At 40.5% G+C, this 121,896-nt stretch overlaps 2 protein-coding genes across 5 annotated transcripts; one reads left to right on the forward strand and one right to left on the reverse strand.

Annotated features, from left to right (window-relative positions):
* Positions 1–9,294: 9,294 nt before the first annotated feature.
* Positions 9,295–20,284, reverse strand: LOC128593945 (uncharacterized). The gene is made up of 5 exons (XM_053602367.1): positions 20,210–20,284; positions 19,309–19,770; positions 17,929–17,994; positions 15,051–16,595; positions 9,295–11,729 (listed from the first exon to the last, which is right to left on the reverse strand). The coding sequence occupies exons 2-4, from the start codon at positions 19,766–19,768 to the stop codon at positions 16,480–16,482; spliced, it is 642 nt and encodes a 213-aa protein (XP_053458342.1). The 5' UTR covers positions 19,769–19,770; positions 20,210–20,284; the 3' UTR covers positions 9,295–11,729; positions 15,051–16,479.
* Positions 20,285–26,271: 5,987 nt separating this feature from the next.
* ARID4A (AT-rich interaction domain 4A) lies at positions 26,272–110,940 on the forward strand. 4 transcript variants are annotated; one of them, XM_053602350.1, is made up of 24 exons: positions 26,273–26,443; positions 27,546–27,602; positions 29,351–29,461; positions 33,081–33,146; positions 34,408–34,498; positions 42,202–42,281; positions 42,371–42,465; positions 46,061–46,193; positions 50,722–50,801; positions 52,656–52,732; positions 53,675–53,841; positions 73,872–73,944; positions 74,764–74,858; positions 75,035–75,132; positions 76,195–76,426; positions 80,994–81,244; positions 84,613–84,810; positions 89,882–89,966; positions 90,883–91,024; positions 93,678–94,811; positions 94,995–95,123; positions 99,502–99,708; positions 100,669–100,815; positions 108,959–110,940. In XM_053602350.1, exons 2-24 carry the CDS (start codon positions 27,597–27,599, stop codon positions 109,060–109,062), a joined length of 3,801 nt encoding a protein of 1,266 aa, XP_053458325.1. In that variant the 5' UTR covers positions 26,273–26,443; positions 27,546–27,596; the 3' UTR covers positions 109,063–110,940. The 4 variants fall into 4 exon arrangements, with proteins under 4 accessions (XP_053458327.1, XP_053458328.1, XP_053458325.1 ...); XM_053602351.1 differs by having other exon boundaries at positions 26,274–26,443; positions 95,019–95,123; XM_053602352.1 differs by lacking the exon at positions 99,502–99,708 and having other exon boundaries at positions 26,272–26,443.
* Positions 110,941–121,896: the final 10,956 nt, after the last annotated feature.

Genomic DNA, 121,896 nt, shown 5'->3' on the forward strand with positions numbered 1-121,896 from the left:
ATCCTGGACAACACAGTAAGGCCCTATTTCTACAAAAAAAGTTAGCCTGTGTTGGCTCACAACTATAGTCCCAGTTGCTCAGGAACCTGAAGCAGGGGATAGCTTCAACCCTAGGAGTTGGAGGCTATAATGCGCTATGATTGTGCCCTGTACCACTTTATCTAGGCAACAGAGTAAGACATTATCTCTAAAAAAAAAAAAAAAAAATTACAAGACAGGAAAAACTCAGGGAAAAATATGTGCAAATAACACCTGACAAAGAACTTGTGTTCATAATCTCAAAGTTGAACAATATGAAATGAGGTTTTTTTGTGTGTGTGTGTGTGTGAGACAGAATCTCAAGCTATAGCCCTGGGTGGAGTGCTGTGGCATCTGTTTTTAGTAGAGACGGGGTCTCATTCTTGCTCAGCTGGTCTCCAATTCCTGAACTCAAGCAATCCACCTGCCTCGGCCTCCCAGAACGCTAGAATAACAGGCATGAGCCACCCCTGGGTGAAACCCAGTTTTAAAAATAGGCAAACGTCTGTGGCTCATTGGGTAGGGCGCCAGCCCCATATACCAAGGGTGGCAGGTTTGAACCCAGCCCCGGCCAAACTGCAACAAAAAAATAGCCCAGTGTTCTGGCAGGTGCCTGTAGTCCCAGCTACTTGGGAGGCTGAGGCAAGAGAATCGCCTAAGCCCAGGAGTTTGAGGTTGCTGTGACCTGTGACGTCACGGCACTCTACCGAGGGCAGTAAGATTCTGTCTCTAAATACACATGGATAGTAAACATGTATGCAAAAAAGATGCTCTTTGTTAAATCACAGTGAGATACCACCCTACATCTAGTAATATATGTGTAATTAAAACTGCACACGTTCTGACCTCATTAAGCGTTGGTAAAGCTCTAGACCAGTGACTTTCAGCTGGTATGCCATGGCACATTGGTCCTAAGAGGATCCTAAGAGGATCTCAGATGTGCCCTGAAAAAATTTAAAGATAGTTTATTATGGCCAGGCACCATGGCTCACATCTGTAATCCTAGCACTCTGAAGGCCGAGGCAGGTGGATTGCTTGAGCTTATGGGATTGATACCAGCCTGAGCCAGAGCAAGACCCATTGCTACTACAAATATAAAAAACTGAGGCAAGAGGATTGCTTGAGCCCAAGAGTTGGAGGTTGTTGTCAGCTATGATGTTGCCATGGCACTCTATCCAGGGTGACAGCTTGAGATTGTCTCAAAAAAAAAAAAAGGAAAAAAATTTATTATTTTCAAAAGAAGTTCAAAGTAGAGTAAGTATATTCTTTTAATTTTTTTTTTTTGATCAACATATTTAAGTGTGCCATGGCCACATAAGTTTAACTATATGTTCAAGTGTGCTGTGAAAAAAAAAAGGTTGAAAAACACTGATCTAGACTGACAGGAATGCTCATTGCTGGTTGGAAAGCAAAATGATACAAATGCCTTAGAAAACACTTTGGCAGTTGGGCCCAGTGCCTGTACCTCAGTAGCTAGAGCGCCAGCCACATACACCAGAGCTGGCAGGTTCCAAACCTGGCCCGGGCCTGCCAAACAACGACAACTACAACCAAAAATAGCTGGGCGTTGTGGCAGGTGCCTGTAGTCCCAGCTACTTGGGAGGCTGAAGCAAGAGAATCACGTAAGCCCAAGAGTTTGAGGTTGTTGTGAGCTATGATGCCATGGCACTCTACCCAGGACAACAAAGAAAGACTCTGTCTCAAAAAAAAGAAAGAAAGAAAAAAACGAAAAGAAAATACTTTGGCAGTTTCTTATGAAGTTGAACACTTAGCATATAACCCAGGGCCACTGTTCCTAGGTGTTTACCTAAGTGAAATGAAAACTTAATTATATGATTCATACATAGTATATGAATACAAGTGAAACGACATTTTGGAAAAAGCAAAACTGTAGGGTCAGAAAAATCATTCTCAGAGACTGGGGCTGGGAGGAAGAGATTAAATACAACAGAACTTTTTGTAATAATAGAAATGTCCTGTATTTTGATTGTGTTCAGTTAAAAGACTTTAACAGTTATACATATATAAAGGGTAAATTTTACTTTAATCATACCACAGTAACCCAGATATAAAAAATGCCTAGTCTATGGACAGTTCTGAAATGGAAAGCATTGTCCTTTCAACTAGGCACCACTGTACCACACGGGTGTGTATTGCATCTGGGATCCTTCTCATTATGCTGTTCTAAGTACACCGGACAAATGTATTCTTTAAGGCATAACACTATTTTATAATTTCAGTAAAGGACATTCAATTTTAATCCAAAAATATATCCTAGTCTTTGGTTCAACGTAAGTTCTCTAAAGAACACAGATAACACAAAAAATAGAAAATAAATTGTTGTCTTTAGGTTATAAATACTTTGAAAGCCTTCTACTTATAAAATCACTAAATGATATGTCTTATCCTCCCTTTTTCTCTCTGCTAGTGACTTTATTCATGAATCTATAATGGAACTCAAAATAACACAGAACATGAAAAAATTTCAGATTAATATTTACCAACCAAATACGTTACAGAATATGTGGGTGTTTTTTTTTTTTTTTTTAGACAGACTCTCACTCAGTTGCCCTAGGTAGAGTGCAGTAGTGTCACAACTTACAACAACCTCAAACACCTGGGTTCAAGCAATCCTCCTGCCCATTAGCTGGGACAACACTCAGCCAAATATTATTTTTTTTTTGGGGGGGTACACATGGGATCCTGCTACACTGGTCTTAAACTCCTGTCCTCTGCCTCCCAAAGTGCTAGGACTGCAGGTGTGTGCCACCTTGTCATGAAGATTTGTTGAAGAGCAATATATATTTTGAGTTTGTCTTCAAAGCTTATGATTTGGACTTTATATTTGATTTCTACTACATAGAACCACAAAGTGGCATTAGAGGAAAATTCACTTTAATGAAGAGCTTAACTATGAGATCCGTATGAGAATGGGAGTTATTAATTTTTTTTTTTTTTGGAAAAGCCAATGGGGTTCTCCTAACATAATATAGAATTATTCTTAAGGCAATACCAAGAAATAATGGTAATCTTTTTTTTTTGATAGTTTCATAGTTGCCTGGGCTACAGTGCATGGTATCAACCTAGCTCATAGCAACTTCAAATTCCTGAGCTCAAGATATCCTCCTGCCTCAGCCTCCCGAATAGCTGGGACTACAGGCGCCCACCACAATGCCCGCCCAGCTATTTTTAGAGACGGTCTCGCTCTGGCTCAGGCTGGTCTCAAACCTGTGAGATCAAGCTCGGCCTCCTAGAGTGCTACGATTACAGGTGTGAGCCACTGCACCTGGCCCAGTCAAAGAAAATTTAATAGAGGGGCATGGTTCCACTAGTGCAGAACTGGTAACAAAATACTCCCTCACCAGCAATAGGATCTGACTTTACCCTGAAGTATGTTCTACTGACATTCTGTCACCACCTAATTAGAACTTCATTTCATAGGATAAAAACATAAATTTTGTCATTTACAACTAGATGTTCTATTTACTATTTTAGTTGCAAAAGATTTTTAAAATGGTTTTACTGCCACTTTCCCCTGAAAGATAGCTGACATTCAGTGTGTCTATTTCTATTCTAATTACTATTTGACCTTTGATGTCTCTGCTGAAAGTGGAGCAAATGTGGCTAATGCAGCTCTCACATTTCTACATGTCTACTACAAACAAACACGGATCCTTTCTTCAGACAATATAATAATTCATTCACAAAGTCAGAAACGTTTGACACAGAAAGTCTAAAGGCAAGCCATAACATTGGCAAGTCAAACACTAAATATTTCTGACAGCAAGAAAGTTTCTCTTCCTTCCTGGCAACCCTCTTTCAAGAAGCCAAATGAAGCTCTCTGACAAATGACTTCATGTGTAGGCATGACATGCCATCTTTTTTTTTTTTCCCTCCTCCAGATATCTGGACATCTTCCAAAATGAATTTTAGGAGAAGATTTAAACAAAACTAAGGCTAGCCTACTCTAAAATCCATTCCCCTAAATGGAAATCTAACAATACAGGAAGTACACAGGATAGAGAAGCAAGTTCTATGGCTTAAGTGTTTACTGGTAACAGACTATCTTTTCGTTACTATGTAATAAAATGCAGAACTTCACATTTGAGAGGGAAACAAAAAGTATGCCTCAAGTTACCAACGCCTTGGCTTAAAGGCATGTCACAGAGGAATAAGAAACAGGAAAATAGCTTTTTTAATGCTCTTTCATATGAAAATCTCAGCCATGCCCCATTTGACCAAGATCTAAGCCACTAAAATTTATACAAACACTGGAAGCAGCTTCCTGACTGCATATAAAGTTTAAGATCAAAGATTTTTTGAGAAATGATGAGAATTCTGGTTTGGTTTGAGGGAACAAATGAGAAATGTTGAGAAAAACATTTGTTATTGCTTGCCATGGGATTTGAGGTAACCCAATGGTCTGTTAGAATTGGCATAGCCAATAAATAACCTACTTACCAACATACAACAAACCAACAAAAGAAAAAAAGAAACGAATCCCTCCTTCACTTCTTTTCCCACTACTCCACTGCTGTTGAAACCACTACAGGCCTTCTTGGGTAACAATTAATTTGTACCTTAACATTTAAGCTGTCATACCTAAAGGTGTAGCAGTGTATGTAGGTGACTAGTAACAGTGAAGAACCAAGCAAATGTAAAGCACTGTTATCTAGTACACCCTACCCTCCCCCCCAAAAAAAAGCAAGTTGAGACCCACAATAAGTCATGAAAGCACTTTTGTGGGTCATACCAGGTGTTTTAAAGAAATGAACTACAAGAGAAAATACTGAAGTACACTATAGTACTTTGGTTTGTATGTGTGTGGGCAATACACACATACATGCAAAGTAGAAATGCCCCTATGGTTAAATTAATCAGTGGTTTTCTTCCTTAGCTATTATTTGAATTATGTGTATCAGCCAATGAAAACAATTAGAACTCTTGTTAAATAATGGAGGTAGGCGGGACAATGGGACATTAAAACTTGTATCAGAATTTGATCCAAGGAAGATCAGCAACTTCCTTAAGTGCTAAAATTATCAAGTCAATGTCTGATACGTCTGATTCTCAAGGGTTAAGTAACAGTACCTTACAAGAACAAATGGATATTAGAAGTAGGTTTAGGAATTCCTGTTTAAAATACCGTGCTGGATTGGAACCCTAAAATATTAAGAGCTATGAATACCCAGCCCTATATCCTTCACCCTCTAAAAGCAGCATACAGTGATGCATCTTAGATATAACCAGTAAGATAGACATCTGGTTTTCAAATTCACAGTTGCCATGCTAGGATACTTACTCAATCCAATGCCTTACTGAATTATTGTAAAAACTCTGAAAATTTTTGAGCTAAGAATACACAATTGCCACTTTAACTCTATGACTGCCTAATATAAGCCTGATATGTAACTTTTCTCCCCAATTCCCATCATCGCCATTTCTTTAAATCTTGAAGGCCAAACCCTTAGCAGTATCTTAGCAACCAAGGATCAAGTAATGTCCTCTTAAAATATCCAGCTTTTATTCTTGTTACCCCTAATTTCGTAACTAGAAAAAATATGGTATTAAGATTTTTAAAAATGTATTTGGGGGTGAGATTATGGGTTCAGTAATTTACAGGGGAAGATGGCTTATATGCTGTTACTTGGCAAATGATTTACCCTTAGCTCTGGCCAAAGTTTTCTCAAACTTGTAGCACTAATAATTAGGACTGTGAATCAGATACCATGTTCTGGTGGTTAAGAGCCATCTTTTAAAGCACAAAAAGAAAACACTTGAGTGGAAATTCCTGACCTGTGGATCACCTTCACAATGTGCTACCCAGTATGTGCTCTTGAACCTGACTCAGTTCCTAAGACCTCAAGTGCTATCACTTCAAGTGACTGACCAGGATATTCTTTTTTTTTTGAGACAGTTTCACTATGTCACCCTCAGTAAAGTGCTATGAAATCACAGCTCACAGCAACCTCAAACTGTTGGGCTTAAGTGATTCTCTTGCCTCAGCCTCCCAAGTAGTTGGGACAATAGGTGCCCACCACAACGCCAGGCTTGACCAGGATATTCTTGAATGTACAAGCAGTGACAAAGCTCATTTTGTATTACTGGCATGCATTTGCCCATTGAATGTCACCTTTCAATTTGCTACACCTTTGTTAAATTTTCCCTACACAGATCAGTGCCTACTAAGTGCCCAGGCCTGGGACAAGTTCTAAACCTACAAGGGTGAATAAGATACAGTTCTCTGCCTGTGAAGATTTCCTAAGATAGTGAAGGACACCTAGTAAAAATGTAAAATGCAACACAGAAAGTGGCAGGGATCACATGAGGAAACACACGAATACCAAATGTACAGATTACCTATAGTTGTATCTATAGAGCTATCAAGAAAATTAGGTAGCATTTGAACATGTGGAGATAGGACAACATTCAAGGTGGTGAAAACAGTATGAATAAAAACAAAGAACTGGAAAACCATAGGGCTCAAACAGAGGAGCCATGGTATCCGGACTGTGACTGCAGCTGATGACACCTGAAGGGAAGCAGGAGAAACACTGGAGGTGGGGGGTGCCCAGTGCTCAGGCCCGTAATACTCCCTGAGGGTTAGGTGGGAGGTTCTAGCTGGGGCAACAGAGTTAAGAGGGAGGGAGAGAGGAAAGAAGGAAGGGAAAGAGAGAGGGGAGAGGGAAGGAAGGAGGACAGGGGAGGAGAGGATAGGGAAAAAGAACAGAAAATAAGGTTGGGGAGAGGCTGATATAACCTTTGGGAGGGTCTTGAAAGTGAGGCAAAAATTTCGATGGTTTATTTCTGTGTATCAACTATGACACATATATTCATTTAAAACTTTCCAGGAATGGGGTGGTGCCCGTGGCTCAGTGAGTAGGGCGCCAGCCCCATATGCCAAGGGTGGCAGGTTCAAACCCAGCCCTGGCCAAACTGCAACAAAAAAATAGCCGGGCGTTGCGGCGGGTGCCTGTAGTCCCAGCTGCTCGGGAGGCTGAGGCAAGAGAATCGCTTAAGCCCAAGAGTTAGAGGTTGCTGTGAGCCGTGTGACGCCACGGCACTCTACCTGAGGGCGGTACAGTGAGACTCTGTCTCTACAAAAAAAAAAAAAAAAAAAAAAACTTTTCAGGAATGATATTCATTTAACAGCATTATACTAACACCATCTAATTCTAACATCTGAGTACTTCCCAAATATTTGGCATCATTCTAAGCACATTACATGGATTAACCATGCAATATTAATACCAAATTTGACAGGTCAGTTCTTTTATCCCCATTTTACAGATGGGGAAGAGAGAAGAAGAAATCTGCGGGTGGTGCCTGTGGCTCACTGACTAGAGCGCCAGCCCCGGCCAAACTGCAACAGAAAAATAGCCGGGCATTGTGGCAAGTGCCTGTAGTCCCAGCTACTTGGGAGGCTGAGGCAAGAGAATCACCTAAACTCAAGGGCTGTAAGTTGCTGCAAGCTATGACACTATTGCACTCTACCAAAGGCGACAAAGTGTAAGAAGAAGAAGAAATCTGCCCTAAACCTCTCTTATTTATAAAAACCTCCCTGGCCACAGCTATACATTCTAAAGCTAGAAGTACGTGTTGGACATCCTTGATTTTTTTTTTTTTTTTTTTTGGCCGGGGCTGGGTTTGAACCCGCCACCTCCGGCATATGGGACCGGCGCCCTACTCACTGAGCCACAGGCGCCGCCCTATCCTTGATTTTTTTTTTTTTTTTGAAATGAGAGTCTCACTGTGTTGCCCTGGGTTGAGTGCAGTGGCATCCTAGCTCACAGCAACCTCAAACTCAGTGAGTAGGGCGCCGGCCCCATATACTGAGGGTGGCGGACTCAAACGGTCCCTTTGCCTCAGCCTGAGTTCCTGGGACTATAGGTCCCTGCCATGATGCCCAGCTAGCTTCTTTTCTATTTTTAGTAGAGACAGTATCTCTTTTTTTCTATTTTTAGTAGAGACAGTATCTCTCTCTTTAGTAGAGACAGGACTTGCACTTTTGTTCAAGTTGCAGGCTGGTCTGGAACCTCAGTGCTCCAGCAATCCACCCATTTTAGCCTCCCAGTGTGCTAGGATGACAGGTGTGAGCCAAGGCACTGCTGGGGCCCCTGCCTGAATTTTAAAGCTGTCATTTCTCTCGAGGGCATACGAAAAACCTAAATTCTACAAGTGACTTGAATGACTTAAAAGGTATCAAAGATAAGAGATGACTAAAGGTGATGCAATATGAACACACACAACCACATACTCAGTAAACACTCGGAGTGCTGAGACGATTGCACAAATAGATTTCTGCAGTAGCACATTACTTTTTTCCTGGATCTGTAAAGATAGCTTTGTAACGCAAAGCTAGCATTATTATGGAAAAACTTTAAATATATATGAGATCTAAGAGTCCTGTTAACAAAGTGGCTCCAATTTCATAAGCTCATATACTATGCTAAAAGCAAGGCTCCAAAAGGATTCGATTTTTAAAAAAGACTTAAAAGTGGAATCAAAAGGAAAAATTCCTTAGTGTTGTGCCTGTTATCTAATTGAAAAGACTTACTTTTCACGTGAAAAGACTTGCTTTCTCTTTAAAAAAAATCAGAGCTTTTCCCTTGCTAAACAGCAGGAAAGTGAGCAGAAAACACTTAAAAAAAAAAAAAACATAGGAAAAAAGCAGTGGGAGTGAGATCAACAGTGGTAGGAGAACTATAGGAGGTTAACCAGTAAAATTAAGCTCTTCCTCTTAAGAAATACTCAAAAGTTAGCCTATTCCATGTCTTGATATTCCTAAATATTAAAGTACCTTCTTATACTGAACATTTAATCTATTGGTACAGAAGTAATTTCTAAAAACAAAGACAATTTACATCTCTATCCGGATTTCAGATACTTAAAGAATATTAGCTAAACATTCATGTTCCATAAACATGCATCTGTTTACCTCTCTATATTCTATTAAAACCAAACTAAAACACTGTATAACATTAGTCCACACAGGAAGAGGGGAAAAGGAAAGACATTTCAGCACATATATACTAGCCCTTTAAAAATAGCATACATGGGAGGACTTCAAAAAGTGTGCCAAAAAACAGTAGTAAAAGATTAAAAAAAGAAAAACTTTAGGGCGGCACCTGTGGCTCAGTGAGCAGGGCGCCGGCCCCATATACCGAGGGTGGCGGGTTCAAACCCAGCCCCGGCCAAACTGCAACAAAAAAATAGCCAGGCGTTGTGGCGGGCGCCTGTAGTCCCAGCTACTCCGGAGGCTGAGGCAGGGGAATCGCCTAAGCCCAGGAGTTGGAGGTTGCTGTGAGCTGTTTGACGCCACGGCACTCTACTGAGGGCAATAAAGTGAAACTCTGTCTCTACAAAAAAAAAAAAAAACTTTACTTATCAACATAATCCATCAATTTCAAAATATTTATAAGCGAAGATACTAACCATTTAGTCCATCCCTAAAGAATTTAACCATGGAAATGTAGTCTTTTTTATATTATTAACTAACGATAAATGCGTGCCCTTTACAGTTTCTTTTAAGATTAAGAACCAAAAAGTAGTCAGTACTGTAAGGTGGATGCCTAATGCTTTCCCATTGAAATTTTCAAAAATTGCCCTGGACTGAATGAGGACTAAGCAGCATTGTCCTTGTGGAGAATGACTCCCTGGTGAAGTTTCCCAGTCATTTTTCTACTAAAGCTTTGGCTAACTTTCTCAAAACATTCTTATAATAAGCAGATGTTATTGTTCACTGGCTCTCCAGAAAGTCAACAAGCAAAATGCCGTGACCATCCCCAAACCCTCTTGCCATCACCTTCGTTTCTGGCTGCTTTTGCTAACTGGACCACTTCCACTTCTCGGGAGCCAGTGCTCAGATTGTGCTTAGCCTTCAGGATCATACTGGTAAATCCTGTTCTAGCTTCTGTTACAGTCCTTCTAAGAAACGCTTCACGATCTTGGTCCCACTTTAAAATTTCCATGGAAAGCTCTGGTTTGTCTGCAGCTGATCTGAGCATAAGAGGTTTGGCACCAATAGAGTGGAAAGCTTGCTCAACTGTAATTTTTGATCAGGATTGTGTAAGTTAAATCAATTGAGATGTCTAAGGTGTTGGTTATTGTTTCTGCTGTCAATTGTCAGTACTCTTTTTTTTTTTTTTTTATTGTTGGAGATTCACTGAGGGTACAATAAGCCAGGTTACACTGATTGCAATTGTTAGGTAAAGTCCCTCTTGCAATCATGTTTTCCCCCCATAAAGTGTGTGAGGTCACCAATAAGATTAATTTTATCCTTGCAAATGAATGTGGATGGCCTGCTACTACAGGCTTCATCTTCAACACATTCTCAAGCCTTCTCAAAACTAGTCATTCTTTGGTAAACTGTCACTCATCCTTTGGAGCATTTTTACCATAAACTTCTTGTAAAGCATCAATGACTTCACTATTTTTCCACCCAACCTTCACCATAAATTTGATGTTTGTTCTTGCTTAAATTTTAGCAGAGTTCATACTGCTCTGATAGCTTTTTTATCCTTCTTAGTGCCTCAAATTAGATCCTGTTTAGACATGATGTAATTAGTACAAGTTTATTTTGGTGCAAAAAAATTTATAACAAGCTCTCCTAAAACTATACATGATGTCCGTAAAGGTCATGTGCAATTTAAAATAGTTGTAACTTTCTAAGATTATGTGATAGAAAAAACCTGTAGAAAAGATTAGAAAGAAGAAACACATTTTTTAATGTTCTTGCTAATTATCAACATGTTCACCATCATTACTAGTACAAAGGGTAATAAAATTCTGTAGTTCTTGGGAAACATTTTCAAGCTGATTTTTAGTAATATGAGCAATCAAGTTATCCTAGCTTGCAAGTCTTCTAAAGAGGTTTGGTTGAATAAACATCAGTTTTCACATGTCCCGGTAAAAAGAAAGCCAGTGGAATCCAATCCGGCAAACACGGAGAACAAGAAAATGGTCCACCTCTTCTCAACCATCTGTTTGGTTTTCTCACGTAAAAACTGTCTAACATGCAAAGTCACCAGAAGCACCATCCTGTTGAAACACTGTATTCTCTCTCAGACCTAATTGTTCAAGCTGAGGAATTAAGTAATTTCACAGCATTTCTAAACAACTATCAGCATTAACAACACCCTGTGACTCAATTTTTCCCCAAAGCACACAACACATTAACTTTGGGAGAATCTCTTTCATATTCATCAGATGCATGTGAAGTTTCAGTTCCCCAAATATGGCAATTATGCCTGTTGACCTTGCCACTAATGTGGAACGTTGCTTCATCAGAGAACATAAAGTTACTCAAACTGGTGGCAATCATGCATGACAACCCTCTTCTAACCACACGTGATGCACTTGAGTTTGGGGCCCTTTCACATGAAGTCTTGTCTGCAGTTTCTTATGCACAATAGATTTTGAAAGCCTCAGCTCTAGAGATGCCCATCTTAATGACTTCCTTGGACTTTCCTCAAAGCTTCCTTCTACGGATGCTACAGTTTCTTCACTAACACATGGCCTACCAGACCACAGCTTACCACTGACAGAACCTGTTTCTTTTTCATCAGCTTGGATATGGAGTTCCTCTGTGGTGTGTCTTTCTTGTAATGAGTTCTAAACCTTCTCTGGACAGCAGCAGCAGATTTTAGTTCAACTGACCAAAGAAAACAATTTACTTTCTCTTCTAGTGAAGCCATGGGTCAACGGTGATTCTGAAAAATAGTAATTTTGAAGTTATGTTTCTAAAAATAAAATTTCTAAACACAAAAACAAACAAGTAGATACATCAAGCTTTCTAATATACTTACAAAGTTACAAACTTTATACACAAACCTGGCTCAGCGCCCATAGTTCAGTGAGTAGGGCACTGTCTACACACTGAAGATAGCAGTTTTGAGCCAGAACTGGGCCTGCTAAATTACAATGACAACTGCAACAACAACGAAAAAAAAATAGCTGAGTGTTGTGGCAGGCACCTGTAGTCCCAGCTAGTTGGGAGACTGAGGCAAGAGAATTGCTTAAGTCTAAGAGTTTGAGGTTGCTGTGAGCTGTGACTTCAAAGCATTCTATAGAGGGTGACAAAGTGAGACCCTGTCTTAAAAAAAAAATCATACACAAACTTTATGGACACCCTGTATTTTTTCAATAATGAAAACTAACCTCTTCTTAATTTAGTGTGAGAATCATTTGCTTTACCTGAATTTTTAATTCAAGATAAACTTTAAAAACCCAAAATAAGAAAACCCTGATAAAGTAGAATGGAATTAAAAGTCAAAATATAAAAGCAATGTAAGGACCAGCATAGTGTCTCATAATTTGACAAAAGAACAGATGTCTAATGGACAGTTCAACCTCTAACTCCAATGCTTAAAACAAATTTCATTTTCTTTCTATCAACCAGTGACCTCTCTAGACTTCCCAAATCAATTAGTGATATTGTTTTCTTTCTCTCTCTCTCTTTTTTTTTTTTTTTTTGAGACAGTCTAAGTCACCCTTGGTAGAGTACAGTGGAATGGTAACAGCTTGGGCTTAAGCAATTCTCTTGCTTAGTCTCCCAAGTAGCTGGGACGACAGGTGCCTGCCGCAATGCCCAGCTATTTTTTTGTTGTAGTTGTCATTATAGTTTAGCTGGCCCGAACACGCCAGCCCTGGGTGTATGCGGCTGGAGCCCTAACCACTGAGCTATAGGCACTGAGAGCCTGTTCTCCCTCCTTTCTTAAACCTTGACAGTATGTTTTGTATTTCTTCTTCACCCGTATCACTGGAGATCAAATGCTATTGAACTCTTCCTCCTAGCTCAGTGGTTCTCAACCTTCCCAATGCTGCAACCCTTTAATACAGTTCCTGTTGGTGGTGATCCACAGGCTGAGAACTGCTTTCCTAGCCCAGTTTCTTGCTCACCTACTGTCCTCTCCTCTCTAGACCCTACTCTAGCTCCAACTCATGCTGATACCACTTTAACAGCATCTTGTCCTCGTACCTCCAATTCTGCGCCATTTCTGCTTCCCACCCCCAATTCTGCGCCATTTCTGCTTCCCACCCCCAATTCTGCGCCATTTCTGCTTCCCACCCCCAATTCTGTGCCATTTCTGCTTCCCGACCCCAATTCTGTGCCATTTCTGTGGTAACACTGGATACTGTTTCTAAGTAACTTCCCAACAAACTATTTTGTGTACATCATACCCCTCTGTCTATTCAAAAACCCTTAGTAAAAGTAACAAAAATTAAAAGGGAAATCTATATGGAAAAATATGAGCAGAAAGTCACTGCTAAGAATTATATAATAAACAAAAAATGAAATATCAGGACTGTTGTAATATAATTAGAAATCTGAATATACAACTTGTACAAGACTCATTAAGTGAAATTATAGAAAAAGGTCCTACCTTACTAGTAAAGAAAAATCTTACAAAAAAAAAAGCAACATATTTTCTACCTATTAAGTTAGCAAAAATGATAATTAGACTTCATGCCAGTGCCTAAAGTTACAAGAAGGTGATAGTGTAATTACAACTCTTTTGAGAAACAATGCAACGTTTCAACAGTCATAAACATGTTCCTACAATGACCTTTTGTTTATTTATTTTTACAGACAGTCTCACACTTTGTCACCCTCAGTAGAGTGCCATGGCAAAATACAGCTCACAGTAACCTCCAGCTCTTGGGCTTAGGTGATTCTCTTGCCTCAGCCTCCCGAGTAGCTGGGACTACAGGCGCCCACCACAATGGCTGGCTATTTTTTTGTTGCAGGTTAGCTGGGGCCGGGTTCAAACCCACCACCCTCAGTATATGGGGCCCACACCCTACTCACTAAGCCACAGGTGCCACCCTACAATGACCTTTAAAATCCATCCGAAAAGAACAGTCCAAAGGACAGAAAATACAATACATACACAGATGAAAACTGCAGCACAATACTGAAGAATTAGAATCTATACAACCAAGCAACAGAGTAACAAGTTAAAGGCCAAACAGATTGATAAGATTAATTTGATTTTACATTAAAATTATTTTAATTTTACATCAAAATTATTATGGGGGGCGGTGCCTGTGGCTCAGTCTGTAAGGCGCGGGCCCCATATGCCGAGGGTGGCAGGTTCAAGCCCAGCCCCGGCCAAACTGCAACCAAAAAATAGCCAGGCGTTGTGGCGGGCGCCTGTAGTCCCAGCTACTCAGGAGGCTGAGGCAAGAGAATTGCTTAAGCCCAGGAGCTGGAGGTTGCTGTGAGCTGTGTGAGGCCACGGCACTCTACCGAGGGCCATAAAGTGAGACTCTGTCTCTACAAAAAAAAAAAAAAAAAAAATTATTATGGAGACTGTGCAGTCATGCTGAATGCTTGTTGCAATATGACAGGAACAAAGGAAAACAAAAATTACTCTTAAGACTAAGAAAAGAATATGCTTACAGACAAGAGGCAGGTTAAAAAATCTGTTAGAGTGGGATTAAAATTTTATCTTTTTTAATACCATTATGATTTGTCAAGTTTGAAAATAAGACAAAACAGACAGCACCTGTGGCTCAGGGTATTAGGCACCAGCCTCATATACCGAGGGTGGCAGATTAGAACGCGGCCCCAGCCAAATTGCAACAAAAAAATAGCCAGGCATTGTGGCAGGCGCTTGTAGTCCCAGCTGCTCACGAGGTTGAGGCAAGAGAATCACCTGCCCGAGAGCTAGAGGTTGCTGTGAGCTGTGACGTCACAGCACTCTACCAAGGGCGACAAAGTGAGAAGCTGTCTTAAAAAGAGAAAAAGAAAAAAAAAACACGAAAATAAGGCAAAACAAAAATAACATTCAATTTCTGCTCAAACCCCAGCTTTCAAGACCTTCTAGAACAGGGGTCCTCAAACTTTTTAAACAGGGGGCCAGTTCACTGTCCCTCAGACTGTTGGAGGGCCGGACTATAGTTAAAAAATAAACTATGAACAAATTCCTATGCACACTGCACATATCTTATTTTGAAGTAAAAAATAAAATGGGAACAAAGACAATATTTAAAATGAAGAACAAGTAAAGTTAAATCAACAAACTTACCAGTATTTCAATGGGAACTATGGGCCTGCTTTTGGCTAATGAGATGGTCAATGTCCGGTTCCATATTTGTCACTGCCAGTCGCAACAAGTGATGCAAGTGTGCATCAGTTAGTCTAGATCTTGTTGGAGATTTCAGATGTTTCATTCTGGAAAAAGTCTGTTCACAGATATAAGTGCTGCCAAAGATGGTTGCCATTTTGAGTGCATGGTTCCTGAGATTAGGATATGTCTCAGAGGGGAGAGATGCATGGCAATTAGGAAGGCTGCTTGACTTAAATGCATCTTTCAGAGAGTCACAATTCTGCAGTCCAGCCAGTTCCATTTGGTAAATCGTATCCACATGTTCAATGTCACTAGAAAATGGGTTATGGAAAAGCTGTATGTCCTGTTCATGGAGATGAAGCTCTTTAAATCTAAATTGGAACTCCTTTTGCAACTTTTCCAGTGAATCCACACGTTTTATTTGGGAATGCAACCAATGGATTTTCCGCTAACAGATTTTGAGTTGTGGGGAGATGGCAGAAATTTTCCTCCTTCACTTGTTTGATGAGGAGGCCTAATTTTACATCAAATGCTTTCACATATGATTGCACATCACAGATGAGCTTCCCCTTTCCTTGAAGTTGCACATTGAAACTGTTGAGTAGCTCTGTTACATCTGTCAGAAAGGCAAGGTGCCATTTCCATTCTGCATTGAGCTATGATACTTGTTTTTTGAAAGCAGAAAAGCTATAATCTGTGGAAGTAAGTCATAGAAATGTTTCAAAACTCTCCCTCGACTCAGCCAACGGATTTCTGTGTGGTATGGAACATCTTCACAGGCAACGTTTAGCTCAGACAGAAATTCCTGAAATTGTCTGTGGTTTAGTGCATTAGCTCTAATGAAGTTAACACAGTTTTCATAACAGAGTCCCTCTTCAGTGATTTACTACACAGTGCTTGTTGGTGGATGAGGCAGTGTATGGCTATCGGATGAGAATGGTTCTGTTTGTCCATCTCTTGGTTAATGCGAGCAATTACTCCTTTCTTAGACCCCACCATGCTAGGAGCACCATCAGTTGTCACACTGACTAGTTTTGCCCAGTCCAGCTCCAAACTATTCACAGTTTGGCAAACCTTTTCATAGATACCCTCTCCTGTAGTTGTTCCTCTGATGCTTTGCAGCGCAGCAAGCTCTTCTGTGACTTCAAAATGGTCATTTGTCCCATGAATAAAAATTAGAAGTTGTGCAGAATCACGAACATCATTACTTTCATTGAGTGCCAAGGAAAAACAGGAAAGTTTTTTTGCGGAGTTTTACAAATGCTGATGCAAATTATCTCCCATTTCTTCAATCCTTCCTGTAATTGAGGGTCCTGAAAGACTCACTGTACTAAATAAATCGACCTTCTCTGGACACATCTCTTTGGCAACAGAAAGAAGGCATTCTTTAACAAATTCTCCCTACACAAATGGTCTGCCAGTGCACGCTATTAGCTTGGCAACTTGAAAACTTGCTCGCAGTGATGAAGTATTTAGCCGTTTCTGCTTCACAAAAGTATTTTCCTGAGTTGTCAATGTATATTTCAGTTTTAGTATTTTATCTTTTCTCAATTCTCCAACCAACCAATCATATTTATCTTTATGTTCAGTTTGATAGTGTTTACACAAATTGTATTCTTTGAACAGACACTATATTCTGGCATATCAAACACACAGCTCTTTCCTTGTACTGCGTGAAAAAATAATTGTAAGTCCACTGTTCTTTGAATATCCTATACTCCAAGTCAATTTTTCTCTTTCTTGATATCATTGTTTCCTAGGGATTCCAAACTGTTATTAGTAAAATACATATATATATATATACAGTGCTCCAAAAACAATATACCAGCAATAACTTTGCCCACACAGAGACATATAGACTGCACTGCCCATCAATGCAGTCTGGTAAGTGTGGACATTATTTCAGCCTCACCAGTGCCCATATTGGTGGAACTCCGCTTTTACCTCAGGCTCACACTGGTGTGGTGAGGGAACAGGCACGATTAGAGAGCCAGTTCCTCCACCCTTTCCAGTTCACACTACCCTGTGCGAACCACACTGCAACGTGTGAATTCGCACAGGAATCTGATCGCATTGGTCTTCTCACCCATGCGATCAAATTCCACTGCAGGAAAAAAGAAGGCATATATGCCTTTTATCTTCCGAATCTAATGCGAGTTCAGCCATACAAGCATATGGCTGAACTGGCACTGCTCAGAGATGCCGACAGTGTAAACCGGGGCTTACACAGCACACAACATACAACATCATACACAACTGAATAGCAATCAAAATATAAATGCACTTACTGTCAATTAAATTGGGTTTCCTACTCCTTGGCTGTCTCCAGAGCCGGATTGAGTTCCCATGGGGCCCTAGGCAGATTACCAGTTTGGGGCCCCCATGCAATAACACCGAGCACTGACCATTTGCATTAACACTGGCTGCTGACCATTTGCAAGGATAACACTGGCTGCTGACAATTTGCATTAATACTGAGCACTTACAATTATCATTACCACTGAGCACTGACTATTTGTATTACCTCTGAGCTCTGACAATTTGCATTAGCACTGAGCGCTGACGATTTGCATTATTACTGTGATGCAACTCCCCTAGAAAACCACCCCCAAACAACCAACAAACTTAAAAAAAAAAGGCTCTCCTAACTTCAAAAAAAAGGCTCTTCTAACTTCAAAAAAAGGCACCCCCTATCTGCAGAAAAAAGACCTCCTAACTTCAGAAACAAAAGGCCCCCCCTTAACTGCAAAAAAAAGGCTCTACTAACTGCAAAATGAAAAAAAAAAAAAGACCTCCTAACTTCAAAAAAAAAAAAAAAATCCTAACTTGTTCTTACCTCCATCCTTAGGCAGCAGCAGGCTCTGTACAGGCAACCTGTTGACTCCTCCAATTACACCAGAGACTGAGATGAGGAGTTGAGAGACAGAGAGAAGGAAGGGCAGGGAGAGACAAGAGAGAAGGAGCGGAGTCGGAGAGTAGGAGGGGAATTGGAGAGTGTGGAGCACATTCCACACATGCACACTGCGGCCCAGACAGTGGGTTGCTAAGCAGGACGGCAATAACACCCAGCAGGGAGAGACAGAGAGGAGGGGCAAGGAGAGACAGAGAGAAGGAATGGAGTTGGAGAGTTGGCGCACGTTCCACACATGCGTACTGTGGCTGGGGACGAGTTGCTGCTAAGCATGACAGGCAGGGCAGCAAAAACACCCGGTAGGCCAGGACGAGTCAGCTGCTAAGCAAGACAGGCAGCTGGGGCAAGAACACCCTGTGGGCCGGATAAATGTCCTGGACAGGCCGCATATGGCCCGCGAGCCGTAGTTTGAGGACCCCTGCTCTAGAAACCTGCATAGAGAGCAAATACCCCCTAAGACTAATGTGCAGCTAATCTGAGCAAAACTGCAAGCTGGCCTCACACAATTTTTCCAACCAAATCTTTAGCCAGTCATCCTTTCTGAATTACTTTAACCTCCCTTAGACATAGTTTTCTTTTATATTCTTGCACTTAGCCTTCCAACTAATTAGGGTGCCTTTTCTTCTAATTTTACAGATTAGATTTTACTATCCTTAAATACCTTCAGTAACCATTACATATATTTCTTTCTGCTCTGCTTTTTTTTTTTTTTTTGAGACAGAGCCTCAAGCTGTCACTCTGTCACAGCAACCTCCAACTCCTGGGCTCAAGCAAGTCTCCTGCCTCAGCCGCCCAAGTAGCTGGGACTACATGTGCCTGCCACAATTCCCAGCTATTTTTTGGTTGCAGCCGTCATTGTTGTTTGGCAGGCCCAGGCTGGATTTGAACCCACCAGCTCAGGTGTATGTGGCTGGCACCTTAGCTGCTTGAGCCACAGGCACCAAGCCCACTATTTACATCTTTAAAACTATCTAAATTGCTTTTATCTCTTGAAATTACTATTAATACTTAAATTAACTTTCTACATGTTTAATTACATTCTCCCTTTTCCTGACAGTAAGTTCCTTGAACACAGACCTTTGTAAAGTAAAGCTATTAGGTAATCCATATCTACTTGAATCCAATTCCCAAAATATGCTGTCATTCTAGTTTGAACGACCCTGTTTCCCCGAAAATAAGACAGTGTCTTATATTAATTTTTGCTCCCAAAGCTGCAATAGGTCTTATTTTCAGGGGATGTCTTATTTTTCCATGAAGAATATGGTACACATTTATTGTTAAATGAAAATAAAGGAAATTTATTACCTGTATACGGTACGGTAGTAACTTGAGTATCTTCCAGTCTAAACAATGTTGTGGATCTTCTTAAAGACAGTTCACTTCGCTGAAGGAAATTATCCAGCCAGTGTTGTGATGCTTTGAAGTCTTCAGGGGCTATGTCAAACTGTGGTGCCATTGCAAGGGCAAATTCTTGAATCTGAGCCCTATTCACAACCAAAGCCTTTGCTCTCCTGTCAACAACCCATTCACAGATCAGGTCTTCCAGCTCGGAAAATAATCGTTGCCGACCTGATCCACACTTGCGCTTTTTAGCATTTCCTTTGTCCACTTGTTCAATGAGGTTACCATACTCTGCTCGCCATTTTCGGACCAATCGGATATTCAACATCTTCTCTTTACAGAAAGCAGTAAGATTTTGGCCCCAAGAGTCTTCCACGATTCCTTTCTTGTACTCCACGGAGTAGCTTTTTCTTTTTGCACTCATTTCTAGGGATAAAAAAAAAAAAAGAACTGGGGTATCAGGGTGGGGGGAGGAGGATCACTTAAAATGACACAGGGAGGATCAGAGGGGGGAATCAAAATGGCACAGGAGAATCAGAGGGGGGATTACCATTTTAGTAACCCCTTTTGATCCTCCTGTGTCATTTTGATTGCCCCCTCTGATCCACCTGTGTCATTATGATTGCCCCCTCTGATCCACCTGTCATTATGATTGCCCCCTCTGATCCACCTGTGTCATTTTAAGTGATTCCCCCCACTCCTTTATCAGACATTTCCCCCTGGGGCCTGCCTGGGGACTGTCACTGGGCTGGCTGGGGCCTGAACCTGGGCTGGAGCAGGGTCTGCCACTGACTGAGAACCTTCAGTCATCATGAGGGCAGCCGCGAGCATCAGGCAGTGTCACCAGAGACAGACCAGCACTCACCACCTTCGCCGCGTCCAGTCCACTCTGATCCTCTTCTTCTTCTACCCGCATCTGCGAAAGTCTCCTCCTCTCTCCCGCCCCACGCTCACTGCTCACTCTGACCTCCGCTCAGCCTCCACACAGCAGTGACGTCAGGACTCCACATAACGTCACTGGTTGCTAGATGCCAGTCAGGGCGGCCCTAGCAACCAGTTTATGGTAAATTAATTTTCATTCCGAGACAGAGCCTGGGGAGGCCTTATTTTGGGGGGGATGCCTTATAATTCACCCAGAAGGAAACCTGTAAGTAGGTCTTATTTTTGGAGGATGTTTTATTTTTGGGAAAACACGGTATATGTAAAAGAAAATCATTATCTATGACTCCATTTGGCCATAAAATCAGAACTAAAATCTAATAGGGCAAAAGACCACACAGAGATTACAAAGTCTGCTTTGGTTAAAGATAAATTATGTAACTTTCCAAAAAATAACTATCTTTAGGAAAGCAGCTATATTCACCATAACAATCAGTTCTTCTCAACATACACAGATGTTTACAGAAATAACTGCATAACTGGACAAATTCTATCATTTTTCCAAAAACACACAAACACCCACAAAGACCCTAAGACCAACTGCTTACTTTAGGGTGCTTCGGTAAAATTACATACCAGAAATAGAATTTCAAAACAGATTGTAGAGCCAGGCCTTTTAAACTGGGACACCTTGCTTCATTTTCCCACAAAATCCATCCCTTTCTAGAAGACGACTTCTTTTTATTTTGAGTAAGTTACAGCTCATTCAGAATACAGACTGCCCTAAAAAGAAAAAGGGGGGGGGGAGGCAATTAAAAAAAGCAAAGAAAATTTACTTTGCTTCTGAACAATCTGATCTCTCTATGTCAACTTTGAGGAGGGTTAAAAAAATCATAAACATGTTCATATTGTTCTGTAATAAATATATTAAGTCCTTAAAATGGAATCCACACAAAAAGGGTAAACAAAGCCACAAAGATGGCCTAATTTTGAGATTTCAGTTTAAAAACACCACATTGGGAAATTATACACCCTCATTTGAACCCCTTGATCAAACAAACATAATTTTCTTTCAATATAGCTTTATGTAAAAAAAAAAAAAAAATCAAGAATTTGCCAATTATTACTTTGGGCTCATTGAAATAGCTTATACAAATATAATTCTATCACAATTTCATTCATTTATACCTAACAGATGGTCTAGTAACTCTTAATATTCATCTACAGTCATCTTCCACTAAGATATCATAAAATCTTTAAAAAGAATTGAGGAATAAAGAAAGTCTTGAGAAAACAGTATACACATTCTTTATGGTTCTCTATACCTGTATTTTATTAGCAATTACAAATCAATTCAGTATTAAGTATTTGGAATATTAAATTTATTAATTAAGACACTTTTGGGAACATCATTAATTTTTAGTGAAGAATTACTGTTGGCTGGGGGCAGTGGCTCCTGCCTATAACCCTAACACTCTTGGACACCAAGGCAGGCAGATTGCCTGAGCTCACAGATTCAAGACCAGCCGGAGCCAGAGTGAGACCATGTCTCTAAAAAATTAGGCGGGTGCTGTAACAGGCGCCTATAGTCCCAGCTACTTGGGAGGCTGAGGCAAGAGAATTCCTTAAGTCCAGAAGTTTGAGGTTGCTGTGAGCCATAATGCGCTCTACGGAGGGCAACAAAGTGAGACTCTGTCTCCACAAAAAAAAAAAACTAGAATTCAAAAATATCAACAGCCTAACTTCTTTCTCTGCACTATCTGTTTTTGGGAAACTCTACTATGAAGAAGACCTGACTCCTTATTCAAAGCCACAGAGTACAATATAGGCTAGGACAGCCATCTATGCAAACTCTGTTTCCCACTGAGAGCACTGGAGATGAGCAGTCCCCTCCTTCCCTTGCTCTTGAACTAGAGTTGTGTAAAATATTACTGTCCTCTAAAAAAATAGCCAGGCGTTGTGGCGGGTGCCTGTAGTCCCATCTGCTTGAGAAGCTGAAGTGAGAGGATCACTTGAGCCCAAGAGTTTGAGGGTGCTGTGAGCTATGACACCATGGCACTCTACCAAGGGTGACAAAGTGAGACTACATCTCAAAACCCCCCCCCCCAAAAAAAAAAAACAAAACGAGTTGGCTTATTCACATATTTTTGTATACAAATGTGCATAGGGATACATAAGAATTATTTACAGAGCCCCTATCCCGGGAAACACAGCCATGATTAAAGCAGTTGCTGCCTTCTGGGAGTAAAAATCTCAAACTGGATGGGCCAGGCACGGTGGCTTACAGCTGTAGTCCCAACTACTATGAGAGCGTGGGCCCAGGACTTTGTGAGACAGGATGGTGCCACTGCACTCTAGCCTGGGCAAGACCCTGTCTCAAAAGGAAAAAAAAAAAAATTAAAATTCTCAAACTGGGGAAGAGCCAAACAACTGCAAAGGGAGTATGGTGAGATGCATGTAAAGATGCCTATGAGGCTAGAAAAGCACCAAGGGAATGAATGCACATGAAGATGGAAAATTTTAGAGATCACTACACAGAAACACAAACTAGTTAAACTCGACTAACAATACTATAAAAACAATTTGTTCTCAGTACCCCTAATGTCACTCCCATGTAGCAAAACACTTAACTATATAAAATACTGAACTATTCTAAAGTGAAAAAAATTAGTTTTAAAAAATCATTCTTGAGGTCCAAGAAAAATTCTCAGTATTTAAATGTATGTGTAACTTAAAGATTATAATAATTATACTTGAAGGAATGGACATTCAAGAGAAAAGTTCAGAATCTAAGATAAAGAAAAACCAGAAAATCAGGGGTGGGGGGATAATAAAAAGAAAAAGCACAACAAATGTAAGTGCAGCAAAAGAAAAGCTTTCTGATGGGTAAGTGGATAAGTGTCCAAAGCCTTAAATGTACAATCCCTTCAACATTTTGTTTCTACTTCTGGCAATTTATTCTAAAGAAATAATCAGGGATGTGACTGAAAATCTAGACTCCCAGATATTTTAGCCATTGATGTAAGTTCTTACACACAGTATTTTGCAAAGCAATACAAAGACATTCATTGACATTGCTATTATGGAAAAATAAACAGGTTATATAAATTATGGTACATTTATCTTATAAAATATCACTATCAAGACATGAAATTGCTTATGGACAAGATATACCTGACATTCTCAATGTTCTTCATGAAGAAAAATAATGGGGGTAACAAAATGCAGTAGAGTATTTTACTAATAAAAAATAACAAAGCTTGCTGTTTGAGATCTAAGAGTATAAACTGTCACTGCCTTTTATTGGTAGGATACAAGAGATTTCTGTTCTCCTTTCTGGGAATTTTAGTTATTTCCAAATACACACTAATATGTATTATTTGGCTCAGATAATGACAGTTTAAGGTTGGGTAATGGAATTATGGATTATGACCCCCTCCAAAGTTTAGCATATGTTGTTTTCTAAAAAGAATTGCTGCACTCCTAAACATTGTTAATAACAAGATCTTTGGTGGTAAGAGATTTTAAATTGGAGAGAAAAATACTCACAAAATATTCAGTGTTTTGGCAGCACCTGTAGCTCAGTGGGTACAGTGCCGGCCATATGGAGGCTGGCAGGTTCCAACCTGACCTGGGCCAACTAAAACAATGATAAGCGCAACAACAACAAAAAAATAGCTGGGTGTTGTGGCGGGTACCTATAGTCCCAGCTACTTGGGAGGTTCAGGCAAGAGAATCACATAAGCCCAAGAGTCTGAGGTTGCCATGAGCTGTGATGCCACTGCACTCTACCAAGGGCACCATAGTGAGACTCTGTCTAAAAAAAAAAAAAAAAAAAAAAAAAATTCAGTGTTTTGTGACAAAATTATTAAGTGCTTAAGAATTCAGAAATGAGAACCGCATGAATGGGTAAACAAATTTGTAAATATGTTCTAATATTGGGATTTCATTCTATAATATTACTATCAGCAAGCTAATTATACAGACTCATTTGAATCCTTGGCCAAACAAAACATTTTTAAACTACCATTATTCTATTCTAGTATTTATTTACTGGTCCACAGAAAGCTTTTCCAAGTGGTCCTCCTAATTCTAAGGATATTTACAGACATCGAGAATCACCTCAGTAATATTTAAGGTATTTGTCACTGCGATGTCCTGTTTCCTTTAGCACAACTGCCAAAAAACTCAGTAAATTGTTAAATCACTCAACCATTTTCCAGTCTTGAGCCCCACCAAATACAGCAGCAGAATTTAAAACGGAGGTACCGAGGACAATTATTACTATTATTTTTTTTTTGAGACAGACTTTCACTTTGTTGCCCTGGGTAGAGTGCTGTAACGTCACAGCTCACAGCAACCTCCAACTCTTGGGCTTAAGCGATTCTCTTGCCTCAGCCTCCCAAGTAGCTGGGACTACAGGTGCCTGCCACAATGCCAGGCTATTTTTTGTTGTTGTTGTTGTAGTTGTCCTTGTTGTTTAATAGGACCAGGCCAGGTCCAAACCTGCCAGCCCCAGTGTATGTGGCCGGCGCCCTAACTATTGAGCGACGGGCGCTGAGCCCCGAGAAGGATTATTAAGTATCTATACACTGTGACTACCTCGCTGTAGTAAATACCGACACGGTTCACTTTCTTAATAATCTCGGGAGAGTTCACTGTTTCTTAATAATCTTGAGAGAAATCACTATTAAGAACAAAAGATTGATTCTGCTTTAGTTAAGATTAGAAAATTTAGCCCATGTGGATTATCGACGGTATTTCACATCCTAAGAATTATTTCACTCTTTAAAACAAGTACTCAATTTATATTTCAGTTCCCATACTTAAAATACCTAAGTTTTTGTTTCATTTTTACAGAAAATAAGACGTTAACCGAGTAAGATCGATCTGTCCTGTCGGGGAGGTCCTTTTATCTAAGACGTTTTCGGTTCCTGCAAAACCACCCCTGCCATTCATTTCCTTTCCAAAGCAGCCGCACGCGGCGTGGCAGGGGCGCTTGTCTCCAGGCACAGCAGCAGCGCCGACACAGTCCTCGGCATTCCCAAAGCCGGAGTTTTCACTGGTGTCCTCCATAGCTTTCCCGCGTGAGGAGCACGCAGAAAACACCTCTCCCACGCGGGCTGTCTTTAAGAACCACGTCTTCCTTGTCTTAAGGATGGAGACCCCCACAGCCGGGGTCACGCGGGTGGAGAATATAGCAAGTCCCCGGAACGCGCTTCCAAGACAGCTCGGAAAAAAGTGGAATCCAGAAAATCTCCGAGGAACCCGGAGGATCTCATCCAAGAAAGACGTGCACTCTCCCCCGCCTCCTTCCCTCTCTCGGCGGGAGAGGAAGCCTCGCCCCCTTTCATCCCGCCCCGGGCAGCGCTCACTTTGCCAGGGCCGCCCGCGGCCCCTCCACTTCCGGTGCCGGTGCCGCTAGAGCTGCGCCATCCCCCCAGTCAATCGGACAAGCATACCCTGCAACTGACCTTTCAGACAGCTCTGCGACTCCTCCGATAATGACTAGATGCTGTCGTGAAAAGAATGGCAGCTGGGTGCCCCACCAAAATAAATCTACTTGATAAAGGCTCCACTCCTTTCACGCCAGAAGTTTAAAAGGTGATAGAGCTGCAGCCACCGCTACTGAGACAAAATGGCGCCGAGAAGCTGGTTTAGCGCAGGCGCCTTGGAAACACTCTGCCCCGCCCCCTTGCTAGCCCCTGGCTGCAGTTCTGAGTTCCGTTTCCATGGGACACTCCGCCGCCAATCCTCGTTCCGAACTTCTCTTCCTGACCCCTCAATTCACCAATCAGTGCTCAGTCAAGCACATCCGGCTTCATCTGTACCAATCATATCTCAGGACTTGCTTACTCAATACCTACTTTTCCAATAACGTTGGTCCGCGGAGAAAGCCAATCATAAGTGGAGGATGTGCTACCTGCTGTTTTTAGCACCAATCCCTGAAGTTTCAGAGCTACATCCAATGAGGACGGCAGGTAGCGAGGTCCAATCCGAAGCGCTTCGGCGTCATGAGCAGCCAATAGGAGTTCGTGTAGAAGCGAGTCTGCTCAACAGCTTGTTATTTGGTGGATTGTGGCAGTAAATCGGAGCGAGTGGGGAACCGGGCTAAGGAACTGCCGTGGCGGCCGGGAGTGGTGCTGCCCGGACCGGGGCTCCCGGGAATCAGTAGAGCGGAGGACTCGGGAGCTGACAGCGCGCACTTCACCCGCAGTTGGTAGGTGTGGAGAAGGGAAGAGGAGGGCGCTGAATGGACGAAGCGGCAGTAGCAGCTGGTGCTGCTGCCCGGGGTCCCAGTGCAGTTGGGAGCTTGGAGGTGGGGAGAGGGATGCCAGGCGAGTGATGCAGCGAGCGCAGGGCAAGGGACAAGTCGTGAAGCGGCAGCAACTGCAGGAACCGCTGCCGCAGCCGCAGCCGCAGCCGCCTCCTCGTCCGCTTCCCCGGGTTCCCCGGGAAAATGGCTGTGGAGCTGCCCGCGCCGCTAAGTTTGCTTCCGCGCGGCGAGGAGCGGGCAGCTCGGACCGGTCGGCCCCCAAGTCTGCGGCGCGTCCTCCACTGTGGAGCCCGTGGCAGGACCCGAGGGGCTGGGAGCCGATACCTCTCCCGGCTGTACAAAAAGTTGAGGCGGGCGCGGGGAGGAGGCGGCGGCTGCCGCTGTGCGGCTCCCCTCTCCTCCCACACCCTGTCCGGCCACCTCCCCTCCTCCTCCCGCATTCCCGCCCCCTTTGCCCCCTCGGCCGCCTGGGTCTCCCCCGGCGCTCGCTGCTCCCTGCTGAAGGCCGCGGCCCCTGCCCCTTGGGGGGAAGGAGCGCTTCTCCTTCCTGACATGGTGCAGAGCGAAGGAGGGAGAGCAATGGCGCCGTGACACTCCGCTGCCGCCACCGCGGGCCCGGGGCGGGCCGAGGGGGCCGAGCGGCAGAGGCGGGGCGCGGACCGAAGTCGGGGTATCCGGGGGGCGGCAGGACGGAGGCTTGGCGACTGTCTCTGGGGGGATCTGAGGATCCCAGACGGCGCCCTGCTCCGTTCCAGAGCGGTCTGTCCTGGGGCTCCGAGTTGAGCGTTCCAGGTCAAAGTGGCTGGCGAGGCGGGGGCGCGGTGGGCCGCTGGCGAGCTCCGGGCGGAGCGGGCTGCCCTTTGGCGCGCGTGGGCTGCTCGCTGCCCACTCTGCTCCCGCGTCCTGGCTGCCCTCCGAGGGGTCTTGTCCCCTGCCTGCTGAGAGCTCTGCCCCTCCCCGCTGGCATTTGTTTACTTTCTTTTCCCCGTCGCTCCCCGCTGTTGACTGATTCTGTTCCTGTCTTTCCTCTCCCCGATGGTTCCAGCGACAGTGGAGATAGCTCGTTGAGCTGGAACCCCAGAGATCCCCCGTAAAAATGAAGGTAAGTGCAGTCAACGCCGCCCTGATCCTCGTGCCCTGGACACTGCCCGTCGCCAGGCTGGTGCCATGGAATGTCATGTTTTTTGCTACTCAAAATTCATTTGACTGCTAAGCAGCACTTTCAGAAAACGAGGACGTGTTGAATGGGTGAGAAACGATCTGTGTGTCTAAATGCAGTTAGTTCAGTCCCTCTCTGTACAGTTAGCACTTTGGAAAGGCTGGTGCAGCCTTTCAATTGTCCATTCGGATAGTATTTTTAAACACTTCCTGTGTTGGCAGCAGCCTTTGCAGAAGTAAAGCTTTTGTCCTGCTTTGGTTCGTCAGGGGACTTTTTGAAAATTTTTTTCTGCTGCAGTGCCAATGCCATTTTCTAAGAGAATGTGTGTACTGAGTAAGGATGGTATCATTTCTTCTGGAGATAATGTGCATTTCTCCTCCTAAAATATTTGGGGTTCAACTGAAACTAATAATGCTCAGTTCTAGTTAAATCCATATAGTAAATATTTTAAAACATAACACCCATCCTAAAAATATGCATGTGTATATAGTTTCTACTGAAAACAACTATGAACACATGTGGATGTTTCAAGGGAAAGGAAGCATTCCAGAGTACCTTGGCCCTGGCAGTGTTTTCAGATTAGATATTTATTTGCCAAATGTATTCCTCCTCAATTTGCATTGTTTGTAAATGCATTACCTTTAAAAGGTACTTGATTCTTGTCTTATTTACTGTTTCAGTATACTAATATAGCATTTGCAAAAACTCTCTTGGTTTCCTATTTTCTTGAAGTGACATATTCAACCTTCTTTAACATTACTTGGGGGAAAACTTACTGGAATGTGAAAAATTGTTCTCTACTTAAAAATATCTCTACAGGGTACATTGTTGGCTTTGCTCATAGCAACCTTGTATTGAACTTGCATGATTATACTTAACTTTTGAAAAAAAATAGGTAAAATGACTGATCGAGATAGCAATCATCCTGTTACTGTCAAGGGAAAAATGAGTGCTAGCATGGAATTTTTCACATCTTTCAATGTATCATTCTGATTATGGCCATTTCCTAAAGGTAGACATTTCTTAGTAAAGCTTATTTTTTTATACTAAGAAGATTAGCGTGGTAAACCCGAGGTATGCCTCCAGGTTTTGAATCATCAGTTCATATCTGCATTCATCCACTGATTTCAGGCTTAAACCTTTCAAATGCAGCTTGTAGCCAGTGAATTTTGCACATGGTTGGCTTCATTTATGTTTATAGTTACATTGTATCTAAAACATAACTGCCTTTATGTAGTTATATCAATAAACATTTAATTTTATCTTGTAAGTGTTAATGGCAATATTTCTTTTAACTTGAAAATAATTTTCAGGAGGCCATAAATTAATATGTTAGTTTCATAAGCATTTAATAGGAGATACTTTTTCTGTTTTTTCTTATTTTTCCACTTACATAAATTATAAGGTTTTAAGAAACATTTTGTATGTGGAGAAAAATACATTATATTTTCTTACTGATAATTTCTAATTACAACTTTAAGACATTTTACAGTATCAGGACATCAATATATAAAATGAAAGCTTGTTAATAAAAGTGTTTGCTTTAGGGGTATTTTTCAAATCATCAATGATAATTGAGAAGCAAATAATTTTAATGTTCTTAAACATTTGTACTACTTTACAGAATTTTATGAGACTTGAGGTTGGAGCAGGGTAATAGTGACATTCATAGTTTATATTCCTTTCATCAGGCGGCAGATGAGCCTGCCTACCTGACAGTGGGAACTGATGTCAGTGCCAAGTACCGAGGTGCCTTCTGTGAGGCAAAGATCAAGACTGTGAAAAGGCTGGTGAAAGTTAAGGTAATTTTTTTTATTTTTATGCAACAGTTTTATTAACTCTGGATTGAAGAGAGTTGGAATGGAGGAATAAATAAAATGTTGGAATAAAATCAACATTTTATTTATTGAGTCATTGCTTTGTGAAAGCGCCATTATATGCTAAACTTACAAGAAAAGCACATTTAAGAATTAAGGAAGAACGCAGCAGGAGAAATTATTCTAAAATGCTTCTGTGAAAATACCACTACCCTTATACTTACTATCATTTGGATCTTTCTTGTTTGTGGTAGCATACTTAGATTATCATGATTCTCTCCCCTTTCTTTTTTTTTTTTTTTATTTTGGCCGGTGCTAGGTTTGAACCCACCACCTCCGGCATATGGGACCTGCACCTTACTCCTTGAGCCACAGGCGCTGCCCTCCCCTTTCTTTCTTTTTCTGTTTTAAGAGACAGTCTCACTTTAACACCCTCAGTAGAGTGCTGTGGCATCACAGCTCACAGCAACCTCCAGCTCTTGGAGGCAATATTCTTGCCTCAGCCTCCCCAGTAGCTGGGATTACAGGTGCCTGACACAACATCCAGCTATTTTTTGTTGCAGTTTGATCGGGGCCAGGTTTGAACCTGCCATCTCAGTATATGGGGCCGGTGCCCTACCCACTGAGCCATAGGTACCACCCATTTTCTCCCTTTTCATAATGTTCAAGTAGAGAAAATTTCAATGATTAGAACAATACAATGGGAATTACATTTTTGAGACAGCATAAAAAATGATTCCATGAGTTTATTTTTAAGTTGCTTTTATGACCACAAAAAAGTTAACACAGTTCTGTATTTGGAAACATAGAAAAAGGTACAAATGAATTAATAGCCATAGCTTACCTCTCAGAAATAGCTATTAACATTTTTTATATTTCTTCCTAGTAATTTTCCTATGTAAGTATATTTCTAATAGTTTTTGTCACTTGGTACTTAGATCCAAAAGTCATTCATGTTTATTATAAATATTTTTAACATTGAGGTATATGATATAGTTCATGAAAATCCTCCTTAATACCACTTCAAAGACATTTGATAGAGTCTTGTAGATTCTTTACTGTCTCTTATAACATTACTGTCATTCTTATTACTGTTGAATCATACTATATTTGAAATTTGCATAATTAGCTTTATTCACTTAGGTATGGGATGTTTTGCTACAAGCATTAAGCACCATGAAAGGAAGAAACATCTAACTTATTCTATGCCTGACACCTAGAGTAGTTCTTGATTCCTGGTGTCCACTCACAATTTGCTGAATAAATAAATCAGTGAGTTAGAGCAGTGATTCTCAAAGTGTGGCCCAGACCAGCAGCATCAGTCTTACCTGAGAGCTTGTTCAAAATGAAAATTCTCAACCCCCACCTCAGACCTACTGAATCAGCAACTGTGGGAGTAAGATCCGGTAATCCTGTGGGTTTTTAAATTTGTTTTTTGAGACAGCCTCAAGCTGTCATCCTGGGTAGAGTGCTATGGCATCACAGCTCACAACAACCTCAAATTCCTGGGCTTAAGCGATTCTCTTGCCTCAGCCTCCCTAGAAGCTGGGACTACAGGCGCCTGCCACAGCACTGGGGTATTTTTTGGTTGTAGTTGTCATTGTTGTGACATTGACAGCAGACCAGTCTAGATTCAAACCCACCAGCTCTGGTGTATGTGGCTGGCGCCTTAGCTGCTTGAGCTACAGACGTCAAGCCAGGGTTTTTTAAATTTCAATGTATTAGGGAGGTACAAATGTTTTGTATACATGAATCATTTTTGTCATGTGCACGTCCTGGCTAATTGTCTGCACCTGTCACGCAGACAATTTTTACGGCACCCATTAGGTTGGTTTATTCTCCTCCCCACCTTCCCTTTCCCCCTTACGTTGAGTTTTACTTTCCTCTCTACACGTGTGTGCCCATTAATTAGTGCCAGTTTAATAGTGAGCGTTTGTTTTTCCGTGCTTGTAATACTTTGGAGAGTGGTCTCCAGCTTCATCCAGAGTAATTTTGTTGTAAAAAGCCCACTCAATGGTTCTGATGCATGTTAAAGTTCAAGAACCATTGAACTTGAGATGTTACTTAACATTCACTTCTTATTTCTTTTCTTTTTTTTTTTTTTGGTTTGAGACAGAGTCTCACTATGTCACCCTTGGTAGAGTGCTATGGCGTCACAGCTCACAGCAACTTCAAACTCGTGGGCTTAAGTGATTCTCTTGCCTCAGCCTCCCAAGTAGCTGGGACTACAAGGTGCCTGCCATAACACCCGGCTATTTTTTGTTGCAGTTGTCATTATTGTTTAGCAGGCCTGGACTGGGTTCAAACCTGCCAGCCCCAATGTATGTGGCTGCGCCTTAACCACTGTGCTATAGGCGCCGAGCCCCACTTGTTATTTCAAATAGTCTTTTTATCATGTGAGTTTTATACCTACATTTATTTGATATTATTTGACAATTTTAACTTTTTGTTAGTACTGTGGTTCTAATTTATCATTACAATGACTTTTATGAGGTTTTATCATACATTACTTAGATTTTTTAATTTACTTATTTGGGCAATTGCTCCATTGTGGATGATTGGTGTGTGTATTTGGGAGGATGGGTATTAGAAAGGAGCACTTATTATTTTTTTTTTCTTTTTTTTGCCGTTTTTGTCTGCGGCTGGGTTTGAACCTGCCACCTCCGGCATATGGGGCTGGCGCCCCACTCCTTTGAGCCATAGGCGCAACCCAAGGAGCACTTATTTTTGACAGAATCACATATCACGATTGTCGTTTAGATTTACTTTATAAATGACTAAAAGTTAGGATTTTAATTTGATTACCTTTCACATAGGAAATACAGTTTGATACTTTTTTGTATACTCAATGACAATCATAACCTTTTATGGCTTCTTGATGAAAATCTATAAAGACAGTTTTAAGCTTTTACAGTAATAACTATAGGTTATAAATCTATGGTTCATTCAGTAAATAGTTTTTTGTTGTTTTTTTATTATTAAATCATAGCTGTGTACATTAATGCGATCATGAGGCACCATACACTGGTTTTATAGACCATTTGACATATTTTCATCACGCTGGTTAACATAGTCGTCCTGACATTTTCTTAGTTACTGTGTTAAGACATTTATATTCTACATTTACTAAGTTTCACATGTACCCTGGTAAGTTGCACCATAGGTGTAATCCAGTAAATAGTTACATTGCCTGTAACATGCAATGACACTCATTAACTGCTAGTGATACAGTAATGAAGAAGGACCCCAGGCCTCCAGGAGCTTACAGTTAACAGGAGAGACAATAATGCACATGGGACAATGTAAGCGTTAGACTAGACCTGACTGTGGGGGACAATGTAAGTGTCATACTAGACCTAACCGCAGGGGACAATGTAAGTGTTAGACTATTAGGGGGACAATGTAAGTGTCAGACTAGACCTGACCGCGGGGGACAATGTAAGTGTCAGACTAGACCTGACCGTGGGGGACAATGTAAGTGTCAGACTAGGCCTGATCGCAGAGGACAATGTAAGGCAGACCAAAGACGTTATTGTCACAGTGTTATGATAGATGTATATGTTTTAAAAGTAACATGTAAATTATTGTGCAAAATGTTTTACAGGTGCTTCTGAAACAGGATAATACTACACAACTGGTGCAGGATGATCAAGTAAAGGGACCTTTGAGAGTACGTATGTCGTGCAGTTTATATTCCAGCACCCTGGTTGTAGATTCGTACTACTGTTTACCAAATTTTACATAACACTGAAAATGTTGTAAGAACTGTAATCAGAAAACAAAAGTACAAATGAGGGGTTTGTATAGTTAGTATAAATTATGATACAGCATTGGCTGTATTCTTAGTTTTAGAATATTAAACATCTTATAGAAGAGTAAATATGTGTAAACATGTTAAGTTTTCGCTCACCTTTTGTTTTAAATTCTTAGACTGAATATTTGATTGTTTTTTTGCATTGTTTCCATGTCTGAGACGATGTTCACACTGCTATTTATAGTATCATTAGCCTGAATTTTCTATTTTTCTCATTTATCAAGTAAATTATGTATTTCATAATTCATTTTTATGAATACCTGTGTTATATTGTCCATCCATTTCTGACCATTTGTTTATGTAATCTTTGTTATGTCAGAGCACCACTTCAGTCAGTATCTGATATACAAAGCTCTGGAAGCTGACAGAAGGTCAGCGGGTCCAGTCTTCTCCCTTCAGGTGGACCTTTACCTAAAAGGTCCCTTGAATACAGATGCTAAACCCAATATTTTTATGAAAGTTGAGGCTATTTATGTTGTCTTACGGTTTTATGGCTCACTTATTTATTTTGAGACAGAGTCTCACTTTGTAACCCTCAGTAGAGTGCTATGGCATCACAGCTCACAGCAACCTCAAACTCTTGGGCTCAAGTGATCCTTTTGCCTCTGCCTCCCAAGTAGCTGGTACTATAGGTGTGTACCACCATACCTGGCTAGTTTATTTTTAGTAGAGATGGGATTTCACTGTTCTCAGGCTGGTCATGAACTCCTGAGCAATTTACCCAGCTTAGCCTCCCATAGTGCTAGGATTACGGATGTGAGCCACCGCATATGTCTCTTATATTTAATTTTCTTGAAGGCAATGTGATATGGTGAATAGGCTCTGAATAAGATTTATTGCGTTCTCAACCTGGATCTGCAAATAATTTTCTGTTTCTAAACCACAATTTTCAGTATGTAAAGTAGAGCTAATAATAACTACCTCATTTTTTGCCAAAGTGTTTTGGAACTCAGATTACATAATGAATATACGAATACTATGAGTGATAAAGATCTAAGCCAATATAAGGTAGTATTATTATACGTACTATATTATTTCTCTTACCTAGATCAGTTGGTGGGAATGAATTGGTTTATTTGCTTAGATTTGGTAAGGAAATTTTGATTTCATGCTTTAGGTTGGGGCTATTGTTGAAACAAGGACATCTGATGGATCTTTTCAAGAAGCTATTATCAGCAAGTTGACAGATGCTAGTTGGTATACTGTCGGTAAGTTAAGAAATTTAATACATAGATTTGATTTAGAGGTTGCATGCACCATTGTTTTGTGAGTACACTGAATCATTGTGTTAACAGAGCAATATGTATTCTTTCCTGTCAATTTCTTCCTGTCAGTTTCTTCCTGTCAATAACTGGCTAAAATTTTAATGATACCCTGCAGGTAATGTAAATAATTATCTCTTCAAATAACTTGGCTACTTGTGTCTATTTCCATTCACGAATTTACTTCTAGACTGAGTATGGTGGCTCACGCCTATAAACCTACCACTCTGGGAGGCCAAGGCGGGTGGATTGCCTGAATTCAGGAGTTCGGGACCCCTGTCTCTAAAAATAGTCATGTGTTGTGGCAGGCATGTGTAGTTCTGGCTGCTTGGGAGGCTGAGGCAAGAGAATCACTGGAGCCCAAGAGATTGAAGTTATGAGCTATGCCGCCATAGTACTCTGCCAAGGGTGACAAAATGAGATTTTGTCTCAAAAAAAATTGTATTTTAAATTACTTCGGTGTTTTTTATTTAGGAAAGTTATAGTGCATGATTTTTAAAAGAAAAGTCAGTGAAATAGTATTATAAATATGCCTTAAACTTTTTTCCATAGTTGCAATTAAAATTGCATAGCTGGAATCTTACTGTATTGCTGCATGTTTTATATAAGGGTAGGGTAGATAGATGTTGCCACAGAATTTATGAATTGAAAACATTCTCGTCTTAGCGGACTCAAGACTGGTTGGTCAGAGCTTGATTTTGGACTGTGATACAGTATGGGTTCTCTTATTAACAGCTTTCAAGAAAAATATTTATGCTGTTAATACGAATGCATTTTATCATTCCGTTCACTGGCTTTTTTTGTTTGTTTGTTTGTTTGCAGTTGTTTTTTTGTCTGGGGCTGGGTTTGAACCCACCACTTTTGGCAAATGGGACCGGCACCCTACTCCTTTGAGCCACGGGCACCACCCCTGTTCACTGGCTTTAAGAAGCTTTAGTGAGCTCTAATGAGAAGCGACAATTGTAATAATACATGTAAGATAAAACCTGAAAGTAGTACTTCAGTAGTTGCTAGCATTATGTTGATGAGAAAAGCAATAGATAACATTGCCAAATCTTCCAAATCTGAGGGATAGGCTTTGGTTCAAGATTGCACTTGCTGTGTCTTACCCTGTGGTAGTAGTGATTTGCTGTGTGTGACTACTATTTCCAACCCCTTATTCTTTTTGGACCTCCTAGAAGTTAGCGTTGGTTTGCTTGGTGCTATTTTTCTGAACTACATATATTTAGGAAGCTTAGTTGTGGCTATTAATATTTGTTACAGATTCAAACTTCATGTTTAACTCTTAGACATCCAGGAAATACAATTTTGATATCGTAAACAAAGCTCTAGTAAAAATTATAGGAGTTGGTATGTGTAGAATCATGGGAAAATATACGGTGCATCTTCAAATATTAGTATTGTGTCCCATATGGTAGTCACTGTCAAGGCTGTACTCAGATTCCTTATGAAGATTTGCTGATAGAATGCTGCTGCTTTGCACAAATATTACCTTTCAGATTTTCACACTGGTGGTGTTGCATCCCAGAAAAATTATTCAGTTATGAGAAGCAATCTCTGTCCTCTATGTAAGTGACATTTTAATGTTTCTAAGACCATGTTGTTACTGAGCATTCTCTGTGGTGATTTTCTGTGTTGGATAATTACATAGGAAATTATATAATTCTTGTTCTCAAAGAGCTTTAGAATCTTAATTGCATACAGTTGAGGTATAAACCATTAGCGTGCATAAGAATCACTTGACACTCGTATAGAAAAATGAGAGTTTGAGGATCCCAAACCTCTCCATTATAGGAGCTCTGGGGATGCCAGGGCAAAGATCTTTCTTTAAGGATATGGGGTGAGTCTGATGCAGATACTTAGGACAACAGGGAGAGACAGATTTATTTGGGAGATAAAATCAAAATATTGAAGATTTTGCACTTACATATATGAAAATTAATCATGTTAATCTCAAAAGTTTCGAATTTTGAGAGTACTGTTCACTTTAACCCACTTAATACAACACTCTGCTATAAAGAACATGTAGGTATTGAAGATTGTGGGCCACACATAGAATGATCAGAATACAATAATTACTAGCTGGTTTAAAAAGATGGCAAAGGCTGGGGAAATGTGCACTCTCTCATAGGTCATGAACTTGGTTTTTTTTTTTTTGAGACAGAGTCTCAGGCTGTCACCCTGGATAAAGTGCTGTTGCATCATAGCTCACAGCAACCTCCAACTCTTGGGCTCAAGTGATCATCTTGCCTCAGTTTTTCCATTTCTCGTGGAGATGGGGCCTTGATTTTTTGCTCAGGTTGGTCTTGGACTAGTTAGTTCAAGAAACCACCCACCTCAGCTTCTCAGAGTGCTACGATTACAGGCGTGAGCCGCCACGCCTGCCAGTTTATGAACTTTCTATATTTTTCTTTCATTGAGTGCCTACTCCCTCTTTGATTTAATTGCTCTTTCGGGAATTTTTATAGATTGTTAATTCCTGGCAAAATATTACATAGATAAAATTATAAAGTTATACAAAGTATTAATGGTCTTCATGACCAGTTTTGGTTTCATGAGTTACCAGAATTATGAGTTACAATTATGTCAAATTATTAAAATGAAACAAAAGAATATACCACATTGCTGGTTCTGATCAAATGCGAGTGATGATCATTTGTCATCTAAAGTTATCATTAATGGGCTGGGCACGGTGTTTCACATCCTGGCACTTGGGAGGCTGCAACCGGTGGATTGCCTGAGCTCACAGGTTCCAGACTAGTCTGAGCCAGAGCAAGACCCTGTCTCTAAAAATAGCTGGGTGTTGTGGCGGGCACATATAGTCTCAGCTACTCAGGAGGCTAAGGCAAGAGAACTACTTGAGCCCAGGATTTTGCGGTTGCTGTGAGCTTTGATGACAATATAGCACTCTACTAAGGGCGACAAAGTGAGACTCTGTCTCAAAAAAATAAAAATAGGAGATTGCTGATCTAATATGACTTGACTTTTTAAAATGTAACATGTACTTCCTTGGTCTTTAATCATGAACAGTAGATAGCCCCAGCTCAGAGTTTTTTTGTTTTTGTTTTATTTTGTTATGAACATTAGAAATATTTTCTGTTCCTGTTATAAAACAGTGCTTCCTGCCATAGTTCATTGATAATTCATAATTTGAGGGGTTTTTTGTTTGTTTTTATTTTTTTTGTTGACTCCGGGTCTTGCCAAGGATGGAGTGCAGTCATATGATCATAGCTCACTACAACCTCTAACTCCTAGGCTCCCAAGCTGCAGGGACTACAACCATATGCCACCATGCCCTCCTAGTTTCTTAAGTTTTTTTGTAAAGAGGGTATCTCTCTCACTAAGTTGCCCAGCCTGGTTTTGAACTCCTGGCCTTAAGTGGTCCTCCAACCTTGCCCTCCCAAAGTGCTGGGATTATAGGTGTGAACCACTGCACCCAGCCATTTAGTTCTTATCCTTGCATTAAAGCTGAGGAATCTATGACAGATGGAAGTGTGTTATTTGTTCAGTCATTTAAAAGTTGTCAAAATTAGGATTAGAATTCATATTTCCACTTAAATGTTGCCATTAATGCCTGGTAAATATAGCTGTCAGTGAGACATCTTGAAAGTACTCTTATTTTACCTTTTTGTAATATAAAATAACATATATTTGAAGAATGATGCAAGTGTAAAGGAATGAAATGCCAATAATTTTAGTAATTTACATATACAATATACATACACATATATATCAAGTTTAACACTAAACTTTATTCTGTCACTTGTATATTACTTTTATATTTTAGGTATTCAGTATAAAATGTCTGATTTCCTTAAGTACTAAGTTTGACAGTTGATATCTGATGTGTCACTGTGACACTTCTTGTTTTATTTTTATTATGAAAGTACATCCTCATTGTTTCAAGTGCATGTTTTGGCTTGTGATTACCTTTGGAAATTTTTTTGCAGTAATTTTTGAGACACCGGGGATAAATCAAACATTCATTTTTTTTTTGAATATTAGTTCTTTCGTGGAACCATTGCAGCACAGACTGCTTCCCAACAAAGTGTTTGGGAAGGATTTGGCTAATGAGCACACAGTACGTTGATGGTTTGAGAAGTTATGGTGATTTTAATCTTGAAAATGAGCCTGTGGGTGACCTGAGACCAAGGTAGATCATGATGAGCCAAAAGCTATATTGGAAGGGAGTCCATCTCAACCCATGTGTGGATTGCAGCAAGGTTTGACATCATTATTCTGATAATATTGGACCATTTAAAACAAACTGGCAAGGCAGAGAAGTTAGACAGAAGAGTTCCACGTGAAGTAAACCAGCATCAGAAAAGAAATGGTCTCGAAGCTTGTCTTCCTTTGCTGTCATGACATAAAAGTGAACCATTTTTATACCATGTTGTTGTGTGTGATGAAAAATGGATTTGGCACAGTGATTGGATAAAGACAAAAGTGCCCAAACATGTTCCCAAACCAAATATACATCAAAGAAAGCTAATGGTGTCTGTTTTGGTGGTCCACTACACATGAAACCTGGTCAACTGATGACAGCAGATGTCTACTGCAACCAGTTAGGTGAAATGATGAGGATGCTTGTGATTAAGCAGCCAAGATTGGTCAGTAGAGATGGGCCAGTCCACTTGCAAGACAGCACTTGACCACATGTCCCACAAGCAGGGCTGCTCAAATTATAGAAGCTGGACTTGGAAACTTTCTGTCTCCCACAATATTCACTGGGCCTTGCACCAACTAACTACCACACCTCCTGGGCTTTGGACCACTTCTTGCAAGGAAAAGTATTCAGCCCTCAACCAGCTGTGGAATAGGCCTTTCAGGGTCTCATCACCATCAGCTCTCCAGGCTTCTTTGCTGCTGGTGTAGAGGCAGTCCTTGGGTTACGAACAAGATCAGGTCCATAGGTTTGTTCTTTGGTTGAATTTTTATGTAAGTTGGAACAGGTACATTTACCTATGACTTATAATAGCCTCCGTGCGTTGTATATCTGTCAGATGTTTGCAGCCTGGGGATTTACTGTAATAGCCTCCATTCATAAGTACAAGTTGCACCTAAGTTGGATGTTTGTAACAAGCTATGGTTAAGATGGCAAAACTGTGTTGATAGTTTAAATGTGTACTGTGATTCATTGTAATGGTTCTTGTTTGAGATGTAATAAACTACACTTTTGATTTGAACTTGGATATTTCATATTTAACTACCTATAACAAATGCTTAAGACCCAGACTTCTTGTGCCTGTTAGTGATTGTTTTGAACATTGGTTATAGTTGATTTCATGGAAGTACTACTTAAATTGAGTAGAAGAAGCGGTTTAGATTAAACTGTTGAATTGATTGAATTTTGTGGAAAGTGCTGCAGGCTTATAAGGCTTTTTATTTATTCAGACCCTTTTATGAAAAAATGTATTAACCAAAGTGAACCACAAAATGTTTTCAAATTCAAGTAGTTACTCCACTAACAAGAAAGTCATTCATTAAGGAAAAAAGTAGTAAGCAACAAAGAAATCTGTTTAGCCCTGTGACAGGCTTTAACTCATTGTTTAATGGCCTTAGTATATTTAGAATTCTTAGACTTTAGAATACTAAGACTTAGTCTTCTTGTGGTATTTTGTTAATGTAATTACATATTTGAGTTTTAATTTATTGAGTTTCCAGATTCTTTGTGTCTTTTTTTTTTTTTTTTTTTTTGAGACAGAGTCTCCCTTTATCACCCTCGGTAGAGTGCTGTGGTGTCACAGCTCACAGCAACCTCAAACTCTTGGGCTTAAGCGATTTTCTTGCCTCAGCTTCCCAAGTAGCTGGGACTACAGGTACCCGCCATAATGCCTGGCTATTTTTGTTTGTTTGTTTTAGCAGGCCCAGGCAGGGTTTGAATTCGCCATCCCTGGAGCATGTGGCCGGCACCCTGACTAGAGAGCTACTCCCCAGCCCCCTTATGATTCTTTGAACGTGTGCTTCAGGAGCTTTTAATTTTCTCCACATTATCTCCTGCATGAGAGTCTAAATTAGATATCTTTAGTCTAAGAGGAAGAACTGATTGAAGTGAATAAATATTGAATATATTAAGTGCTTTTGTATAATTTTCTTTTAAAAACTTAGTCATTAGCTGGGCTCAGTGAATCTGAGCGTTCTGGGAGGCCGAAGTGGGTGGATCACTTGAGCTCAGTAGTTCGGGACCAGCCTGAGCAAGAGCGAGACCCTGTCTCTACTAAAAATAGAAAAACTAGCCAGGTATGGTAGCACAGGTATGGTACCAGCTACTTGGGAGGCTGAGGCAAGAGGGTCGCTCGAGTCCAAGAGCTTGAGATTGCTGTGACCTACGGTAACACCAAGTTACTCTATCCAGTGTAGTGGGACAGAGTGAGCCTCTGTCTCAAAAAAAAAAAAAAAAAAAAAACCTTGGTCATTAAAAAGAAATATATGATTTGTTTACAAAGTGTTTGCTAATAAAGCATTCTTTTTTTAAAAGAAGAAAATTCAGGATTGTAATTATATAAGTAACCAATTAAAATACTGTATGATATTATTAAATCAAGGTAATGTGCAAGTTCCCTTTATTAATACTAACTTATTTTGTTAGAATGGAAAAGCATTTAGAATTACAAAAATTAGGATTAAATCATAATCATTTTTATACATCATATGCTTTCCTCCAAATATATTCTTTTCATAAGACATACAGACATTGCTTGAATAAATATGTGCATTTTAAGTGTCTGAGGTAAGGATTCTATCTTTTATTTCTTCATTACTTGGGTAATTAAGTACCTTCTAAGAGCTTTTAAAAAAATAAACTTTGTAATTTTATATCTGATGTTTCCTAACAACTGTTATTTCTAAACTGCTTACGTTCTTTTCTAGCAAAAGATAGAATTCGAATTTTAAGACTTTAGGATTTGGCAGCCAGGTATTTGTATGATGGTAGGTTATTATGCAAAGAAGTAAAAGCCAGAAAGTAATTCAACAGCATTACTAAGATTCACACAGTTTCTAGAAATTAGGGATGCTTCAATGATAACTATCCTGGGAAAACCCACAATACCGCTCTTTAGAAAATAAGGGTTTTGCGGGCAGTGCCTGTGGCTCAGTGAGTAGGGTGCCAGCTTCATATACCGAGGATGGTGGGTTCAGAGTCGGCCCTGGCCAAACTACAACAATAACAAAAAAATAGCTGGGTGTTGTGCCTGGTGCCTGTAGTCCCGGCTACTCAGGAGGCTAAGGCAAGAGTATCGCCTAAGCCCAAGAGCTGGAGGTTGCTGTGAATTATGACACCACGGCACTCTACCTAGGGTGACAAAAAAAAAAAAAAAAGAAAGAAAAGAAAATCAGTGTTTTGCTCATTCTTCTAAGATTACAGGTAATTTAATATTTGTGCTTTGACGAGGTTCCTAATGAGTTAAGGTCATTCTATAGAAGTCAAAAAAGCAAATGGAAATACTTTAGCAGTTGTAGGCGGCCATTTAGCCTGTGTTTGGCATGCAAGGAATGAAAAATGTGGTATGCTCATTTTAAAAGGTTTTGGAAAATGACTAATACTTGTTCTTACAAATGCTAAGTTCTAATTAATAGTAGTAATAGCACATTCTGTGTCATTAATTTTTTATTTAATCAGTGTGGATAAATTCTCTTCTATCTTGTAGTGTTTGATGATGGTGATGAGAGAACATTGAGACGAACCTCTCTTTGCCTGAAAGGGGAGAGACATTTTGCAGAGAGTGAGGTAAGATGACCTGGAGGAGCTGTCTGGGTTGAACAATAGTTACTGACCCAAAGGTAAAGTGTGGTTTAATTTGTCTGTTTCTTATCTAGACTCTTGATCAGCTTCCATTAACAAATCCAGAGCATTTTGGAACTCCAGTAATTGCAAAGAAGACAAACAGAGGAAGGAGGTCTTCTCTTCCCGTGTGAGTTTCTTCATATATGGTATCATGACACTACAGTTATTGCAACATTAAACAAGTGATTTTCTTAGACTGACTAAATTTGTTTGCGTAACCTTTCCATAGCATCTTATATCCTGCAGTTAGATGTTTTACTTTGAGTAGACCTTGTTCTTAATTCCCATTACCTTGCCCAAGAATTACCATACTTTCCTGTTCAAAAATGCTATCCGTACGCCTATAATCCCAGCACTTGGGAGGCTGAGGCGTGTGATTCCCTCAGCTCACAGATTGGAAACCAGCTGAGCCAAAGCGAGACCCCCATCTTTGGGCATTGTGGTGGGTGCTATTAGGGAGGCTGAGGCCAGATTTCTTAAGCCCAAGACTTTGGGGCTGCTCTGAGCTATGATGCCATGGCACTCTCTACCCGGGGCGACAAAGTGAGACTCTGTCTCAAAAAAAAAAAAAAAGCTATTTGTTTTAAGTTACTTTGTCTAACTCCCTAATTGATATGATGATTTTCCTGTTTTTATTGAGTATATGTGGGTTTTTTTCTTTTTCTTTTGAAAATTTCAAACATAAAAATTGCAAGACTAGTACAATGAACTTCTACATACTCTTTATCTGGATTCTCCAAATCAGACATTTTTTTACACATTTGTTTCATCATTTCTTCTCTTTATATACATATACATGTTGTAATTATTTTTTGATTTTATAATAGATTTGTTTTGCTGAACTATTGTAGAGAAAGTGGCCAGCGTCAGAACTCTTTGCTAAAGTATATACTTTACAACAGGGGTGTCCAACCTTTCAGCCTTTTTTTTTTTTCTGCTGCTGCACATTGGAAGCAGAACAGTTGTCTTGGACCACACATCGAATACACAAACACTAACAAAAGCTGATTAGCAAAAAAATGTCCGTGCATACCTTTTCCGTTACCGGACAACACAGATAAGCAATAAAAGTCCTCACAAAATCAGTACGTAGCCTGTGGGCTGCAGGTTGGACACCCCTGCTTTAAAACAAGGAGATTCTGTCACATAACGATGGAATGAATATCAAATTCTGCACATTTAACATTGATGGAATACTGTTACCTAGTAAAACATAGTCACTGCTTCATGTTTTGGCAGTTATCCCAATAACAGCCTTTATAGCATCCCCGGAGCCCTGTTATTCCAAGGTCCAATACAAGATCAAGCATCACATTTAGTTTGTATGGTTCTTGAGTCTCCTTTCATCCAGAAAAGTCCTTTATCCTTTTTTTCTTTTTCATGACATTGATATGTTTGAAGAATGAGCAAGTAGTTTTGTAGACTGTTCCTCAGCATGGCTTATGTGATTTCTTTTTCACTATTAGATTCGAGTAATACATTTTGACGGTAATATTGTGTAAGACAGTGGTTCTCAACCTCCCTGATGCCACGGCCCTTTAATACAGTTCCTGTAGGTTGTGACCCACAGGTTGAGAAGCCCTGGTGTAAGGCGTGCTGTGTCCCCTTTAAGGCAGGCACATTAACAAGTGTGTGTTACCAATTTGTGCCATGATTGGTGATAGTGTGATCACCTGGTTAAGGTGGCATCTGCCAACTTTCTCAACCTCAAAGTTACCATTTTTCCCTTTTTAACTTAAAAACAATGTTTGGAGATACCTTGAGACATTCAGTGGTATAATCACCCATTGATATTTGTGCCTACATCAGTTAGTACTACTATGACAGCACAAGGTGATATTTAAGTTTTCATTCCTGCTGTCTTTCCTAGTTGTCATTAACTGTAATGGAAATCTTTTCCTAATCACCACAGTGGATTTGTGGATTCTGATTTCACATAATAGATTATAATTCATTGTTCCAAAATTCGTTTTGTTGCTCAAGTTGTCTCAGATTTAGCCAATGGGAGCCTTTTGAGGCTGGCTTCTGTGCCCTTTTGATAATGTTCTCACCATTTCTTGAGCACTTCACTTTGTGGCCTGACAAGGCAAGGAGAGCTCATATTTTTTTCCTGCTCTAGCCCTGGATTTGGCCATTTCTTTAAGGGCCCCTGGTTCCTTTTGGTGGGAAGTAATATTCCAAAACCAGGATGCAGGTAATATTCATTGCTACCAGGGAGTATACTGTGAAGATTTTAGACAGCAAAGTCAAATAATACCTAAGTGACAAACCAGAAAGTAATAAAAGACCTTCGAGAGCCCCAAGTAGAAACCTCACCTCAGTGACTTACCTAGATACCTCGCTTAGGGAAAATTATTTAACCTCTTTGAAGTTAAGTACATACATATATTAATGCTATAATCTTCACAAAAACGTACCATATTCCTAGTTCATAGCTAAAGAAAAGGGGAATGATAAATATCTTGCAAGTTTTTGTGAGGGTTAGGTAATGTGTGTACATTTATCAGCATGTTGTAAGTACTCTACATGATATGTATTTCATAAATTGTTAATACCCAGTATTTTATTTATAAGCTAGTCCAATGGTCTTTTACTGAAAGCATCCTTAATTTTAACAAGTTGAGTCATGTGGTTTTTCAGAGAGCAACAGATTTAAGATGGAAGGACCGGAAAAACTGGTAGATACGGTCAGTAAAGAAAGCCCTGTGGGGGAGTTGGTGACCAACCAGCCTGTAAGGAAGATGACTAAAGCCATGAGAGATGAGGAATTAAGTTGTTTTAAGCTATTTAATAAGAGTTAATGGCTCTGCATACTTTGGTAAACTCCAACGGTATTAATGTATTGCAGGATATCTTCAAGAAGATGTCAAATTATTCAATATGTATTCATCCAGAATTCAGCGGGGCATGGTGGCTCATGCCTATAATCCCAGACTTTGAGAGGCTGAGGTGGGAAGATCACCTGAGGCCAGGAGTTCAAGACCAGCCTGAGCAACATAGCAAGACCCTGTCTCCACCCAAAACAAATGAGCTGGGCCTTGTGCCACGCTGCACCTGTAGTCCCAGCTCCTCAGGAGGATTGCTTGAGCCCAGGAGTGCCAGGTCCCAGTGAATGCACCACTACATTCAATCTTGTCTCAATTAAAAAATAAGAAGACCTACTCATTTTATTTAAAAAATTATGGGCCTTCATCCCGTGCACTTGTCAGAGAAGAAAAGAAAAAAAATAATAGGCTTAAAATTAAAATATGTATTGTTGATGCTTAGGAAAAACTTTAGTTTTCTAAATAAGTTACCTAAATAAATCTTCATATGTGTTTTAATGAGATCTTCATAGCCATGTAGAAAGTTAAATTATATGGTATCTGGCTTAACAAGAAAAGGGCAATCTTTTATTTTTTAAAAAATGTGTGGTCCAGTAAGTACTTAATGGTTGTATAATTAGGCTTTTCTGTCCCAGCTGGTGGTTGGCAGGAGAGCCTAAGACCAAGTACTCATTGATCTAGGGAAGTGGACTCAGAGTTACCATAGCCAGCTTAGGACTCTGCCCTTCTGTGAGGCTAAGGAAGTGTCCATCTCTTCAATTACAACAAGAACGAAGAGGCTCCTGCTGCAGGGTAATCCATTAGGAATTGAATTGACCGTGTTAAATTCACACCACGCTGACTGTACCAGATAATGGGTTCATGTTTGGATGATGATCAAGTTATTCTAATTTTTAGCACTGAAGACGAAAAGGAAGAAGAAAGTAGTGAAGAGGAAGATGAAGACAAGCGACGTCTCAGTGATGAATTACTGGGAAAAGTTGTAACCGTGGTGTCTGCTGCTGAGAGGACTGAGTGGTATCCTGCTTTGGTAAGTAAGAATTCTGTGCAGAGTTAACTGACCATGTAAATATTCATTTAGAATGGATTTTTTAAAAGCATTTAAAATACTTTGAAAGTATTGGGACAAGCACAGCACTTGGGGAGGCTGAGGCAGGAGGCTCATGTAAGCCCAGGAATTTGAGTCTGCAGTGAGCTGTATTCTCCCTTCTACACTCCAGTTTGGGCGACAGAGCAAGACCCTGTCTCCTGAAATAAAAAGTATTTAACAAATTTGGACTTTCTTGGAGATTTAAAAATTGAACAGCCATTGTCAGGTCTGGAACATTTTGTTATTTCTGAACTATTTATTGGGCTCTTTCACTTCTTCCCTCAAAAATGTGCCCATTAGCCTCTGTTTACATTATTCCCATTACCCTGGATTCCCTTAAATTGATTCTTAAATTTTCCTTTACTAAATTCAGACTGATTTTCCAGAAGGAAAGTTTTATAGAGAAATCTTTTAAAAATACTGATTTGATCATGATAGCTCTGTTCTTTTACGAAAGGCAACAGAACTTCTACTGAGTCTGCCTAATTGATCAATTTTGCATTGTTTGTGCAAGCTCTTCGTTTCTGTGTGATTTTCAGTGGAAACTGAAGTTTTGTCTTCTACTGCCCCTGTGTAACATACTTCACTTGTGTAAGCCTTTTACTCTTCCTTAATCAGTATTTACTGAGGATCTGCAGTGAGTTCATCTTTCTTCTGAGTTCCTGAGAAGAGAAAGAGATTTGCAACACATTGCCCTCAAGAAGTTGCTATACACACAAGGAGATTACACAGTAATTAAGGAGTATATAGTAAATTAAAAAACATTTTTTCTATACATTGGAATAGGACCAGGAGTATTGAAGAGGAAGGGTTACTGTCTTGTAAAGATCACGTAAGTTCTACCCTTCTCTGTACAGTCTCCTGCTAATAAGTATGCTCCTTCTTTGAGTTTTGATATCACTTATCTCCAATAATAATAATAAATGTGGCACAAAAATGTATCTCTTTAAAGAGCTAAAGCCATTTTTAAAAAATTTCTATGTACACGTGAATATATATTACTTAGTTTCTAGATGATAAATTTACATAGGAAAATTTTGAAAATCCTTTGACCTTGTCAGTTGTATAAGCAGATAAGAAAATGGATTTGGAGCCGGGCGCTGTGGCTCACGCCTGTAATCCCAGCACTGTGGGAGGCTGAGGAGGGAGGATTGCTTGAGCTGAGGAGTTCGAGGCTTGTCTGAGCGAGAGTGAGACCCCGACTCATGGAAAAAAATGGAAAAACCCAGCCGGGCGCCGCTGCGAGCGCCTGTAATCCCAGCGGCTTCGGAGGCTGAGGCAGCAGGATGCCCACAGCCAGAGTCTGAGGTTGCAGTGAGCTACGATGCCATTGCCTCTGCTTAGGGCATAGAGTAGAACTCTGTCTCGACAAAAAAAAAAAAAAAGAAAGAAAGAAAATGGATTTGGATTAAGGATAATCATATCTTGCCAGTTCTTTTTTTTTTTTTTTAACAACTTCCTTTATTTACTAAATAGATGTATCACTTGCCAATGATAATTGAAAATAAAAGATGAGGCTCAGTGCCTGTAGCTCAGCAGCTAGGGCACCAGCCACATACACTGGAGCTGGCAGGGGTTCAAATGCAGCCTGGGCCTATCAAACAACAGTGACAACCAAAAAAAAAAACATAGCTGGGCATTGTAGCAGCCTTCTGTAGTCCCAGCTAACTGGGAGGCTGAGGCAAGAGACTCGCTTAAGCCTAAGAGTTGGAGGCTGCTGTGAGCTGTGATGCCACACTATTCTACCCAGGGTGACAAAGTGAGACTCTGTTTCAAAAAAAAAAAAAGAGAGAGACTCCATTCTTACCTTTGAAGATTTTACATCTAATGCAAATAATCAAGTAACTAGAATATAAAATAGTGTGTGTTCAATATTAAGACTTCTTGGCCTGAGAGATGATACTTATTTGAAGAAAACACAGAAAGCCTTCATGGAGGCAATGCTTTTGAGCTGAACATTGAAGGATTTAAAGTTAGCAGGCAGGCTTGGTGCCTGTAGCTCAAGCGGCTAAGGCACCAGCCACATACATCAGAGCTGGCAGGTTCAAATTCAGCCCTGGTCTGCCAAACAATAATGACAACTACAACCAAAAAATAGCCGGGTGTTGTGGCAGGAGTCCCAGCTACTTGGGAGGCTGAGGCAAGAGACTCTCTTAAGCCCAGGAGTTGGAGGGTGCTGTGAGCTATGACGCCACGGCATTCTACCCAGCAACAGCTTGAGGCTCTGTCTCAAAAAATAAAATAAAAATAAAAATAAATAAAGTTAGCAGGCAGATCTTTACTAGAGGACTTTCTGAAAATAAATGAGAAAAAATGAAAGGTTTATTCATATAGCTGTTTGCTCTGGGAATCCATTTTAGCTAAATATTTGAGGTGGGTGGGGAATAATAGGAAATATGACGACAGTGATTTATTTGAATGATCTTTAAAAGTTCATCTAAGGAATTGGGACATAATTCTGCAGAGAATTTTGCAGAATAGTGATGTTCTTTGAGCTCCATGTTTAGGAATGTTAATGAGGTATTGATAAGTTAGGTCAATTGTTGGAAAGACTGGAGGTGGCAGGAATCAATTTGAATGTCATGAGAATAGTTCACAGGTGAGGTCATTAGACCTTGGATTGTGCCTACTCATCGTGTGAGACTCACCTGAAGCCTTTGCTGCCACGCCTTTTCCTTGCCCGTGCTGCATGAAATCTTCCTCCCAGGTATTCCCACATTATCCTGGGCCTAGCATCACTGTATTGATTCTCTGTTGTGTTCTTTTTTGAGTGTCTTTTAATGTTGGCACCTCTTTTACCCTCTAAGCTCCTTAAAGGCAGGTACAACTACATTATTAGTCTAATCATTAATAGGGCCTACAAGCTGTATGTTAATACTTTCATAACAGCGGATGTGGCTGCCAGGAATACTTGATGATCTGGATATTCACTTTTCAGTATGATAACCATGAGCCATATGTGCCTATTTAAGTTTAAATGAAAATTAATTAAGATTAAATAGAATTAACAACTTGTTCTCTCATTGCACCAGCCACATTTTAAGTGTTAAGCCCCGTGTAACTCACTGGTACTGTTCTGGGCAATGCAGGTATAGAGCAATTCCATCCTTGTGTGAAGGCATGTGAGCAGTGCTTGATTGTAGCAGGGAGGCTAATATTAGGGAAAGTGTGAGGCAGGTACATTTCTTTTTTTTTTTTATTGTTGGAGATTCATTGAGGGTACAGAGAACCAGGTTACACTGATTGCATTTGTCAGATAAAGTCCCTCTTACAGTTATGTCCCATGTGGTAAGTATATTTCTATAATTTATTAGGAAACTTAAGTTTTTTTAAATTATAATGTTTGAAGTTTTATAAAGCATACAGAGATTACTTATTAATGATACTGTTTAAATATTTTCAAAAATTCAGAAATTAGAAGTTCTTTGTTTATATTTCTTTTGATTTTCTTTTCTTTTTTTTTTTTTTATAACATTTTTTTTTTTTTTTTTTTGTGGTTTATTTTTTTTGGCCGGGGCTGGGTTTGAACCCACCACCTCTGGCATATGGGACCGGCGCCCTACTCACTGAGCCACAGGCACCACCCTCTTTTGATTTTCTTTAATCACTAAGAATTGTACATGCCCTGGTAAAAAGATGACTAGTGATTTTTTAAAATTACTATCCTGATTTAAAATTTAAAAAAATTTAATTTTAAAAAATTTTTAAATAAATAATTAAATATTTAAATAAGTAAGTAAAAATAAAAAATTAAATCCTGATTTAATTTTAAAAAATTAAAAAATCACTTTACAATCCCAGAACTCTGGGAGGCCAAGGCAGGAAGAATCATTTAAGCTCAAGAGTTTGAGACCAACCTGAGCAAGAGTGAGATCCTGTTTCTACTAAAAATAGAAATATTAGCTAGTTGTGGTGGTACATGCTTATAGTCTCAGCTACTCAGGAGGCTAAAAAAGGAAGACTGCTTGAGTCCAGGGGTCTGAGGTTATAATGAGTTGTGATGATGCCACTGAACTCTGTTCAGGGCAACAGAAAAAGACTTTGTCTCAAGTAAATAAGTAAATAAAAATATAAATAGATCCTGATTCAAGTACATTTTAAAAATTTTGATATGCCAAATTTTCATCACAGATCATTTTACATTTTGGACAATAAATGAATCATTATTTATCTTATAAATTCTGATATTTTGAAGCTACTGGTCACAATTTATATTTCATTAATTATTTATTTTATAATCTAATGACTAAGGGTAAGTTAAACATCTAGAAAACCAATCTACTAAACAAAAAATATAAGGAGATCTTCTTCCCTAAGTGATTATAACGGGAGCTATTTACAGTGAAGCTATTTCTTGTGAAATATAACCCGCTTGAGAAATGAATGAATCCAGAGTTGTTCTTTTTGAAAATGTTCTTTTTCTGAGAAAGGGAAATAGGAATTAATCTGTTACTGTTTTCTATTTCAGGTGATATCGCCCAGCTGTAATGATGATGTCACAGTGAAAAAGGATCAGTGTTTAGTTCGGTCATTTATTGATTCTAAATTGTGAGTAATGAGTCACTGAATAATGTTACATGGAAGGAAGAAAATGGCCTCCTGCCTCCAAGTCTTTATTTTTAAAAGTCTAATCATTAATGAACGAAAAGTCATGTTTTGACGTTTTGTAATATAGGGCGTTTTCTACTGATAAGTTTTATTATAAAAACTGGATGCTACATGAGAACAGTATTAAAAAGTTTTTTAAAAAATGAAGTGTGAGGCTCAGCGCTTGTAGCTCAAGCAGCTAAGGCACCAGCTACATACACCAGAGCTGGCAGGTTCGTATCCAGCCTGGGCCTGCCAAACAATGACAACTACAACCAAAAAATAGCTGGGCGTTGTAGCAGGTACCTGTAGTCCCAGCTACTTGGGAGGCTGAGGCCAGAGAATTGCTTAAGTCCAGGAGTTGAAGGTTGCTGTGAACTATGACACCATGGCACTCTACCCACGGTGATATCTTGAGGCTCTGTCTCAAAAAAAAATGAAGCATGAGACTCAGCACCCATAGCACAGTGGTTATGGTGCCAGCCACATACACTAAGGCTGATAACTGCAACAAAAAATAGCCAGGCTGGCTCCGCGCCTATGGCTCAAGTGGCTAAGGCACCAGCCATATACACCTGAGCTGGCAGGTTTGAATCCAGCCGGGCCCACCAAACAACAATGACGGCTGCAACCAAAAAATAGCCAGGTGTTGTGGCAGGCACCTGTAGTCCCAGCTACTTGGGAGGCTGAGGCAAGATATTCGCTTAAACCCAAGAGTTGGAGGATGCGGTGAGCTATGACGCCATGGCACTCTACCGAGGGTGACATATGAGACTGTCTCAAAAAAAAAAAACACACAAAAGAAGCATGGTATTAGTTTTATCCACAATTGTAAAATTTTGTAGTTTTATGAAGTATACTATTTTATATATTAAGAACTATGAAACTGATTTTTTAATAGAGCCTATATTACCAGAATAATTATTTTGATATTTTTCTGATTAAAAGCCACACTTTTAGAAACTTTCTTACTCTCATCCCTGCTCTATTACCACAAAAATGTACTTTTTTTCAAAAAAAAATGTGCTTCTAAAATGTATATATTTATTATTGAGTTATGAAAAATTTGATTTGTGGCTCGGTTCCTATACCACAGTGGTTATGGTACCAGCCACAAACACCAAGGGTGGTGGATTCAAACCCGACCTGGCCCAGCTAAACAACAATGACAACTGCAACAAAAAATAGCCTGGCGTTGTGGCGTGCACCTGTAGTCTCAGCTACTTGGGAGGCTTATGCTAGAGAATCTCTTAAGCCAAGGATTTTGAGGTTGCTGTGAGCTGTGCTGCCATGGCATTCTACCCAGGGTGACATAGTGAGATTCTGTCTCAAAAAGCAAAACAACAAAAACAGAAAGAGAAAAGAAAAATTTGATTTGTAAAATATTTAATATCAATGTATCTTATAATTAATTTTAAAAATATTTTAATAATGCCTTATAGTAAATGGGTTTTTTGACTAACATGAATAATACAATTAATAAATAGTAAATATTAGAATAGATATCTATAAGTGCTGAAAACATCATGCTAATATTAATTACTCCTTATTCTCTGTAGGAAGATGGTATAGATTGAAATATTATGAATTTGAGGCTCTCTAATTAGTGTACTTTGAGTATGTAAAACATCAAAATTAACATTACCTATATTACCTCTTGCCCTTTATTAAGGATTGATATAAATGGTCTTAGACTTCTAATACAATTTATAAGCAAAATTTTAATTTCAAGGTTTATATTTTTCCATATGTTAACATGGACTATTTAAGTGATAATTTCTTTTTAATCCCCTTTATTCTTCTTTCTATAATTAGTTACTCTATAGCAAGAAAGGACATTAAGGAAATAGACATTCTCAATCTACCAGAAGCTGAGCTCTCCACTAAACCAGGTAAAATAAAGAGGAATCAGTCTGTTATTTGATACTATAGGTCCTAGTGAATAAAGTAAGACTAAATATTCTTTGTTTTTGTTTTAACTTTTTTAGAGTTAGTATCCACTCTTATTTGATTTTCTTTTAATGTCTAGATGAAATATTTGGTTTGGGGCAGCACCTGTGGCTCAGTTGGTAAGGCGCCGGCCCCATATACCGAGGGTGGCAGGTTCAAACCCGGCCCCAGCTGAACTGCAAACCAAAAAATAGCTGGGCGTTGGGCGGCGTCTGTGGCTCACTGGGTAAGGCACCGGCCCCATATACCGAGGGTGGCGGGTTCAAACCCAGCCCCGGCCAAACTGCAACAAAAAAATAGCCGGGCGTTGTGGCAGGCGCCTGTAGTCCCAGCTGCTCGGGAGGCTGAGGCAAGAGAATCGCTTAAGCCCAGGAGTTGGAGGTTGCTGTGAGCTGTGTGAGGCCACGGCATTCTACCGAGGGCCATAAAGTGAGACTCTGTCTCTACAAAAAAAAAAAAAAAATAGCTGGGCGTTGTGGCGGGCGCCTGTAGTCCCAGCTACTCGGGAGGCTGAGGCAAGAGAGTTGCTTCAGCCCAGGAGTTGGAGGTTGCTGTGAGCTGTGTGATGCCATGGCACTCTACCGAGGGCGATAAAGTGAGACTCTGTCTCTACAAAAAAAAAAAAAAAGAAATATTTGGTTTGTAATTTTCAGGTAAGTTTAATTTTTCATGTTTTACCATTATCATTTATCACAGTATTCCCTATCGTGATAACAAACATTCGTGTAATATTAAAACTTAGCAAATATATCAAGCTTACAACATGGTTTCCCAAATTACAGCTGGATTTGAATTCGGCTCTTCGGCCTCTGAGCGTCATGTCTTTTGTGTGACTCTGTGCCGCCGATTCTGTAGCACTTGCTGAAGTGTGCTTTCCCTCGTAGGGCTTCAGAAAGCAAGCGTCTTCTTAAGAACTGGAGTTGTTCCTGATAATTGGAAAATGGATCTAAGCGAAATCCTTGAGTCATCCAGTAGCGATGATGAAGGTGGCCCAGCTGAAGAAAATGATGATGAGAAGGAAAAGGAGGCCAGAAAGGCAGAGGAAGAGATGGTAGGGATAATTTAACATCTGTAACAAGCAAAAGCATTTTAATGCTCTTCAGTAAGAATTACACCTGCATGATTTTCCCTCTGTTTAGTTTCTCTATTATTTGTTTCTTTCCATTTCTAGCACAGCTGAATTTGGGGATTGAGTAAGCTTTGTGCCTCAGAGCTCAGTGTGTAACTCAGAGGTCACAGAGAAGTACTTTTCAGGTTCATTTATCAACAAGTGCAAACTGTTTGTTGTTTGTTTTTCAAACAACCCAAGAGGAAAGAAATGTAATTTTTAAGTATTCTATGTGTGTTAACTTGTTTAAATTGTTACCATATAAAGTAACTGTTTTTATTCTACTTTAAAGGTGAAGAAAGTGAGATTCAGAAAGGTTAAGTAATTTTCCCAAGGTGGCACAATTAAAATGTGGAGGATAGGAATTTGAACCCAGATCTGGTCTGTAAAAAATCATAGAAAAGGTTTATGTTGTAGTTTGTAAGTGCTAATGGCTGTCTTTGTGATATTGCCATGTCGTTTAAAACATGCATATGACTGTAGGAAATGGCCCATGAAGGTGTGGCATCATCACTTACATGCCTAGGGTTGTCTAGTTATTTAGCAGTGTTTTTTCAAAGGGGATAAACTGTCTAGTATCTTTTTGGTGGTTATGGAGTAAAGGGGTTTAGGGGCAAGACAAAGAGAATGAATTTACTGGAAAGGACCTATTTGACCATGAAAAGTATTTGTCTGGAAAAAACGTGGAATGCTTGTTTCTGTTTTACTTACACAAATAAGAATCCATAAAAGAAAATGAATATACTTTTATGTGACGGAAGCATACGCTATTTCTTTCTTTTTACTTTCACTGCAGTATTTGGGTTTTTTTACACTCTGAAATCAGAATGGCGGTTCATACTTACAGGCTGCCTACAGAGTTGCCATAGTAACGTGCTGTTGGTTTCCAGTGAGCATGCTCGGGAAGACAGGAAGGGTTAGCAGAGGCTTGGCAGGTTGCCAGTGGAGGTCTGCCAGCTGCTTTGAAATGGGCTGTCTTTCTTTTCCTTTCATGTAATGTCTGATTTTTATGTGGAAGAGAATGTAAGTAGTGCTGTATGACCCTGCGGATGCTATGCCCTAAGAGGGAAAGCAAATATTTGCAAGTCAGACTGAAAAATGCCCAGACCCTGTACTGATTAAGTGGAAGGGGAATCTAACCATTTTGCATTTGAAAGAAAATGCAACGTATAGGTAAGATTTTTTTTTTTTTTCGGTATATTTAGTTACCATTTTGCTTGCCAAAAATGGGGTTAAATGAGAATTTTAGATATTGGTGATGTGGCTGATATGGTAGGACTATAACCAAGCGTAATTGTTTCTTGTGTGAAGACAGTTGGAGTCTATTTTTAGAATATCACTGGATGAAAGCTATTTTTCTGAACCATAAGATAGATTTTGAAATGAAAATGATAATGAGACAGTTTAACTAAATTCAAGATTTAAAGTCTGAATATTAAATGTTATTTTTGCATTTGATCTGTATTTATTTATTATATGTTTTTAGGGTAAATAGGCCACGTTTGCAGGGTGTGAACTCTTGCAATCTGTGGTTTAGCTTTTGTTTTTGTTTTTTTTAATTAACCTTAACTGCCCAATATGGAAAAAGATTCGTCTCTTTATGTTTGTTAATGCTTTTATTTGGTGCCCCTTCCAGAATGTATTTTCCCTGCCCCCCATCCTTTTTTTTTAAAAACCCTGAAATTTGAAACAAAGAGGGTAAAAAGCTTTGCAGAAAGTTGCAGAGGGTGTCTATAAATAGTAAATTATAAATAGTGCTCTTATTACCATGACTAATTTCATAAATATTGTAGTGTTTTATTCAAGCTGTGAATAATGTTAGTATAAAAGAAGGAAGAACAGAGGCAAAGCTCTGTTACCTATTGTTTGCAGGTAATAGTAAAGAAATATTTAAAAGGGAAGGTGCTTGTAAGGATAGTATCTTCTTAAAATGTGTTAATTATGTTTTGAGCCTGTTAAAATAAAATGAGCCAGGATGCTTTTCATCTGTTGAAAGTAACAGCAAAATTACAGAATTTAGGTACTGATTTATCTGACTGTTAATTTAAATTATTTTTCTGCTGGTCAGTTTCATAGCCATCTTTACTGAATTAGTTGATATAAACTAATTCTTTTTTCTCTGGCCAGAGAGGTAGATTTTCTTGAGTGAAATTTTGGTTGCTTTAGACAAAAATCAGCTTCCTTACCTTGTTCTTAGGTATAAGATTTAGTTGCTGAATCATTCTAACTCGTCTTGAACAGTAATTTAAAAAATTTTAACATACTGATAAACTAAAGAGCACTCTAAACTATATGTTAAAAGGGGGCGAAATGCGTATGCTATAAAAAGAAGAAAAATTTGGTAGGCAGGGCCTACCTGGCTTAGTCACCATGGGCCTTTACCACGTAAGAGAGGCTTAGCTGTTGCATTACATTACAGCTCAGAGTCTTTCCAAAATGCAGCCATGCTGTGCTTTTCTTGAAGATTTAATGCTGCTTTACAGTGATCAAAAAAATCTTTTATAATATTCTGCAACCACTATAACGATATAGTCTGTCATTTGGTATTTGAAGTAAAGCAAGCAAATTTTATGCAGAGGAATTATACAAGTATTAGATACTTTTGCAGATACTTCTGCAGTGTTAATGCAATAGGCGGTGGGTATGGGTTTTATGTTTAGTGCTTTGGGCACCCTAACATAGCCTTACTATGGACTTTAACATGGAAAAGCACCTTTTTTACTTAAATGTTTTTAATTCCTAAACATTGATAGTTCAGAATTTGAGTAAAAGACGTATCTCATACTGTTACTACGAGGGAAAAAATTTGAGGATCTGACAAAAAGTTGATCATATCTATATTGATGACTTTAAATTTCAACTCATTGATATACTGAAAAGAAAGCCCTGGAGAGTATTTTTGTTGATATTTCTTATGTGTTTTTTGTTAAGAAAATATTATAATAGAAGTGATTCTACTGAATTTTCACCTTTGAAATTGATTGAAAAGTCCATGTAAACATAATAATGATATCAGCTATTCATTTTTTCCTGACTTGTATTTACTTTAGATAAATACAGGAGAGTTTTCTAAGAGTGAAATAAATGGATGGTGTTTTAGAAGACTTTCAAGGAGTATATGACTCGTCTTAGCTTTCTTATTCCTTTTGGCTTCTTAAAGTAGGCTTACATGTTAGGCTCTTTCAAAAAATACTCTTTTTTATTTTTTATTTATTTTTGAGATAGAGTCTCACTACGTCATCCTTGGTCGAGTGCCGTGGCGTCACAGCTCATAGCAACCTCTAACTCGGGCTTAAGTGATTCTCTTGCCTCAGCCTCCCAAGTAGCTGGGACTAAAGGTGCCTGCACAATGCCTGGCTGTTTTTTTATTGCAGCTGTTCTTATTGTTTAGCTGGCCCGGGCCAGACTCGAACCTGCCACCCTCAATGCATGTGGCTGGTGCCGTAACCACTGTGCTACGGGTACTGAGCCTCAAAAAAAAAATTCTTACAATTTCATACTTAGTAATGAAAATTAGAATTTGGGCTGGGCTCCTGTAGCTCAGTGGTTAGGGTGCTGGCCACATGCACCGGAGCTGGTGGACGTCACAGCTCATAGCAACCTCTAACTCTTGGGCTTAAGTGATTCTCTTGCCTCAGCCTCCCAAATATCTGGGACTACAGGCGCCCACCACAGTGCCTGGCTATTTTTTTTGGTTCAGTTGCCATTGTTGTTTTAGCTAGCCAGGGCTGGGTTCGAACCTGCCAGCCTTGTTGTATGTGGCTGGTACCCTACCCGCTGAGCTACAGGCGTCCTCCCATGGAAATATTTTTGAAGTCTAAATCACATAATTTATGCCGTTCTGTATATTGATAGTAAAGGTTAGTGATCATTGAAGATCACTTTGGGTATAAGCCTAGAGTAAAAAAATGGTTGATAACTCAGGAAAGCCATGCTAACTTGGTAAAATTTTAAAAAATTGTTAAATGTATTATTAATATTTCAAGATTATTCAGTAACTCTTCTTGCCAGTCAAGTGTTTCTAAGCAGATTCTAAAAAGGCAACCTTTAATGAATAAATGAAACGTTAGTTTGCAATCAAATATGATAACTGACTTGCTGAAGTCTTAAAGTTTAGCCAGTTAAACAAGAAAACAAAAATGCTCTAATATGTTTAGAAAAATCTTTGATTCCAATATTAACATGTAAGAGTCTAGCCAAACTATGGTCATCTAATCAGATTAATAAGGATTGCACATTTGTATACAAAATGAATTATATTTTTATGAAGTTAACATTTTACATATCAATGCATTTTATAGTTGTGGTAATATGATGAGGTTGATACTAAAAACTTGGATTTCTCAAAAAGAAAAGAAAAAAAAAAGGCCAGGCATGGTAGCTCATGCCTATAATCCTAGCATTCTGGGAATCTGAGACGGATAGATTACTTGAGCTCAGGAGTTTGAGACCAGCCTGAGCAAGAGTGTAACCCCTGTCTCTACTAAAAACGGAAAACTTAGCCAGCATTGTGGCAGGCAACTGTAGTCCCAGCCACTTGGGAGGCTGAGGCAAGAGGATTGCTTGAGTTCAAGAGTTTGAGGTTGGGGGGCGCCTGTGGCTCAGTGAGCAGGCCCCATATACCGAGGGTGGCCCGCCGGCCCCATATACCGAGGGTGGCAGGTTCAAACCCAGCCCCTGCCAAACTGCAACAAAAAAATAGCCGGGCGTTGTGGCAGGTGCCTGTAGTCCCAGCTACTCGGGAGGCTGAGGCAGGAGAATCTCCTAAGCCCAGGAGTTGGAGGTTGCTGTGAGCTCTGAGACCATGGCACTCTACTCAGGGCAAGAGTGAGACTCTCTCAAAGAGAAAGAAGAAAGAAAGAAAAAGGAAAGGCAACTTAATGGCGTCTACCTCACATCTTGGTGATGAAAATGTATATACCTTTTTAGATGGGGAAAATTAGTAGACTCAGCTGTGATGCAATACAAGAGCCACATAATCATTTATTTTAGGTAAGCTGTTGTAAACTGTGTTCTGAAGTTATAAAAGTGCATTACTATGAATATATATCTTATGTGAGCCCTAAAATTTTCTGTAAGTGTACAGCAGGAAAGAATGGAATCACGGTAAATTTTATGTTTAACAAATTTCCCTGGGTCTTTAACACAATTGGTCAGTTTCCAATTTCTGTAATCAAATCGTTACCTCCTCCATTAAGCCAAAAATCCTACTTGCATTCCATTCCACCTTCAGAAAGAAACTGGGAATTCCAGATTCTGCTCTAAACCCTGAGAGCTTGCTCACTTTCCCTTGAAGCACAATTGATAATGTGTTGTCCTCTGTAGGATGGGTTTTAATTTTATGCCCTAGATCTCCCTTTCAGGAAATCTTAAGACTATCAAATCTCTCTTTTCTTTCCATCACCTATAACACATTGACTGCCTTCCAGAACAAAAACAAACTTTTTCCCTGGGGCCATGTTGTTTTAATAAGAAAATGGAATAAAAGCTTCAAAAACAAAATGATCTTTTCTAAGTTAATAAAAATTTCTGCTGGTTTTTACCCAGGGGCCACCCCTCACTATGCAGCAGTGTGGCAGTGTCACTTGCCTGAGCACCAGGAGGTTCCCAAGGTAGAGATGTGTGAGTTATATATGCTTCATGAGACCCCAGGCTCAAAACTAGTGTGAGTTAAATACAACTCACAGGGAAGTTAATGTGTTAACCTATTTCTTCCTATTGTGTCCTTTTCATCGGCTTTTAAAAACATGTTTACATCTCTCCCGGCCTTCCTGACAACCACTCCATATTCCTTCCACCAATCTGCTGACCTCTCTACTTTCCCCTCCAGGTACTGTGTTCTTTCTTCACCCTCATGACCAGATTGCTCAGTTATATACTCTGTTCCTGACCTCCCATTAACTCTTTTTTTTTTAAGACAGAGTTTCACTTTGTCACCCTCGGTAGAGTGCTGTAGCTGCACAGCTCACAGCAACCTCAAAGTCTTGGGCTCAGGCAATCCTCTTGCCTCAGCCTCCTGAGTAGCTGGGACTACAGGCGCCTGCCACCTCATCTGGCTATTTTTAGAGATGGGTTCTTGCTCTGCCTCAGGCTGGTCTCTAACATGTGAGCTCAGGCATTCCACTTGCCTTGGCCTCCCAGAGTGCTGGGATTACAGGCGTGAGCCACTGAGGCCGGCCCCTCTCATTAACTCTTAACTCTCTGCAGTGTGTCCTATCCTCTCACAACTCCACCAGCTAGTGACTCCAACAAACTTTGTATTAAATCAAACAATTTTTTTGTTTTGTAATTAATAGCTTTTTATTTTTATTGTTTTTTTATTAATATTAAATCATAGCTGTGTACATTAATGAGATCATGGGGCACCATACATTGGTTTTATAAACAGTTTGACACATTTTCATCACACTGGTTAACATAGCCTTCCTGGCATTTTCTTAGTTATTGTGTTAAGACAGTTATATTCTACATTTACTAAGTTTCACATGTACCCTTGTATGATGCACCGCAGGTGTAATCCCACCTATCACCCTCTCTCCGCCCATCCTCCCGCCTCCCTCCCCTCCCTCCCCTCTCTCTCCCCCTTCCCCCTATTCTTAGGTTATAACTGGGTTATAGCTTTCATATGAAAGCCAAAAATTAGTTTCATAGGAGGGCTGAGTACTTTTTCTTCCATTCTTGAGATACTTTACTAAGAAGAATATGTTCCAGCTCCATCCATGTAAACATAAAAGAGGTAAAGTCTCCATCTTTCTTTAAGGCTGCATAATATTCCATGGTGTACATATACCACAATTTATTAATCCATTGATGGATTGATGGGCACTTGGGCTTTTTCCATGCCTTAGCAATTGTGAATTGGGCTGCAATAAACATTCTGGTACAAATATCTTTGTTATGATGTGATTTTTGGTCTTCTGGGTATATACCTAGTAGAGGAATTATAGGATTGAATGGCAGGTCTATTTTTAGATCTCTAAGTGTTCTCCAAACATCTTCCCAAAAGGAATGTATTAATTTGCATTCCCACCAGCAGTGCAGAAGTGTTCCCTTTTCTCCACATCCATGTCAACATCTCTGGTCTTGGGATTTTGTGATATGGGCTAATCTTACTGGAGTTAGATGGTACGTCAAGGTAGTTTTGATTTGCATTTCTCTGATGATTAAAGATGATGAGCATTTTTTCATATGTCTGTAGGCGGTGTACCTGTCTTCTTCAGAGAAGTTTCTCTTCAAGTCCCTTGCCCAGCCTGCGATGGGATCACTTGTTCTTCTCTTGCTTGTACGTTTGAGTTCTCTGTGGATTCTGGTTATTAAACCTTTGTCAGAGACATAACCTGCAAATATCTTCTCCCATTCTGAGGGCTGTTTGCTTGCTTTACTTACTGTGTTATTGGCTGTGCAGAAGCTTTTTAGTTTGATCAGGTCCCAGTAGTATATTTTTGAAGCTGCTTCAATTGCCCGGGGGGTCCTCCTCATAAAATACTCGCCCAGACCGATTTCTTCAAGGGTTTTCCCTGCACTCTCTTCTAGTACTTTTATAGTCTCATGTCTTAAGTTTAAATCTTTAATCCAGTTGAGAGTCTATCTTAGTTAATGGTGAAAGGTGTGGGTTCAGTTTCAGTCTTCTACAGGTTGCCAGTCAGTTCACTCAGCACCATTTGTTAAATAGGGAATCTTTTCCCCATTGAATGTTTTTAATTGGCTTGTCAAAGATCAGATAATGGTAAGTAGCTGGATTCATCTCTTGGTTCTCTATTCTGTTCCAGACATATACTTCTCTGTTTTTGTGCCAGTACCATGCTGTTTTGATCACTGTCGGTTTATAGTATAGTCTGAGGTCTGATAGTGTAATTCCTCCTGCTTTGTTTTTATTTCTGAGTAATGTCTTGGCTATTCAGGGTTTTTTTTGATTCCATATAAAACTTAGTATTATTTTTTCAAGATCTTTAAACTATGACAGTGGGACTTTAATAGGGATTGCATTAAAATTATATATTGTTTTGGGTAGTATGGACATTTCAACAATGTTGATTCTTCCCAGCCATGAGCATGGTATGTTTTTCCATTCGTTAATGTTTTCAGCTATTTCTTTTCTTAGAGTTTCATAGTTCTCTTTATAGAGATCTTTCATGTCTTTTGTTAGATAAACTCCCAAGTATTTCATCTTCTTTGACACTACTGTGAACAGAATAGAGTCCTTGACTGTTTTTTCAGCTTGACTATTGTTGGTATATATAAAGGCTACCAATTTATGAATGTTGATTTTATAACCTGAGACGCTGCTGTATTCCTTGATCACTTCTAAAAGTTTTGTAGTAGAATCCCTGGTGTTTTCCAGATACACAATCATATCATCTGCGAAGAGCAAAAGTTTGATCTCTTCTGACCCTATATGGATACCCTTGATTGCGTTTTCTTCCCTAATTGTGATGGCTAAAACTTTCATCACAATGTTAAAGAGCAGTGGAGACAATAGGCAGCCTTGTCTGGTTCCTGATCTGAGTGGAAATGATTTCAGTTTAACTCCATTCAATACGATATTGGCTGTGGGTTTGCTATAGATGGCCTCTATTAGTTTAAGAAATGTCCCTTCTATACCAGTTTTCTTTAGTGTTCTGATCATGAAGGGATGCTGGATATTATCAAAGCTTTTTCCTCGTCAATTGAGAGAATCATATGGTCTTTGTTTTTTAAATTTGTTTATGTACTGAATTATAGTTATGGATTTATGTATATTAAACCAGCCTTGAGACCCTGGGATAAAACTGACTTGGTCATGATGTATAATTTGTTTGATATGTTTCTGGATTCTGTTTGTTAGGATCTTGTTGAATATTTTTGCATCTATATTCATTAGTGATATTGGTCTATAATTTTCTTTTCTTGTTGGGTCTTTTCCTGGTTTGGGGATCAGGGTGATGTTTGCTTCATAGAACGTGTTGGGTAGTCTTCCTTCTTTTCTACATTTTGGAACAGGTTGAGTAATAATAGGTACTAATTCTTCTTTAAAGGTTTGATAGAATTCTGACGTGAAGCCATCTGGTCCTGGGCTTTTCTTTTTAGAGAGATCTCGTATGGTTGATGCTATTTCAGAACTTGTTATTGTCATGTCAACATTTCCACTTGATTCTGGCTAAGTCTTGGAAGGTGACATGCTTCCAAGTATTGGTCAATTTCCTTCAGATTTTCATATTTCTGAGAATAAAGTTTCTTGTAATATTCATTAAGGATTTTTTGAATTTCGGAGGAGTCTGTTGTTATTTCGTTTTTGTCGTTTCTGATGGATGAAATTAGAGATTTTACTCTTTTTTTTCCTGGTTAGGTTAGCCAAAGGTTTATCTACTTTATTGGCCTTTTCAAAAAACCAACTTTTTGATTTATTGACCTGTTGTGTAATTCTTTTGTTTTCAATTTCATTTAATTCTGCTCTAATTTTGGTTATTTCTTTTCTTCTACTGGGTTTGGGGTTGGAATGTTCTTCCTCTTCCAGTTGCTTATGATGTCCCATTAAGTTGTTAACTTCCGCTCTTTCCATTCTCTTGAGGAAGGCTTGCAGTGCTATAAATTTCCCTCTTAGGACTGCCTTTACGGTATCCCAGAGGTTCTGATAATTCGTGTCTTCATTGTCATTTTGTTCCAAAAATGTGGCGATTTCCTTCTTAATCTCATCTCTGACCCAGCTATCATTCAGCATAAGGTTATTTAACTTCCATGTTTTTGTATAAGTGTGCAGATACCTCTTGTTACTGAGTTCAACTTTTATTCCATGGTGGGCCTAGAAGATGCAAGGAATAATTTCTATTCCTTTAAATTTACTGAGGTTAGACTTGTGACCTAAGATGTGATCGATTTTGGAGTATGTTCCGTGAGCTGATGAGAAGTAAGTGTATTCAGTTTTGTTGGGATGACATGTTCTGTAGATGTCTACTAAATCCAAATGTTGGATGGTTAGGTTTAAATCTAAAATTTCTTTGCTCAGCTTCTTATTGGAGGATCTGTCCAGCATTGCCAAAGGAGTGTTGAAATCTCTGACTATTATGGAGCTGGAGGAATTGAAGTTGCTCATGTGTGTCAGTTTCTCTTATAAATTGAGGCGCATTCTGGTTGGGTGCATAAATATTCATACTTGAAATCTCATCATATTGAGTATTACCCTTAACAAATATGTAGTGACCATTCTTATCTTTCTTTACTTTTGTTGGTTTAAAGCTTATTGTGTCAGCAAATAGAATTGCAACACCTGCTTTTTTCTGATTCCTGTTTGCCTGAAATATGGACGACCATCCTTTCACCCTGAGTCTATATTTATCTTTTAAGGTAAGATGTGACTCTTTTATGCAGCAGATATCTGGCCTGAGTTTTTGTATCCTGTCAGCTAACCTGTGCCTCTTTAGAGGACAGTTTAAGCCGTTCACATTAATGGAGAATCAAACAAATTTTTGAGCTGATTTTATTTGACTACTTAGTAAGTCCTCAGTACCTCTGACTTAACTTTTTTTCCTGGCTTACTTCCTGACTAAATGATATAACACTCCATATCTGAATGTGAATCACAGGTACCGCTTCATAGCCCCCGACGTTATATCAAAGTACCAACGGGGATTTCTTCTTGACTTGTGACTGCTCAGACTCAGGGTGTGTGAGACAGTGATCCTCCTCCTCAGACCTGTTCTTCCCCTGGTTTTACCTCCTTCACGGCAGTAGATGCACCATGCCACTCAGTTGCCCGAGTCCTGCACACGGAAGTCGCCTGGGTCTTCATTGTCTCCCCCTCTGCGTTCCCGTCAGACACTCAGTTCTTTCTCACCCTCACCTCTCTGTCTGTTTTCTTTCTACTCGTTGCCAGCCTTCATGCAGCCGCTGCTCTCTCTCGCCTGGACTAAGGCAACGGCAGCCGCACTGTGCTTCCTGTCTTCACTCTCTGTAATAGATTTAAAATAGATTTTTTTTAATTGGAAAAATATATGTGAGTCCTTAAATTAAAATAAATTTAGGGCATGAAAGAGGTTGTATTTTTATTCTTTTCTTTTGAAAAACGTTGCACAATGCAATTTCTTTTTCAGAGCGGTATACTGAACATTATTTAACCTTATATTTACTAGATTTAATTTCTGTCATAATATAATGCTGTCACAGCTGTTGGCCCTTGTCCTAATGTATGTATGCCTGTGAAGGTTGTGAACTTTTCTTCTAAAATCTGCGTTGCCACTGTCAGTTTTCACATATGATAAGTTTTGGGGCAGTTCTTCAGAATTCCACTTGGAGCTCAGCTTCTTGCTAGCCTAGGAAGTTATTTTGACCCGTCGATCACTGAGTTATCAGACTTACTACTGGTTTTGTTTGTTTTTCACTTGAAGGTAAGCTTTTTTTCCCTTTCTTTTTTTGTTTTTTTTTTAGTCCTAGAAGAAGTCTGAGTTGTCACTTAATGTTAAACTTGAAGTTCCATGACCTCCAGCATATGGGGCTGGTGCCCTACTCCTATGAGCCACAGGCGCTGCCCCTTAAGTTTTCTTTTTAAATTTAAGTCTTTATCTACAATTTCACCAAAGTGTCATGACAACAAAATACATCTGGTTTACCAGAGCATACATGATCAATAACATATATATACCTTTTATTAGACCACTGTTGAGGTATTTATCTTATGTAGGAGATTTAAACAAGCAAAGATGTTCACACAAAATAATTTTCTCAGTTTATTCTTAGAGATTTGGTGATTTTTAAAATAAGACTGTTTATTTAATCATGTGAAGGATAGGATGAAGTCTATGAAGACAGTGTGTATATATATGTATTTATATACAGTATTCAAATATATATGTATTTCCAAATATGTGTGCATTTCCACATACACATATGTAAATAAATACGGATATACAATGGCCCACAGAGTGCATTGCCTTAGAAACAAGATTTTTTTTTTTTAATTGCAGTTTGGCCGGGGCCGGGTTTGAACCCACCACGCTTGGGACATGGAGCCAGTGCCCTATTCACTGAGCCACAGGCATCGCCTAAAACAATATATTTTCAACAGAATTTAGATACCTGATCCCATGGTTCCTCCTAAAGTTATCTGTCTAGAACCTTACAACATCTTCTACCACCTTCTGTTTTTCTTAAGTGAGGAAAAGGAGTTTTCACAAGCTTTTAAGGGAATTGTTCTCCCCTAGTTATGAAGTCTGTGCAGGAGAAGGAGTCAGGGCTTCGCTGTTTCCTTTCCCCACCAGTGCACATACCTACTGGCTGGCAACACAAAGCTTGGCTCGTGTTAGTCTTTCATTAAATAGTTTCTGGATGAAGGAGTGAATGAACGTATACCACACAATTATTCTAGCAAATTACCATTTGAAACAAGGAACTGGGAGATGTGTTTTAAGACTCTAGAAAGCTCACTTTGGGAGGAAGCACAGGGTAAGGGATGTAGCTTCCCTCCTTGGGGTCTCTTTTCTCAGGATAGGTGGTCACTAAGTAATTGTATTTTTTTACATAATTTTGTGAGTTGATAGATGAATTCTTTTCGGCTTCAGCCACTTGGGCAGTTTTCTGTCTTTTGCAACTTTATTAAGAATGCTCCTCCTCCGCATTTTACCCCATTTATTTCAGGTGTCTCCTCTCTGGTCTTTCCCCTTCAATCTGTTCTCCATAAACATCTTCCTAAAACTGGTTCCTTCTGGAAACGCTCTTGGCTTTCAGCACCTCCGTGATAAAGTCTAGGTGTTTTATCACAGGCTTTTAGAAGTCTGGCCTTTACCGTTTGACCCATGCTCACCTTTTCATTCTCTCCTCTGCTATTCTTTGAGACAGAACTTGGGAGAGCTGCCCTGCTCCCGTGCGGAGTTTATTCACAGGCTGTTTGTTGGCTTGTCCAGTGTCCTCGCGTCACATTCAATATCACCGTCATGTTGCCCACACCCTTTTTCAGTATTCAGTATGGTAGGAAAAATAAAATGAAAGTTTAAAGAAACTCATAAAATGAATAAATGATAAACAACTGGTATTTGAAAAACCTAGCAGATGTCTATGTAGGAAAAAAGAGGGCTGGACTTGATTAAAGTTAGTCAGTATGGTTCACAGGTTCCATGTGTTTACCTTAGTAAGTTATTCTTGTATTTATTTCACCTTTTTTAAAAAAATCAATGAAGGCTCGGTGCTTACAGCTCAGCGACTGGGGCTCTGGCCACATAGACCAGGGCTGGTGGGTTCGAACCTGGCCCAGGCCTGCCAGACAACAATGGCAATTATAAAAAAAAAAATAAAATAGCTGGGCCTTGTGGCAGGCACCTGTGGTCCAGTTACGAGGGAGGCTGAGGCAAGAGAAACACTTAAGCCCAGGAGTTCGAGGTTGCTGTGAGCTGTGATGCTGCGGCACTCTGCCCAAGGTGACAAAATGAGACTCTGTCTCAAAAAAAAAAAAAAAAAAGAGGCTGTTAAATACATTTCCAAGTTAAAGTTTTATACAGGGAGGTATAGGCAGCCACAGGTACTGCTGCTTCCTCCCTGTCGGCCCTCGGGGCAGAGCTGCCTCTGCTGCTGCTCTTGTGTGCTCAGCTCTTCACAGGGGCTTTCTCAGCGCCTCTCCTTCCTCTCTTGGGTCTGCTGCCTCAGACGCTGCTGCTGCTGGCTCCTCGCGGAGCCTCCTTTTTGAACTTGATGGTGTGGAGGAGGGGACCTCGGCTGGTGAGGACCGATGGCGTGGAGGGGGAGACCTCAGGGATGGTGAGGACTGATGATGTGGAGGAGGGGACCTCGGCTGGTGAGGACCGATGGCGTGGAGGGGGAGACCTCAGGGATGGTGAGGACCGATGATGTGGAGGAGGGGGACCTCAGGGATGGTGAGGACTGATGATGTGGAGGGGGGAACCTCAGGGATGGTGAGGACTGATGATGTGGAGGGGGGAACCTCAGGGATGGTGAGGACTGATGATGTGGAGGGGGGAACCTCAGGGATGGTGAGGGCCGAGGGCGTGGAGGAGGGGACCTCAGGGATGGTGAAGACTGAATAATGGGAGGGCTTAGGGTGAAGGTTCTGAGATGGCTTGAGAAGGGGAGCTCATGAAGAGCACCAGAATAGGCATTGTAGGCAGCAGGATGAAGGGGGAACAAAGCTGCTGATGGCCAAAATAACATTATTTTGCAAAACCCCCAGCATTTTGGTGTTGGAAAATTAGTGTGGTATACTGAAGTACCAAAAAAGGGGGGCGGGGGGAGGTTATATAACTATTAAAATATTAAAACTTATAAAAGATTCCCATAGGGGTTCTAGAAAGTTGAGGTACGCATCAGCTAACAATGTGCACCATCACTTATAAGCTACATGGCACAGGGACCCATGATGGTTAAGTTTAAGTACATCCTTCGTCACTCTCAAACATGTCAGCTTTGGGGGCTCCAGCCTGTTACATGCTTAGAAACGATCCCAACTTGCTCCTCAGAGTTGTGTACACGTTACAGGGGTCCGAGGCACTCAGTGTAAAGTGCAGCATATTCTCCTGGCATTTATTTTGACGATCTGGACACTTAGTCTGTACCTTCCTGATTTTTATTGGAAAGTAGAGTTGCTAGCTAAAAAAGTTAATAACTCAGCAGAAGGGACTTTTTTTTCTTGTTCTGAGGCAGAGTCTCACTATGTCGCCATCACAACTCACAGCCACCTCAAACTCTTGGGCTTAAGCGATTGTTGTGTCTCAGCCTCCCAAGTAGCTGGGACTACAGGCACCCACCACAACCTCCCCTCCCCACCCCCCACTATGTGTTTTTTGTTGTTGTTGTAGTTGTCATTGTTGTTTGGCAGGCCCGGGCCGGGTTTGAACCCACCAGCCCGGGTGTATGTGGCCCGCTCCCTAGCTGCTGAGCTACAAGTGCTGAGCCCAGAAAGGAAATATTATCTTAGTAAAGAACTATTTGTATTTACCTCTCATCCTAATACAGTGGTAGAAAGCCTGTACTTCACTAGAATCGAGGCCATTTCTGAGCACATGCGTTCATTTTCAGAAAGAAATAAAGAAGTAATTTGTGCCACCTGTGTCTTGACAACAGCCTCAATCATTCTTATTTTTCCTTCCTTTTCTCACTCTTGTTTTTATTTATATTATCATCGTGTTAGCCCTCAAATTCAATTAATGTGAAACAACTGGAGAAAACCCTTTCCATCTTTCATCACTCTTTCGTGAAAGAGTGTCTAAATGTCAGTCGGTGCCTAGTGATACACTCCTGCGTGAACCGGGCCTATTCCAAGCCTCAGGGCACCTCCTGAGCACTTATACCGGTCAGACTTTCAGGACCACAAACGAGATTAATACGTAGACAGAAAACTCTCAGCGTCAAGTCTCTCCTCTCTGCCTCCCTCTGCCCTCTCTCTCTCCCGCCCTTGTCCCCTAGGAATGAAGGTGGTGAGCTTTCTATCCCTAGTGGCAAGACTGATTCAGGCAATTGTTCCCTTCCTTGTAGGCTGTCACAGTAGCTTCCTTTTTCCTCCCAATCCATCAAATTCATTCTTGGCCTAGAACTTTTAAAAACACAAATCTGATCTGATCCTCCTTGGCTTTCTCTAACCAAAACCTCCTCACAGTGTCAACTTCTTTTAGTGCGTCATCACAGAGGCCTTTCCTAACCCGAATCCCAGCCCCACCTGCTTACGCTGTTCAGCTGGTCGCTCTGCCTCCATGGCTGTCTACCACGTATGATTTGAAGCTTCATCTCCAACAGAACCATTCCTTCACCCGCTCCTCCTGTATTCTTCCCTATGCGACGTATTTTATAACACTCACTACACTGTGTTGCACCCGCCTGTTTTACCTTTCTACACCCCCTGCCAGACTCAAAGCAGCAGAAATAGAAGGCACATGTGTTCTTCTTTTAGTCCACCGTGCTTTTTGCACAATCTCTGACTCATGGTAACCGTCAATGTTTGAACTTAATTTGAAGAAATAGTGCCTGAAGTCAGAAAACCCACAATCATGTAGTGTAGATACACAGCTCCTGCTCATGTGGGGTAGAGTGTACTAAGTCGAACTAAAATCGAGAGTTTCTTGAAATTATAATCAAATACATGCCTCTTCTATATCATTAAGCTCCTTCCCTGCACTGGCATTTTATTGGGCACGTAATTTTTTTATGTGCTTAAATAAATATACGGAAGGACCCCCCACCTCCCATTCTTATAACCCCCTCCCGTTCTAAATCCCTTGAAAAATACAACAGCTCATGTCCATCAACTAGGAGAGAGATGCTACAGGTGTGAAAATGCCATGAACAGAGAAAGCGGATATACGACCCATCAAAAGTCGTAAAGGCACATTCTTCTAAATGGAGACATTTTCTAACATATGCAATTTTATTCCAAGGTGACTAGCCACACAGCTAATTTCAAGAAACAGCTTTGAAGCAATTTTAATTTTCACAAAAAATCAGATAAATTTAAAACCTTATTTGTGGTCTTTATTTTTGTTGAGATAAAATAGTTCTACCCTATTCCCTGAGCAGAGGATAGTGACGTCATAGCTCACTGCTACCGTAGACTCAGGCTGTGGGCATCCTGCTGCCTCAGCCTCCAAAGCCACTGGGATTACAGGCGCTCGCCACTGTGCCAGCTGGGTTTTTCATTTTTTTTCATGAGTCGGGGTCTCACTCTCACTCAGACAAGTCTCAAACTCCTGAGCTCAGGCAATCCTCCCTCCTCAGCCTCCCACAGTGCTGGGATTACAGGAGTGAGCCCCTACACCTGGCATATTTATTTATTTTTGATAGAAAAAAATTTCTTCTCAAGTAGGCATGAGTCTGTAAGTAGAATTCTCTATTCATTTATATCTTATTTTTACACTGGTTACTGTTACCATGGTTTCTTATGGAACCTAAAACATTCTTGGTCATCTACTAACTTTTAAATAAAATGCATTTAAACCAAGTTTTATCTGTTAAGAATTTATCATATGTTTGTTTGGTACAACCTTAATGTATGCCTAATTTGCAAATGATGGGTTGATTTTGTTCACTTGTTTGAGGGGGTCAATTTTAATTTTAAACCAGTGTCTTTTTAAAGCATTGCTTTTATATATATTAGAGACAATAGTCTTTGAATTCTTTGAGATAATGAATGCTGGAGTGAGCTCTTAATCTGAGGAGGGAATGTTGTGATTTCAGGGCCCAAGCAAAACATAGAGTCAGTCTGGCCTAAGCAGTTTCCCCCCAACACTATGAGTCCTTAAAATTAGTAAGTGAGCGATTCTTGGTCTATTGGATTAATTGTTTTCTTAAGTTAACTAATGGGCACTTAACCTTGTAAAAGTAAGATTTTAAAAATTCACATGTGGAAAAAAATAAAACTGCCATTTCTTGATTTGAGAAGTAATGAACTCTTTTCACTTTTTGGTAATTATTACCTTTGTAAATTGCTGATTTTTGAGTCTTACTAGGGCTTTGACTTAAGTTTCTGTATGTTTCGTAAGCCTGAAAGCATTTCAGTGTTACAGATCATTCTCAATGAATGTACTAAGAAAAGTATAAAGGATTTAATGGAAGATCTTGCTCCCTTTCTCTTGATTGCCTCATGGGTCTTTTTTTTTTTTTTTAAAAGACAGAGCCTTACCCCATCACCCTCAGTAGAGTGCTGTGGTGTCACAGCTCACAGCAACTTCCAACTCCTGGGCTCAGGCGATTCTCTTGCCTCAGCCTCCCGAGTAGCTGGGACTACAGGCACCTGCCACAATGCACGGCTATTTTTTGTTGCAGTTTGACCGGGGCCAGATTCGAACCCATCACCCTCAGTATATGGGGCCAGTGCTGCTGCCCCCAACCCCCACTGAGCCACAGGTGCCACCCAGCTATTGGACAACATAATTTTAAAGTGACTGTTGCCCTCTGGATACTGAACACTCAACATTGATTGCTTAAGAGTTCTAATGTGTTGGCGCCTGTGGCTCAGTAAGTAGGGCATCGGCCCCATATGCCAAGGGTGGCGGGTTCAAACTCAGCCCCGGCCAAAACTGCAACAACAACAACAAAAAAAAGAGTTCTAATGTGCTTGGCTTTGCAAAGACAAAAATCTGAATTCTTCTTTTAGAACCTAGATAAATAGCACTCTAAAATCAAGTTGTGATCATTTATGTGGAAGAAACATATCAATGTTTTATTTCTCCATAGTACTGTTAAACTTTAGTAAAAATTTTTCCAAATTTTAACCTCTAAGTAGTCTTTTCTATCAGAAACAAAAATCTTTTCAGATCTATAATCCATTTGTTTGATGATAGGAATATCTTGACAGTAGAGGAAAACATCATTAAGTTTATATAATTAGTAAAAAGGAACACTTAAACAGGTATTTTTAGGAATAATTATTTTTACAGGAATGTTTCCATTAGTCCTTTTTCTTTCTTCCTTTTTTTAATGAGACAGGGTGTTGTTCTGTCACCCAGGCTGGAATGCTGTGGCTGGATCATAGCTCTCTACAGCCTTGAACACCTGAGCTCAAGCAGTCCTCTTGCCTTAGCCTCCCAAGTAGGTGGACTACAGCCACACACCACTGTGCTTAGCTAATTTTTAAATTTTTTGTAGAGATGGGCTGTTGCCGTGTTACTCAGGCTGGTCTTGAATTCCTGGCCTCAGGTCATCCTTTCACCTTGGCTTTCCAAAGCTCTGGGATTATACACATGAGCCACCATGTCTGGCCAAGTCTTTTTTTTTTTGAAACAGGTAAATTAGTAACTAGTATCTGGTTTCCTTCTCTACGAAATAACTCTCATTGTCTTAATTTCAGATTTCAGAAATTGCAAAGTCAACTGCAGAGGCCATACAAGCAAACCAGATAAAAAATAGACTATTATGGGATTAAAAGGGAGTGATGGGATCTGGGGCAAAGAATTTATGTGACTCATTTAAATATATGTAAATTTCAGCAGCACCTGTGGCTAAATGGGTAGGGCGCTGGCCCCATATACTGAGAGTGGCGGGTTCAAACCCAGCCCTGGCCAAACTGCAACAAAAAAATAGCGGGGCATTGTGGCGGGCACCTGTGGTCCCAGCTACTTGGGAGGCTGAGGCAAGAGAATCACCTAAGCCCAGGAGTTGGAGGTTGCTGTGAGCTGTGTAATGCCACAGCATTCTACCGAGGGCGATACCAAAAAAATAAATAAATAAAATAAATAAATACATTTAAATTTCTCTAAAGCATTGTTCTATCTAAACAAAAAACTTTGGCTCTGCACCTGTGGCTCAAGCGGCTAAGGTGCCAGCCACATACACCTGAGCTGGCAGGTTCAAATCAAGCATGGGCCTGCCAAATAACAATGATGGCTGCAACCAAAAAGTAGCCGGGCGTTGTGGCAGACGCCTGTAGTCCCATCTACTTGGGAGGCGGAGACAGGAGACTCGCTTGAGCCCAGGAGTTGCTGTGAGCTATGATGCCATGGCACTCTACCCAGGGCAACAGCTTGAGGCTCTGTCTCAAAAATAAATAAATAAACAAAAAACTTTGCCACTGTGACTTTGCAACTCCTAGTTTATATTCATTCAACAATAACAAAATCTCTAATGCTGTTTGTGAATTACTTTAATATAATAAATACATATGTCAATGTGTTCATCTACCAGTGTCTTTATATAGGCCACATAGTATTTTGATGAGTTTTTTTGTTTGTTTGTTTGTTTTAAAGAAAACCAAATGAGATTAAGGACTCACCACTTTCACTCCATTCCCCAGTCTTTTCCTTGGGGCAAGTTGCAGTCCTCCTGGTGATACTCAGGGGTAGGGTTAGGGTGGTAAGTGGGGTGAAGGTAGACATTGTGTATCTTCACAGTTGCCTTAAATCAGCTGTACCAAAATATGACTTAACATCGGGCATTACAGGATTTCGAGAAAACTCAGATTTTCCAGCTTTATTAAAATTTTATCACTCATTGGGTTCACAAAAGCGAAAAGTGAAAGCCATGTATCTCTGCCTGTCACTGTGCTAATCACTTGTATTCTACCTTTACAGCCTGAGGAAGAACTTGATCCTGACGAGAGGGACAACTTCCTCCAACAGCTTTATAAGTTTATGGAAGACAGAGGTATTTTCATGTTCATTATTTGAAAGTAGTCATGTAGTCATTTCTTTTAAAGTTTACATTCTAACTGTATACATTGTTTTTGTTAATATCATGGTCTGTCAATTTATATTTTAAAGTAAAGTCTAAGAATCAGTTACACTTGATGATAGTTAAAATATTTAGAATAAAAACAAAAAATTGATGTCTATTTTGAAGAGAAATAATCCACATGCTATTGATTACTAAGGCTATATTGTGACAAGTAGACTAGCCCAGTCCTTGGTCTTAACATATTAAACATAATAGGTCAGTCCCTGTCTGAAATGGTACAGGTAGAAGAAATAGAACCATAATAAATCATCGTGCTGCTTGACACTCATTAGTCCTAGAAAATCCTCAGATAAATTGATCCCAGACGTTCATTGGCCTTCAGAAGTCATCCTTCCAATTACTGCTAACAGTCTTAACATTTGTGTTAAAGCAATGAAAACAGAACCATGGCTTAAAACTTTCCGCTTCCGTTGTGTCAGTTCATGCTTAAGCTTCTTGAACCAGAAACACTGTTTGGCGTACATTGCAGTCCCAAGGTTTAATTTAACTTTACCCAACTCATTGGCAATTAGAGGTGGTGACTTTATTATAGCAGTACAACTCCTAGAATCTAAAAACCTCCACAAAACTGTATACAGAACATAGAGAATACTGTGTTGTCTTACGTAACTTAGGTTCTTTAAATATGTGCCTTTAATGAGATACGCAAAATTAGAAATCGGTAGGTTTGTTTTCAGATTAGTATTTTTCATTTGAATAAACATCGTACTGTGCTTTTATGTTAAAAAGGTACTCCAATCAACAAACCACCTGTTTTGGGCTATAAAGATCTCAATCTCTTCAAACTCTTCAGACTGGTTTATCATCAGGGTGGATGCGACAATGTAAGTGTGACATTGTTCTTTGAAGCAGGTAGTGACATGAGGATGAAAATTTAAATCATCTAATATTGCATTATTATATATGCTTTAGGTGATTAACACATTTTCCTAATAAAAGTAGAGTATTAGTGTAAAATTACTTCCCTTTGCGAATGTTAACACAAAACTTGCTTTTCCAGATTGATAGTGGAGCCGTATGGAAGCAAATTTATATGGACCTTGGCATTCCTATTTTGAATTCAGCTGCTTCCTACAATGTAAAAACTGCTTATAGAAAGTAAGTAGTATAGTTTATTCATCTCGGAATACACATTTACAGGGAATAGTTTCTATTTAATTTGTTAAACAGTTAAATAGGACTGCATCAATCAAGAAATATTACATTTAGAGAAAGTGTATAAAATGTTTAGGTTAATAGCACTTGTGATCGAAACTTATTTCAGCACATCAAATCTGCTTTACTTTTATTTCTCATAGTATCCCGATTTCCTTTCCAAAATCAGGGATGCAAGGTATCTAGACTGTATTACAGAGCTGTACCTTTTGAGGTGAACAACTTTGTATCAAAACTATAATAGCTATATTCAGTTATCACAACTTCAGATTTCTCAGGAAGGCATTTTATTTCACGATCAGTATTTTTGTTTATAATCCTCTCTAAAACATCAAGAAGTTAATAACAGAAAAAGTACTTTGGCCAGGTCAGTGGTTCACGCCTATAATCCTAGCACTTTGGGAAGCTGAGGCAGAAGGATCACTTGAGGCCAAGACTTCCAGACCAGTCTGAGCAACACAGTGAGGCCCCATCTCTATTAAAACACAGGAAAATGAGCCAAGTGGTATGTGTGTGCTATGTGCCCCTAGGCTCAGCATCTCTAGAGGCTGAGGGAGGGCTTCACTTGAATCCAAGAGTATGAAGTTCCAATGTGCTGTGATGATGCCACTGCCGCTTCTAGCCCCAGCAACGGAACAGACTCTTTCCCCACCCCCCTCAAAAGAAAGAATACCTTTTTTTTATTTTTTTAGAGACAGTCTTACTTTGTCCCTCCTTTGGTAAAGTGCCGTGGCGTCACAGCTCACAGCAACCTCCAACTCCTGGGCTTAGGTGATTCTCTTGCCTCAGCCTCCCGAGTAGCTGGGACTACAGGAGCCCGCCACAACACCCGGCTATTTTTGGTTGCAGTTTGGCTGGGACTGGCATCCTACTCACTGAGCCACAGAGAGCTCCCAGAAAACCTTTTTTAAAAAGTGACTTGATTTTCTAAAAAATGTGTTTAATAACATAAGATTCAAGGTAAGTGCAAAGACTTAAGATTTCTTAAATGAAATACTTGTTTAGGTATCTCTATGGTTTTGAAGAGTACTGCCGTTCTGCAAATATTCAATTCAGAACAATTCACCACCATGAGCCAAAAGTAAAAGAGGAAATAAAAGACTTAGAAGAACCAATGGAAGAGGCCCTAAAAGCAGATCAAGAAATGCCTTTAATAGAAGTGAAGAGTGAACCTGAGGAAAATATCGATTCAAACAGTGAAAGTGAAAGAGAAGAGATAGAATCTAAATCTCCAAGGGTGAGTTCTTAGTGCTAGTTTTACCTGGTTTATTTTAAGCATTATTTTTAATTTGTTTAGATTTATTTATATTTCAGAATGGCATGAAGGTACATGCAAGTACATACATAGCTTGTGTTTATAAGGTAAAGTCACAGAGGTAGTTGTGCCCTTCACCCAGGAAGTACTGTCAGTTGTAAGTTTTACAAGTAATTCTTCTGTTAATGTAGGATTTTCCCTTCTCCCTTGGAGCGCCTTCTGGACAGCCCTAACCAGTACTGCCCTTAAGAGTTCAGATTTATATTAGTAGTTTGTTCAAGGTGTGGGGGTGGCAGAGCCCTATCTATATCCTTAGGGTCCTGGCTTGGTAAGAGAATTAAACATGAAATAGATTAATAGAAAAGCATACAGTTCTATGTATAGATGTTTTAGGTGGCATGGAAGCCTTCACAGGGAAATGAAGGCCTAGTGGAACAGGGTCACTCATTTATATACTGAATTGGACTATTTTAAATTTTTTATTACAAACACTTTCAGATATATATGAAAGTACTCTAGTAAACTTAGTTTATTTTCCAGTATTATTTAATTATACTTCAGGTAGACTAGCTAGCTACTTTAAAAAAAAAAAAAAAAAAATTCTGAACCTGAGTTCTTCTGCTTGGAACCTTTCCCCTGTTTCCTGGTTGTGTGTGATCAGGTCATTCTAGTGCGAAACCAGTCTCATGTGCTCCCTTGAGTCACGTCTTGTAGAATGTGACCTCACTGAAGCCTGTCCTGCTCACCCTTTGTAAGACTGTAATCTGCCTTCTCTCTCTGGCACTTTCGGTCCCTGTGATGCTCTCTGTAATTCTTTGCCGTGAAGGTTGGGATCCGTGTTTATGTTGTTCACCGGCAGCTAACAGGCAGTTAGGAGAGTGCATGGCACGTAGCGAAGGTGTTGAGTGAGGGACTCTCCTCTTGCTGGCATCTGTGCCCTCAGCCCGGGTGGTGTCCTGTCTTTCTCTGTAACTTCATGACACACTTTATAGCTCTAGTCGTGTGTACACTTGTTCTGTCTTCCGAATCTTTTCCTCCTCTCTGTTACCATAGGAGGGAATCGTTATCTACCATTCTGCTCCATGTCCAGTGATGTCTGATGTCTACATAGTGGGGTTTGTCAAATTCTAGAAGGAGAAAGGAATTTATTACACTATCAAAGAAATTTAATTACTGTTGTAAGTCTTATCTTTTAGTGAAATCATATTTAATGAAAGAGAAGGTGAAACTACTTTCTATTTTAGTTGTTCAGAAACCATTTTCTTAAAACCACTCTAAATATTATCTGATAAATGGAATCTTCTAGTGAATTTCATGAAATACCCCAATTGTTTTTTTCATTGCTTCCATTAATTTTATTTTTAAAATTGTGGTAAAATATACAGAACATAAAATTTACCAGTCTTAACTTTTAACTTTTTTTTTTCCTTAGAGACAGGGTCATACTCTGACCCGGGCTGGAGTGCAGTGGTGGGGTCAGAGCCCTCTGCAGCTGCAAATTCCTAGGCTCAAGTGATGTTCCCACCTTGGCTGTTTGAGTAGCTGGGACTGCAGGTGTGTTCCACCATGTCCAGCTAAAAACATTTTTTTTTTTTTTGAGATGAGGTCTCGCTGTGTTGCCCAGGCTAGTCTCAAACTCCTGGCCTCAAGCAATCCTCCTGCCTCCCTAAGTGCTGGGCTTACAGGCATGAGCCAGCACGCCTGGCCTCCATCTTAACTAATTTCAATTAGACAGCTCATTGGCATTAAGTCTATTCACTTGTCGCGTAACTGTTACCACCATCCAGCTCCAGAATTTTTTTGCCATTCAATCTGAATTTCTGTAGCTATTAAATAATAATTCCCTGTTCTCCCTCTTCTAGCCCCTGGCAACCACCATTCTATTTTCTGTCTCTCTGAACTTGGTACTCTAGATGCTCATCTAAGTGGAATCAGACAGTATCTATCCTTTGAGAGGGGCTTATTTCACAAGCCTAGTCCTCAAGGTTCACCAGGGGTGTAGCACATGTCAGAATTTCCTTCCTTTGTAAAGGTGAACGGTACTCCGTTGTATGTATTGTGGACATATTTCTTGTTATTACCTGAAGATCTCTTGTCCTGTGTGAAACAGCTGTAGTGTACTATATGTAATATGGATAAATTTACCTTCCCCAAGATTTTTTTCAATTTTCACTGTTGTAAAAAGAGCTACAATACATACACGTGTAAAAATACACTCTTTACTTAACTAAGTATATGTAGGATGCCAGAAAAATGTGTACACATTTTAAGAAAGGAAAAAATTATTAAAATTGTAATGCTCAACATACACTGATAACAAAAGGTGACTACCAGTCGCGTTTGACTTCTGCTATTATAGGAGGTGCTCACAGTGTCCCCATCAGCGTCCAGACACTTCTGGTCACGGTGGACTGCTGCTTGAGCACCGCTGACCAAAGTGTGCACTGGTATCACTGCACATGCTGTTTCAGTTTCTTCCCAAAGTACTGCCAGGGCAGCTGGTTTTCTTTCTTTTTTTTTTTTTTGTAGAGACAGAGCACTTTACTGCCCTCAGTAGAGTGCCGTGACGTCACACGGCTCACAGCAACCTCCAGCTCTTGGGCTTACGCCATTCTCTTGCCTCAGCCTCCCAAGTAGCTGGGACTACAGGCACCGGTCACAATGCCTGTCTATTTTTTGTTGCAGTTTGGCCGGGGCCGGGTTTGAACCCGCCACCCTTGGCATATGGGGCCGGCGCCCTACTCACTGAGCCACAGGCGCCGCCCAGGGCAGCTGGTTTTCTAGGGTACCCCGCATCCTGTAAGGTCCCCATAGGTAGAAGTCAGGGGGTGTTGAGTCAGGAGATCAACAGGGAAACTCAGCCACACATCCTCATCCCATCCGTTGTCCTGGGAAATTCTCATGGAGACGGCTCTTGCGTCTCGGTGCCTATGATGATTTTGGAGTAAAAACTGTCCATTTCACTTTTTCCAGAATGTGTCATACACTTGATCTGCTGACTCCTGTCCCACGTGCACACTGCCTGGTAGACAGTGAGGGGGGAACTGTTCCAACACCACAGCACCAGCAGGATTGCTGCTGTGCAAGGCCTCCCGGACCTCCCCTGTGCACGTCACACACAGCACGGTGCGTCGCACGCTGGTCACGAGTGTGGGCAGCTGTGTGCGTGGGGGAGGTTCTGTCACATACTCAGGCCTGTCACCCCTCCTTTGTCATCATATTTCCAAAACATTCTCAAATACCACTGCAAAATGGTCTTGCACTCCTCGAATGACAACTGCGCTCCTGCCGTTTACTTTGACTGTACTGCCTGTTGTGTAGTGACACGGGCGTTCATCTGATTAACACCATTTTTTAAGTGAACGTCATACTACACAGTGCAACTATAATTCAATTCAACTTTAAAAAGTTATACATAGATAACATCCCTTAAAATGTGTACATGTATTTTTGGCACCCCTGGCATAAGCCAGACTTCCAAAAATGGAATTGCAGACCTCAATTTGTATCGATAATGGTTATTTCCCTTCATTTACCTACAGAGATTTAAAGAGTACCTTCCATGTGTGCTGGGTACCTTCTAGACATGAGCAATACGAAGTCACTCTGTCATGGAGCTTGCGTTCAGGAAAAAATGGTTTCTTTTAGTGCCTTTGAAGTGCACATAGTTACACATTGATTTACTGAGATATTAATTGTATGGTAATGCTCCCTAAGCTGCTGGCTCTTTTTTATCCTCACTTTATTCTGGCTAGAAAGAGGACATGGGAGAGGGTGAGAGGCTGAGCCTGCAAGAGGCAGGGTAGAAGCTGCTGGAGGTACAAGAAGTCACTGCTGGCCCAAGAAGTTCTGCAGATACTCATTCAAAAAAGTTTTGCTGTAACGGTAGAATTAGAGACCACAGAGCTGTTAAAGACGGTATAATATAGGAGATTTATTTATCATTGTTAAGTTTTATCTTTTACATCTAGATAATTTATTTAAAATTACCTGCAACCAGGTACGGTGGTTCACACCTGTAATCATAGCACTCTGGGAGGCTGAGGCAGGTGGATTGCTTGAGCTCAGGATTTGAAGACTAGCCTGAGCAAGAACAAGACCCCATCTTTACTAAAAATAGAAAAACTAGCCAGGTGTTGTGGTGGGCACCTGGAGTTTCAGCTTCTTGGGAGGCTGAGGCAGGAGGATCTCTTGAGCCCAAGAATTTGAGGTTGCTATGAGCTATGATGATGCTCCGGCACTCTACCCAGGGCAACAAAATAATAATAATATTTTTATTATAGTCAAGGGATATTAAAATTTAGATAAATTTTTCTTATGTAGCATATAACCAAAGATCATAGCAGGCCTGAACATAATTAAGAAAGTTATATTGGCTATTCTTTTATTTTCAAAAGGAAAAGTACCTGTGAGCTGGTTTTCAGGGTCATGTCTCAAGACATAGAGCAGACTAGTTGCTGCTGTGAAGGTTAAGGGAAAATTTTGGTAACTTTCTACTTTCCCCCCCTTATAATAATAGCTCTTTTAAAGCTTTTATTCCCTCTACTAGGGACGAAGGAGAATTGTTCGAGATGCAAATTCTATTAAAAAGGAAATTGAAGAAGAGAAAATAGAAGATAAATTAAAAGATAATGATACAGAAAATAAGGAAGTAGATGATGACTGTGAAACTGCAGAGAAGAACGAAAATGAGCTACTACTGGGGAAAAAAAATACACCAAAGCAAAAAGAGAAGAAAATTAAAAAGCAGGAGGATTCTGACAAAGACTCAGATGAAGAGGAAGAGAAAACCCAAGAGAGGTAGATTATCTTACGTTTGTTCTCCAGAAGCACCTGTCTGCCTGTCTGGGTACAATAGCGCTTTGCTTCTGTTTAGAGATTCAGGTTTGAGGGAATGTTTTCCTCCTGGGACTTCCGTTCCTCTCGTCTAATGAAGGTGACACACATTGTGAAGATGATGTGTATCGCCTTTCGGAATTGGAGAATATACTGGTCGCACCGTTTTAATAGCACTTGTGCCCTAAACAGTGGCCTCACAGAAGGCTGCGCCACCCAGTCAAAAGAAAGGTCCTGCAGTTGACCGCAGGAAAGGGAGCTGGAGAAAAATGGAGGAAGTGGACAAGAGGAAACAGCGACAGCAAACATTCCATTTAAAAAAAGGTACAATGTGGGAAGCTGACAGACACATGGTGCACAGTGCTAGCAGGTGTTTCTGTGTGACAGCCACCTGGCGCACAGGGCTAGCAGGTGTTTCTGTGTGTTAGCTTCAAGATTGTTTTCTTTTTCAAGCTATTGTATTAGAGTAAGTGGCATGCACCCCTGAGTATAGTTTGGAAAACATATTCTTACCCCACATCACACCAATAAATTTCAGCTTTTGAAATGTCCATCCTGTTTGCTGTTGAGTGAAAACTGTATTTTTTCCCAATCTATTACACATGTATGGAGTAAATTGACTTAAAAATAGCTAAACATTAAGCAGTCCAGCTAGGTCAAGGCAGTGTCCAAAGATGTTATTTAGTTGACCATTACGGTATGTGTTGTCAGATAAATTTACTAATTTTTAAAATGAATAACTATAATGTAACAGACTTGTAATATAAACTCTCCTCTGTGGTAGTTATTTCTCAATTATTATATTATGTGATGCTACGTTTTCTAGAAATTTGAGTTTTTATGCAAAATTTTAGAAAAGTAGCCTGCCATTGAGAGAATAAATACAGTAGAACCTCCACAGCTGACCACCTCCCTACACTGACCACCTCCTTAAGTTAACCTGATTTCATAGACCGGATTTGCACCACCAGTGCATATCAGTATAGCAGACCTAGTTCCTTATGTTGACCAGTTTGTTATAGTCCTTTGGGTGTCAACTGACAGAGGTTCTTCTGTATTTGGAAAAGAAAAAGAGTGGAAGAGGTAAATTGATTGGATATGAATAGGTACAGGAGCTATCACAATTACTTGTGAGCTAGGTTATGTGAATAAGAGAAAGTTCTGTAATGACATATAATTAGGATTAGGAGGCAGGAGGTTCACTTGGGCCCAAGTTTGAGGATGCTGTGAGCTATGACACCATGGCACTCTACCTGGAGTGACAAAGTTAGACTCTGTCTCAAAAAAAAGAAAAAGTAGGACTTAATTATAGGTTGAAGTTTTGTGAAAAGTAAGCATCGAAAAAATATATATAGGGCGGCACCCGTGGCCAGTGGGTAGGACACCAGCCCTATATACCAAGGGTGGTGGGTTCAAACCCAGCCCCGGCCAAATTGCAACAACAACAAAAAAAAAAATAGCCGGGCGTTGTGGCGGGCACCTGTAGTCCCAGCTACTCAGGAGGCTGAGGCAAGACAATCACCTAAGCCCAGGAGTTGGAGGTTGCTGTGAGCTGTGTGACGCCACGGCACTCTACCAAGGGTGATAAAGTGAGACTCTGTTGCTACAAAAAGAAAAAAAAAAAAAATATATATATATATATATATATACACACATATATACATATATATATATATGTCTCCTGGATGGCAGAGTGAAACCCTGTCTCCAAAAAAAATTTTTTTTATTTATATATATAATTAGTAAGGTAGATAATCCTCATTCATTATCTTGCCCACAATAAAAAAAGGAAGAACAATAATCTTACTAGTTTTTACTACATATACATGCATCTATGTATATAGATAACCTGGGGCTCACAGGACTTTATCATTGATACGTAAATGACAAAGATTTTAGAGAAACTTTCACAGACATGAATATGAAGAACAATATTCTCTTTCATTAAATAAAAACTAAATTTACAGATACCATATTTTCATTCTAGACCAGGAATCATGGAAATGGGGAGACTTTTTGTCTATAGACATTTCTTCTTTAAGTAATTTTTCTCATGGTGTTTTTAAATTGCCTCCTCAGTCTATACTATTGGAAAGTGTCCTCAAAGAGAAAACAGTCCCACTGCAAGTGGGCTGTCAGAGCTGCTTTATGTCAGGTCCCTGGGGGCCGCCAACATAATGCTTTGTGTCTGTTAGAAAGCAGAGCACCTCCTCTTAAGCTTTTAAAACTAGTGTGATGTCAGAATGATCTTTGAGGCAATTCTCTTGTGAGTATTGAGGGGTTAACACAAACATTTTTATTGTAAAAATATTAATAATACTGTTGGACATCCTTGTGTGACTCTCTTTTATACCTAACAAAGAAAAGCTGATGGGCAGTGAGTAAACAGATGGAAATCTGCACCAAACAGGCAAAGCTTTGCTCTCTTGGTGCTATCCTCCAGTGTCAACAAGTGACCTCATGTTCTAGTCTCTGTTGTTTCTTTGTTAGGGCCAGGAAAACCTCAAAAATATAAACTAGTTTAAAAGACAGAGTTTTTGGCCAGGTGCTGTGGCTCAGAATTATAATTCTAGCACTCTGGGAGGCTCAGATAGGAGGATCACTTGAGCTCAGGAGTCTGAGACCAGTGAAAGCAAGAGTGAGATCCTATATCTACAAAAAAATAGAAAAATTAGCCAGACGTGGTGGGCATCTGTAGTCCCAGGTACTCGGGAGGCTGTGACAAGAGGATCACTTGAGCCCAGAGGTGGAGGTTGCTGTGAGTTGTGATGACCCCACCGCACTACAACCAAGGCAGCCAAGTGAGACCATGTCTCTCCCTGCAAAAAAGACAGTCTAACTAAGATAGATAGCCCTTGTTCATAATCTTGCCCACTAAAAAAAAAACTAGTTTTGCTAAGAACTAATCTAAATTGAGCAGAATATAGTGGTAATATAGATTTAAGATCATTCAGTTGCAGGAAGTTCCAAAATATCCTTAGGTCATTTTCACTGTGTATGAATGTGAATCCTAAGGACTTTTTTTGAGCACAGTTTTCTTATTTTGAAAATCTGGAGTGATTTCTTTGATTCCACTTCATCATTAACTGTGATGATTGATTGGCCTTTAGGAAGTCTGGGTTAACTTTGAGCCCAGTGCACCTTTACACGGTAAATTCCTTAGTAAGTTGGCCACAAAAGGGCTTCTCTTCCTCCTCCTCCTCCACTGACATGTCGTTAAGGTTATATTTAGGTTGTGAATATTCAGGTGACACCTTGGATTCTTCTAGCATATGTTATGTTGTTTTCCATTAAGTTACTAGCAGCATTATCAATGTTATAACTTACTACAGGGAAGAAACTGAGAGCAGATTTGACTCCGAAGGGGAGGAAGATGAGGAGGACTTGGAACCCTGCCTAACAGGAACCAAAGTGAAAGTAAAATACGGACGTGGGAAAACACAGAAAATTTATGAAGCTAGTATTAAAAGCACTGAAATTGATGATGGAGAAGTTTTGTACTTGGTACATTACTATGGATGGAATGTCAGGTAAGCACAAAAGTATTTTCTTAGTACTGAAATTTTTTTCAGTGGCTGAAAAAGATCAATACAGTGAAGAACTAAAGCAAAGGACAGTCTGGGTTTACAAAGTACACCTTGATTCTGAATTTCCCAAGACTGTTTTACTAGCTATGTCAGCAATTCCAGTCAGAAACTACCAGGATCCCACCCGTAGTTAGAAGTTGAGCTTATCACTCATCTTCAAAAAGGGAGAGTACACAGCTTGGGGACCACAGGGCTCTCAGTGACAAGGTGGTGGTGGGTGGCTGGATAAAAGCCCAGGGTGCCACAGCCCAGGGTTCTCTGGAAACGTGGTGTAGACCAGGCAGGTTTGTTTATTTGTATCATTAATCAGAAATTAAGCCCTATATCAAGTATTTAATAATTCTAAGTTGGTTAATTAATAAAAGAGAAAAGAAAAATTTGAGCTGCTTGTAGGTGATTCTGGAGTGGGTTTAAGGAAGTGAGACTTTGCTCTGTATCGGATGCTGTCAGGATATGGGGTCATGCTGTGACTGGTTTTCCTAGTAAATCTTGATCTAGAAAGAGGAAGGACTAGACCAAGGCTAAAAAAAACATCATCCATAGTAGGAAAATTAGGATGGTTGGTCATTTTTGTAGCTTGGTCAACATTCTGTTTTTTTCTGTGTTCAGACATGATTAGGGAGTGGTCTTTTTCGTTTTGTTTTGTTTTGTTTTGATTCATCATGATTATGGAGTAGATGTAATTGATGTTGCTGTTCTGTGAATTGTTCACATTGAACAAGACAGTGTGGTCTGGCTGTGAGTGACAGACCAGCTCAGAGCAGCAGCAGCAGCTGGTTCCTGATGGCTCCAGGCCAATCTCTGAATATCTGGGGACGCTTTTCTCTTTCTCCTGTACAAAGTCCTTTGTATTTAGTATCTGGTCGCCAGACTCCTGCAGGGTTTCTGTGCATACTAGATGTATACTCTGCCAAGAATCAATTCCCTTATCTGTAAACTGGGGAAAAGAAAGTCCTATTTTATAGAGGTGTTGTAAAATGGAGTAGCCCCCCTTGTCTATGGAAAACACATTCCAAGATCCCCAGTGGATGTCTAAAACTGCAGGTAGCCCAAGCCCTGTATACAGTGTATCGTTCCTATTTGTAGATATCTATGATAAATATAAATTAGGCAGTAAGGTATAGCAACTAATAAGATAGAATAATATACTGTAATAAAGGTTATGTGAGTGAAGTCTTTCTTTTTCGCTCTTAAAATCTCTTACTATTTAAAAAAATTCTCAGCATCTTTGAACCATGAGTAACAGAAACTCTACCATGGCTAAGTGGGGATTATTGTAATGACAGTATCTGTGTTAAGACGTAAAGTGCTGAGGGCTCTGCCGGCACTTAGTAAGTACTCCATGAATGTGAACTGTTCTCTTTACAAGGTATTGTTGGATTCAGGGGGAAAGAACTTTGTTCACCAACTTTGAATCAACTATATTCATAGCTGTAGCATGATGGCCTTCTTTTTCCTCAGATCCTATTCATTTCACAGCTATTCACTATTATGTATCATGTATATCTCTGTTCTGTTTTCTAAAATTTCCCCTCCCATTCTGTTTCCTTATCCTTTTAAAGTTTTACCTTATCACTCTTCTCAATAGTCATTTAGTCATTTTATCTTCTGCTCAGGTTCTTTGTGTTTGTTTAGAGACAGGGTCTTGCTCTGTCACCAGGCTGGAGTGCAGTGGCATCATCACAGCTCACGGCAACCTCCAGCTCCTGAGCTCAAGTGATCCTCCTGCCTCAGCCTCCTAAGTAGCTGGGGCTCCAGGCTCACACCACCATGCGTGGCTGATTTTTCAATTTGTGTACAGAGATGGGGGTCTTGCTGTGTTGCTCACTCTAGCTAGTCTCAAACTCCTGGCCTCAAGGGATACTCCAGCCTCAGCCTCCTAGGCCCTCAGATTCTTCTTAACTGTTTATCTTCCTAATTTGTTACGTAACTGTTTACTCAAATGGTTCACAGTTTTCTTTTGTCCTTCCAGGCCCCTAAAAGCTGGTACAATTCTGTCCTGCTCTTTGAGATAGAGTCATATAATTCCTAGCAAATTGTTTGGATTTCATCTGCAAGTGTGAGTCCTTGCAGATGAAATCCAATCCTTGGTCTCAAGTTGAGAAATCCTGGTGCCACCTTTGGTTGACATTATTAGTGCCGGAAGTGCCACCTTGACATCCTGCTGTGACAGGATTGTGTGGCCTGCACCCTGTGAACTCCCAGTCAGGCCTATGCTTCTTGGAAAGCCCTGTGGAATTTTGGAATTGGATAGTCTTCCTCTGTTAGCCTTGGATCATTCGCATAACTCGCTCATGGCACTCACCGTGCCACACTTGCTGTTCTCCTGGGTCCGCCTTTCACACTGACTGGGCGGCCTGAGCGCAGGGCCTTGCTTTCTCTGCTCCTGTCCACGAGCTTCCTCATACAGAGTCCGGCCCCCGGTGAATGTTTACATCAGTGCTTGTCAACCTTTTTTATCTCATGGCACACTTTAACCTATACTTAAACTTCCGCAGCACACTTAAATTATGTTGATCCAAAAAAAAAAAGAGGAAAAAACTTTGCTTTGAAGTTCTTTCAAAAATATCGAATTCATGATCTTTAAAAATTTCCATGGTGCACCTAAGATCCTCTCACAGCACACTAGTTTAAAATTGCTGGTCTAAATGAATGACTCTCTCTCAATAAGGGAATAAAGTACAGAAAAGAAAAAGCCTAGTACAATGCTCATTGCTAGTCCTATCTCAGAAGCTTGAAGATCCTGGGTTAATCCAGTGGGAGATAGTTTTCCAAGCATAACACAGACAGTCCCTAACTTAGGGTAGTCAAACTTAACAAATTTTTGAGTGCAAAAGCAACACACATTCAGTAGAAAGTGCCCTTGGAAGTTCCACCTCTTCTCAGCTGGTGATGTGCAACATGATGTTCTCTTGTGTGGCAGGAAGCCACAGGTCCCAGTTAGTAGTACAGTCCTGAGGACAAACAACTGTTACTGTACTCTACGGTGTCTTCAAAAAATTACACGAGATACTTAACACTTTATCATAAAATAGGCTTTGTGGCTGGATGCAGTGGCTTACCCTGTAATCCTAGCACTCGGGGAGGCCGAGGCAGAGGATCGCATGAGCTCACAGATTCAAGACCAGCCTGAGCCAAAGCAAGACCCCGTCTCTAAATATAGAGCCAGGCATTGTGGCAAGTGCCTGTAGTCCCAGCTACTTGGGAGGCTGAGGCAGAAGAATCACTTGAGGCCAAGAGTTTGAGGGTGCTGTGAGCTATGATGCCACAGCACTCTATGGGGGGCTACAAAGTAAGACTTTGTCTCAAAAAAAAAAACAAAAACAGGCTTTTTTTGTTGGATGATTTTTGCCCAGTTCTAGGCTAATGTAAGTGTTCTGAGCATGTTTAAGATAGGTTAGGCTAAGCTATAACATTCAGTCAGTTAGGTAACACATATTGACTTAGAATATTTTCAATTTATGATGGGTTTATCGGTACATAAGCCCATCATAAATCCAGGAGCATTGTTTAGGTAGTCATGGTACCAGGTCAGCTAAAACCTGTATATTTTAGAACCACGCTTCTTCCTTTGCACACCTCCACAGTAACTGATTTGCAAAGTGATGGTGTGGTTTCCATATGCATGAGTTTTCATTTAAGTGGTACAGTCTAGCAGGGGTGTCCAATCTGTAGCCCACGGCCACATGCAGATTATTTGAGGATTGTTTTGCTTATCTGTGGTGTCAGACATCTTGAAATGTGTACACAGACCCTTTTTTTTTTGGCTCATCAGCTCTTACCAGTGTTTGTGTATTTAATGTGTGGCCTAACACCACTCTTCTTCCACTATACAGCAGCAAAGAAAAAAATTTGGACACCCTGGAAGCATTGACTACCTGTAGTTTTTTTAAACTTAAATCTTCAGATTTTAGATTTTGATTGAGTTCTACAAAAACCAGTATATTTATACAATGTAAGAACTGTTCTTTTTTTTTTCTTTTTTTTCTATTTTTAGTAGGGACAGGGTCTCACTCTTGCTCAGGCTGATCTTGAACTCATGAACTCAAGCAATTATCCCACCTCGGCTTCCAAGGGCGCTGGGATTACAGGCATGAGCCACTGCTTCTGGCTAAGAACTGTTATTTAGTTCTAGAAAGCTTAATTTCTTATATGTCCTGATTAATAACTTGGACTATATTGAAATTCAATAGTGATATCATTCTTTTGGGAAAAGATACAGGGGAAATGAAGTTTTTTCAACGAGCTAAACAGTACACTTAAAGGAGGTGAAATAAAAATATCTCTAAAAAATTTCAGAGTCTTAAAGATAAACGAGTTCAGAATTTTTTTTTTTTTTTTGAGACAGAGTCCCATGGCGTCACAGCTCACAGCAACTCTTGTGCTCAAGAGATCCTCTGGTTTCAGCCTCCTGAGTAGCTGAGACTACAGGCACCCTCCACAAAGCCTGGCTTTTTTTTTTTTTTTTCTATTTTTAGAAACGTGGTCTTGCTCTTGCTCAGGCTGAACTTTACCCCCTGAGCTCAAGCGATCCACCTGCTTTGGCTTCCTAGAGTACTAGGATTATAGGTGTGAGCTACCCCACCCACCTAAAAAAATTTTTTTATTAGAAATACTAGAGGCAAGTGAGTGTTCTTGGGAAGAAAAGAAAGTTGAAGTGGACTTGATAAAATAATCTGGAATCGATCATATTCATTTAATAGGATGGATTCTATTGCAGAATCTGTGTATAAGCTCAGGTCTGTGGGAGTTGTGGGAAACAAAGCCGCATATATGGTCTACCCAGACCTCCTCCAACCCTGCTGACTCCGTATGGCTGTCTTGCCTTTCCTTTTGGTGGCAGCAAAGCACCCAGGACACTTGCCGGCCCAGGTTACCAGCAGCCCTGCCCTGTGCCTTTCATGTTTCTGCTTACACTAGAAAACATTCTTTAGTCTGTCTCACTGTTTTTGTTCAGTAAATACATTTCTAATAGGGCACCATTGTGAAATTTTCATATATTCTTTATTTTAAGGTATGATGAATGGGTGAAGGCTGACAGGATAATTTGGCCTTTGGACAAAGGTGGACCAAAGAAAAAACAGAAGAAAAAAGCTAAAGTATGTTCATAGATTCATATCCTTTATAATAGGTATAGAAATTATTCAGAATGTGTTGTGTGTTTTCTAAGACATGTTTTTCTAGAGCAGTTTCAAGTTCACAGCAAAATTGAGAGGAATTTTGCCTTTTGCAGACTATCATACCATTGGAATCATTCAGTACGTAGCCTTTTTAGATTCAGCTTAGTTATATGCATTTAAAATATTGTTTTTAATCTTATTTTCTCATTGGCATAATCATCTTGATTCTTAGGTGTTAATTATTTTTCTGTCTTATAATTCAGGAGCTAAAAATGAAAACATGTAAAACACATTGCCAGCCCACCCCCTAGTGAAGGTTTCAAACTCAAATGTCTGCAGAGATTTCCTAGGAAAAGGGATAAGTGGGACTCACAGTGACAAACAAGGAGGCATCTAGACAGGGTCTAGCACTCTGCCAGGGAATGCTGACCCAGGATTGCCTTTATTTTTTAATATGTGATAGTATGATTTTTAAATGCTGGAAGCAGATAGTAAAATTTTACAACACATATCTGCTGCCCTCACCCACACCCTCAATTGTTGACCTTTGCTGAAGAGACCTGCCTGGCGTTCTGTCTCTCGGGTGGCAGATGTCTTTCTTTTCCCTGAGGGACAGTCAGGAGCGAGGGGATACTGAATAGCTGTATGGCTGTCTAATGCCCTGACTCTGACCACGATGATAGACTTGTAGTGTTACAAATTATGGAACATCATGTTCATATAAATACAAAGTATGCTTTAAAAATCCTGTTCTTGATTTTCCCATAAGCATAGATTAGGAGTTGGCATAGAAAATATCTGAGCTTTTTTGAGTTGTAATTTTCCCTGTAGAAGTGGAATGTTCATTTTTCCTAAGGCATTGGCCTGTCTCATACTTTCTCTTGTTGTTACCCAGAATAAAGAAGATAGTGAAAAGGACGAAAAGAGGGATGAGGAGAGGCAGAAGTCAAAGCGGGGACGACCTCCCTTAAAATCAACCCTTTCATCAAGCATGCCTTACGGTCTCTCCAAGACAGCGAGCAGTGAAGGGAAATCAGGTATCAGAGCGCTCACAGCGGGGTGCGGACAGCTCCCAGAACAGGAGGTGCTCAGTTCAAGAACTGTGATCTTTATAAAGCCGATATAAGTAAACTTCCATTGTGTGAGATGTTCAAAGTGCAGGTTGAGTATCCTTTACCTAAAATATTGGGACCAGAAGTGTTCAGGTTTCAGATGTTTTGTTGGAGTATTTGCATATCATGAGTTATCTTGGGGATAGGACCCAAGTCTAAATGTAAAATTAATTTGTTTCCTAAAAACATTGTGCACATAGTCTGAAGATAATTTTATGCAATATTTCTAACAGTTTTGTACATGAAACAAAGTTTGTGCATTTTTAACCACCAGCTCCTCACATGGATAGGCTGTGATAGTTTGGCTTTGCCATCATCCCTGACCTTTAATTTATATGCTACTGGTGAGCAGTCTTTTTTATACTTATTCACACATAAGTACTTAAAAGTAAAAAATACAACATACAGTTAGTACAGTGGAGAATAGTATGTGCAGGCTAGCTAAGGAGCATGGTCTCATCACCGCAACACCTGCCTCAGCAGTTAAACAGCCGTGACAGCAGGATGCAGGCTTCTCGCCCCACTGCCATGCTGGGTGTTGATTACAAGGTCACTGTAGACTGTACCTTGGGGACTCTGAGTTGACGGGTGTGCCAGTGTTTTGACTGCAACCCATTGGATGAGGGTAGGTTTGGGATTTTCCACTTGTGGCATCAAAAAGTTTTGTATTTTGCAGCATTTCAGATTTCAGACTGAGGATCTGGCTTTTAGTCACATCATTTAAACCACAAAACTTGATTTGCAGAGAATATTTATTTTGCTATCTAATTTTTATTTAAAATTTAATGATGTTTTATTTTGATTTAGGAATACCTTTTCTTACAAATATTTTAATAGAGTGTGAATTGACCATCTTTGTATACTAGTGTGTGCTGTGCTTTCCTTGAAAACACACACCAGTGTCTGCTGTGAATTCAGTGCTGCTTTTCTAGGATCTCAGCAAAGCTGAGAACATGTTCAAAGAGAGCACAAACTAATGTGGCCTGGGCATATTCTGTGATGCGTATAAAAGAACAGGTTTTATTCTGTTTTTATTCTTTTCCCCCACTTTTCTACCTTTGTATGTTTCTGATGTAACTGAAGAAATGTTAAGTGGTTTTCTTACATAAAAATTTCCCTCCCTAAGCTATTCTGAACAACAGGTTTCCCGTTAGTCCGTGTGGCGCTTGTGTGCAGATTAACAAAGGGTGTCCTTCCTCAGTAGTGCCATTGCTGAAAGGCTGTCACAGCATGTAAATAAAAGATGGCCACAAAGTTAGCGGGCCCCTGTTGGAAGGCATGCCCTGTGTAGGGCACAGCCCTCACAACTATACATAAAAGGATTGGTTGAAGCATGGGAAAAATGAATTCTATGTTCTGTTTATGATAAAAACCACAAAATAAAACTTAACATACCTCTTCATTTAAAAAAATACATTTATATTTGCTTGGGGGGGGGTGTTGTTTGTTTTCGTTTTTGTATGGCAAGCATGAAACAAAGTTTATTGACGAAAAGAGAGGTAGGCTAACAGAGTAAGGGAGCTTACAAAGCAGGCTGCATTCACTATAGATAGGGAATGGGCTCCATTGCCATGGCAGGTGGGCAAAGAGGCCTGTGTTTGCTGTTTTGAGGACCATGTGGGTAGCATTGTTTTATTTTATAGCTCCTATACAGTTATACAACCATGCTTTATTATTATTATTTTGCTTTTAAAGCATTCACTGACAGATACTTTATTATTTTAAATATGTATTATTTATTATTACAAAAATTACTTTTAAAATTCCCTCACAGGGATCTTTTACTAGAAGATGGCTTGCCTGGGATTTTCTTGTCTGTTAATAAGAATATTCTGGCTTGGTGCCTGTAGCTCAGCGGCTAGGGTGGCAGCCACGAACACTGGAACTGGCAGGTTCAAACCCAGCCTGGGCCTGCCAAACAATAATGACAACTATAACCAAAAAATAGCCGGGTGTTGTGGCAGGCACCTGTAGTCCTAACTACTAGGGAGGCTGAAGCAAGAGAATTGCTTAAGCCTAAGAGTTGGAGGTTGCTGTGAGCTGTGACGCCAGGGCACCACGGTGACATAGTGAGACTCTGTCTCAAAGAAAAAAAAATGTTCAAAGTTTTGGGACTTCACGTTGCTTATTTTAAACATCTCTTCTTCCCAGAATTACTTTAAGTGGAATGTCCTATTTTTTTAGGATATAAAATAGCAATCCCATGTGTCAGTCAGGACCTGCTAGATCTTATCTCTTAACTTCATATGTCAGTCCTGTACTAGTCCTTTGATTTTTCTAAGGTCTGTTGTAGCCTAAATATACTAATGAAGATCGCAAAATAGTTCTTTATTTATTTTAGAAATATTTTACAGAGATAGTAATATGCATAATATATTTTTACATGGAGTTTAATTTCAAATTCCCCCTGACTTTTTTGCACAAATGTTATGATTTATATTAGAGATTTCTACAGGGAGGTATTCAGAGACACATGGTGAAGAATTTTATTTGTTTGTCATAGGGTTTTTATTATAAAATTACACTGGTAATTAAGATTAAAAAAACCTGCATAATTCAATAATATTTTCTCTTACAGACTCTTGTTCATCTGATAGTGAAACTGAAGACCCTTTAGACAAGAGTTTGGCAAATGAAGAACTTTCTCCTGATAGTAAAGAACTAGAAAAAAATGAAAATTTATGTGATGATAAATTAGATGAAGAAAATCCAAAGATTGCTGCACATCTATTAAAAGACAATGAGAGGACTCAAATTCACCCTTTAGAAACCCTGAAGTTAGAAGCGGGAGGGAATGAACAAATAGTACAGATTTTTGGAAACAAAGTGGAACAAGCAGAAGAAGTTAAGAAAGAGGCAGAAAAATCTCCTAAAGGGAAGGGAAGACGAAGCAAGACAAAAGATCTTTCTTTAGAAATTATCAAGATTTCATCATTTAGCCAGAGTGCAGCAGGAAGTGAACCGCATATGGAAGCTCATAGTCTTGAATTTTCTTCATTCGACAGTAGGAACCTTTCATCTGCTACTGAAGATGAAATGGACCAATGTGCAAAAGAAAGAAAGTTGAAACGGAAAATATTAGGACAATCTTCACCAGAGAAAAAAATAAGAATTGAGAACGGAATGGAAATGACAAATAACGTATCTCAAGAAAGGACCGGTGATTGTATTGGCACTGAAGGAATGAAAAACTTAAACTGTGAACGGCACTTTGAAACAGAAGGTGAAAGAATGCCCTCACTGACGGCAGAGGCAAAGCAGTGCGTTCAGCCATCGACGAGTGAGAAGTCGGATGATCCAGTGGAAGAAACTGCAAACACGCCACTAAAAGAGGAAGAGGACGCCATGCCTCTGATTGGGCCTGAAACCTTGGTTTGCCATGAAGTAGATCTGGATGATTTGGATGAAAAGGAGAAGGCCAGCGTTGAGGATGTAGCCGTGGAAAGCTCTGAGTCTCACTGCCTTGTCTCTGTCCTCCCTGCCCTACCTCCCGTGGGCCAGCATAGCTGCTCAGTAGCTTCACCACTTGCTCTCAGTCAAGATGAATCTCGAAGTATCAAAAGCGAGAGTGACGTAACAATTGAAGTTGATAGCATTGCTGAGGAATCTCAAGAAGGTCTCTGCGAGGGGGAGTCAGCAAATGGCTTTGAAGCCAGCGTCGCCCCTGGTAACTGTAGTATAATTGTACAAGAACGAGAGAGCAGAGAGAAGGGTAAGGATTTTCTAGGAAAAATATTAGTCTCTATATTAAAACCAAAAATTAATGTTAAGAGTTTTAGGTACCGATGATCTGTAAAGTACTTTTCTTTGTAAAATGAAAATGTACATCCAGAAATAAATGTAGAGTAGACTGGTGAACAAATGTACTAGCTCTTGGTTTTTCACTTTTTTTCAGTTTCTCCCTTGCCCCTTATTTCAGGTCAGAAGAGGCCAAGTGATGGAAATAGTGGATTATTGGCAAAAAAGCAAAAGCGAACCCCAAAGCGAGCGAGTGCCGCCGCCAAGAGTGAGAAGAACGGAGCAGGTTGGTGCTTTCCAGGGCTGTCTTCGCACGTGCAAGTGTTTTTAGCAATTTGTTGACTTGATCATTTATATTAGTTTAAAAATAAGTTTAGTTTACTATGTTCTGAAAATAGCCATTTTTCCATTAGCTTTTAATCTGAAGGTGCTTGGAAATTTTATTTACAATTGTGACATTTTTAGGCTTATTTGTGTTTCTTATGAAAAGCAGTTTAATGTTAAGGAACATAATCTGGTGATCTTGAATAAAAGGAAAATAACATTTTCTGTGGTCTTAAAGTTTAAATTTATGAAAGGACTGTTTTCCTTTAAGCTAGAAAAGCTGATTTGTAAATAGTTTGGTAATTTTAAAACATGAGGAAATAAAGGCAATTCTTACTGAAATAAACAAGGGGTTAGTCAATATGGTTAGAATAAATTACACAAAAAAACAAACTTCTGGGTAATAAGGAATAAAATAAGCAATAGAATGTAGTGGAAATAAATTATTTTTAAAAATTAAAATTTTACCTCTAAAACATGCCTTTTTTAGGCTGGGCTCAGGGGCTCACACCTATAATCCTAGCACTCTTGGAGACCGAGACAGGTGGATCACTTGAGCTGAAGAGTTTGAGATTAGGCTGAGTAAGAGCAAGACCCTGGCTCTAAAAAGTAGCCGGGGATTGTGGTGGGCACCTGTAATCCCAGCTACTCAAGAGCCTGAGCAAGAGAATCATTTCAGCCTAAGAGCTTCAGGTTGCTGTGAGCTATGACGCCATGGCACTCCACCAAGGGCAACAAAGTGAGACTCGCTCTAAAAACAAAATGCCATTACTTAAGGCTGAAAGAGAAATTCTACATTATACCAGACACATATTCCAAGGAAAAGATCATATAATTTATGTAACATAAAAGACACTTCAAAGGAAAACTTTTGGGCCGCATTTGGGATCCTCAGTAGTCACAGATGGCTGGCAGGGGACAGTGGGTGTGGAGAAGAAAGAACAAGAGATGGAGATGAGACTGGAAAGGCAGAGGCAGCAGGGACTCGGAGGGGGCATGAGTGGAGAAGCCTGGCAGGCGCCACCTTCGTCGGGTGATCAACATGAACACCACCAGTAATGAGACACTGAAATCAGGTGCCATCAGACAGGAGGCACCAAGAAGAACAGAACGCACTCCTGCCAAACATAGACAGCCCCTGCCTAATCCTGAGAGCCTCAACAAGTCAGGAACGCCAACACCAGCATTGCCCTGAACATACTGAAGGGGACTAAGAGCCAGCACCTGAATACCACACACGGTTCTCCCCCGGACCCTGCTGCTGTACAGGGCACTGACTGGCTCAAGTGGAGAAATTCTCATGGCATCTGGGACTAGGTGACAGTAACATATCTGACTTCGAAGGTCAATTACAGTTCCTAGGAGTGTGGTGGTTTGAAAAATATATCCACAAATTCATTGATACATTTCTCTTCAAGAGGTAAAACCTAATTCTCCTCCCCTCGAGTACGGGCTGAACTTAGTGACTCTCTTCTAGCAAATGAAATAAAGCGGCTGTACTGGGGCACTGCAAATTCGTCCTCGCTGTCCCTCTGATCACTTGCACTCGGGGCAGCTGGAATGCCCATTGTGAGGATGCGTGAACAATCTGTGGGAGGACCTGGGATGAGCCTGCAGCCACTGTCAAGTCTCCAGAGCCTGAAGCCCTGGCTGAAAGTTGGGAGTACAACCTCCCAACATCCTCGGCAGCCCATAAAGCCAAGCTGCTCCCAGATTGCTCGGGAACTGTGTGAGCCTTTAAACATTTGTAGTTTCAAACGGCAAAGTTTTGGGCGAATCTGTAACACAGCAGTAGATAACTATCCAAGGAGAATGTCTTTGTGAGTAAGGAATACACACTATGGCACTCAAGGCTGCAAGGCAACTACCTTCACATGGGTCAGAACAAATTTTTTGGTATATCATTCTTAGAACTTCATTGTAAAATTAAAGATTGTTTCAAAATAAAAAGTTAAAAAGATTTAAGAAGAATGGAAGTGATCAGTTTTACTTCTTGTAAAGACTCTTTGGCATCACTAAGGCAGTGAAAGCAGGGATGAATTAAAGAAATTTATGAAATAAAATCAGTATTTTGTTATGATTAGTAGGGAATGAGGAATTAGTTAACTGAGATATGAAATATAGGAGTAGCAGTAGGATGTTGGGAAAACAATTTGAGGAATGTTGGGTTAGAGGTACCCAGTATTGGGGGGGGGGGGGGTTGGCACTTAGAAGAAAGTCTATCTTTAGAAGTTAGTTGCCAAAGGATTGCAAGAACATGAGATTGCAATGAAAGAGTTGTAAAATGAGAAGAAAAAGGACCAAAAGTAAAATTATGTGGAATAAGTCCCTTACATGAACCAGGAATTGTCGAGTATTAACTGTGTAGAGATTAATGGAAATTAGTAATAACTAGTGGGTCTGAATAAGAGAATTTTCAAATGCTATAGATAGAATGTTCAAATAGAATTAAAATCATTGAATTCAGCCAATAGAGTGACTGTTTGGGATCCTAATAAGAGTGGATAGCCCTGGTTAAAATGTTGATAAAGAATTTTCTTAAGAAATTTGACCCTAAAAAGAAGGGAAAAGGTGCCAACTAAAGGAAAAAGTTTTCCTCTGCTCTCTCCTCAATATGGGAAAGATCTAAGTGTCTTGGGAGACTCTGAGAAAGAAAGGAGTTCAAGATGAAAGAATGTGGATAATTGCCATTAGGATATTCCAGATGAGCTGGGAGTAGGTGGTTTTTAGAGCACAGTTGAAGAGCTTGGTTTGTCCAAAAACATAGTCTGTTCTTTTCAAGACCAAAAAAAAGGTGGGGGATGGTTTTAATAAAGTAGTAAGGACAGGAACAGGTAGGAAAGGGACTGGGAATTTGGTGTGTAACCGTCAACTGTGCCATTCTAGTAGAAGGCAAGACTGGCTTTTCAGAATGAATAGAGTGGAGATAAGATATAGAAGTTGGGCTCAGCACCTGTACCTTAGCGGCTAGGGCGCCAGCCACATACACCTGAGTGATGTGTTCGAATTCAGCCCGGGCCTGCCAAACAATGAAGGCTGCAACCAAAAAAAAAAAATAGCCGGGTGTTGTGGCAGGTGCCTGTAGTCCCAGCTACTTGGGAGGCAGAGGCAGGAGAATCGCTTGAGCCCAGGAGCTGGAGGTTGCTGTGAGCTGTGACACTACGGCACTCCACGCAGGGCAACAGCTTGAGGCTCTGTCTCAAAAAAAAGAAAGAATGGGCGGCGCCTGTGGCTCAGTGAGTAGAGCACCAGCCCCATATGCTGAGGGTGGCATGTTCAAACCTAGCCCCAGCCAAAACTGCAACAAAAAGATAGCCGGGCGCTGTGGCAGGTGCCTGTAGTCCCAGCTGCTCGGCAGGCTGAGGCAAGAGAATCGCGTAAGCCCAAGAGTTAGAGGTTGCTGTGAGCTGTGTGACGTCACGGTACTCTACCCGAGGGCGGTACAGTGAGACTCTGTCTCTACAAAAAAAAAAAAAAGAAGAAAGAAGGCTCAGTGCCTGTGGCTCAAGCGGCTAAGATGCCAGCCACATACACCTGAGCTGGTGGGTTCGAATTCAGCCCGGGCCCGCCAAACAACAATGATGGCTGCAACCAAAAAATAGCCGGGCGTTGTGGCGGGTGCCTGTAGTCCCAGCTACTCAGGAGGCAGAGACAGGAGACTCGCTTGAGCCCAGGAGTTTGAGGTTGCTGTGAGCTATGATGCTATGGCACTCTAACCAGGGCGACAGCTTGAGGCTCTGTCTCAGAAAAAAGAAAGAAAAGAAAAGGAAAGAAAGTGCAAAAAAGGAAATAAAATTGAGAACTCCCCTTTGTTATTAAGGGAAAACCGAAAGCATCTTCCTAATGAATTTGTTGGGGAAGGAGGCAGAGTTACAAATAAATACCTTCTCAAATTTTGTAATAACATATGTTAAAAAGTTGAATGTGTATGAATTAAGGTCTTTTTTTTTTTTTGCTCTTTTTCATATGTACAATTTGTATTGATCCTGTTCATTATTTTTATTTTTTGTTTTAAACATAAATGGGGCAGTATTAATATTGTTTTAAAAGTTTGGTTTTTTACTTAATATATATTGGATATTTTGCCACTTTCCATCTTATGAACTCTAACTCATTTTTAACAACGTTAGCAAAGTATTCAGTAGTATATGATTTTTAACCGTTTCCCTTATTGGTGGGCATTTAGGCTGTTTTCCTTCTTTTTACTATTGTAAGCTTTGTGCATTTGTGCACTTATTTCAGTAGGATACCAAGAAGTATAATTGGTGGGTCTGTTGCATTTTGGTATTTAAGATTTTTATCATTTATAATCTCTGAGTCAATTTTTTTTATTATTATAGGGCAAAGCAGTGATAGTGAAGATCTTCCTGTCCTAGACAATTCAAGTAAATGTACCCCAGTAAAGCATCTTAGTGTATCTAAACCACAGAAACTTGCACGATCTCCTGCAAGAATGTCCCCTCACATCAAAGATGGAGAGAGAGATAAACACAGAGAAAAACATCCGAATTCCTCCCCTAGGACATATAAATGGAGCGTTCAACTCAGTAAGAAGCTTATAGAAAACCTGATAAATGTATATTGTATAGTGGAATATACCTTAAAATGTCAACTTGGATTACTATTAATCAAATAAGGAATAATGATTAACAAATTTAGTTAAGTGATCCAAATAATCGCCACTTAAAGGCTGGGCATGGTGGCTCACGCCTGTAATCCCAGCACTCTGGGAGGCCAAGGCGAGTGGATTGCTTGAGCTCAGGAGTTTGAGACCAGCCTGAGCAAGAGTGAGACCCCGTCTCTAAAACATAATCCTGGCATTGTGGCAGGCGCCTGTAGTCCCAGCTACTCGGGAGGCTAAGGCAGGAGGATCTCTCCAGCCCAACAGTTTGAGGTTGCTGTGAGCTGTGATGCTACGGCACTCTACCCAGGTGACAGAGTGAAACTCTGTCTCATAAAACAAAACAATAATAATAATAATAACCACCACTTGTTATCTTAAGTACAAGTCTGTCTTTTCATAATACTAAGTTGCTGGATATTGTCTAGAAGATCTCCAGTTAAGAAATAAAGACATGTATGATTTATGTAAGTCATTGAAACTCGAGTGCCTTTTGTAGTACTGACAATTAGAAATAACTAGCAAGTGAACAAACATCTATGCAAACTAACAATTCTGATAAATAACTTTAATTATAGGTCAGAGTTGCTTTGTGTTGATATTATGTTTTTCTAATTATTTAAGTAATGTGTGTTTAGTATGGAAAATTTGGGACCTTAAAAGAACTCTTAATCATGAATTTAATTCATGTCTTTCTTGTTTCTAGAGCCGTATTTAGTTTAATATAGTTTTCTTAGTTTAATTCCTATAGTAGGTAGGTTTTAATAAGAAAGATTTTCTTGATATATAAGTTAGACTTTTGATAGAAATGCCATCTTTTTTTTCATATAATTATTTTAAGATCTAAATTAACCTTTCCCCTTCTCCCCCCACCCCACACTTTTAGGTGAATTAGATAATATGAACAGTACAGAGAGAATCTCATTTCTCCAAGAAAAACTACAGGAAATCAGAAAATATTACATGTCTTTAAAGTCTGAAGTTGCAACCATAGACAGGAGGAGAAAAAGATTGAAAAAGAAAGACAGAGAAGGTAATTTTATTGTAATTTTTCTCCCGTTATTTTTCAAACGTATATGCTATTACTTTAGAAGATTTAAGTCTCTTACTCCTTAACTACAGTGCACAGTCATTAACTGCCATTTTTAAATACCTACTGTTCCCTTCTCTGTTGGTATTGTTGAAATGAGTGGGTCAGCTGAATTACCATGAGATGATTTTGAGGTGATTTTGACAAAATGTGTTATCTTACTGAATGTGGTGGCTTCTCCAATAGACCTTACTCCCTCTGAAATTCACTCTTGGCTCAACAAACATTTATTGGCTCCTGTTAACAGGCACTCTTTTTGTTATGGGGTTCACTAAAATGAAGAAGGTGTAAGGCTTACCCTCCAGATTATTATTTTTATTGAGATTATAAATCGTTTCCTAAGCAACTGCAGTTTGGCAGTGCAGCTCAACAACTTAGATAAGCTCAGCCTACCATGTGGCAGGCTCTCTGCCGCAGGGTGGAAATCAGAGATAACATCAGGACGGATTTCAGTCTCAAAGATCTCAACATCTAGTGGGAGTGTGTGTTCTGAGAGTGGTATCAACAGCTACAGGAGGCAGTGGGAGGAGAGGTTACTTTGGAGTAACCATGGAGGAGGAGTAATGTCTGAGCTAGGCCTTAAAAATGTGTGGGTTGGGCGGTGCCTGTGGCTCAAGGAGTAGGGCGCTGGCCCCATATGCTGGAGGTTTCGGGTTCAAACCCAGCCCTGGCCAAAAACTGCAACAACAACAGCAAAAAAAATGTGTGGGTTGCTTTCTAGTTAAGCATAAAGATGCTCACACACACTGCATTCCCAAGCCACACTAAAATAACAGCCAAGGAAATGGAAAGCCCTGTGTCCACAGGACCAGAGAGTGACACAGGTGACTGTGGTGCACAAGGCATGTCAGCAGGCCAGTATGGTCCCGCACTCCTGCAGTCCCTGGGTTTTGGGAGGCTGAGGCCAGAGGATCGCTTGAGCCCAGGAATTGGAGGTTGCTGTGAGCTATGATGCCACTGTGCACTCCAGCCTGGGTGACATGGGGAGACCCTTTCTCAAAAACAGGAAAGAAAGGAAAGGGGAAAGGGAAGAAAAAAAATTTTTTTTTTGAGACAGAGTCTTACTTTATCGACTTTGGTAGAGTAGAGTGCCGTGGCGTCACAGCTCACAGCGACCTCCAGGTCTTGGGCTTAGCTGATTCTCTAGCCTCAGCCTCCCAAGTAGCTGGGACTACAGGTGCCCACCACAATGTCTGGGTATTTTTTTTGTTGCAGTTTGGCTGGGGTCGGATTTGAACCCTCCACCCTCAGTATATGGGGCCAGCGCCCTACTCGCTGAGCCACAGGTGCCGCCAGAAAAGAAATGTTAACAGCTTATCTTTTAAAAGCTGAGCCTTAGATGGATGGACCTCTGTAACTGTTCTAGCAGATAAGACAATGCTAAAACCTGAGCTTGCTTGTCCTTATAGTGGGATAAAATAAGGGAAGAAGATGAGATGACAATGAAAAATAGAGATTAGTTAAAAATGGAAGGAGACATTGGATCCTCTCCTTCTGCTCTGTGAAGCAAGGCTACCTCTCTCCCCAACTTACCTTAACAGAAGGTTGAGGGGATCAATAGGCTTGCAGACTCAGAATCCAGCCATAACTGAAGGTCAGGGTTAAGTGGTTAAGTGCTAAGCCAAAGATACTGAGTGGAGTGAGGGTCCTGATTGTGAACCGTTAGGCTGCCGTCCTACTTGAAGTCCAAGATTCAATCCTTTTGGCTACCTGAAAGCTGGCAGCCAAGCCTATGCTCTTGGGAGGAAACTGGATGATTCTTTTACAAAAAGTGGGAGGAAATTGGCGGATTCTTCTATAGAAAATGATCAGTGCAACAAAAATGACCTAATATTTTGATGTTTCTGACCCAAATAGCAAGATCTTGCCAGTCAGTGATGTGCATTGCCCATAGTGAAAAGCTCTGCTACCATACACAGCTTCCACGCAGGGTGTTTATTTATTTATTTATACAGAGTTTTACTTTGTCACCCTCAGTAGAGTGTCGTGGCTTCATAGCTCATAGCAACCTGAAACTCTTGGGCTTAAGTGATCCTTCTGCCTCAGCCTCCCAAGCAGCTGAGACTACAGGCTCCCGCCACAATGCCTGGCTGTTTTTTGTGATGGGGACTCACTTTAGCTCAGGCTGGTCTCCAACTCCTGAGCTTAGGCATTCCACCTGCTTTGGCCTCCCAGAGCTCCGGGCAGGTTTTAATGTCTCTCTCTGAAATATGGAAGCCACATCACTGGGTACTTGAGGAAAGACTCTACGTAAAGACAGAAGCCAAACGAACATGGAAAAGACAGACAGTGTACCATATTAAAAACAAAAAGCACACAACTATAGTTTAATACTTAATACGGTTGAGTACCCTTATCCAAACTACTTGGGACCAGAAATATTTTGGATTATGGATTTTTTTCAGATTTTGGAATACTTGCATATACATAATGAAATATCTTGGGGAGAGGACCCAATTCTAAACACTAAATCCATTTATGTTTCATAATACACTATACATACATAGCCTGAAGTTAATTTTATTCAGTATTTTAAGTTTGTGCCTGCAACGTAGTTTCTGTTCAGTACTTATGTGTAGGATTTTTTGGTCGTGGCATCATTTCAGCACTCGGAAACTTTTGGACTTTGGAGCATTTCAGATTGCAGAATTTTCAATTAGGGATGCTGAACTAGAAATAAAGAAAAAGATACAGGCGGTGCCTGTAGCTCAATGGGTAGGGTGCCAGCCACATATATCAAGGCTGGCAGTTGAAACCCAGTCCCTGGCCAGTTAAAACAACAAGGGCAACAACAACAACAACCAAAAAATAGCCGGGTGTTGTGGCGGGCGCCTGTAGTCCCAGCTTCTTGGAGGCTGAGGCAAGAGAATCATTTAACCCCAAGAGTTTGAGGTTGCTGTGAGCTGTCACACCATGGCACTCTACCCAGGGTGACAGTTTGAGACTCTGTCTCAAAAAAAAAGATACTGCAGTCTTGAAACGTAAGTTGCAGATACTTAAACACAAGGTTGCAGTATCTTTTTCTTTAGATATACTGAAAGGATAGACAATAAAGCTGAAGATATCTCCGCAGAGGGTCTAAAAGAGGAGAGAAGAGAAGAAACAAGAGAAATACGGGATTGGGCGAAAAGACTCAACTTCTGAATCATAGGACTTCTAGGAAAAAAGCACTAAATGAACAGGGAAGGAAGTTGTCATCAAACAAATAATATTTTAAAAATTACAGAATTGGCTTGGCACCTGTAGCTCAGCGGCTAGGGCGCCAGCCACATACACTGCAGCTGGCGAGTTGTTCAAACAACAATGACAGCTACAACCAAAAAATAGCTGGGCGTTGTGGTGGGCGCCTGTAGTTGCAGCTACTTGGAAGGCTGAGGCAAGAGAATCACTTGAGCCCAAGAATTTGAGATGGCTGTGAGCTATGACAGCACAGCACTCTACCAAGGGTGATATAGTGACATTCTGTCTCAAAAAAAAAATAAATTCCAGAATTTTTGATATGAGTTAGAAGATTGCAAAGATCCACTGTACCTTCTATAAAGGATGGGGAGGGGAGAGGATCTAAAGCACATCAGGAAATTTCAGAACACCTTGAAGAAAGAGTTGATTCTACATGTTTACCACATGAAGGTTCCGATAAAAGGATCCCGGGTTTCTGATGTCAGACTTCTCGGTGGCAGTGCTAGAAAGTAGAAACCAAGCCAGGGTGACAACATGGGGTCTAGAAAACACGGGGTCCTGTGTAGGAAACAGTTAGGGGGAACCTCCAGGTGATAATGGAGGGAAGCTGACGACCAGTGCAGACAGGCCTACAGAGCAGCCATTCCCAGAATAGGAGGGAACAGGCAGGGGAGCGCCAGGAGAATGTCTCTTAAAAAAATAAAAGGTAAATTACTTGATGGGTAGGTAACCTGTTGAGAGTTTTCTGCTTCTGCAGAGATTTAGGGGCTGCATTACAGAAAGAATGCCCTGTGTCATACGTGGTCTTGAATCATTCTGCTCTCAAGTCTAGTTGTTTCTAGTTAATGGAAAGAGATCAGACTTTCCATGTGTGTCCTTTTAGAAACTGCAAATAGCAGGAAGTCTTTACAGAGCTTTGAATATAAAAAGAACAGCAAATTAGCAGGCACAGTGGGTCACGCCTAAAATCCCAGCACTCTGGGAGTCTGAGGTGGAAGGATCGCCTGAGCTCGGGAGTTTGAGACCAGCCTGAACAAGAATGAGACCTTGTCTCTACTAAAAAAAAAAAAAAATAGAAAAATTAGCCAGGCACAGTGGTATACACTTACAGTCCCAGCTACTTGGGAGGCTGAGGCAAGAGGATCGCTTGAATCCAGGAATTGGAGGTTGCTGTGAGCTGGGGTGGTGCCACTGCACTCTACCCAGGGTGGCAGAGTGAGACTATGTCTCCAAAAAAAAAAGCCAAAAAAAGTGAAAGACTAAATTAGAAAATTGAAATTTTTTTCTGACAGCCCTCCACTTCTTCAGTTTTTTTCCTAAAGGAGATAGAAGTTTCAAACAATTAGAAAGTTGAGTTTTTTTAAATTATAGTCTTCTTCCCTTTTTTATTTTCTTAATTTTTGTAGGGAGTCATTAAATTGAGATATTGAATGATTTCAAGATCACGTGGAAGAATTCATTGTAATGATATTTTAGCAAACAAAAATTAAAACTTTAAATAAAGTAAGAACATGGGCGGCGCCCATAGCTCAGTGGGTAGGGCACCACTGGCCACATACACCCAAGCTGGCGCATTTGAACTGGCCTGGTCCAGCTAAACAACAATGAAAATGACAACTGCAACAGCAACAACAACAAAAAAATAGCCAGGCATAGGCGGCGCCTGTAGCTCAGTGGATAGTGCACCGGCCCCATATACCAAGGACGATGGGTTCAAACCCGGCCCTGGCCAAACTGCAACAAAAAATAGCCGGGTATTGTGGTGGGTGCCTGTAGTCCCAGATACTCAGGAGGCTAAAGCAAGAGAACCGCCTAAGCCCAAGAGCTGGAGGTTGCTGTGAGCCGTGATGCCACAGCACTCTACCGAGGGTGACAAAATAAGACTCTGTCTCTAAAAAAAATAGCCAGGTGTTGTGGCAGGGGCCTGTAGTCCCAGATACTTGGGAGGTTGAGGCAAGAGAATCGCTTAAGCCTAAGAGTTTGAGGTTGCTGTGAGCTGTGACATTTCAGCACTCTACCGAGGGCAACATAGTGTGACTCTGTCTCAAAAAAAAAAAATAAAAATAAAAAACAAAGTAAGAACAATCGGGCAAAGATTGGTAGGAAATGAGAGTTTTGCAAGGAAAGGGAAGATAAAATTGAAAATGGCACAAGCACCTGATGCATAGGGTTCATGCACAGATGATCCTGCCTCTGTGTTACATCCTCCTGAAGAGACTCAGGTTAAAGCCACGGGAGAGCTGCTTTCTGATTTCTTAGCCATACTTCCATCCTGATCTCTATTATTCTGATAATTGACAGTTAAGAAAATTCTTGGGGTTAAGTGAATTCTCTTATGATCCTGTGACTCAGAAATAAAGCAGAAATTCCTCATGGTGAGAATTTATCTTGTTTCTGATTTGGGGGAAGCCAGGTTCCTTTCTGGCATCTTCTAAGAAGGGGTTCATAAGTCTCTCTCTCAGGCTGGTGCAGTGGCTCATGCTTGTAATCCTAGCACTCTGGGAGGCCAAGGCTGGAAGATGGTTTGAGCTCAGGAGTTCGAGACCAACCTGGGCAAGACTGAGACTCCATCTCTACTAAAACAAAAAAGAAAGAAAGGAAAACAATTAGTTGGACGTTATGGCAGACACCTATAGTCACAGCTATTCAGAAGGCTAAGGCAGGAGGGTTACCTGAACCCAGGAGTTTGACGTTGCTGTGAGGTAGGCTGATGCCATGGCAGCCCAGCCTGTGTGACAGAGTGAAAAAGAGAGAAGGGGGCTCGGCCACATACACTGAGGCTGGCCGGTTCAAGCCCAGCCCAGGCCTGCTAAAGAACAGTGACAACTGCCACTAAAACATAGCTGGACGTTGTGGCGGGCACCTGTAGTCCCAGCTTCTTGGTAGGCTGAGGCAAGAGAATCGCTTAAGCCCAAGAGTTTGAGGTTGCTGTGATCTGTTGAGCTGTGATGACATGGTACTCTACTGAGGGCAACATAGTGGGACTCTGTCTCAAAAAAAAGAAAGAAAAAAATAAAGGAAAAGAATATGTTTCTTCAATATCAATTTTGTCTTTTTTTGAGACAGAGTCTCACTCTGTCCCTCTTGGTAGAGTACTGTGCTGTCACAGCTCACAGCAACCTCAAACTCTTGGGCTTAAGCGATTCTCTTGCCTCAGCCTCCTAAGTAGCTGGGACTACAGGCACCTGCCACAATGCCTGGCTTTTTTTGTTTTTTTTTTTTTTTTTTTTTGCTTGTAGTTGTCGTCGTTTGGTGGGCCTGGGCTGGATTTGATCCCGCTAGCTCCCGTGTATGTGACTGGTGTCCTTAGCTGCTGAGCTACAGGCGCCGAGCCTGCCTGGTTATTTTTGGTGTTGTTGCAGTTGTCATTGTTGTTAAGCTGGCCCTAGTTGGATTCAAACACGCCAGCTTCCACGTATGTGGCCAGCACCGTAACCACTGTGCTACGGGCACCAAGCCTAATGTCAGTATTTTGTAATGTCTTTTAGAAAAGTGGTCTTGCTCTGCTGCCTAGGCTATAGTGCAGTGGCCCAGTCATAGCTCACTGCAATGGCAAACTCCTGGGCTCAAAGTGTCCTCCCACCTTAGCCTCTTGAATAGCACCACCATGCCCAGCTAATTTTTTTTATTTTTTGTAGAGACAGTGTCTTGCTATGTTTCCCAAGTTGGTCTCAAACTTCTGGTCTCAAGCAATCCTAAAGAGCTGGGAGTACAAGTACAAGCTGCCTGCCATACTTGGCCTTATGATGTCTTTTTTGAACTAAGTTACTTAACTGACCAAAGGCTAATTCCACTTAAATAAGTCAAAGAAAATTTTTGCTTGGGTGGCACCTGTGGCCCAGTGGGTAGGGCGCCAGCCTAAGCCCAGGAGTTGGAGGTTGCTGTGAGCTGCGACACTACGGCACTCTACCCAGGATGACAAAGTGAAACTGTCTCAAAAAAAAAAAGAAAGAAAGAAAATTTTTGCTGACAATTCATTATTCCTTCATGCAACATGATTGGGTGGTGCCTGTAGCTTAGTGGGTAGAGTGCCGGCCCCATATACTGAGGGTGGTGAGTTCAAACCCAGCCCCAGCCAAACTGCAACAAAAAAAATAGCCGAGCATTGTAGTGGGTGCCTGTAGTCCCAGCTACTCAGGAGGCTGAGGCAAGAGAATCACCTAAGCCCATGAGTTTGAGGTTGCTGTGAGCTGTAACACCATGGCACTCTACCGAGGGTGACATACTGAGACTCTGTCTCAAAAAAAAGAAAAGAAAAGAAATCCAAAAAATGTGGCTTGGTGCCTGAACACAGTGGTTACAGCACCAGCCACATGCACTGAGATGGTGGGTTCAAACCCAGCCCAGGCCTGTTAAACAACAACAACAAAATAGCTGGGCGTTGTGGCAGGCGCCTGTAGACCCAGCTACATGGGAGGCTGAGGCAAGAGGATTGCTTAAGCCCAGGAGTTTGAGGTTGCTGTGAGCTGTGATGCCACGGCACTCTACCAAGGGCGACAAAGTGAGACTCTTGTCTCTACAAAAAAAAAAAGCAGCATGGGCGGCGCCTGTGGCTCAGTCGGTAAGGCGCCGGCCCCATATACCGAGGGTGGCGGGTTCAAACCCAGCCCCGGCTGAACTGCAACCAAAAAATAGCTGGGCGTTGTGGCCGGCGCCTGCAGTCCCAGCCACTCGGGAGGCTGAGACAAGAGAATCGCTTAAGCCCAGGAGTTGGAGGTTGCTGTGAGCGGTGTGATGCCATGGCACTCTACGGAGGGCCATAAAGTGAGACTCTGTCTCTACAAAAAAAAAAAGCAAAAGCCTATTATGGACCAGAGTAAGTTAAAATTGTTCTTTCTGCTTTGCTGCTGGCTCGGTGTCTCTGTTGGTGGCCTCTGAGTCTAACATGGTTACTTTCTTTCTGCAGTGTCTCATGCTGGAGCCTCCATGTCATCTGCTTCATCAGACACTGGGATGAGCCCCTCATCGTCATCTCCCCCACAAAACGTACTTGCCGTAGAATGCAGGTGATAAACATTTTCTCTGCCTTCCCAGCAGTTTGCTGCCATGGACATAAATCCCAAACCCTAACATACAACCCCAGAAAGCACTCGACTGGTCTGACGTTGCTGAGTACACCCTGTATACTTTCCAGGCTGGATTGTAGCTAACCTTCTCTCTCTTCTTGTTGCAAACAATAAGCTGATTAGTAAGTGAAGGTGAGGCGGCCTGCCATGTTTGTCGTCATTCTTCCTTCTCTTCCCCCCATTTTTTGTGGTATAGAAAAAGGGCACTTAGCAGATTTGAATTTGTATAATAAAGCTTTCAGGTGTTATAGAAATCTTAGACAAGCAAGTGCACAAGACAAACATCCAAGTATCAGCCCGCTGCATAGTTGCTGCCGCACTTTCACAAAGACGTATTTGAACACTTGGTGAGTAGGGGCTTTATGTTTGTGTGTTGTTTTTTTTTAATTGTTGTTGTTGTTTTCTTTTTGTGGAAGCACTTGCTATTTAGAACTGCCAAAGTATATGTTCAGCAGTGTGCCCAGGTTCAGAGGTGTACATGGGACAAAATAAATTGTGAAAGGAAGTGTAGTTGACTGAAAACTACAGTTGTAATAAGTCTTCCACTTTTTATAGGATTTTTGAGCACACAATTATGCAAATATTTTAATGTTATTAATGTTTACAGTGGAATTGTGAATAAGTTTTCAGTGGACTATCTAATCCCTTGACAAAAATATTTTGTCTTTTTTCTATGTAATTTCAGAGTTTTTATTTTGTTACAAAAAGACAAAAATGAAATATATAACAACAATGAAGTTATTTAACAAGATTTCTAAAGCTGAAAATTTTGTGTAAAATAAGGTATTATCTTGCAACTTGTTAAATATATTTATTCAGACATTGGATGTTGTATTTTTATGTATTTTTTAAAATATTAATAAAATTGAAAAAAAGAAAATTCTAGGTTAATTCACTCTTTGGATGACAGTAACTCTCAGCTGTCCCTTCTACAGCAGGCTGCACCCAGCAGCTTCGCTTGTCTTGAAGGGGGTCTGGCTCAGTCCTTCCAACAGCATAGATCCGTAAGTGGGCATCTGGATCACTGACGTATGTCCTTGTTTAGAAACTTTGGCAGTCCTAGTATTTAAACTGTTTTGAGGATCAGATTTTTGGTTGCCCTTAAGATACTTTGTCACAGTTTTCATGTTTGCTATACTGCCGAATAAATTTATATCTCCCAAAGTTGAGATGCAACAACTAAGTAAAGCAACCATGTATGCTTTGTCTGTGAATTATCGCACAGACTGATACATTTTGTAAATAATTCTTCAAAATCATGTATTTAAAGCAGTTTTGCATATACATTATGTAAAAAGGTGATTTTTTTAAAAGCAGTTTTTAAATTCTTGTTTGTACATTGAAAGAGGTTTTTTTTTTTAAAACCTCCTTTTTTGTGTTTCAAATGCTGAAGAGTAATAACCTAGCTGCTCTGTGCGTCAGGACCTGACCTCCAGGAACGGTCAGCGCTGAGCACTAGTCCCGGCACAGCATTGCAGAGATCATTGTTTCTTAATTTCATCTCAACTCATTGTGAACTTGTGCTTCAGATTCTTTCCATTTTCTCAGAGAATTAAAAACAAAAAAGTACTCTTGTAAAATGCACTTTTCTGTCTTTTCTTTGCAAAGCAGAAGTACTTCAATGTAACATAAAAATGAAGCTCAGCGGGCTGTGTTAATAAAGGCCATGTCTCAAACGTAGGCTTCAGAGCTTTAGTTTTCATTTAAGTAATTGTTTTTTCTGTAAATGCCAGTGATTTACAGTTGGAAACTTAGATTTCACAAAACAAAGCATTTTAGTATATTCTTTTCAGCCTTTACAATAAAATATTTCTAGTACTTAATTACAAAAATGAAAAAAGTGTCGTGCAAGTCCAGTTGGAACCCAGAGGCAATCTCAGATTTCTACATTAGATGTTTTCATGCTTTCCTTCAGTACCGTTTTGATAAATCTGAGGTAATGAAGTTATCAGCTTAAGTATTATCCCTTCTAAGTGATATAAATTTGTTAATGAAGTATTGGAGTGTTGCCAACAGGGAACAAATTTGCATATTCATTAAATAAGGTATGTAGACATTGTTTTCGTTTTTGTTTTTTTTTTTTTTTTTTGTAGAGACAGAGTCTCACTTTACCACCCTCGGTAGAGTGCCATGATGTCACAGGACTCACAGCAACCTCTAGCTCTTGGGCTTCCGCGATTCTCCTGCCTCCCTAGCAGCTGGGACTACAGGCACCCACCACAATGCCTGGCTATTTTTTGGTTGCAGTTCAGCAGGGGCTGGGTTTGAACCCGCCACCCTCGGTACATGGGGCCGGCGCCCTACTCACTGAGCCACAGGTGCCACCCTAGACATTGTTAAAATGCTTTTATTTTGAGGTTGGAAAGGATTATAAAATTAAATGAATATTGACTAGGTATGATGATTCATATATTGGGGATATTGAGTTTAGCTACACTTTGAATAGCTATTTCTTACATGTGACTAAGAAAGTAAAAGTAAGATCCTTCTTAATATAATAGAAGGTGTTCTGTATAAAATTCAGTTATTCACGCCTATAATCCTAGCACTCTGGGAGGCTGAGGTGGGTGGATTGCCTGAGCTCATGTGTTCAAGAACTAGACCTCGTCTCTAAAAAATAAGCCAGGTGTTATGGTGGGTGTCTATGGTCCCAGCTACATGGGAGGCTGAGGCGAGAGAATCACTTGAGCCCAAGAGTTGGAGGCTGCTGTGAGCCATGACACCACAGCACTCTACTGACGGTGACAAAATGACAATTGTCTCAAAAAATTCAGTTATTCAAAGATTATAAAGCTTTCTATTTTAGTATTCCATTGTGTGCTTTTATTGTTTGTTTTTTGTTAAATTTCTAGTTTCCTTTCACTAAAAAATACGATCATACTTAGCATATTTTAAAACACCATCACATACTATGTCTTCTATGAAATAGCTTTAAATTATGAAAACCTATGTGAATTAACCTATTAATTTGCTTATGTACCTTTTGTTTTTTGTTTTGTTTTGTTTTATAGTATTTTTATTTTTCCACTTTTATTTTCTTCAATAACAAGGGCTCCATGTTTTGTTACAGTTTTCCTACTCCCTTTATTCTTTATTTTTTTTAATGAATGATTTATACATAGATCATAAATACGTTTATGCCATTATGGGCTCCCATGTGTTGATTATTTGTACACATTGGAGTGCTGACATCCTACTAATCAACACAGCCTTCACCTCATTTACCCAATTACAGCGTTAGGACATTTGTGTTCTACCCCTGATAGATCCTTATGTACCTTTCTTATAAGCCTTGCAACTAATTTACTATAGCTACCAAAATTGTGAAAAGCATTTGAAACTATATTCAGCCACATATAAAACCTATCATCAGCATTTATTCATCAGCAATTTAGTGATTATCTTCTGTGTGTCAAGCATTATGCTAAGGCCCAGGATCCACTACAGTGAACGAGAAAGAAATCTCTCTCTCTCCCTGGAATGGAGTGCATCATCAAGGTGTACTCATGAGGTAGATGTTAAACAATAAACTCACAGTTCTTAGCTATAGGTGTGATGAGCATATGAAGTTATGGTGCACCACGAGATACTGATACAGAGCTCGACTAGTTTAAAAGCAAGGCTGGTTGTAAAGGCTTTGTGGAGGAAGTGACAAGACAGTTGAGCCCCAGTGAGAAATATGAATTGCCTAGGGGAATGGTAGGAGAGACAGGAAGAACCTAGTGGAGGAAGCACATAGAGGAGGAGAGATTGGTAGAAATGAGCTAGGGCATGAGCAAACCGGAGGCCGGACCCCAGTCAGGCAAAGCCCTTCAGGCACTGCCCAAGCTTGGAACCTGCCCACCTCTGCCTCTTGCTTCTGTTTTCCCAACAGTCTTATCCTTAACTTTGTCCAGAGCTGTCTCAGGAGACACTTTTCCATGAGCTTTCTGCTGACCCCTCACCACCACCAGAAGATTGCCTTTTATGATTTGATAGTGTTTTTTTTTGTTTTTTTTTTTGTTTTTTGCCAGGGCTGTGTTTGAACCCACCACCTCCGGCATATGAGACCGGCGCCCTACACCTTGAGCCACAGGCGCCACCCGTTTTGATAGTGTTTTGATAGCTTTTCTTTTTTTTTTTTTAAGACAAAGTCTCTAGGCTGGCGTTATGGTGGGCACCTGTAGTCCCAGTTACTCAGGAGGCTGAGGCAAGAGAATCGCCTAAGCCCAAGAACTGGAGGTTGCGGTGAGCTGTGACGCCACGGCATTCTACTGAGGACGACAGAGTAAGACTCTGTCTCTAAAAAATAAAAGTAATAAAAAATAAGACAGAGTTTCACAGGCAACGCCTGTGGCTCAGGGAGTAAGGCGCCGGCCCCATATACTGAGGGTGGTGTGTTCGAACCTGGCCTCGGCCAAACTGCAACAAAAAAATCACTGGGTGTTGTGGCGGGTGCCTGTAGTCCCAGCTACTTGGGAGGCTAAGGCAAGAGAATTGCCTAAGCCCAGGAGTTGGAGGTTGCTGTGAGCTATGACACCACGGCACTCTACCCAGGGCGACAAAGTGAGACTCTGTCTCTTAAAAGACAAAAAAAAAAAAGACAGAGTCTCGCTATGTTGCCCTCGGTAGAGTACTGTGGCATCAAAGCTTACAGCAACCTTTAACTCTTGGGCTTAAGCAAGTCTCTTTCCTCAGCCTCCCTAGTAGCTGGGACTACCACAACGCTCGGCTATTTTTTGTTGCAGTTGTCATTGTAGTTTAGCAGGCGTGGGCCGAGCTCGAACCCACTGGCCTGGGTATATGTGGCCAGCACCCTACTCACTGAGCTTAGGTGCTGAGCCATGTTTTGATAGCTTTTCAATCAGCGTTATTTTATTCGACAGTTTATCTTGTTTTATGTTTACTTGCGTGTTTGTGCTTCGACCTTACCAGACGATTAGTTCTTAAGTTCTCCTAAGTCACAGGTGTATCCCACAAAGTGCCTTGTCCAGCATTCAACACGCAGTAATGTGGTCAATATCTGTTTAATTAAATTGAGAAAAAAATACTTCCAATTGCTATTGTTTCTGGGTTTTTATTAGTGATCCTTATGCGAAGCTAGGCATTTTAAGAAAGGTCTTTAGGATTCTTTTTGCTTTTCACAAAGTGATGTGAAAATATTCTTTGGGAAGTGTTAAAGTAGACTTGTTTACCAATCTCATCTTCAACTTAAAATAGTCTAAGATTTATGAGTTACGTTCCTTCTTCCCATTCCTGTCATGTGGTTACATAATGCTTTTATCCCATTCCAATAAGAGGACAGTACGCATGGCATCATCAGTAGTGAAGGTCGAATGACTCTTAGAATTGAGTTTGCACTAATGAGGAATTTCTAACAAATACGTCCTTAGTGTTTTCACAGAGCAGAACTTTTTAGTCCTTTAAATTTCATACAGAATAAAATGACATCTTCCTTGTTGATAAGCACAAGAAACCTTTTTTATTCAAACAGATCCATTATGTATCTTTCTAAATGGAATAAGGCAGTGTTTATAATTTTGGTATTTATACTTATTTTAAAGCTATCATTATTTTATAATCTGTATCGTGCAGAATTCATTTTGAAAAATTTTATTGTGAACCAAAAAAAAAAGGGGGGGGGGGCACCTGTGGCTCAAGGAGTAGGGCGCTGGTCCCATATGCCGGAGGTGGCAAGTTCAAACCCAGCCCTGGCCAAAAACCAAAAAAAGAAAAAGAAAAATTTTATTGTGAAGAGCTTAAGGAACTTCCTTGTGAATATAATGATTCCGTACAAGTAATTGGATTTATTCTCAAGGCTAAGTTATGTTAAACAAGACCGTCTGATCGAAGAGTCTCACCAGATGAGGGTTATCAGGGCAAGCAAATAAAAACACAGGACATGGCGACACCCATAGCTCAGTGGGTAGGGCCCGGCCACATACACCCAGGCTGGCGGGTTGGAACCTGGTGCAGGCCTGCTGAAACAACAATGACAACTGCAACAACAACAAAAAATAGCTGGACATTGTGGTGGGCACCTGTAGTCCCAGCTATTTGGGAGGCAGAGGCAGGAGAATCGCTTAAGCCCAAGAGTTTGAGGGTGCTGTGAGCTGTAATGCTACAGCACTCTAACGAGGGTGACAAAGTGAGACTTTGTCTCAAAAAAAAATAACACAGGATACTAGGCTGGTGTGCGGTAGCTCATACCTGTGATCCTCTGGGAGGCAAAGGCAGGTGGATTGCCCGAGCTCAGGAGTTTAAGACCAGCCTGAGCAAGAGCAGGACCCCCTCTCTAAAAATAGCTGGGTGTTCTGGCAGATGCCAATAGTCCCAGCTACTTGGGAGGCTGAAGCCCAAGAGTTTGAGGTTGCTGTGAGCTGTGACGCGCAAGAGTTTGAGGTTGCTGTGAGCTGTGACGCCACAGGATGAGAAAGTGAGACTGTCTCAAAAAAAAAAAAAAAACAAAAAACACAGGATCACAGGATACCTAGTTAAATTTGAATTTGAGAAAAACAGCACAAATATTTTTTTTTTAGTATGTGAAAAAATTGTTGTTTATTGCAGTGATTTCCCTGGTTGACTTGTATTTTATGTGCACTCCAGATACTAGTTGCCCTTCTGCCATATTTTAGTCATTGTCTCCCGGACAGGCCCAGGCCCTCTGTTTAACATGATAGCTAAGCTTTAACAAGATAGTTATAAATACACTCAGATTTTTCTGGGAGTGTTCTTTTGATGGTACCCCTTTCCCACCAAGCAGTAACTGTTTTCAAGTGTTGTCTTTTAGCCGAGCACAGTGGCTCATGCCTGTAATCCTAGCACTCTGGGAGGAAAAACTAGCTGGGCATTATGGCTGGCACCTGAAGTCACAGCTGCTCGGGAGGCTGAGGCAAGAGGATCATTCAGCCCAGCTAGGCTGACACCACTCTGTCCAGAGTGACAGAGTGAGACTCTGACCAAAAAAAAAAAAGAGTTTTTGTTTATTACTATCTAAACTTATTCTGAGGGCAGCGCCTGAGGCTCAAGGAGTAGGGCACAGGCCCCATTTACTGGAGGTGGCGGGTCCAACCCGGCCCTGGCCAAAAAAGTAAATTAACTTGCCTTGATTAAAAACATAAACTAAATCTGACTGCATTAAAAATTTCTGTATATCGGCGGGTTCAAACCCGACCCCGGCCAAACTGCAACCAAAAAATAGCCAGGCGTTGTGGCGGGCGCCTATAGTCCCAGCTACTCAGGAGGCTGAGGCAAGAGAATTGCTTAAGCCCAGGAATTGGAGGTTGTCGTGAGCTGTGTGAGGCCACGGCACTCTACCAAGGGCCATAAAGTGAGACTCTGTCTCTACAAAAAAAAAAAAAGAAAAACAGGCAAGAGAATCGCTTGAGCCCAAGTACTGGAGGTTGCTGTGAGGTATGATGTCATTGCACTCTATCCAGGGGGACAGCTTGAGACTCTATCTCAAAAAAAGAAAAAAGTGGGCGGCGCCTGTGACTCAAAGGAGTAGGGTGCTGGCCCCATATGCCAGAGGTGACGGGTTCAAACCCAGCCCCAACCAAAACTGCAAAAAAAAAAAAGTGTAGGGAAACTTTGGGAGTGATGAATATGTTCATTATCTTGATTGTATTGATAGTTTCATGTACATATGCCAGAACTTATTAAACTATATATATATATTTTTTTTTTTTTTTAATTTCTGTATATGGCTCAGTGCCTGTAGCTCAGCAGCTAGGGCACCAGCCACATACAATGGAGCAGGCAGGTTTGAATCCAGCCCTAGCCTGTCAAACAAAAATGACAACTACAATCAAAACATAACCAGGTGTTATAGCGGGCACCTGTACCAAACCTTCTGGGCTCAAGTGATCTTGCCTAGCCTCCTGAGTAGCCAGGACTACCTGGAGCAGTGGTGCGCCTTGCTAATTTGTTTATTTTTTGTAGTGACAGGGTCTTCTTGTTACCCAGACTGGTCTTGAACTCCTGGCCTCAACTGATCCTCCCACCTCAACCTCCCAAAGTGCTGGTATTATAGGCATGAACATTCACACCCAACCCTAAACACCATAACTTTTAAAATAATAAATAAGGTTATGTAGTACACTGGTTTTAAAGGCACCTTTTTCACTTGACCATACAGTCTGAACTCGTTCACAGTGATGAGTAATTACTACGTATTAAGTGACTACCTTGGACTCCATGGTATATTACACCTTACTAGTCCTATTTTTTGGATGTGTAGGTTACCAACATTTAGCTATTGCTTTGAACCATCCATTCTTTAGCATTTTGTAGCATAAATTCATAAAAGTGGAATTACTATATCAAAGGGTATGCAAAAGTCTAGCATTTTCTGAAACTTTTTCAGTACTGATTCGAGCATAAATTTAGAGGACCTTTGTGGAGGGTATTTTGGTAATATCTACTGAAATTAAAAGTGCATATACTTTGATCCAGTAATTTCACTTCTAGGAATTTATCCTGTAGGTATTCTCACCCATGTATAAAAGAATATATGGTGTGGCTCAGCTAAGGCGCCAGCCACATACACCTGAGCTGGCAGGTTCGAATCCAGCCAGGGCTCACCAAACAACAACGGCTGCAACCAGAAAATGGCCAGGCCTTGTGGCACCTGTAGTCCCAGCTACTTGGGAGGCGGAGGCAGGAGAATTGCTTGAGCCCAGGAGTTGGAGGTTGCTGTGAGCTGTGATGTCATGGCACTCTACCCAAGGTGACAGCTTGAGGCTCTGTCTCAAAAAAGAAAAAAAAAAAAGGAATAGGGTGGTGCCCGTGGCTCAGTGAGTAGGGCGCTGGCCCCATATACCGAGGGTAGCAGGTTCAAACCCGGGCCCGGCCAAACTGCAACCAAAAAATAGCCGGGCATTGTGGCGGGCGCCTGTAGTCCCAGCTACTCCGGAGGCTGAGGCAAGAGAATCGCTTAAGCCCAGGAGTTGGAGGTTGCTGTGAGTCATGTGAGGCCATGGCACTCTACCGAGGGTGGTACAGTGAGACTCTGTCCCTACAAAAAAAAAAAAAAAGAGAATATATGGTATATAAGGCTGTTAGTTGTAGAACAGTTTGTAATAAAAATGAGAACTAACCAAAATGGCTATCAGTATGCAACTAGTTAAATAAATTGTGGTCGGTGGATAAAATAGAATACTATGTAGCTGAAAAGAATGAGGAAGCATACAATGTCTGTAGAAGAGTACTGATAGCACTGATAGCAGGGTACGGTTGCCTTTGTGAAGAGGAAACTCGGTGATAGAGGTGGGAGAACTTTCATTGTAGTCATTTGTGTTTTTTATATTTTGAGCCATCTGAATATTAATATTATCCTTTCAAAAATAGCTTTAGAACTTTTAAAATATCTCTAAAACTATCATTAAAAACAAATTTTGAATCAAAATCTTTTACTGTATCGAAAAGAAAACTGACAAGTCATTTGCCCATGTGCAATCAGTAAAGTTATTAAGTAACTGTGCTTGTAAATCTTATTATAAGGGAATCCTGGATCCCATCGATTCTTCTTGGCTGTAAGTGTTGAAGACAGTGTGGAACAGCTGGAACTCCCATAGCCTGCTAGAGAAAGTACAAAGTGGTACAAGCACTTTGCAAAAATTTTGTTAGTTTCTTAAAGAGTCAGGCACAGGACCCAGCCATTCCACTGCCAGGTGCTTACCCAAGAAAAATGAAAACAGATGTTCACACATGCTTCGTTAACATAGAATAAAACGGAAATAACAATGCTCATCAACAGGTAAATGGTTAAGTAAATTATGGTGTAGCCATACAATGAAATACAACTCCACAATAAAAAGGAATAAACTGACAATAAAGACAACAAAATAAATGAATCTCAAAATAGTCAAGCTGAATGAAAGAAACAGGACTTTTAAAAAGAGAATATGTACTATATGAATCTATTTATATAAAAGTCAAGACAATAGGGTGATGCCCGTAGTTTTGTGAGTAGGGCGCCGGCCACATACACTGAGGCTGGCGGATTTGAACCTGGCCCGGGCCAGCTAAACAACAACAAATGCAGCAGAAAAACAGCCAGGTGTTGTGGCGGGCGCCTGTAGTCCCAGCTACTTGGGAGGCTAAGGCAACAGGATCACTTAAGCCCAAGAGTTGGAGGTCGCTGTGAGGTGTGGCGCCACAGCACTCTACCTAAGACGACATCTTGAGACTCTGAGATCTCAAAAAAAAAAAAAAAAATGTCAGGGCAGCGCCTATGGCTCAGTCAGTAAGGCACCAGCCCCATATACCGAGGGTGGCGGGTTCAAACCCGGCCCCGGCCAAACTGCAACCAGAAAATAGCCGGGCGTTGTGGTGGGCGCCTGTAGTCCCAGCTACTCGGGAGGCTGAGGCAAGAGAATCGCTTAAGCCCAGGAGTTGGAGGTTGCTGTGAGCTGTGTGAGGCTACGGCACTCTACCAAGGGCCATAAAGTGAGACTCTGTCTCTACAAAAAAAAAGAAAAAAGAAAATGTCAAGACGATACAGACTAATCTATAGAGACAAAATAAATCAGTGGCTCCCTGGAAACTTGGCACTGGGTGTGTGAAAGGGGTGGGATTGGAGAGAGAGATTACAAAGGGGCCCAAAGAAACCTTCGGGGTGATGAATGTATTCATTATTTTGGTTTTATAGCTGAATATATATATGGAAATTAAAAAAATATATACTTTAAATGTGTGTAGTTTGGATGTTAATTAAAAAAAAGCAAAGGGGGCATGCAGATCTAAGATCATATTGTTGGCTGGTACAGAGACTAGAACTGAAGGTTAATCAAGGCAGTGATTTTTTTTTTAACCTGTGGAACACAGTAAGAGACTTCTCCTTTTCCCCACCCAGGTATGTCATGACCCTTTTGTGTTTCCTTCAACTGACCAGAAATCTAAAGATAGGTAGGGAGATCGGTAGGCCTAGTATTTATTTTTCAGTTTTAAGTATAAAATCGTATTCTTCATAGTTCACTTAATCCAATTTATGTGCTCTTCCTTTCATATCTGAGCATTTTTAAAATACCTTTTTGAAATTGAGCTCTTAAGGTGAGACTTCTACTGTAACGGTTGGGATGGTCACCCTGGGGTATGACATTCATTTGTCATTATCAGAGTTTGTACTGTTTGATCCTGTTTGTTTAAGTTGCTTATTTAATATCCCAAGGTTACTGCTTTATACTTTTTTTACTCTTTCTCTGATTCACTGTGTCTTCGGCCTCCACTTTCTTTACTGTCTCCAGGCTCCTGGCTGGACGCCTGCTTTACCTCCTTTCTCTTGGGACACATCCTCATACTTTTTGTTTAGCTCGGCTTTAGAAGGTTCTGCTGAGTTACATCGTTTTAGTACTAAACTATTGACATGAATAAAGAGATAAGGGAATTGCTAGTGTCTAAGAGAGACCAGTTTCATTTCTAAGACCAGTGGCTGATGTCCAAAACAGTCCTAGTAAAAGGACTCTATAAAGAGAAGTTAGTGGTTTCATTTTTTAAAATTATTCTTTGGTTCATTCAACAAATATTATCACTAGAGTACTTTCTATATGCCATGTACTGCTCCAGCAAAGTAGGCTTTTAACACAATGGACTTCCAAAGAGCTTCAAAAATAAGGACCTATCTAGTTCTTTGAGAATATCAATAAAATTGATAAACCGAGCCAGATCATGAAATAGAAAGACACAAATTACCAACAACAGAAACAAGGGTGGTGGCACCACTACAGATTGTATTGACAGCTATTAACGAGAGAATAAGAGAATATCATGAATATTTTTATGTCAATAAATTTCCCAGCTTAGCTGAAATAGAAAAATACCTTGAAAGACACAAATTACCAAAGCTCACTCAAGAAACAGATGACCTAATTATCCCTATATATATAAATAAATGGAATTGAAGTTAAAAACTTTCCCACAAAAGAACTCTTAAGTCCAGGGCAGTGCCTGTGGCTCAGTGAGTAGGGCATTGGCCCCATATACCAAGGGTGGCGGGTTCAAACCCGGCCCCGGCCAAACTGCAACAAAAAAATAGCTGGGCATTGTGGAAGGTGCCTGTAGTCCCAGCTACTTGGGAGGCTGAGGCAAGAGAATCGATTAAGCCCAAGAGTTTGAGGTTGCTGTGAGCTGTGATGGTACAGCACTCTATAGACGGTGACATAGTGAGACTCTGTCTCAAAAAATATAAAAAATACTACTAAAGGGTGTCTACAAAAAAAGATGGGCAAAAAATATGAATAAGCATATGAAAAAATATTCCATATCATATGTCATTGGAAAATTGCAAATTAAAATGAGATGCCAGCTGGGTGCAGTGGCTCACTTCTGTAATCCTAGCACTCTGGGAGACTGAGGTGGGTGGACTGCCTGAGCTCACAGTTTCGAAACCAGCCTGAGCAAGAGCAAGACTCCATCTCTAAAAATAGCCAGGCACAGTGGCTGTAGTCTCAGCTACTTGGGAGGCTGAGGCAAGAGAATTGATTGAGCCTAAGAATTTGAGGTTGCTGTGATCTGTGATGTCACAGCACTCTACCAAGGGTCACAAGTTAGATTCTGTTTCAAAACAAGATAAAACAGGGTGGTGCCTGTGGCTCAGTGAGTAGGGCGCCGGCCCCTTCTGAGGGTGGTGGGTTCAAACCCAGCCCCAGCTGAACTGCAACCAAAAAATAGCTGGGTGTTGTGGTGGGCGCCTGTAGTCCCAGCTGCTCGGGAGGCTGAGGCAGGAGAATTGCTGAAGCCCAAGAGCTAGAGGTTGCTGTGAGTCCTGTGACATCATGGCACTCTACTGAAGGCAATAAAG

This window comes from Nycticebus coucang, chromosome 9 (genome assembly GCF_027406575.1).
Source record: "Nycticebus coucang isolate mNycCou1 chromosome 9, mNycCou1.pri, whole genome shotgun sequence".
In the NCBI taxonomy this organism is placed as follows: domain Eukaryota; kingdom Metazoa; phylum Chordata; class Mammalia; order Primates; family Lorisidae; genus Nycticebus; species Nycticebus coucang.

What these genes read in the sequence shown, in the direction of transcription:
- LOC128593945 (XM_053602367.1), bottom strand. Translation starts at nt 19,768, where the DNA reads ATGAGTGCAAAAAGAAAAAGCTACTCCGTGGAGTACAAGAAAGGAATC. An exon ending in TACTACCGTACCGTATACAG is followed by an intron (nt 17,995 to 19,308) that starts GTAATAAATTTC and finishes TCCTCATCTCAG; the next exon opens with TCTCTGGTGTAATTGGAGGA. An exon ending in GCTGCTGCCTAAGGATGGAG is followed by an intron (nt 16,596 to 17,928) that starts GTAAGAACAAGT and finishes TTGACAACTCAG; the next exon opens with GAAAATACTTTTGTGAAGCA.
- ARID4A (XM_053602350.1), top strand. An exon ending in TCATTTATTGATTCTAAATT is followed by an intron (nt 50,802 to 52,655) that starts GTGAGTAATGAG and finishes TTCTATAATTAG; the next exon opens with TTACTCTATAGCAAGAAAGG. An exon ending in AACAGAAGAAAAAAGCTAAA is followed by an intron (nt 89,967 to 90,882) that starts GTATGTTCATAG and finishes GTTGTTACCCAG; the next exon opens with AATAAAGAAGATAGTGAAAA.